The sequence below is a fragment of the Camelus bactrianus genome, chromosome 3 (genome assembly GCF_048773025.1).
Source record: "Camelus bactrianus isolate YW-2024 breed Bactrian camel chromosome 3, ASM4877302v1, whole genome shotgun sequence".
NCBI classification, from domain to species: domain Eukaryota; kingdom Metazoa; phylum Chordata; class Mammalia; order Artiodactyla; family Camelidae; genus Camelus; species Camelus bactrianus.
The window spans coordinates 137,069,308-137,204,311 of NC_133541.1; the positions used below are offsets into that span (position 1 = coordinate 137,069,308).

The following is a 135,004-nucleotide window of genomic DNA, read 5'->3' on the forward strand; positions in this document are numbered from 1 at the left end:
GAAAAGAAACTTTGTGTTCCCAACAAGCTATGTGAAGGACGGCTTTCACACACATTTACCTCTCAGAACAGAGCAAGTGGAGAGACGTTCGTTCATCTAGCACCAAGGGAACGGGTTGCAGGAGACACTTTTTCTCTGCTTTCTCAGTCTGTTTCCTAGTGCCGGTTTGAACTTCCTGCAGTTTTCACTGTAAAACCGAGTTGGAGCTAGTACCTCCCCATGTATATGTATGGAATGGAGTTTCCAACTGAAAAGGAACTTTGTGTTCCCAACAAGCTAGGTGAAGGACGGCTTTCACACACACTTATCTCTCAGAACTGAGCAAGTGGAGAGACGTTCGTTCATCTAGCACCAAGGGATTGGGTTGCAGGAGACACTTTTTCTCTGCTTTCTCAGTCTGTTTCCTAGTGCCGGTTTGAAGTTCCTGCAGTTTTCACTGTAAAACCGAGTTGGAGCTTCTAGCTCCCCATATATATGTATGGAATGGAGTTTGCAACTGAAAAGAAACTTTGTGTTCCCAACAAGCTAGTTGAAGCACGGATTTCACACACACTTATCTCTCAGAAGTGAGCAAGTGGAGAGACTTTCGTTCATCTAGCACCAAGGGATTGGGTTGCAGGAGACACTTTTTCTCTGCTTTCTCAGTCTGTTTCCTAGTGCCGGTTTGAAGTTCCTGCAGTTTTCACTGTAAAACCGAGTTGGAGATAGTACCTCCCCATATATATGTATGGAATGGAGTTTGCAACTTAAAAGAAACTTTGTGTTCCCAACAAGCTAGTTGAAGCACGGATTTCACACACACTTATCTCTCAGAAGTGAGCAAGTGGATAGACGTTCGTTCATCTAGCACCAAAGGATTGGGTTGCAGGAGACACTTTTTCTCTGCTTTCTCAGTCTGTTTCCTAGTGCCGGTTTGAATTTCCTGCAGTTTTCACTGTAAAACCGAGTTGGAGATAGTACCTCCCCATATATATGTATGGAATGGAGTTTGCAACTGAAAAGAAACTTTGTGTTCCCAACAAGCTAGGTGAAGGACGGCTTTAACACACACTTATCTCTCAGAACTGAGCAAGTGGAGAGACGTTCGTTCATCTAGCACCAAGGGAACGGGTTGCAGGAGACACTTTTTCTCTGCTTTCTCAGTCTGTTTCCTAGTGCCGGTTTGAAGTTCCTGCAGTTTTCACTGTAAAACCGAGTTGGGGCTAGTACCTACCCATATATATGTATGGAATGGAGTTTGCAACTGAAAAGGAACTTTGTGTTCCCAACAAGCAAGGTGAAGTATGGCTTTCACACACACTTATCTCTCAGAACTGCGCAAGTGGAGAGACGTTCGTTCATCGAGCACCAGGGGAACGGGTTGCAGGAGACACTTTTCCTCTGCTTTCTCAGTCTGTTTCCTAGTGCCGGTTTGAAGTTCCTGCAGTTTTCACTGTAAAACCTAGTTGGAGCTTGTACCTCCCCATATATATGTATGGAATGGAGTTTGCAACTGAAAAGAAACTTTGTGTTCCCAACAAGCTATGTGAAGGACGGCTTTCTCACACATTTATCTCTCAGAACTGAGCAAGTGGAGAGACGTTCGTTCATCTAGCACCAAGGGAACGGGTTGCAGGAGACACTTTTTCTCTGCTTTCTCAGTCTGTTTCCTAGTGCCGGTTTGAAGTTCCTGCAGTTTTCACTGTAAAACCGAGTTGGAGATAGTACCTCCCCATATATATGTATGGAATGGAGTTTGCAACTGAAAAGAAACTTTGTGTTCCCAACAAGCTAGTTGAAGCACGTATTTCACACACACATATCTCTCAGAAGTGAGCAAGTGGAGAGACGTTCGTTCATCTAGCACCAAGGAATTGGGTTGCAGGAGACACTTTTTCTCTGCTTTCTCAGTCTGTTTCCTAGTGCCGGTTTGAAGTTCCTGCAGTTTTCACTGTAAAACCGAGTTGGAGATAGTACCTCCCCATATATATGTATGGAATGGAGTTTGCAACTGAAAAGAAACTTTGTGTTCCCAACAAGCTAGGTGAAGGACGGCTTTAACACACACTTATCTCTCAGAACTGAGCAAGTGGAGAGACGTTCGTTCATCTAGCACCAAGGGAAGGGGTTGCAGGAGACACTTTTTCTCTGCTTTCTCAGTCTGTTTCCTAGTGCCGGTTTGAAGTTCCTGCAGTTTTCACTGTAAAACCGAGTTGGGGCTAGTACCTACCCATATATATGTTTGGAATGTAGTTTGCAACTGAAAAGGAACTTTGTGTTCCCAAAAAGCTAGGTGAAGTATGGCTTTCACACACACTTATCTCTCAGAACTGCGCAAGTGGAGAGACGTTCGTTCATCGAGCACCAGGGGAACGGGTTGCAGGAGACACTTTTCCTCTGCTTTCTCAGTCTGTTTCCTAGTGCCGGTTTGAAGTTCCTGCAGTTTTCACTGTAAAACCTAGTTGGAGCTTGTACCTCCCCATATATATGTATGGAATGGAGTTTGCAACTGAAAAGAAACTTCGTGTTCCCAACAAGCTATGTGAAGGACGGCTTTCACACACATTTATCTCTCAGAACTGAGCAAGTGGAGAGACGTTCGTTCATCTAGCACCAAGGGAACGGGTTGCAGGAGAAACTTTTTCTCTGCTTTCTCAGTCTGTTTCCTAGTGCCGGTTTGAAGTTCCTGCAGTTTTCACTGTAAAACCGAGTTGGAGCTAGTACCTCCCCATGTATATGTATGGAATGGGGTTTGCAACTGAAAAGAAACTTTGTGTTCCCAACAAGCTAGGTGAAGGACGGCTTTCACACACACTTATCTCTCAGAACTGAGCAAGTGGAGAGACGTTCGTTCATCTAGCACCAAGGGAACGGGTTGCAGGAGACACTTTTTCTCTGCTTTCTCAGTCTGTTTCCTAGTGCCGGTTTGAAGTTCCTGCAGTTTTCACTGTAAAACCGAGTTGGAGATAGTACCTCCCCATATATATGTATGGAATGTAGTTTGAAACTGAAAAGATACTTTGTGTTCCCAACAAGCTAGTTGAAGCACGGATTTAACACACACTTATCTCTCAGAAGTGAGCAAGTGGAGAGACGTTCGTTCATCTAGCACCGAGGGATTGGGTTGCAGGAGACACTTTTTCTCTGCTTTCTCAGTCTGTTTCCTAGTGCCAGTTTGAAGTTCCTGCAGTTTTCACTGTAAAACCGAGTTGGAGATAGTACCTCCCCATATATATCTATGGAATGGGGTTTGCAACTGAAAAGAAACTTTGTGTTCCCAACAAGCTAGGTGAAGGACGGCTTTAACACACACTTATCTCTCAGAACTGAGCAAGTGGAGAGACGTTCGTTCATCTAGCACCAAGGGAACGGGTTGCAGGAGACACTTTTTCTCTGCTTACTCAGTCTGTTTCCTAGTGCCGGTTTGAAGTTCCTGCAGTTTTCACTGTAAAACCGAGTTTTGGCTAGTACCTACCCATATATATGTATGGAATGGAGTTTGCAACTGAAAAGGAACTTTGTGTTCCCAACAAGCTAGGTGAAGTATGGCTTTCACACACACTCTTCTCTCAGAACTGTGCAAGTGGAGAGACGTTCGTTCATCGAGCACCAGGGGAACGGTTTGCAGGAGACACTTTTCCTCTGCTTTCTCAGTCTGTTTCCTAGTGCCGGTTTGAAGTTCCTGCAGTTTTCACTGTAAAACCGAGTTGGAGATAGTACCTCCCCATATATATGTATGGAATGGAGTTTGCAACTGAAAAGAAACTTTGTGTTCCCAACAAGCTATGTGAAGGACGGCTTTCACACACATTTATCTCTCAGAAGTGAGCAAGTGGAGAGACGTTCGTTCATCTAGCACCAAGGGAACGGGTTGCAGGAGAAACTTTTTCTCTGCTTTCTCAGTCTGTTTCCTAGTGCCGGTTTGAAGTTCCTGCAGTTTTCACTGTAAAACCGAGTTGGAGTTAGTACCTCCCCATGTATATGTATGGAATGGAGTTTGCAACTGAAAAGAAACTTTGTGTTCCCAACAAGCTAGGTGAAGGACGGCTTTCACACACACTAATCTCTCAGAACTGAGCAAGTGGAGAGACGTTCGTTCATCTAGCACCAAGGGAACGGGTTGCAGGAGACACTTTTTCTCTGCTTTCTCAGTCTGTTTCCTAGTGCCGGTTTGAAGTTCCTGCAGTTTTCACTGTCAAACCGCGTTGGAACTAGTACCTCCCCATATATATGTATGGAATGGAGTTTGAAACTGAAAAGAAACTTTGTGTTCCCAACATTCTAGGTGAAGGACGGCTTTCACACACACTTATCTCTCAGAACTGAGCAAGTGGAGAGACGTTCGTTCATCTAGCACCAAGGAAACGGGTTGCAGGAGACACTTTTTCTCTGCTTTCTCAGTCTGTTTCCTAGTGCCGGTTTGAAGTTCCTGCAGTTTTCACTGTAAAACCGAGTTGGGGCTAGTACCTCCCCATATATATGTATGGAATGGAGTTTGCAACTGAAAAGGAACTTTGTGTTCCCAACAAGCTAGGTGAAGTATGGCTTTCACACACACTTATCTCTCAGAACTGCGTAACTGGAGAGACGTTCGTTCATCGAGCACAAGGGGAACGGGTTGCCGGAGACACTTTTCCTCTGCTTTGTCAGTCTGTTTCCTAGTGCCGGTTTGAAGTTCCTGCAGTTTTCACTGTAAAACCTAGTTGGAGCTTGTACCTCCCCATATATATGTATGGAATGGAGTTTGCAACTGAAAAGGAACTTTGTGTTCCTAACAAGCTAGTTGAAGGACGGCTTTCACACACACTTATCTCTCAGAACTGAGCAAGTGGAGAGACGTTCGTTCATCTAGCACCAAAGGATTGGGTTGCAGGAGACACTTTTTCTCTGCTTTCTCAGTCTGTTTCCTAGTGCCGGTTTGAAGTTCCTGCAGTTTTCACTGTAAAAACGAGTTGGAGCTTCTACCTCCCCATATATATGTATGGAATGGAGTTTGCAACTGAAAAGAAACTTTGTGTTCCCAACAAGCTAGTTGAAGCACGGATTTCACACACACTTATCTCTCAGAAGTGAGCAAGTGGAGAGACTTTCGTTCATCTAGCACCAAGGGATTGGGTTGCAGGAGACACTTTTTCTCTGCTTTCTCAGTCTGTTTCCTAGTGCCGGTTTGAAGTTCCTGCAGTTTTCACTGTAAAAGCGAGTTGGAGATAGTACCTCCCCATATATATATATGGAATGGAGTTTGCAACTGAAAAGAAACTTTGTGTTCCCAACAAGCTAGTTGAAGCACAGATTTCACACACACTTATCTCTCAGAAGTGAGCAAGTGGAGAGACGTTCGTTCATCTAGCACCAAGGGATTGGGTTGCAGGAGACACTTTTTCTCTGCTTTCTCAGTCTGTTTCCTAGAGCCGGTTTGAAGTTCCTGCAGTTTTCAATGTAAAACCGAGTTGGAGATAGTACCTCCCCATATATATTTATGGAATGAAGTTTGCAACTGAAAAGAAACTTTGTGTTCCCAACAAGCTAGGTGAAGTACGGCATTCACACACACTTATCTCTCAGAACTGAGCAAGTGGAGAGACTTTCGTTCATCTAGCACCAAGGGAACGGGTTACAGGAGACAATTTTTCTCTGCTTTCTCAGTCTGTTTCCTAGTGCCGGTTTGAAGTTCCTGCAGTTTTCACTGTCAAACCGAGTTGGAGCTAGTGCCTCCCCATATATATGTATGGAATGGAGTTTGCAACTGAAAAGAAACTTTGTGTTCCCAACAAGCTAGGTGAAGGACGGCTTTCACACACACTTATCTCTGAGAACTGAGCAAGTGGAGAGACGTTCGTTCATCTAGCACCAAGGGAACGGTTTGCAGGAGACACTTTTTCTCTGCTTTCTCAGTCTGTTTCCTAGTGCCAGTTTGTAGTTCCTTCAGTTTTCACTGTAAAACAAAGTTGGAGCTAGTACCTACCCGTATATATTTATGGAGTGGAGTTTGCAACTGAAAAGAATCTTTGTGTTCCCAACAAGCAAAATGAAGGACCGCTTTCACACACACATATATCTCAGAACTGAGATTGTGGAGAGACGTTCGTTCATCTAGCACAAAAGGAACGGGTTGCAGGAGACACTTTTTCTCTGCTTTCTCAGTCTGTTTCCTAGTGCCGGTTTGAAGTTCCTGCAGTTTTCACTGTAAAACCGAGTTGGAGCTAGTACCTCCCCATGTATATGTATGGAATGGAGTTTGCAACTGAAAAGGAACTTTGTGTTCCCAACAAGCTAGTTGAAGGACGGCTTTCACACACACTTATCTCTCAGAACTGAGCAAGTGGAGAGACTTTCGTTCATCTAGCACCAAGGGATTGGGTTGCAGGAGACACTTTTCTCTGCTTTCTCAGTCTGTTTCCTAGTTCCGGTTTGAAGTTCCTGCAGTTTTCACTGTAAAAGCGAGTTGGAGATAGTACCTCCCCATATATATATATGGAATGGAGTTTGCAACTGAAAAGAAACTTTGTGTTCCCAACAAGCTAGTTGAAGCACAGATTTCACACACACTTATCTCTCAGAAGTGAGCAAGTGGAGAGACGTTCGTTCATCTAGCACCAAGGGATTGGGTTGCAGGAGACACTTTTTCTCTGCTTTCTCAGTCTGTTTCCTAGTGCCGGTTTGAAGTTCCTGCAGTTTTCAATGTAAAACCGAGTTGGAGATAGTACCTCCCCATATATATTTATGGAATGAAGTTTGCAACTGAAAAGAAACTTTGTGTTCCCAACAAGCTAGGTGAAGTACGGCATTCACACACACTTATCTCTCAGAACTGAGCAAGTGGAGAGACTTTCGTTCATCTAGCACCAAGGGAACGGGTTACAGGAGACAATTTTTCTCTGCTTTCTCAGTCTGTTTCCTAGTGCCGGTTTGAAGTTCCTGCAGTTTTCACTGTCAAACCGAGTTGGAGCTAGTGCCTCCCCATATATATGTATGGAATGGAGTTTGCAACTGAAAAGAAACTTTGTGTTCCCAACAAGCTAGGTGAAGGACGGCTTTCACACACACTTATCTCTGAGAACTGAGCAAGTGGAGAGACGTTCGTTCATCTAGCACCAAGGGAACGGTTTGCAGGAGACACTTTTTCTCTGCTTTCTCAGTCTGTTTCCTAGTGCCAGTTTGTAGTTCCTTCAGTTTTCACTGTAAAACAAAGTTGGAGCTAGTACCTACCCGTATATATTTATGGAGTGGAGTTTGCAACTGAAAAGAAACTTTGTGTTCCCAACAAGCAAAATGAAGGACCGCTTTCACACACACATATATCTCAGAACTGAGATTGTGGAGAGACGTTCGTTCATCTAGCACAAAAGGAACGGGTTGCAGGAGACACTTTTTCTCTGCTTTCTCAGTCTGTTTCCTAGTGCCGGTTTGAAGTTCCTGCAGTTTTCACTGTAAAACCGAGTTGGAGCTAGTACCTAGCCATATATATGTATGGAGTGGTGTTTGCAACTGAAAAGAATGTTTGTGTTCCCAACAACCTAGGTGAAGGACAGCTTTCACACACACTTATATCTCCGAACTGAGCATGTGGAGAGACGTTCGTTCATCTAGTACCATGGGAACGGGTTGCAGGAGACACTTTTTCTCTGCTTTCTCAGTCTGTTTCCTAGTGCCGGTTTGAAGTTCCTGCAGTTTTCACTGTAAAACCGAGTTGGGGCTAGTACCTCCCCATATATATGTATGGAATGGAGTTTGCAACTGAAAAGGAACTTTGTGTTCCCAACAAGGTAGGTGAAGGACGGATTTCACACACACTTATCTCTCAGAACTGAGCAAGTGGAGAGACGTTCGTTCATCTAGCACCAAGGGAACGGGTTGCAGGTGACACTTTTTCTCTGCTTTCTCAGTCTGTTTCCTAGTGCCGGTTTGAAGTTCCTGCAGTTTTCACTGTAAAACCGAGTTGGAGCTAGTACCTCCCCATATATATGTATGGAATGGATTTTTCAACTGAAAAGAAACTTTGTGTTCCCAACAAGCTAGGTGAAGGACGACTTTCACACACACTTATATCTCAGAACTGAGCATGTGGAGATACGTTCCTTCATCTAGCACAAAAGGAACGGTTTGCATTAGACACTTTTTCTCTGCTTTCTCAGTCTGTTTCCTAGTGCCGGTTTGAAGTTCCTGCAGTTTTCACTGTAAAACCGAATTGGAACAAGTATCTCCCCATATATATTTATGGAGTGGAGTTTGCAACTGAAAAGAAACTTTGTGTTCCCAAGAAGCTAATTGAAGGACGGCTTTCACACACACTATTCTCTCAGAAATGAGCATGTGGAGAGACGTTCGTTCATCTAGCGGAAATGGAACGTGTTGCAGGAGCAAGTTTTACTCTGGTTTGTTTGTCTTTTTCCTAGTGCCGGTTTTAAGTTCCTGCAGTTTTCATTGTAAAACCGAGTTGGGTCTAGTACCTCCCGTTATATATTTATGGAGTGTAGTTTGCAACTGAAAAGAAACTTTGTGTTCCCAAGAAGCTAATTGAAGGACGGCTTTCACACACACTATTCTCTCAGAAATGAACATGTGGAGAGACGTTCTTTCATCTAGCAGAAATGGAACGGGTTGCAGGAGCAAGTTTTACTCTGGTTTCTCAGTCTGTTTCCTAGTGCCGGTTTGAAGTTCCTGCAGTTTTCACTGTAAAACCGAGTTGGGGCTAGTACCTCCCCTTATATATTTATGGAGTGTAGTTTGCAACTGAAAAGAAACTTTGTGTTCCCAACAAGCTAGTTGAAGGACAGCTTTCACACACACTTCTCTCTAAGATTTGAGCATGTGGAGAGACTTTCTTTCATATTTCATCATGTGGTGGTACCTTCTTTTATCCAGTTAATAGGTAACGTGTATTTTAATAACACCTTCTCATTTCTTTGTAAGGATTCAACGGTCGGTTTTCATGTAAATCTTGTTTGCTCTTTAAAATGTTTTTGCAGTAGTGCTTGCCCTGGGATATGTAATTAATGTATTTTCTCCAGGCCAGTAACTCTGGTTTTCCAAGGATTTATGTGAAGGACTTTTCCAACACACATACTGTTGTGGGAATTCTCCATGTGTTGAGCCATTCTATCATCCAGTATTTAAGTTAAGTAATACAGAAACACTTACTCTGTTTTCTCTGTTTGTTTCTCAAAGCCGGTTTCCAATAAAAGTTTTTTGCACTGGAAAACCGATTTGGTCCTAATACATTGCCATATATATGAAAACAGTGTAGTTTCCCCTCCCAAAAACTCTGGTTTCCCAACAAGCCAGTGGAAACGCGGCTTCCATACGCATACAGACCTAAAAATTTTGCATGTATATAGGCATTATTTCATCCAGCATAATGTACAAGGTGACTTCTAGAGACACATTCTCTGATTTCTCAGAATGTTTCCTGATGCCGGTTTCTAAGTTAAAGCCGTTTCCTCTGGATAACCGTTTTGGAGATTGTGCCTCCCTTTACATATATAATTAGTGTAGATGCTCTAAGACAGAAGCTCTGTGTACCCAAAAATCTAGTTTTACAACAGCTTCCACACAGATTGAGATGTCAGAAGTGATCATGTGGAGAGGCTTTTTACATCCGTCATAAAAGGTAGAGTGACATGTAGAAACACTTACTCTCTTTTCTCAGCATGATTCTTAAAGCCGGTCTGTAGTAAAATCGGTTTGCAATGGAAAAGCGCGCTGGAGTTTTTGCCTCCCCTTTGATATGTAACTAGCCTATTTCCCCGTGGCCAGAAACTCTGGGTTTCCAAAAACCTAAGTGAAGGAGGCTGCAACACATATTCCGTTCCCAAAATGGTACATGTGGGGACGCATTCCTTTATGTAACGTAAACAGCAAGGCTACACCTCAAGCACTTACCATGATTTTTCAGCATGATTTCTAGAGTAGGTTTAAAGCTAAAAGCATTTTTCGCTCAAAAACCTTATTAGAGCTTGTTCCTTCTCTTATATTTATAGGTCGGGCAGTGCCCCTAACACCAAAATTCTGTGTTCCAACAGGGTTGGTGAAGGATGATTTGCAAACATATTCGGTTTTCTCTCCTCCTCACTCTTCTGCTAAGGGAACCATGCAGGTTGTCTATTCTGGAAGCCAAGGAAAGTTTTTTCATTTAGGATCAGCCTCGGAGAAAACTGAGACCTGCTTCTGCTTCTGCTTCTTTTCCCTGCTAGATTTCCTCTTGATGCATTTCCAGATCCTCACGAGTGAGTTCCTGTAACCAAGAAATTATTTCAAAGAAAATGAACAGGTTTCCGTAAGGCCGCTACTTCTTTTATATTCTTGCTTTTTAATACCTCATTTCCATCTCTTTATCTCCAGGTATCTTATTTCTATGTTCTTTGGTTGAGGCTGAAGTCTAATCAGCAATAGTGTAGAAATTATTGCTTGATATTACTGATCTACTTTCTTTCCATGGATATTTGAATTATCATTGGATTTTAGGGAAGATACATTCTTTAAAAAAATTCTGGTAAGTATCTTGTGGGTGATTCTGATTCTCTTCGTCTAGAATTATAATGCTTAATTTCTGAATAAGTGATGCTTTCATAGAGCTCAAAATTCCAAAGGTTTGAGTGCCACCACTGTCCCGAAGCCTTTCAAACTTTTCCTTGGGGGCACTCAGAACTGCGTGTGTCTCTCTCTGTGTGTGTGTGTGTGTGTGTGTGTGTGTGTGTGTGTGTCCTTCTGGACTTAGTTTAGCCTGAAATGAGCAAAAGGAAGTACCCCTCTTTTTACACAAACAGCAGACGACTTTCACAAATTTATAACTTTTAAAAATATATGAACTGTAATGTTGTAGAATTTTACAAGAGGCAGTGACCTTCAGAGCTGTCAATAATGGAGGCAGAACAGTTGGAAGGACAGCAGGTGCTCGTGCTCAGTGGCTGAAGTCACAGAACATCCACGGCCACCTCTGGTTAATCTTATAGAGTTGGTGCTGTCTGCAGGCATTCAGAGCTGTGCCCCCCTCCCCACCAAATATATATATTAGGAAAACTGGTGAGCCTCAGTATGAGAAACAATAAAGTATTAGAAGGGGAAATTGAGTATATTGTTTTTTTAAAAAAAATTAGCATCCAGGTAGTTTAATTTCAGCTCCTAATAGACTGATGTGATGACATTGACAAGGATGCGTAAACACCTGTAAGATCAAGGGACAGGACCGGAGACTCTGAAGCAGCAATCACCACACACAACCTTCACTGCTGTCCTTGACAACCTTATTGAATTACTTGATTTAAAATAGACTATAGATGTTAAACATCATCATTTTGAGAAAGCAGATCTTTTGAAATCTTATATATTAATGTAACTGAATTGGATAAAGAAATGCTAAATATGTAATAAAGTATGCAAAGAGGTAACGATTCCTGTAAACACCACAAATTGAATAGGACCACAGCATAATGTGCATATATAGTTTAATGATCTGGAAGAATCACTCACCATTGTATTCAAGACATCTAGAGATGATGTTAAATGTGGTTGTCCTTGGATAGATTTTTGTGAATGTTAGAATGAAATCAGGGTCAAGCACACAAGTTTAGTTTAAAAGCAAAAGGTGAAACAGACTTCTTTTCAAAAAGCTATTGTGTCTGGTTAGAAATCATCGAACCCATGGGTCAAGGGAAGGAAAAAAAACCTAGTGACCACGTGACTGTTTCAGGAGCTGGTAGTAAAATGAAAGTTGACAATAGTGTAAATTAGATATGATATTGATGTCCAACTGACCCAATGATTTTTAGTCCATGTGTAAAAAATATATCAAGGAATAAATACTGATTTATGTGTTCTCAGCTCTGTTGCCCCCCTTCAAGCCTGCATTCTGGTTGGGAAAATAAGAACTTCTACTGCAGGGAGGAGGATTTTCAAAAAAGGAGTGTCCCCCAACCGACAAAATAAAGAAAAAGTAGACGACCACTTTAGAGACACAGGGAGATCTGTTGAGCCAGATGACACTTGCTTTACTGTCAATTAGTAGGAGGCACAGCTTTTTGATGAGTTGGGTAACGTATTGCTGCCTTTCTCAAGGTATTGCCCACGGCTCTTGAGAAGCGATGAAGTGGGGCCAAGGAATTAGCCTCCGAATGCCCTTTGCCATGGATGTTGTCTCTATTTTCCACTTTTAAGCTTTAGCTTAGACAAGTTGCCGTGTCTTGCCAAGTGAGCTACAGACAGTAAGTACATCTTGAAGCACACGGCTCTTTCCTCTTCACTGCAGCAGAGAACCTCTGCATTGGAGCATCCTGAGATGTCATTGGTGGTCATTTTTCATGTTAGGAATCAGTAAGGATGCTATGTCCACATGGATGAGGAGGGTAAGGCTTCAGTCTCTAAAGTGTAATGATGGGTTTACCTTTTCACTTAAAGAGTCTCACATCAACAAATGCGGGTCTGTTCTGGACCAAGAAGAAACAAGTGTTTCAAAAATAACAGCTTGAAAGGTCAGTGGGACATGCCAGGCATCTTCTTCATGTCTTCAAGTTCGGGTATCAAACATGGGTTTCCTATCCTGAGTGATACTGACAATTTGTCATGCTCTGTGCCTCATGTATACCAAAGGCTTTCCTAGATAAAATGTCTAGAAATGGTATCATTCTTGATATCTGTTAAACAGGGGAAGATGAAGGAATTAAATTTAGTCCCTAATGTGCATTGATTTTTTTAAAGACATCAATTTTATAGAAACTTTTGAAGAATTAAAGTGACAGAAAATTGTAAAGCACCTTCTCCTTCTGGTAGAAAACTATTCTGTTTTCGTTTTTTGAAGAATGTGACATAGAATCAGTACTAATATTGTTTGTATTGTACTTAGTGTTTACAGAGTGATTCACAGATATTCTCCTATTTCATCTGTGCAATGACCTCTGGAAGATAAGATTTCCTAGTTATGCTTTTTAATGTCTGTTTCCTAACTCTGTCTAAAAGCAGATTGATTGAGCTCCATTTGCTCAATTTAGAAGGCTGGACTGATTAATTGTGTCAGAACATTCCAGGAGGCAGAGGAAAGGAAGAGACAGGGGTTCTACACGATGGAAGCTGCTCCTGAAATGATTTGACCAGCAGTCATCCATTTTTCCCAAGGCTGGAAAGAAAAGACAACCCAAGGCAAGGAAAACAATGAGCCCATGAGACTCCAACCTTGGCACGTAGAGTCACGGCTGTCCTCCTGTGCCTTGGCGAAGAGGAGGCTTTGTGTCTCTGTTCTATAATCTCTGTTTTGCTTTTTCTCCACAGTGTCTTGTTTTACTAGCATATGCTGAAACTTGATTTACATTTCATAGCATTAAAACAAAAATCAGGAACTCTTTATCATTTATTAACTATTTGGTAAATAGTTTTTGGTGAATCTTTAACTTTATTATTAGGACTTACCGTGGCAATGTACAACACCTACTTCCCCAGATAACAGCGGTAGCTTACACATGCTAAACTTGTATTTCCCTCTTACATAAAGAAGTCAAGCAATCGGTACCACAGGGCTGGTTTGCATGAAGGTCCCAGGGTCAGAGAACCAGATGCCTCTTATTTTCAGCCCGTCAACTTGATGGCCCAAAGTGTCTGCCTGAGGGTCAAAAATCAGGCCCACATTCCAGGCAGCAGAAAGGAGGGAAGAAAGGTGCTTCAGTTCCCTTTTGGGTTGGTTCTGTAAAGTCCCAGGTAGCTTTCCTGCTTTTATCTTGCTTTAGACAGAGGGCTGAGAGACAGCTTGCTATGAGGTAAGCTCAGCTCAGGACCAGCCATCTCCATCGAGGGGAGGGGAGGGAGGGGGCGGGGAGGCACTGCTCAACCTGCACATGGTGTAAGACAACACGATGAGACGCTGGGGGCCTCCGCAGTCCGTCCATTGCTTCGGGCTGCACTGATCGTTTGGTAACGGTTGAGATTTTCCCGTAGAAGTGCGTGTATGCTCGAACAATTGCTCAGTTCATTTAAACTAGTGGCTACCAGAGCACGTTGGAGAACACATTTGTTCTCACCTTCTAGCCAGTGACTCTCCCGCCATGTTTCTGTCCTACTGTTCATTTCCACCTTATTTTCCAAGACTCCCGGAGGAAATGTAAGCAGCCTGATGCTCAAATGCTTTTCTGTGTGATTCCCCCCTTGTTCTTTGAAGGAAAAACAAATTGCCTAGAGAACAGTGGACAAAATGCCAACCCCCCATTTCTTTAAGGGTCTGAGATTTGGTGTTAGGAAATAGAAGAAATTTCCAGAAACACCCTTAAGAAACATTATTTCTTTCAAATGTGATTTGGAACAACAAAGAACAATATATTTTATAGCACAGCTTTTAAGACAAATGAATTGGCAGTAAGTTAGCATAATGAAACTTCCAACGTCTTTATATTTCTCCTGGAATTTCCATGGTTCTTGGTGTAAATTTTTAATAATTAATACCAGCTTTCTATTCTTTCTCTTCCTGTAGTTGTAGAGTTAACTTGAAAATAGCTTGTTGTGTCACTGAGAAAGCCTCCTGGTCAGCCTTCTAGTTAAACAGCTTGTGTGCGTTTTGGTGGCAGGTGTGCTAAATAGTAGTTTTCAGGCACTTGAGGGATGCCCATCACACCAGCACTGCGGGAGACTATTTCTCACCCACGACAAGGTGAGACCCTCCTTTCCTCCGCTGCCTCGCCCAGGCCCCCGCATTCTGGTTCTTTCTCACGACCCATTTTCATAAATTTCAGCCCTGCACCAGCAGAGCAAGTCTTGGTTTCTCAAAGACCAGGAACTTAGTTCAAGGTTTTCTGTTAAAGGACAGTGTATAAAATCAGGCAAATTGATATGTCTTTTGAGGCCTCAGGATCTCTGCATTTAAAACAAGAACTTGAGTTACAATACTATTCTCTTCCACTTTTGAAATTCTAAAGCTCCACACAATAGCTTTTTTAATTGCTAAAATTTTTTTCTAGACTATATTTTTCAAAGATTCACAAATATCTGTTAATTTATATTTAAAGATGTTATATTTAAGAAATGGAATAATTATTTACATTTAAATAGGAATTTAAGTCAAGAAATATTTGATACTGAATGTTTACTCTGAGTTCAAGTATGTAAGCTTAATTTTTGTGGTACTGTCGATAAACCACAAAACGTGAGAGTTGTTGGTTAAAGTTTATCTGGGGCAAAATAAGGACCAGAGCCCAGGTGACAGCATCTCAGAGAGCTCAGAGGAACTGCTCTGAAGAGGAGGTGGAGCTCAGAATTATATAAGATTTCAGTGAAGGGGGACGTGCGGTCCAATACAAGTTTAGGCAGAGGCTGCTGCTAGTCAAGAAGCAGGTGTCTCTGTTAATGATTTTAGCGCTTTTCTAGATAGGAGGGGATGTAAGAATTTGGGCGCATAAAATTTCCTGAAAATGTCTAACTATCTGAAGACTCTTCTGCCCATTTTCCCAGAGCACAGAGCGCCCCATTCCTGATCTCCACACTTAACTACTTTCAGAGGGTGTTGAAAGTCAGCAGCTGCAGTGGCTCATGACTTAACCAAATCAGAGGCAGATGACAAGTGCCAATTTTTAGTTGACAATATGTATATATTGTAGGAAAAAATGTTACTTTCCAACCCTACCCGTGTTCTAGTTTTAGTTAGAGATCAACGGATAACTGTGTTCGATGACTTAGGTCAGACGAGGGGGCGACGGGGTCGTCTCGTGAGCCGGCCAGTGCTCTATGTCAGCCTCCTTGATCACATTCAATTTTCTTTCTCTTCAAACAGTATGCTTCTGATTTTGTGAAGTTTGGAGCCTGTCCTGAGCACATGGGGTCTGGAGGTGGCCCTGTTCCTGTGGTCTTTGTTTATTCTGTGAATTATGGTGTGAATCTTTATGTGCCCAAGCTTCATCATAATTTCAAACTTAAAGGATTTAAATATGGGAGATGGATGCCACGTTCTGGGAATAGATTTTCAGGATAACAGCCAGGATTTGTAAAAAGTAGGGAGAATGGATACGGCCTTCAAAAAAGAAATGCTATTTTATAATTTCTTGTAGACAAATTAAAGTGCTTGTTGGGATTCTATCAGGAATGTTTAATTGGGAGACTTGCCTCCCATTTTCATGAAACAAAATAATTTTATTATTTGTTTAGTGCCTACTGTCTGGCAATGAAGTAGCCCCTTTGCATACAGTTTTATCATTTAATCTCTACAAAGAGTCCCAGGAGAACACATGTGTCACCGGTGAGGGAACCAAGGTCATCCAGGGTATGTGGCTGGAAGGCAGATGGGCTGGAGGGCTTACCCTCCTTCAGGCTGAGAGAGAGACACCAAGGTTTATTGACAAGCATGTTGCAGAATGGCTTACTTAATACTTTGCTTCCTTGATGAAGTGGATCTCTTGAAATTGTTTATGTCTGGCTTATATTCCCCTCTCTCCTCTGCCTCAGGACTTCTCGTAAGTAGAATGAATTCAGCCTGAACTGATTCAGGAAAATCAGAAAATATAAAATTAGCTCACACAAATGTCTGATTAGTCCTTGTAATTCAGTAATTCCTAAAACTCCTAGAAATGCAAGGAAGGTGTGTTACCTCGGGGACTGAGTGCATTTGAAGAGTGAGAAATTTAGTGTGATCTGGTAAAGGCACAGGCTCTATAGACAAAGATCCGGGTTTGGATCCTGGCTCCACCAAGTACTGGAAACATGACCACACATAGCCTCAGTTTCTTCATGTGTTAAATGGGCTGATGGAGCTCACCTCTAAGCAGTCAGGTCAAAATAAGATGGTACGAGTGACTCTTAGGCAGAATGCTTGGCAAAGTGCTAGTTGCTCTTGCTGCTTTATAATGTCTTCTTAGGTAATTCCGTTGTCCATTGGCTTGCAAATATCTCCTCATTTGATTTAAGAAATATAGCATGCCTTAAGAATTTTAAAATAAGGAATGAAGATTTACTGGTTAATGCTGGGTGTATTTTTATAGGTCATTTATTAAAAACAAGTAGTTCTCTAAAAAGAATTTATTCAGTGTGCCTAGAACATGATTCAGTTAAAAATAATTTTCCTTTAAATTCTTTTCAGAAATTTTCTGTGATATTTTTATCGAATAGTAGTTGAAGTTTTCTGAGGAGGGGTTACATTTTAAAAAGATTATTCTAGTAACAATTGATATATTAAATAAATGATTCATATCCCTGGACAGCGTAAAGCCCTGTTTTTTTTAAATATATATAATTTTGGGGCTTAGTTCTATGTCATTTTATTGGGCAGAAGTATTTCCCATTTCCATTTTACAGGCAGAGAAGATGAGTCATACAATACTCATTACACAAGAGCAGCAGAGGCTGATTAATTTGGGCAGAGGAGGAAAAGTGTGTGGAGAAAAAATCCTTATTCTCAAACTGGACACATTCTGCAGTGCTGTGCAGCTGGAACGGTTTTGAATTTGCTTCTGGGCTGTCCTAGGTTTCGGCCCATGTGCCTGGAAAGGTCACTCAGGCAAACATGCTAATTTAAGAAGTTTGTCATTCTAAATGCTCTTAAGAGGATTAAACAAAGTCCACAGCAAATAAATGAACATGTTTGGAAGGTTTTCTACCCTCATGTAATTTCCAGAAAACAGACATGATTCACTTGCTAAACCAAACACACATGTATATTAATGAGCCTGGTTCACATGACTGGACAGCACGGAGGGAGCCTCATCTATTGGCGTGGGTTCTGCTGCAGGAACCGCACCTGAAGGTTTAATTAGAATTTATTTCCAGCGAGTGCTGCTCCAGCCTTTTTCTCCCCAATGTAAGAAAGCGCCCTCCTTGCCTGGCCATTAGTCTGCAGAGCCCCGCGGCTCACACACTCCCCTGCTCATCAGGATGCTGATGGAGCCAGCTTGCTTAGACACACTTAGCTACACTCGCAGCGGGGATCATCAGTCTCTTCTGTGTGTTCACCTCCACGTGCAGGGGAGAAAATCGAGTTTTGCTGGAGACAAACGCTAATTGACCACCAGTTGTTTCAGAGGGACTGTGATGTTGAAAACTGGAGTCCCTTTCATTTTTATATGTTGGATGCAGACAAACTGCACGGCGACAACCCCCACTGTAAGTACACCTACCAGGGAGGGGGTCGGAATTTTGATCTGCACGTATTCAGATCCTGGCACTGGTCAGCTTACAGTGTTCTCACTGGGTTTGGGAGACTGTTTCCATAGTGATTTATTTGGTTTCCAATAAATTTGCACAGCCGTCTCCTTCAGTCGAGTTCTGATGGGTTCAGTTGGGAGGGGCATGTGAAATTGGGGCAGGCAGAGAGTTGCAATGAAGACTAGACACCATCTGGTTACCTCTCATTTTTTATGGGCCCAAAAATGCTTGTCTTGTTTTCTTTTCTCCTCCATCTACCCCTTCAGTTCAGGGAGTCGTCTTCAAGAATTTCATCCTAAAATATAAAGTAATGAAGAAGGCAGTGTGTCTTTTTGGTTGATTTCATTTGACTTGGGTTCATTGTTAAAGATTTTCCAGTGAGGATTTTGTGAGCTTTTAAAAGCTGGAAGTGTAGCACAACCAAGGAGAGAAAGTCAGAGAAACGAGTCAGCGGCCCCTGTGAGGTCTGCAGGACGAAGGCAGGAAGTGGGGCGGAGGCAGCACCGTGGCCTCCCCTGTAGCCCTGAGGCCAACGTGGGCATGAAAAGCCAGCTTCTCTCGTCGCCATGTGTTCTACCAGGTCTCCAACTAAAGGAATGCGAGGAGATTTGGAGAGGCCTTACCTTTTACCCTCTTGTCAAACATCTTAATGCTGACTGTATTTATTCAAGATGACACAGAGATCACCTGCAGAGCTTGAGGGAGCGGTGCTTGCTTCCTGACTTGCCCGCCCCAGGCTCACTCATCAGACTCCTGATTCTTGCAGGCACTGCAGTGCCCGTGGGGGGTGCTCTGCTCCTGGGGGGGTCTCTGCTCCTGTGGGGGGAGCTCTGCTCCTGGAGGAGCTGGGCACTGGAGTGCTCACATTGGAGCCGGTCGCACAAGCGCTGATCCCTCACCACGTGATGAGCCCTTTGTGTAAGTAGTAGAGGTGGGAAACAGAGTCTTCCTGTGTCTACGGAGTTCTCCAGTAAAGCCAACTTGGAGGAAAGAAAGAAAATGCCTACTGTTCCATGACTGTGTCCTAAGGGTTTAAAGCTCACTGCGGGGCACACGTGAGATCTCATCCAGTAAATACTCTGGGGTCTTGACTCTGACATGTCATGAATTTGGCATTCTCATAATGTTATTTCTCTTAAAATATGTCTAAGCAATCATTTTTGTGTGATGGTTATATGTGCATAAGTGTCCTGAAGAAACTGTTGTGGATGGAAGTGTGGGCATCAGTGGTACCAGAATGGCTGGTGGTCCTGGGGGTTGCCCGAGCTGCACACCATTTGTTACCAGCAGTCTTTCAGGTCGCATCTTATTCCAGAGCTCACCGGGGCTCCCATCTCTCACTATGTGTCTTGAGAGAATATTTGTTCAGAGGGTAGGGGACAGGGTGCTTCCAAGTCTGGGTTCTGGGGTTCCCTGTCTAAAGGTGGCACTGGCACAAATCCTTTATTCATGGGGTAATTAAGCCACACAGTCTCGTGGTTAATTTGGCCTCCCTGTACTTCTTCATGTTAGGAGCTGGAGGGCTTGGGTAAGGCCCCCAAACCTGTTTTTGGTAAGCTTTCAGCCCTACCACACAACCTGGGTTGTCCCATTTCAGTCACATGACTTTGATTTTTGCAGGTAGGTGTGACTCCTGGACAGTGCCTGGGACTTCCAGGTTTCCCCTACAGTAGGAACACTGAAGAAATTTCAACCCGTAAGTTGTGTTTGGGGGCCTCGAGGACAAGTAGGGACCCACAGAAAGATATCTGGATGGGTGGCGATCAGGCCCGAGTCTTGGAAGGACAGAGATTCCATTATTGTTTTAACAGTGAACTTAAGGGAGGAATTCGGGAAGGTCTGATGCAATTGAGGTTAAAAATATTATCTGGCTTTTATTGTTAGCAGTAGTGGTTTTTAAACCTTAGACCCATTCCCGCTTTTTATAAAAAATATTTTGCAACCTTTCTTTTTTGGTGCCCGGAATTGAACATCATGGAAAGTGTAACCTAAGTATAAATATGATAAACAAATAGACAGGTAGATGGAAAAATGGGGTACCTAAATTCTTATATTATGGGGTATTTTATATTTTTGCTAATTAGTGACCTCTCAGGACAAAAGGCACATACAAAGGGAGTCACTTCTAATAAACTGTTTTTCCAAGCCTTACCTAAATGGGAAACAAGTGGCTTCAGAATGTTAGAGCACCTCCCAGGTCCCCGGGGAAATCTCCTTGTCAGAGTTACACTTGCTGATGGTGTCCTGTGCCAAGTGCAAGCAGATGCGGTTTGGAAGCTGCCCGGGGGCTGACTCCGGGGATTCCTTCTCCGTCTCAGCTCTGAGGGAGCCTTGCCTTTCCTGACCACAACCACAGAGGCGATTTTGAATCTCTGAAAACTGCCATACCAGTGTATATCACAACCCCCACAAGATATGTTGAATAAAGTAGAAAACTTTAAGTGCCTCCTTTAGGATAGAAATAGGATATAAAATAAATCATGATTTAAAAAATTCTAGTGCCCGAATAAGTGCTACATTACACTGGCTGCATTATTAGGTTAGACAACTTCATTACTGCTTTCCATACCACATCTTCTAGTTAGTTTTTATTTATCTTTTTTTCCCTAAAGAAAAAAATCATATGATGCATTCTTGTGTCAGAGGTGACAAGAAGAGAGCAAGTGTAAAACCGGAAATCGTGATGCTGGTCAGTCTAATATCAGCTCCGTCACTGCACAGATCATCTTAACTCATTTTACTGCAATTTTTGGAATTACCTTCTCACTTGGAAAATCCCCTGTGTCAGTTAGATTTGCTAGTAAAACAATTTTTTTTCTTACTTAGTGCATCAGTGATGTTTTCAAGATGATAAAAAATTTTGCCCATGGCATTTAAACAGTTGCTTCTTCTCGTAATTCATGGTTCACGGTCTTGTATTTGTCACAACTTGAGAAATGTGTTTTCTGTGTGCAAATTCTCATTGTTTTGGTGACGCAGGGACACTTGTCCTTACTGGATGGAGTATGATAGTAGTTGTTTGAATTCTCTCTCTAAATCTGGAGTCCTGTGTTATGATTCCTGTTACCTTAAAAAATATGAATATTGTTATTTACCTAAATAGATAACATCACACCAGTGATGTATATCAAATTGGTCCAACTAGGAATTCCAATATTAAATGAGACAGTAATTTCACAACTCACTATTCCAAAAATTTGGATTGATGGTTCAATTATACCAGGGACATTACCTGTTGTAATTGAATCAATCATTGCTTTCTTCAATAAAAGTTTCCATTCCATCTGCTCTTTTGTTTTATTGTCCTTCTGTGTTTTGTTTGCTTTCTTTCCCAAATATATATGATTTTGGATTTTGTCATTGAAAATCCTTGCTGGTTTTGCTACCTCATGCTGCAGAGAAAGCCTTGTGACTGTTTTATAGTCACTGATTTCATGGTTGTATGAGTGCTTAATGCCACCTTGCAGGGATGTGGAGACCTAATGAAGTGTGTACATAAAAGGCTTAGTCTACATTGAGTGCAGGGTTAGTGTGAGCAGCTCATGTCATCAGTATCATAGTTAATCCATTACAATCATCCTCTGTTAATCAGTGTTATCATTCTAACGTCTCCAGGAGAGGAAATGTAGTATTCTAAATGCAAATCTTTGCCACTCTTTTAGTCAATTCAACACCTTTAAAGCTTTGCTGTAATAGGACTGTGTGCCTGGTATCCCTACTTTTGCTTCTCCTGACCCAGGACGCGGTCTCCACGGCTGATGATCCATGAGACACTGGATTCTTGGTCCCATGGCTCTGTGTGTTCTGGGACATCTGGGGACTTCAGCACTGTTTTAGGGGCTTTGGGTCCCACCTCTTCATAGCATTGCTGAGATGAGATCTGTGGGTTCACCCTCATTCTTGAGTGTATGGTGCATTTTTTCTAGAACCAACACACGCCACCGTGACAGCACTGCTTTGACCACGTGCTGGGGCAGCGTGTGCTTGTCAGTTCTTGGGTTTAAATTTTCTGTTCAAATTTCTAAAATGGGGTATATTGACAGATACACTCCATGTAAACAGAAGCTCTGTGGGGTTTTCAGCAACTTCTAAGAGCATAAATATTCCTGAATCATCTAATCTTCCTCCCAACAAGTGAGGAGCAAGCCGGCAAGTCCTGGGTGCCTGTGGCGGCCAAGCTCTGCAGCCCAGGCTGCTCACCGAGGAGCAAGGAGAAAATCTTAAAAACCTACTTCAATGCTGTCTTTCACAGAATCTCAGAAATGAATGTTTTAATATTTAAAGAGGGGTGATTAGTTTTTTTATATATTATTTTATTTTTTTCCTTTTTCAGTATTATTAGGTATAATTATTACAGTTCAACTCCACATACACATTGCATGTAAATACATGTATAGAGTATACTGCATTTTTTTAGTTACATATATGTACTAATTATTGTTTCTAAGAACAGATTAGAGTTTCAGATTTTTAAACTTACATAGTTACCAGAGGAATAAAGCCAACTACAAAAGAATAATAAACAGAATATGGTAATCCAATCACAAAGGACAGTCATATGTGCTTAAGCATATTCAAGAAATCAAAATAACAATTAGTTCATTTGTGGTCTTATTATTATTGCTATTAATTTTAGATTCCTCATAAATGAAGTCTTATGGCATTTTTCTTTCTCTTTTCACCCCACTTCACTTAGAATGACAGTCTTCAGGTCCATCCATGTTGCTGCAAATTGCATCTGTTATGGCTGAGTAGTATTCCATTGTAGATATGTATCACCTTGTCTTTATCCAGTCATGTGCTGATGGACATTTGTGTTGTTTCCTTGTTCTTTGTTCTATGTCCCTTCTGGCAACAATTACTGATTTTAAATATTTTCCACCTTAAAATCCTTCCTGAAGGAGACGTGGTAACAGGAATCAAAAACAGTTACAGCACAGGGTTGTGTGTGATGGGCCCTAGGGCTTGGTAGGAAGGTTGGCAGAAAAGATTTCAGATTCTGATCAAATGATTCCTCCTCTTGTAGCCCTGCTGACCGCCTCTCTCACGGCCTGCCCTACTAGTCTGACCAGTCCCTTCTGTGAATCCCACTGTATTGTGCACAAATTTTTTCCAATTGGTGTCATCCCGCAGGGACCTTAGGTGAGGCACCCAAGCTCCTGTGTTGGTTTCTTCCATCAGCCCTTAACTTCCTTGGGAGCCAGGACTGTCTCATTGCCCCAAGGATTCCTAATGCCTAGTGAGATGCCTGATACAGCTGGTACTTAACGAGCACATAAGTCAAATGGAAAAACCTGATCAAAGAAATGGCCCTCATTTTTCAGACATGCCTACTTGAGTACATAGGGTAAAATGACATGTTTTCTTGAATTTGCTGTCAAATACTTCAACAAAGGACAAGTAAAAGAACAAAGGTCTGAATAAAGGAAATATGGAAATGTTTGTGAATTCCTTAATCTGGGTGATGGGCTTATTGTACTATATTTATTGATGTATAATTAAGTTATTTTATAATTTTCTTATCATTAGCTGAATAGCAAGTATTAATACGTATTAATTGAAATCCTTTGAGCCGACCAAACTTACCCCACACAAAATGCTTAATGTCCTAGTAGTGTGTCTTACAGAAATCTTTTCCCATAAAGACAGGAAAAAGGGAAAGACTGATCTGTGCAGTATTTCCACATTGTCAAATGACCAAAGACCGACACAAAGAAGAGATTCTAAAAAAGATAAAGAGGCTGAAATCAATGTCCTGAAAACCTAGCCAAGAATTCTAAATGTCCCAACTTAACTAACCTCAGCACTGCCGCATCAAGAATGAGGCAAGTAGAACCTTGAGGATTTTTTTTAAATAAATAAATAATGATTCAGTTCCTACCACAGGCAATTATGGTAAGAGTGAGTACATGTTCTAACACCAACTAGTGTACAAATTGTAATTTATACTTGATTCAAACTGCTTCTTCTATAAAATCTGAATCTTTTTATTCTTAAGACAGATTTGTGGCATATGACCTAGTGATAAAATTTTCAACTCGCTTGTATTCAAAAAGTTCACCAATGTGAGAGTTTATTACAACAACTATTGCTTTTTGGGAAACCCATGTGCCTTGTCACTCTCTTCCATAAGATTTCCTGTGGAAAATTCAATCCCTCATTCAGGAAGGGGCTGAGCAAACAGTCTGATGGAAAACCTTCATACACTGCAACACAAGAAAATGAAAATGACAGTGAGCAGCCCGTGAAGCTGGCAGACACACACAGCTCACGGCTGTGTTCCCGCCATGACATTCTGTAACCAGCAGGGAAAATGTGCATTTCAAGAAATAGACATAAACACTTTTCAGGACCTGAGCACATAATTTCCCTTTCAGGGTTTAGTGGGCTTCCATTTAATTCTATGAGAAGTGTTTAAAACAACAGAACAACAGCTGAGGTATGGTTTAAAGTAACATTTGTCTTAGTGAAAATAAAGCCAGCTGATTGTTATCATTTTTACTTTATTTGATCTCACTCTCCTACTTTACCTCCCCAACCTCCTCCACAAAATGATGGTGAACGTCCCCTCCTGGGTCAGAAGGCTAAGTAGAAAGTACCAATCACATGGAGGTGTGCTTTGTTGTTTTATTTTTCAAAAGAAACATGTTTCATTCATGTGATTTAAAATTAAGATCAAGAAACAAACTCTATTCAATGAATGGTAGCCAACACATGTCGTCATAGCTGCTCATCAGGTTTGGCCCCACGTTACACACATTTACATGGACATGTGACATGTGCTGTCATGGGACATGGTGAGTGGGGACAGGGTCTCTGCTCTCACAGGGCACACAGCCTGGTGGGGGAGGCAGTGTTCAATCATTGCCTTTTTTTTTAATGTACTTACAAATTATGGGAAATGCTATTTAAAAAGAACAAAGTGAGTCAATGAAAGTGAAAAGTTCAAGGACAGTATTTAGGTGAGGGAAGACAGGGAACCTCTTTGAAGAGCTGACACTCCACTGAGACCCAAAGGACAACTCCGGTGCTGCAGGTGAAGGGCAGGGACACATTGATAAAGGGCTGATATCCAGAATACACCAAAATCTCTTTAAACTCAACAAGAAGAATGAATAACCTGCTTAAAAAATGAGCAAAATGCCTCAACACACACCTCAACATGGAAACTAGATGCCAAAGAAATCTATGGAAACATGCTCCACAGCATCTGTCATCAAGGGGCTGCAGACTGAAACAGTGAGTTATCACTGCACACCAGTCAGAACTGCCAAAACTCAGAACACTGACAGCACCAAATGCTGGTGAGGATGTGGAGCGTCAGGAATTTTCTTGCATTGCTGGTGGGAATGAAAAATGGCCCAGATACTTTGGAAGACGGTCTGGCAATTTTTTACAAAACTAAACGTACTCCTACCATATGATCTGGCAACTGTGCTCCTTGGTGTTTACTGAACAAAATGGAAAATTACGTCCACACACAAATCTGCATACAGATGTTAATAGCAGCTTTATTCATAATCACCAGAACTCAGAAACAACTAAGCTGTTCTTCAGTAGGTGAATGGATAAATAAACTGTGGTCCAGGCAGAAAATGGACTATTTATGGTGTTAAAATAAAATGAGTTATCAAGGCATGGAAAGACATGGAGGAACCTTAAATGCATATTACTAAGTGAAAGAAGCCAATCTGGGAAGATTCTGCAACTGTCTGATTCCAACTGTATGGTGTTCTGGGAAAGGCAAAACCACAGAGACTAAAAGATCAGTTACTGTCAGAGGCTAGAGGGGAAGGAGTAATGAATGAGGTGCAGCAAGGAGCATTTTTAGGGTCACTAAGACAGACTACTCTGTATGATGCTGTGATGGTAGAAACGTGTCATTGTACATCTGTCCAAACCCACAGAGTGCACACCACCAAGTGTAAATCCTAGTGTCAAGTATGGGCTCTTGGTGATGATGACGTGTCAGTGTAGGTTCACCCATTGTCGCAAATGCACGCTCAGGTACAGGCGTCAATAGTGAGGAGGCTGTGGGGACAAACTGCAGTTCATACACCCAATCCAGCCCCAGCCACTGCTGTGAATAAAGCTCTGTGGGTGTGTGGACTCTCCGGCTGCTCTGGCGTCTGAACAGCAGAGCTGAGCAGCTGCACCAGAGATCAGGAGGTTTGCAGATCCTGAAATATTGACTCCCAAGCCCTTGACAGAAAAAAGTCTGCTGTGTCCTGCTCTACACGAATCACAATTCACCCTGTTGAGACAGGAGAGCAGGGCCCAAACAAGGCATGGTTAATCGGACTGAAGCAATGTTTTAGTCCCAAAACCTTTGTTGAAGTCCTGCAGAATCAGTGACAGACTGTAGCCAGGAAGCGTCTGCAGAAGGAGTCGGTAGCAGGCCTTCCCGCCAGGCTCCGGGATGCCGGGGGCCACGCGCTGCACGGGGGCCACCCACTTGAAGAAGACGGACTTGCAGTGGAAGCCGATCAACTCATAGAGCTCGGAGAGGATGCTGCACTGCTGAATTCTCTCCTAGGAACGCTGAAGCACAGGGAAAAAAGCAACAAGCATCTGAACGAAACATGTAAGTGAAAAAAGACACGTAAAGAATGTTTTCCCATAAAACAGAGACCTGATGACACAGGAAGGAAGAGGAAGGCTGACTTCGTGCACTGATGGGACCGGATGCAGAAATGCAGGGAAGCAGCACTGTGCAGATGCTCCAGACCCCCTCCGGCCCCACCTATCCACGTTCATCCTGTCCTTTTCCTAGAAAGGCCTGTATTCCCTGAAACAGAGGAATCTGCTCCCTACACATGAGACGCAGAGAAAGGAAGGAGCAAAAGAAAGGGAAAGTAAAGGAACAACGTTTCATCTAGACCCTAGTATTTGGGCAGGACTTTCACCAAATACACATCTTCTCAAAGCACAGAGCACACAGTGAGAGGCTGACAGAGTGACTGCGACTTCTGCTCCTTAAGCACCAGCTACCTGCCAGCACACGCTGCGCCCCTTACTGAATCATTACAATCATCTCAGAAACTATTACTACCCCGTCTCACAGGCAAGGAAATCTGAAACTCGGGGAAGAATTATTATCATCCTGGACAATGTCCCACGACCCAGAATTGTCAGAGCCTCCACAGACCCTGGACTAAAATTCTCCACTTCACCACGGGCCCTGAGCCTCAGGCTGAGGCCACATCAGGCCTGCACGGGCCCAGAGCACGAGTATGTGGGACAGGGAATGGTCCCACTCGAAGTGCCAGGCCAAGGCCCTCAGAAACCTATGAAATGAAACCAAATCCCCAAACTCCTTTCCAACCCACTGCCCTGTCCGGGAGGACTGCTCGGCACATCTGCACTGTCACCTGTGCACAGGCTGAGCAAGGGGCCCAGACAGTGACGTGACGTCCCAGTGGAAGTGGCTAGGAGGCCGCTTCATCACAGGACAGACTCTCCCGGCTTCCAACGTTAACTCTCCATTCCATTTTCAACTGGAAAGTAAGTTTAGACTTCTTTTCCTCTCCTAGAAACAAAGAGAGTGGTAATATCAGCAGGAAACTCAAGACTGAGGAAGAGTCTCCTGGCCATCTGGAAGGATAGGTCGGGGAGGGAACAGAGACTGGGATCAGAAAGACCCGTGTTCCAGTCCAAAGTCTGCACGTCACTCGCTTTGACAGTTTACTTATTAATAGAGGTGAAAAAATCTAATTATGATTGTTGGGAAAACTAATTGAAATAACGTATGCCACTAGCATACGTATAAAATCCTTCATGAGTGTCCCAGAAATGGAAGTGATCGTGGTTAGTTACTGTCTGCCAAGTCTTGGGTGCTAAGCCCACATCAGCCAGCCAGAGATGTGCCAGAGAATGCCTCACCAGCTAGCAGCCTTCTCCAACTTGGAAACTCACAGTGTCTGAAGAACAGGCAGTGGTGGATGCTTTGGGACACTCTGGAGGTAACACTCCAGTGATGACTTTAAAAAGCTGGGGAGAATTTAGGGGACCATACAGTTCAAATACAGAAAACACATTCCATGTCTGCCCACATTCATCTCTAGCCATGATGATTCAGAGAGGAAATACATATTCAAACGTACACCATTTTCCCACATAAGTGCATCAAAACAATTTGGAAAGAATGTAACTTTCTTCTCTAGATCACACAGCGGGGATTACAAGGTTTGTACTGAGAGCCCTACTTGTAAAACATCTGCTAACATAACTGGGTCCACTATCAGTCCATTCAAAGAGAAGGATGGAAAAGAACAAAGCCAAGCTAATACGCTCCGGTTTTTGGTGGGTTACAATGTCACAAAGGAGATGGACAGGTCATCAAGGAACCACCCTGCCGTGATCACGGAGCCGGGCAACGGGGTGGGCGGCAAGATGTATGACGCAGCCGCAGCTGTGCCCGCGCTTCTAGGCAGGTATCCAAAGTCTCCTCGACATGGCGTCCAATGCTTGTGCCCACGTCCTCATCACCTGAGATGTATTTAAGAGAAATGAAAACTAATAAACGGAAAATACCTTTGGTGGGCACACCGTCCAAAAAGCAAAGTCACAGTTTGACAACTGGCCATCCCGGTTCCCTGGGATTCATTCTTGGAGAACCTTAAAAACCACCCCTCTGTCCTCAAGAAGTGCTGCCTTCTTGTCCTATCTTTGGCTCAGGGATACAGCACGTTCACGTGAACTTCAATGTCTGCACAGATTTGACTGTCTTTCTCCAGGTTCATTTGTCCATTCTGAAGAGGCCTGAGTTAAGTCCATTTTCTGTAAGATCAATTCCCTCCAGTGAAAACTCATCGAGCCTGCAATTAAAAGCCAAATGAACAGGACTGTCCTCAGCTAAAAAGTTCACCCACCCTTCACTTCTTTCTTAATTTCCTTTCCTAGCTAATTGCAACAGACTAAAACCTCCCTCCACCCAGCTCCCCAACTATGTCAAACAGAAAGTAAGGTCCATAAAAGAGGAGACAACTCCATAGTCACCTCTGAATTCCTAGCATATACTAATGTCAATAAATAGAACTATGATTATGGCTTCTTTCCTTTAAAACCTTTCTGGTTATTTAAATGAGACCTTGGAAGAGAGCTGTTTGGGTCTAGTATCTTGATCCAGAAGACTCAGGAGGCCTTTTTAGGAATGGCTGTTCACTGTTTCATTCAAAACACAACTTCTCATTCCGGGAGGAGCTGTGATTTTCTGCCAGGAGATTGTGGTCACTCTCATGCCAGAACAGCTTTAAACTAAATCCTTACTTTGGATTTGTTATTTTTCCCTGCATCCCCAAAAATTGACTTTCCTTAATTTCTTGCCTTGAGGAATGATATTTTTCTTTCTTTCTAATTCACCCTTTATTAAACAGGATTCTCAGGATGTGCTTGGCCTTACATAGGATGAGCCATCCAACTCCCAGTGTGAGAGGCCCGGGGCTCACCTCCCGCCCTCCTGCCAGGGCAACTAACACTCAGTTCAGGAGCCAACAGGCACCCCAGGGATTCTAAGTCTCACGTACCTCCCAGAATCCCTGCTTTCTGATATGACTTGGATTCTGAGGATTTCCCCTCACTTTCTTGAAAATTAGCTGTGCAGCTTGAAAGATGAGGAAGGAAGGATTTATTTCTTAATCAGCATTTTAAGGAACTTGTGTAATGAACGTTTTCACGAGTTTCTAGAACACTCCATTGCCGAGACAGAAAACACAATAGATATTTTCTAAACTTAGGTATCATGTGCATTGTTTCTTTGCTTTTGTTTTCTTAACTACTAACACACATTTTTTAATTAAAAAAAATAAGGCCCGAAATAGGATAGAAACTTGAAGGGGCAAACAAAATTTAAGGGCAAAGAAAGAAAAATGATAAGTACTCTACAAAGTTAATATAATACATACACTATGGATCAGATCAGCAATTCTCAGTAACAGCTAATTGAAACATGACCATGAGGTAAAACGTCTCTCCTGTCAGGAGATGACCAACAGATAATAGAATTAAAACAACAAATTAAAATTCTAAGTCTGGCGAGGTATAGAAGGCTACCAGCTAAATGTGTCTACTTCTGGAAAAGAGGGAGGCTCACCAGCTCTTTACTGTGGAGCCTGAGCCTAGGGGAGGGCGGTGAAGAACCGCCCTGTAAGTATCCAATTAACAAAGTGGATTATGAATAAAGAGACGTGAGCTTTGATGACAGAGATGATACTACTATTCACTTGTCCTGTAAAGAATACTTCACGTTCAGCGATCAATACCTCGGCGTCCTCAGGGATTGAGATTATAGGAAAATGCACAGCCCGGGCCCAGACCTCCTCTGTGAGCTCGTGACACTGCACTTAGATGTCTCAAGAGCAACTCCAACTCCACCTGAAAAGAGCTGACTTCACGGTGCTCCTCCCATAGCCGTCCTGCCCAGGGCCCCTGGTTGGGAGGGAAGGTCTCTCTGCCCCTCCCAGCTCAGGCCCACCACTCACAGATGTGACTGGACCCCTCCTTCAGGGCTCAGATTTCCTCAGTCACCGAGACCCACCACCGACACCTGACCTACCAGGTATTCACAGGCACTCCCTCAGCACTGACTTTGGGCTGGGGACCACGCTGCACACTGTGCGAATGTTATCTCACTGGATCTCCACAACAGTCCTGGGAATTGGGTACATCACTGCTTCAATTGATTAAATAAATTGTTTCACTTCCTTGAGTGCGTCATCCAAAGTGACACGTCTACTGAGCCACAAACATGGGACTGAAAACCACTTGAAAATTGAACACTGCTACACCTCGCAGCCACCCTACTCTGATTCGTCACATCACTTTCTGCCGAGCCTACTGAATGTTTGCAAGCATTCTACAAACACAAAAGTGATCTACGAGAGCACCCCACTCCCCTAATTAAAATCTGTCAATGATGGTCCACTGCTCTTCAGAGAAAGCCTCACCAGGCCTGAGCACAGCCCAACGGCCCGGCATCCTCGTTCCCTGCGCGGCCACGCCGCCTCACCCACCAAGCAGCACAGTGCCGTGTCCAGGACTGGGATGCTGACTCCGTACAACACGGGGCTCGTCTCACTCTAACAATGATCACCCTCTTCAGTGGTCACCCTCTAAAATGCTGACTCTCAGAAAAATATTTTCTCAGGATGAATCAATATCTTTTTCCTTACAACTTCCAGTCATTGATAATGAGCTCCCCCAAAAAGAGAGAAGACTTAATCCTCAGTCTCCTTATCTGTAAAGTGGGAATAACAAGGAAATATGTAAGGTTTTCAGAGAAATAAAACTCATGTGAGTCTGAGGGACAATTCCCAACATACAGTAAGCACTCAATATGGGCTTACTTAGTATTAATAAGAATATGTTGCATTCCAGCAACCTTAAATCAATGATTTATGGCTTTGTCCAACAGACTACTGACAAACAGTTGGACGAACCCTTTTGAGCAGATCAGCACAAGTGTATTGGGAGAGGTAAGCGCTGCCTCCAGTTACAGCTCAAACTCTTACATGTTGTTTGAGCATTTAGTTGTCGTTATTGAATAAAGACAGGTGTTCTTTAGTCAAAGCTCCTGAAACGTAAATCTTCAAAGATAGATACAAATTAGGTTTCAAGTACAACATTCTCACTAGAAATTATTTGAAAATGATAGTCTTAGCTCCTCTGTACATCAAAAGGGCATGTTCTTAATGTATCTGACTATATACACTGAAAGGATTGTTTAAAAGAAATTAAGATGAAGCCATCCTAAATAAGTTCTCAGTATCATCTGCACAAAGCCCCACCCAAGGGTCTCATTTCTCACTTCCACATAGGTGTTCAGGTAGTTTAACCTGGGTCTTGGTTTTTTAAAACACAGGGGAGGGAAGAGTTGTGGATAGATTTATGAAGCAAATATAAACCTAGTGTATTTGATGTGTAGGAATCCTAGAAATAAACAAATTGATATATAGTCCCACCCTTAAGAAGCTCAGCCTTTCCATTTACAACAGCATTAAAAATAAAATGGGAGATACATTTAACAAAAATTTACAAGATTTGTACATTGAACAATTTGAAGTATCACTGAAAAAATTTTAGAAGATCTACATATACGGAAGACATCCCATGTTCATGGAATAGTAGACAATATTGTTAAAAATGTTAAGACTCCCCAAAGTGATCTACAAATTCAGTGGAATCGCTATCAAAATTCCAGCTGACTTCTTTGCAAAAATTGAAAAACTGATCCCAAAATTCATATGGAAGTGCAAGGGGCCCAGGACAGCCAAAGCTATCTTGAAGAAGCAGAGCAAAGTGGGAGGACTCACTTTAAATGTTACTACAAATCTATAGTACTGAAGTCATTATGGTAGTGTCATAAGTTTGGGTACATAAATCTATGAGACACAGTAAAAATTCCAGGGGGGAAACTTATATTTACAATCAGTTTTCAACAAGTGTGCCAACAACACTGCATTGAAAGAATAGTCTATTCAACGAATGGTGCAGGGAAGGCTGGGTATCTGCAGGCAAAAGAATGAATTTAGAATCTGAAACCCCCTATTGTATATAACAAATAAAAATTAATTGAAAATGGATCACAGACAGAAACGTAAAATCTAAACCTATAAACTTTCTAAAAGAAGACATAGTATAAATCTTTGTGGTCCTAGGATAGGTTATGGTTTCCTAGATACAATACCAAGAGCAGAAGTGATAAAAAAAAAAAACCAGATAAACTGGACTTCATCAAAATTAAAACCACTTGTTACAAAAGACATCATCAAGAAAATGAAATGAAAGGGGAAGTGGGTAGCTCAAGTGATAGAGTGCATGCTTGGCAAAAAATAAATAAATAAATAAAATAAATGAATAAATCTAATTACCTCCCCTATAAAGGAATTGTCTTAATATTTAAAAAAAGTCAAGTGGAATGACAATCTGCAGAATAGTAGAAAAAATTTGCAAAGCATATATCTAATAAGAGACTAGTATCCAGGATATAAAAAAAATGTTTACAACTGACCAATACAAAGAAAATCGACCCAATTTTTAAATTTACCAAGGAATTAAATAGATACACAAATGGCCAATAAGCATATGAAAAGATGCTCAGCATCACTAGTCAAATCAAAATCAAAATGAGATCTCATTTTACACCCACTAGGATGGTTATAATCAAAACACGGACAATAACAATTGTCGGTCAGGAGGCAGAGGAATGGGAACCCTCAATATGCAGCCATTGGAAATGGGCAATGGTGCAGCTTCTTTGGAAAAGTCTGGTGTTTCCTCAAAAGTTTAGTGTTATCATATGGCTCAGCAATTCTACTCCTACATATAGGGTCATCCCTCAGTATCCTCGGGGGATTGGTTTCAGGAACCCACCACCCTGGATTCCATAATCCAAGGATGTTCGAGTCCCTTTACAACCAGCCATCTGGATCCATGAAGTGGAAACTACAGATATGGAGGGCCAACTGTACAGCCAACAGAATGAAAACATATTCTCACAAAAATTTGCACATCAATATTCATAGCAGTATCATTCAGAGTAGCCAAAAGTTACAAACAATGTCCATCCATCAATGAATGGGTAAAAAAATTATCAAGAATAGTCCCAAAAACTTTTGGTCATTGAATCTTTGACAAAGGAGGTGAGAACATACAATGGAGTAAAGACAGCCTCTTCAGAAAATGGTGTAGGGAAAACTGGACAGCTGCATGTAAATCAATGAAGTTAGACTACTCCCTCACAGCACACACAAAAATAAATTCAAAATGGCTTAAAGACTTAAACATGTAGACAAGACACTACAAACCTCTTAGAAGAAAACGTAGGCAAAACATCTGACATGCATCTCAGCAATGTTCTCCTAGAGCAGTCTACTCAAGCAATAGAAATACAAGCAAAAATATACAAGTGGGGTCTAATTAAACTTTCAAGCTTTTTCACAGCAAAGGAAACAGTAAGCAAAACAAAAAGACAGCCTATGGAATGGGAGAAAATATTTACATTCAATGAGACTGTCAAGGGGTTAATTCCCAGAATATATAAACAGCTTTTACACTTCATAAGAAAGAAAAATAAACAATTCAATCCAAAAATGGGCAGAAGTGCTAAAGAAACTTTTCTCCAATGAAAACATACAAATGGCCAATAGGCACATGAAAAAATGTTCAATATCATTATCAGAGAAATGCAAATCAAAACTACAATCAAGTATCATCTCACACCAGTCAGAATAGCCATCATTCAGAAGTTCACAAACAATAAATGCTGAAGAGGCTGTGGAGAAAATGGAACCCTCCTACACTGTGCTAGGAATGAAGTTTGGTGGAGCCATTGTGGAAAACTGTATGGAGATTCACCAAAAGACAAAAAATTTACTTCCCCTATGACCCAGCAATCCCACTCCTGGGCATATATCCAGAAGTAACCCTAATTCAAAAAGACACCTTCCCCCAAATATTCACAGCAGCACTATTTACAATAGCCAAGACATGGAAACAACCTAAATGTCCACTGACAGATGACTGGATAAAGAGGTTGCAGTATATTTATACCATAGACTACTACGTAGGCATAAAAAAATAATAAAATAATGCCATTTGCAGTAACATGAATGGACCTGGAGAATGTCATTCTAAGAGAAGTAAGCCAGAAAGAGAAAGAAAAATACCATATGAGATCGCTCATATGTGGAATCTTAAAAAAAAAAAGAAAGAGAAACTTATCTACAGAGCAGAAACAGACACAGAGACATAGAAACCAGACTATGGTTACCAGAGGGGAGACGGTGTGGGAAGGGATAACTTGTGAGTTCAAGGTTTGCAGATACTGATTATGTATAGAATAAACAGCAAGTTTATACTGTATAGTACAGGGAAATATGTTTAATATCTTATAGTAACTTATGTTGAAAAAGAATATGAAAATGAATACATGTATATTCCTATATAACTGAAGTGTTGTGCTGTAAACAAGAAACTGATGCAACATTATAAACTGACTAGACTTCAATGAAACTATTTTTAAATAGACCAAAAACAAAAAAAAGAAAAAGAAAAAAGATATTATTAAACCAAAAGAATAAATTACTGTTTCAGGCTACAACATGGATGAACCTTAAAAAAGTATGCTGAAGTAAGCCAGACACAAAAGGACAAATACTGCCCTTTTAGGTGAAGTGTATCTAAGTGTTCATTGTACTACTCCTGTAAATTTTCCGGAAGTTTGAAGTCTATTAAATTAAAAATAAAGTGTATTATTCATTAAAAACCTAAAACGATCCCTCACAGGAGGGCTTTAAATAATAAATGAAGAAATGCATGTAAATCTCCTGGAACAACACTTTGCACGTCCACAGACAGTCACTGCTGTCACTGCCACTCAGAGGTTGGTACCAGCGCTGATGAGAGCTGCCTCCACTCGCTGCCCTGCAGACAGTTGTGAGGGCCTGGGGTCTGACAGGCAGGGTGACCTGGAACCTGAGTCAGACACAGCAATGCCCCAGACTCTGTGTTACCCAACTTTCTTATACAAGCTGCTACATGTAACATAAACACGCTAGAGGGATGTATCTTACAACATAGGCAATACAGTCAATGTTTTACAATAACTATAAATGGAGCAACTATTGTACACCTGAAACATATATTGTAAATCAGCTATACCTTTTGAAAAAATTAAAAAATAATGTAAAAATATTATAACTTTAATATCAGTCCAGTTTTTAAGTAACTACTAAACAGCTTAGAATGTATAAAAGCATTTAAGTGTGATGTTTATTTACATATTTATTTACTTTCAGCCTCCTGCTAAAAGAGAATTTAAACAATTTTTTAAACACAGCTTAACAACAATAACAACAAAAAGACAAAAGTGAGAGTGAAAAGAAAATGGAGATTCAATACTTAAATGAAACCAGGGGGAGGTAAAGTCATAAAAATGGATGCCATGAAGTCAGGGTAAGTGTTAAAGGCTGACTAGAAATTCAGCTGTAAGATTTTTGGCAGCTAAAGCAAAAAGAAAAAGATGAAGGGGCGGGTGGTAGAGCTCAGTGTTAGAGCGTGTGTATAGCATACACAGGGTCTGGGTTCAAGCCCCAGGGCCTCCACTAACAGATAAATACACCTAATTACCTACCCCCCCAAAAAGAGCCCCAAAGAAAATAAAAAGAGAAATTTGTTTCCTAAAAAACCCTGATATTAAATTTAGATTAAATACTTAAAAAAAAAAAAAGAAAAATAGAAACAAATGAGTGACACAAGCGATAATGCCCGTGAGATAAATCTGCGGTGCAGCTGGCAGGTCCCCATGTCCCACGTGGGAAAATCTGAAACATCTTTCACACCACCCAGAGTCATCCTCAGCCTACCCCACCCCTCCCCCTGTTAAATGCAGGAGCACAGCCAGGGCCGGGCCTTTGTTCTCTCTGTGTCATCACAGTGAGACAGGATGGAAGGGGGCAGAGCACAGCCATTCAAGGAAGGCCAAAGCAATTAACATCAAAATGGTGAAGGATTCAACCCCCAATAGGCCTTGAGGCTCAGGATGAAGAGATTTAAATTCTAGCAGATCTTGAGCTTCATTACACACCCGTTGTAATAGTAACATGGTGAATAACAAGCCCCCAGGCACCATGGCAGTCCCAAGGCTAGACAAAAATGGTCAAAGGGTGGGAAATGGCCAACTCCCTGTGAATTCCAGCCCCTTGCCCTTAGGCTGGTCCTTCTACTTATTAGCATATGAAACCACCAAGCCCATGAATACAAGCAACACAGCACTGCCTAGGGGTCACACCTCTCTCTCCCGTTTCAGAGAAGGCCCACTCTCTGTGGAGTGTGTACCTACTTTTAATCTGAGCATCAAACCCCCACACATCGTGGAATATCTCTTGCCTTTCAACAAATCTCTCTGAATAAATCTACCTTTACTCAACAGTGGCTTGCCCTTGAATACTTTCCTGCATGAAGCCAAGTACCCACATCTGGCAGGGCACACCCAAGGGGCTCAACCAAAGCCTGGGACACAGCCCTTCTCATGCCCCACTTATTTTTTCTAGTATCAACAGGACTGGGTTGTGAAGGGAGCTCTAAGGCCCCGGCTAAGGGACAGAAGCAGCCCCAAGGGCTCGAATTGGTGGGCAGCCTCTCCCCCAGCAGGGGCCCTGGGGTCTGCCCGGTTCTCTATGTTTCTTTGCTGTGCTGACTCCCCAGCCACAGAGCGTTCTCCCTAGGCCTGTCCCCACAAAACCCTTCTCTCCAAAATACAAGCACATCATGTCACAGTCCTCTTGTTCAACCAGGAAATGTTCAGCCCACTATTTCCCTCCCCAGTAAAGTACCTAACTGTCCTCCCTCCCATCCCACCACTTCTTTCTTTGTGACAACTCTGCACTCTCCACCCACCATCCTGAACGCAGGTGCCTTGCTGGCTGGGACCGAGATGTTTCAGTCTTACACAGCCTGCGTCCTTTCACTTTCCCCTTTCTACCTTAAAAAGCCTTTCCTGAGTCTCCCACCCATCTGATTCTGAACTTCACAAAGTGCTGAGTTTACAGTCACTATGTGCATACATCCCAGGTTTTGACTAGGTTTCCTTCACAAGATCCTCATTAAGGAGCTGCATCAAGAAGTTTAAAGAGGCTATTCTTACATCTGAGCGGAGGAGCCTGCATAAAATTTAAATGGCTTTGAATAGACTGTTAACCAGGGACAGAGAGGTCGCAGGTCCTAGTCAACAGTGTCATGAGGCAAAATGTTCTTCAAAGGCTCAGAGTGGCTTCTGAACACGGAGTCGGCAGGGAGGAGGTGACAGGCAGTGAGTGGAGTGTGTGACAGAGCTTACGCTCCCCCAGCTGGGGAAGAATTGAATTTTTTTCTAGTTTTCCAAACAATTTCTTACTACCTTTTTCTCCTACTGTCACATACCATTTCCTACGAATTAAGAAAATCAATATCAGTCATTTGGGCCACTTGGGAGAAGCTACACGATGCCATTCACAGGGCTGGGGCATGACAGCCACGCCAGTCTAGGTTGAAAGACCAGTGGGGGTATTTTCACGGTAATCACGGGCATGCAGCAAACTCCCCAGCTTCAATGACCTCATCTCAAAGTTGGGGCCAATAAAACTACCAAGCAAAGTGCGTGATGATTATGGCCAACATCTGTTTACTAGGTAAGTGCCCATGACAGCTGCCGCTTAATGGGGAATGAGTATGACTAACGAGGCCCAGTCTACCTGGTCACACGTGCCCTGCCTTCCTGCCTTTGTGCAGCAGCAGAGCTTGTTTAGCTGAGATGAACGCCCCCAGAGCAGCCCCGACGGGTAAGCTCCCAGCGCTGCACGGTGAGGTCTGTTCCTTTCCTTCTCAGAGCTGATCACAGTTTGCAGTCATCTGTTTTTATGTTTATCCATTTTGTAACTGCCTCCACCCCGGAGTTTTGCTCAAGCAGCACAGGGCCAGGTATGTCTTCCTCCCTGCTGGATATTCTGGGCTGGGAGACAGCCGAGCACACATCTGGCTCAGGTGCTGAAAGGAGAGGGCAGAAGGCCCAGGGGCCTATGCTGAACTGAGGCCCCTGCACCCAAAATTATGGTCTGACTTTGGGCAAATTACACAGTCTTCTTTACCCTGAGATTCCTCATCTGTCCATGAAAATAACTGCCCATGGCACACAGATTTACCAAAAGGAAATAACCAAATTCACAACCTATTCAAGGGGCTACCAGTGCATCCTCAACAGACAAATGCTGCCTTTACGACTCTGACACACGCGAAGGGGACGTCCACACACAGTGAACACTGCTAAGTGCCAGTGTGTTAAGTGCTTCATGTGTGCTATAATACTCTTTACAACTTACAACAATCCCAGGTAGAAACCAATATTTCACAGATTCACCAACAGGTTAGGAGAGGTTACATTCTAGTCCAAGGCCCCATGGTGAGGAAATGGCGATTTAAACCTGAATCTGGGCCCAGGCCTGGGATCCATCTCTCTCCCATCCACCTGACCACTTGCCTATGAAATCCACCTGTCCAATACACAAGTTTGCAGCCAGCCAGCTCTTGAATGCAATGTTTGCCACAGTTTCTCAATGTTCATTAATTACCATATACTGTTCTCAGGAACCACTACAGAAAAGAAAGGTGGGCTTACGTCCCTGCCCACAAAGAAAAGGAATTCTGCCTTCTCCTGTAATGTGCAGAACACCTTCCCTACACCACCAAATCCTTTTGTATGCTTCCTCCATGTTTATGTTTGCACACGGCTTATTAAATTAGAAGGTACCTGAAGTAATTCCATCTCGGTTGCTTTCCAAGTTTGCAGATTATCCATAATCATTCTGTGACCGAAAATACTACAGTGTGAATGAAAATACTGCAACCATGTAAGTAAACAAAGAATGCTGAAACCAAATCATCAGTGGCTGCCAACACACCCCAGTGAAGACAGGCCTGCAGCCCAGCCACTACAGCCACTCACAACGGTGCCCTCTGAGCAGACTCAGAATAAGAAAGGACAGGATACTTGCCCTAGATAGCTAGGTGCTTGTCTAAAGAATGAATTCAGTGAGTCAAAATGTTTGCTTCCTCCCATACATGGAAAAGCACTAAATTCTTGAACTTGAGATACCTGGCTTTCTTTAGATAACAAGCAATCTTTTATTGTTCCAACAACCTTGTCTTTGTTGTAAAGCTCCTATATATCCTAGCTCCTCCTCAACCACTTGGGAACAGTCCCTCCGAGCGATCTGAGAGTCTGTCATCCCGGCTCGAGTCCTCCCGCCAAATAAAACATAACTCTTAACTTTTAGGCTGCACATGTATTTCAGTCAAAAGTTTTGGACACCAGGAAGGGACCCAGAGCAGACTTCTCTCCAGCTGAACTCTCAGAGTTACCGGAGCCTTGGTACCAGCATTGGCACTTTGTGCCCATCTGCCTCCTTGGGGAATCCAGATGAATTTGGGTGAGTCTCTCCTGGTTCTCGGATCTCCCAAATTGGTTGATGATCCTGAGTTTTATTTTGTGGTGTATCCAGGTACCTGGCCCTCCAGTTGAAAGATACTGGGGGGGAATAACCCACCCAGTGGAGACATACTGGGTGGGGCCTGGTTGAAAGATAACAGGAAACACCCACCTTGAGGAGACGTCTGAAGTGGGGCTGGTGGAAACATACCAGGAAAATACTCACCCAGTGAAAACGTCCTGAGTGGGTCCCAGTTGTAAGACACTGGGTTCAGGACTAAGTGGTTAGGTAAGAGGCTGGTCTAATGTTGTCCTCGATTTGGTTACCTCCATTGAATTTTTCGGAATAGAAGTAAAACTCTTATGAGGAACCTTTCAACTCCAAAAATGGGACCCTCCTCCTGGCTGGTAACAGCTTTCTTGGGTGATGGAGAAAATTACAGGAATGGTAGAGGCAAAGACTTCATGCCATAGTGTTGTCCCTGTGGGAAATCTTACCAGCAATTTTATTCTGAGAACCCGACCTTACAATGGGAAATAGAACTTTCAAAAAAAAAATTAAAAAAAAAAAACACAGAACAGAAAAGAAAAAGAAATGACAGATTGCCAGCCTCCAACTAATACACTAGCCAGGTTTATATACGTACAAAACTCACAACATTCATTAGGAATTAGAAAAAATAACTCACCCTGAAAGTAACTAACCAGGCCTGATAAAATATTTTTTGGAATTCTGAACTTATAAGAACAAAATCCCATTTAGGGGGAACTTGGATTTCTCTTCCTGTGTCCTTGAAATGTAAATGTTTTATCTTTCTCTGGGTGTTTTATGTGTGTGTATGTATGTATATATGTGTTTCTTTTTTTTTAAACGACACCTTGGACTCTGTCATACAAAAGGTACAAGTATTGTGTACATATTGTGGCCACGCAAATAAATTGGGATTCTCAAAAATCCTTTGATTGTACCAATTTTCAGATATTTTGCCATCTTAACCGTTGTTCCATCAGCCTGGACCACAAAGGCTTTTAGCTTTTGGAAAGTAAACTTTTGAATTTTATTTAAGCAACACCCCCACTGTCATGTGGAAAAGCCTCTTCATCTTATTGGTTTAAAATCACTTTATATATATATATATAAATTGATGGCCATATGATGGATCCTTTAATTTGGGAAAACTTTTAAATTGGTGAAAGTTGAAAGAGCTCTCATTATAAACAGCCGTTTTATTGGTACCTATTAAAATCAAGTTTAAAGGTAGAAAAATATATCTAATGGTTAACCTAAGAAATTAGTTAAAAAAAAAAAAAACTGGTTTGAAAACCTACATTTGTGTTTTTCCTTTCCGATCAATGGTTTTAGGGATGCTAATAAATACTTAGAATAATTAATGTTAATTAGGCTGAATAACTGGAAAAAGGATTGTAAAAATGTCAAAAAAGATAAAGATAAGGGGCTTATCCCAAATGGATAAATATTTTTATATGGTTATTTTGAATGAGATAAATAAAATGGACATTTTTGGATTTAGATACAAGGTTTTGATACTACACTATGTAAAGTAAAAAAAAAAGGGCCAAAGAGATCACCTACTCCCCCCCAACATTAAAGTTCAAACAAGTCCGCTTTAGCACAGTTTAAAATATATGTATTTATAGAGCTAAAAAAATACATATTTATAGACTGAAATACTTGATCAATGATTGGGACAACAGACCTATTAATCAAATTGAAAATTGAGAAGGGCCTAAGCTCTTTGGCTGAAACTTGGGAATCCCAGAGACTTTTCTATATAATTAGATACAATGCACACACACAAAAAAAAAGCTTCTGACACTCCTTCTAGAAATAGGAATTACTGATTAAACCTAATAAATATAAAAATTAAAGGTACGAGATTTAATAAAATTGAGATAAAGTTTGTAAAATTGGTATATTAAATGGGCTTTATATAAAACATTTGCTTAATTATATTGTGGGATAGATATATTTCAATGGAAAAACGCTTCCCCTTCTTGGTATTATAAGGCTGGGCACATATCTGTCCCTTAGAAAATATTAATTGAACAAAGTAAAGGAAACCAATAGAGTTTCGTGAGCCTTCCAATATAACGTAAAATTAAAAACTAATATTCAGTGGCTAATAGACAATAAAGTAAGAGGTTTACCCTGGGTTTAACTTATAACCCAAGGAAAAGAGACCTCACTAAATAACTTATGCAAGCTTTGGAAGACATGCTAAAGTAAATCTTAAAGTTTTAAAACATGGAATTCTTTGTTTACAGCTCTTCTCACTGATACAAAAAAAAAGCCAATTAAGGAGATACAATTGGATCTGCGTGACAGAGCAGTTCTCTGGGGAACTGGAAGCGTCTGTCTTTGTCTTGCAGATCAGAAATATAAATACAGCAAACAGTGACCTAGAATGAGCCTAATTAGCTCAACGAGATAATACTTAAGGCCAAGAAATTTTTGGCATTTTAGAACTCATAACTCTGACGTGTCCTTCAGCATTTGTCAAGAAATCTTAAATGTCGGTTTCATAAATAGTAAGCCTTAGTGATTTGAGCAAGCAAATTCAGCTTACTCTAACTATTATTATACCTATCTTATAAGTAAGTTTTAAAGTGAACCTATGAGATCTCTAGCTTTTGTCTGTTTATAAGCCTGCGTACACATTATAGATGTGAGATATTTCTACAGCTGAAAAAAAAAATCAAAGTCAAAGATCTCTGCTTATTTGACGTAAAAAAAATAAGAGCTTACAAATTAAGTATTTTTAAAATAAAAACTGACCAAATTGACTTTCAGCGTTACGTGAACTGGAAAATATTCAATATTAGGATTACACTTGGTATTGTTTAGTTTAAGTATGTTCTAATTAATATAGACATCTTTAAAGTCATCAATATTAAGTACAATACCTTTACTGTACCTAGTTTTAATGAAAGTCAAATAAGATCCTGTTATATCTGTTGCAGAATTGTCAAGAAAAAAATAGTAATGTGGTGTAGTAAAATTTTAAGTAAATTAAATGCAAATGAGATGAGAGCTTTGGGTAAATTTTTAAAATATATTTTTAAAATGTATGGTTAAGATACTCTCTAAATGTTTGGTATCTTTAAATTCTAGAGTTGTGCTAAATTGAGTTAAATGATAGGAGTTTATTAAATAGCTATGACACTTTCAGATAAAATAAGATTGTAATATGAATTATTTAACATTTAACTTACCCTTACAGAGAAAGTAAAGGTGTTTAGAAATATTAATAAATGGTTGGTGCTACCCTGAAATAATCTCTATTATTAAGGGTATAATCTCAGTATCCTAGGAAAGTAAGATAAATGTGTAAAGGAAGATATATGAATGTAATTATATTTTGTTAATAAAAAATAGTGACTTTCTTCTGAAGCTGGTTACTTCTGAATGGAAGAGAAAATAAAGGACACACTAATGTGAGTATAGTAAGCTGTGGAACGCTTGTGGAAGAGGAACCCTGAGGAAAGGGTTTTGTACGTTGTCGGAATTGTCTAAGTTTAGAATCAACTTGGGCAAAGTAAATGAATCTTAGAAGTAATCTGGTAGAAGACTAGATTTGGTTTTCTCTCTGTTAAGATGACAAAATTTTCTAAAAATGTTAATCCACTTTCAATAACAAATTGTAAAGCTTCTTATACCACATAACTGACCTGTTCTGCTTTTACCTTTAACGTATTTTCTTGTTAATGAAAAAGAACTACTTTACAGTGATCTATATGTTTATCTGACCAAGTGTTCTGAAAACTTTTAAAAAGCTCCCCAAATATCAATTTCTAATTAAAGTTCTTTTAATCTCCAGTTAAGTTTGGGATGCTACAGAGGGCCCCTGAAACATCCCAAAGAGAGATTTTAAAGTAGTAAGTTTCATTTGACATGTTAAATAACATGGTATTGTCAAATGAATAATAGATCTTCCTAGGTTATATTGTATGAGAAAATATTATTAATATAGATATTCTAGAAATTATATGGATTCCCTAAAATTCTGGTATATCTGAAATGTTACCAGTCATAATTCTAGTTATAGTGACCAGCTTTCTTTATCGATTATAGTGTAACGTTGTTTAACCATGCTTTTAAATTACTTGTCATTTATATACAGTTAATTGTTTCCTTCTGATGATTTTGCAAATTGCTTTCTCTTCAAGGAGATTTATTGATTTCAAATGAATTTCAAATTATAGCACTGAACTAAACTGGGTAAGTAATTTTAAAGGTCTAATGGATACTCTGAGTAAAAGAATTAGTTACATGGGACTGAGTAAACTGGTGAATATGGTTATAATTTTTGATTTTGTCTGAAATACTACTGGCTTTTAACCTGTTTCCCAGACATAAAGAAACTCTTCTCCTCAAGCTAGTTATGTTTCACAGAAATTTGATAAATTATACTTATGTACGCAGACTTGGAACAGTTATCTTTTCTCTCTATCTGATCCCTTAAGAGACTAAAAACTCTAAGGTCCCCAGTGGCTCTATCAGACAAATGAGGAAGATCATCTCCTAACAGATATAGCAATCTCAAAGTATTTTAAGGATTTTAAAGAGAAAAGAATTTACCTAAATCTGTAAGGCAGAAATCCATGACAAGCCCTTGACGAGGCATTCTGGGCCTAAGAAAACCTTATTAACATTCTACCCTGAGAGTCCTTATTAAAAGTTCCAACACAGCCAATTTAAAAAAAGCCTATATAATCAAATAATCAGACTTAGCTTGTAAATAAATTAATCTTGATTTGACTATATTTGAGAAAACTGAGGGTAACTTTAGAGAGAAAAAAGATTATATTTTAGTGGATATTAATTTCTAGTTTTGTTGATTGAGGTCTATATTTACTTAGACATTTCCCAGATCATTCCTTGCTGTTATGTCACATTGCTGTAAAGTTTAATTGAATTATGAAAAGAACACTCTAGGTTTGTTTCTGAGGCTCAGTAATCTATCCTTGGTAAAGATCCAATGCCCCATGACCAGAAGCCAGGGGAATATACATACTGGTACAGGCATGACTTAAAGAACTGTCTCCAACCTGAATGGAAGGACCTTTTATCAGGTACTCTTAACAAGACCATACACACCAAAGCTGAAGGAAATGGACTTTCAGATTCATTTCCTATCAGAAACAGCCCCTGCAGTGCACTGGCCTATAGAGCACTGCTCACCTTAAAACAATGCCCAAATGGAGAAGAATCTACCAGGTCAGGATGAGAAGAAGTCAACATCTGAAGAAGACTGCAGACCCAAGACACAGAACCAGGCCTGTATGCCAATTACTTTGATAATTTCTCCTACCTTTGATTATGAACTACTCCAGCTGCTAAGTTTATGGTAAATTACCTATGTCTAGTACTTCTGTGTTACCTTGGTGGGTTTCCCTACTCCAAGGCTCTAACTAGATAGCCCTCAGAAACGTTATTCTAAAAAGAAATTATAGTTCTGTTTAGGCCACTATTGATCTTACAAGGTGGGAGACCTCACCTGGCCAATTAATACCTGCTCTGACCCTGACCATAAATATGAAATTTTGCATAAGATCACTCAAACTCAATCAGGAACACAAGGAAAATTTTAACCCAAAAATATAACTTCTCGACTATTAAATTCTTACTCATGACTTTATAAACGTTACTAGCTGAATTACTTATATTCTATCTATATAATAAAATTGTTGTCTGTTACATTTCCCAAGTGTAACTAGGCCTACAAAATTGATGATGGCTAAACATCTTGAAGGAATAGATAAAATTTATAACTCTGTGTAAAATAATTGTAATAGTGTGATTCTAGTTATGGTAATGAGCAACGAAGGGTAAACAATTCCTGGATCATAATAGACTAGTAAGACAGGCGATCCAGAGAACTTTTAGTATCAACAGGGTCTGATAAAAAACTAACACCTTGAATGGCAGCTCAGAAGATACTTCACCTGAACTAGGAATGAGCCATCCTAGCACCCTGGGACAAAATTGGTCATGAAACGTCTCTCAAAATATTGGTCGAATTTAGGACCAAGGGGGAGCACTGTGAATGAAAGTACTACAATGTGAAAGAAAATACTGCAACCATGTCAGTAAACAAAGAATCCTGAAGCCAAGCCATCAGCAGACACTGCCACACCCCAGCGAGTACAGGCCTGCAGCCCAGCCTCTCAGCCACTCATATTGGTGCCCTCTGAGCAGACTCAGAATAAGAAAGGACAGGATACTTGCCCTATATAGCTAGGTGCTTGTTAAAGTATGAATTCAGTGAGTCCAAATGTTTGCTTCCTCCCATACATAGAAAACCACTAAATACTTGAACTTGAGATACCTGGCTTTCTTTAGATAACAAGCAATCTTTTATTGTTCCAACTACCTGGTCTTTGTTGTAAAGCTCCTGTATATCCTAGCTCTTCCCATACCTCTTGGGAGCAGTTCCTCAGAGTGATCTGAGAGGCTGTCATCCCGGCTTGAGTCCTCCCGCCAAATGAAACACAACTCTTAATTTTAGGCTGAACGTTTATTTCAATCAACTCCCAGAATAGACACAACTCATCACTTCTGTAATGGAATACACTGGATCAGGAACCAAAAGCGTGTTCTAGTCCTGAAAAACTACTGGTTCCTCTTTCTTCCTGTCATTATACAGTCCCACCAGAACTCATTACTTTGCTGTCTGCTCATCTGGTAACCAAACTCAGAGAAGAGTCAACTCAGCAGACTGCCCTACTGGGGAGAACAGCCGGCAAAAGCACTGTGGGTTGCCTGCCCTCCCGCACGCTCTGCTGACCCCTAGTGTCCTCCGTGGAGACCAGAGCAACAGAGCTGTTCCCAACAACTGCAAAGTCCCACACGTTAAGAAAATCATTTTATTTTATACGATATGTTACGTATATACCCATCTCTGAAAACAGCTTTGCCAGAAGCCCAAATCTTCAACATTAATCAGCAAAGGCAAATCCGGTCCCTAAGTGAATACAAGTTTTAAGACGATGCTAAGGCCTCCAAAGTTCTCTCCACGACCATCAATCAAACTGCCTGCAGGTCTGCAGCTGCAGGCGGCAACATGTCTGCTTTTAAAGCAAACCCATCCTGCCCTCGGGTGCTACAATGTCCCTCTACGCCCTCCCATCTCAGGGTAAGAGCAGCCGCTGCAGAACCTCACAGGGCAGCACTGACAGGACTGGACACAGAGGATCAGAGCTAAACTAAGCCTTCTGATGACACTAGCTTGTCACTGTGTCACTTTACAGATGAAGATATATATAGAGAGAACTGGGGTGATCTTGCTCAAAGTCACACAGCTAATAAGTGGCAAAGTCTATAACTCTGCTCCTCCCTCTGGCGTGACGCCCCAGCTGGGATGCCCACAGGGTTCTCTCGTGCCTGCCTGAACAGTCCTTTCCTGTCACTCATAACCCACCACAGGGTCTGAACCTAGCCTGCCTTTTCAGCATCTTTTACCTCCAGTCTCTCAGGAACAAGGCTGCTCGTGCCACTGTATGACTTCCGGCTTCCCAAACCCTCCGTGCTCAGGGTGGTCTTGCCTGTGCATCCAGCACCCTGCTCAGAGGCTCTTCCTCCCCTGCAGGAGGACGTTTCCACTCTCTGTAGGGACACCCCCTCAGGGAAACCCTCTTCTCGCCCTCAGCACAGCAGGTGTCCCAGGCCACATCACGAGCTGCCCCATTAGGACTGTGGGTGCCCAGGTTTGCCAGTCAGACCAGAAGCCTCAGAGCAAGGGATTATGCCCGGGTCTCCCTGCAAACCTACTGCCCGCCTAACAGTCCCCAGCCAACAGGTCACCTGGAAGTCACAGCAAGTGCCCCACCCAATCCAGAAGTCTCTTCATTTACCAGCACCGCTGAAGACTGGTTTCCAACCTTTGGTCAGTTTTGCACAAAAAGGCACCTTCCACTGTGAACCGGGGGGGGGGTTTGCTTATGCAACTCACCCTTACTGGAAACGTCAAGGGAAACCAAAAGGCCTTTTCTCGACAATTTTTTGATGACAACCTCCCACCCACAATACTCAAATGTTCAAGAGAATTGGGTCCACGTGATTTTGTTTTCCTTACGCTGTGGCTCAAAACACTGCAGGTTTCTTTCTCTTTTGAGGGTATTTGTACTAAGTTTATAGGCTTTAATCTGCTTTTGTCTCACTCTTCAGTATCCCTAGCAGTTGCCACTTCTTACTCCCTTCAGCAGCCTCCCTCCCAACATCAAGTCTAGGAAATCAGCTGTGATGAGGGACCCAGGGGCAGTCACAGAAGATGCAACTAAGGCACAGAGAGGCGACATAATTTGCCCAAGGTGATCAGCTTCAACCCCTAACAGTGTGTGTCACGTCCCTCTGTTTAACTCTTATGCTAAGCAAGTTAACTTTTTGTAGATTATAGTTATAAACAGATGAGGTATCAAAATATACACAAGGACACACATCAAATCTAAGATGTTGATTAACTCCACTATTTTGTTTCTATTTATTTTATTTCTCTTAAAAAAATTAAGAACCTCTGCAGTCAATAATGCAAAATGTTACTGGGTTTTAAATCCAAAATATAGAGGTGTTAAGTGTGTCATTGCTCATCCTTATTTGTATGTTCACAAGACAAAATGATTTGAAAGACTCTCTCCCCTCCCCCTACTCACTACTGGATCTCACCAGAGCTCCCAGTCCACACATCTAACAGCCTTTCATTTACCCACAGCTGAACTCATCAGATTTTCCCCAGAATTCCCTCTGCAGGTTTCCCTCATCACAGCACAGCAGGACTATCATTTACCTCATTAATCCACCCAGAAACCTGGGCCTTACTCCATTCTAACTTCACAGACAGCATTCATCCTTTCTTATTTACCATCGAAACATGTCTTCAATCTGTTCGCTTTAACACACTAACCGTCTCACCGCTCAAGTGGAAGCCACCAACACTGCACTCCTGGACTCACGAGTCTCCCAAGTGGCCCTAAAGCCGCTCTCCCCTACTTGAGACAAATGGGATTGTGTCACTCCCGCGCTTTTAGGACTCTTTTCAAACCCACTCTTCTTAGAAGAAACTCCCAGTTCTTCACCTGGTGAAGGTCTTTGCCGTCAAACTGTCAGCTCAGGAAGGGCAGGACACGCCCTCTCCCCTTGGCCCCACCCTCTGGCAGAGCATCAGCATGGGAGGACCTGCTGAGCTACACCAGCCTGTATTCTAAACCTGGTCTTGATTTCTTAGCAAACTGCTTCACTTATCCATACAAATCCAAGGTAGATTAGAAAGATTTTAGATGTTGAGCTAGAATATTGATTTGGGGATTTTGCACTAGCAACCTGCAAGTACATGTTCTAATGATTCTGTCTTCTAAAAACCACACCCAGATTTAAGTAGTACTTGTGGAATGTCTTCGGAGTAAAAGGGACTGTACTTTTACAGACTTTATATTTTATAACATGAACAAACCGGACAGGGTCACAAATGGAACTGCCTCACAAGTGACAGAAGACAGGTGAGAGGCATATAGCAACAAGTCACAAAGATGGTAAGAGAAACGTTGATTCTCCAAACCCCCAAAAAATTTTTGAAAGAACCGAAAACTCTGAATTTTGAAAGTAAAACACTATCATATAAAGAAATAAAATAAATAATCCTCTTCATCAGTGTTTCAAGATCTGACTGCAGAATTTTTAGCAGGCCATACTGAATCCTAGCACAGAAAAATCAGATGGACTAGTGGTGAGTAATTTCCAGGGAAACGGCAGCAATTCCTCCACTTGTAAGAGGACACACACTCAATTGTCGAAGGTGATTTTAAACCACATTCTGGAGAAATTCAGAAGATTCAGGCACCGATTCTAGATGGTGATGACACGGAAGGACGGGTTGGATGCATGCTTCTAACTGAGTCACCGGCATTCTTACACTGCAGGGGGAAACGGAGGCTCTCAGTTATGAGCAGAGATGTTCCTGTCATGTCTCCCAGGCCGTGCCTCGGGGACTCAGTGCCCTGCAGCAGCCTGGCCCCAGGCGAGGACCCGCAGCATGGCCCACTCAACCAGGAGGGGCACTGTGCTTGAGAAAGCCCATCCCCGATGGGAGAAAGAGGGGCTGGTGGGGTTGTGTGTACCTATAAATGATCATAGAAATACACCTGCATACATTCATTTGATACAATTAATATTAGCAGGCTATTTAACAAAATTTCAATTGTCAGTGTTAATTTTACCATTCCTTTCCTCTTGTCCCCTGCACTCTGAGACAGGCTTAGGCTCTCTCACACCTGCAGCTCTGATGCAATATTTGTGAAGTCATTTTACTTTGCTGCAAGTGTCCTCGCTCCCCGTGTCGCTGTGACTGTCGTCTCTTAACAGAGTCAAATCTCTTCCTGGATCTCTCCCTGATTTCCCTGCTCCTGCTTCTCAGATCCTGAGATAAAGAACAAGTGAAGACACATGACTAGAAAAGGCACTGTGGACTTGACCAAAGTCCTCAGTGACCCCCTAGGTGAGTGCTGCCCACCCCTTACCTTCGATTCTCAACGTTCTGCCCAGGGTGACATCCAGACAGGAAAGAGTCTTGGGCCCAATTAAAAGCTGTGAGGCTTGGGTGCAGGGAAAGGTGCAGGAGCTGGTTCTGGAGCCGGGCCCCTCCCCACCTCTGCTACTCTCTCTCCCGTGGCCCTGCCCACAAGCCCCCAGGCTCCCTGATCTTCTGTCCTCTTCTACACTACTCCAAGCCCTTTTCCCCTTCCTTTATTCCCTGATTATCCCCAGCTGTAGTGATTTTTTCATCACAGCATCTAAAAAAATTTCCTACAGCTGAAAAAGAAGTCTCCAGAGGTCAATACCCACATGGTGGTTCCTGAAGAGAGCCCCTGGTTAGGGGGACCCTCACCAACACTCACAGGGCATCAGACATGTTGCAGGGTCGACCACCCCCAACAAGAGTTTGCTGTGACCCCTATGCCCGCACAGCATCCCTGTTCACAATACTGTAGTTGGGCCACTTTTCCGTTATTAAGAAGCAAAAGTAAAAAAATTGCTCATGTTTCTTACTAAAATTATCTATGAGGTGGAAAAAGAAATTGTAATAGAAAAGAACAAATTTGACTCCATGTTAGATGTGTTCATTTGGCTTTAAACCTGTACCCTGTTTTCTAGGCTAAGACTTGTTATCTCTGCACCTTTTGTAAAAGAAAGTTGCCTTTAGCCTGAAATATCCAGGAGGGCCTATTCTGCGGGCTCTGATCTTTAAGGATGTTAGCTCTTCTACACTTATGTAGAGATGGCAAGTTGCAAAATAAAAATAAACTTTGTTTTTTTTTGAGGTTTTACAGGGGCGCCATGATTTGACCCACATGGACACCTGCAAGAACAAAGGATTCCAAGGAAATCAATTCGTACAGCAAGAAGTTTGCAACAACCAACCACACCCCCACCACTTTTTAGTATAAAAGGAGACTGAATTCTGACTTGGGGAAGAGAGTTCTCCTGGATATCAGTATGCCATCTTCTGAGTCTGCCAGCTTTTCAAATAAAGTCACTACTCCTTACTCCAAAAGCTCATCTCCTGATTTATTGGCCTGTCATGCAGCAAGCAGAACGAGTTTGGACTTGGTAAATAAATGACTGCATTAGAGGTAGTATGTCTCCACTGTTTCCTCATTTCCAGTATGTCACAACCAATCAATTTTATATGCTGTTTAAGAACACGACCAAAAAACCTATTATTCGGAATTGATTCCATGGAAATAAAATTATTTCTACTCCTTCAAAACTTTGTTCTTTTCTATTTTATTTTGTTTTGCTTATTGAAAAGAAAATAAAAGTCAAATCATTTTATTTCACGTATTTTTTATAGCTACATATTGTAAATACTACAAAGATATTTAAATTGCAATAAAAATTGTTCATATATTAGTATAAAGATATATACACAATCAAAGCAGAGTAGGAAAGGAGTGGATATTTACTAAAAATCCACTGCACATCCAGTCTTTTACAAGCATATCCTGGAATATAAGCTCTATTATCCAGGGGTCCACCACCCCCATTCTCACTGCCGAGTCCCATAGTAATCAACCTCCAAAGCACCAGCATAGAACCACGCGATCACTATTTTAGGTATAAATGAGGGAATTAGCTCATTCAATTCTAAAACTGAAACCTTAAAATAAATACTGAACTTATTTACAAACAAAGAAAATTGGACACAAAAAAGTACAGTTTCTCCCCCAAGTCACAAAGATAATTACTGGTAAAGGCAATATTTGAACTCATCTGCCTGATTCTAAAAACTAAGGTGGAAATCCCCTTCGACTGTGGAGGTCCAGCAGCACAGCCTATCACCCTATCTTTGTTCAGATCTAGCATTAGACAGCCTGAGACAGCACCCCATTCCTATGGAACTCGAGGGCAAACGATAACAATAAGGATTTTATATTCAGTAGTTTCTTGGTCTCATTTATATAAAGTGTCAGCAGGTCAGCAGAAAACTCTGGGAAATATGAGTGGGTCCAGAGCTTTTTGCTGATAAGAAACAATCTATCAGGACAGAGTGACCTTCCCATGAGAGGCCTCATGGACATAAACTAAAGGCAGCTGAGCAATGAAAATTAGCAAGACCATGGAACTCAAGCAAGAAAGATCCCTGCCATCCCCCACCCAGTTGCCTTTTCACCCACATGGACAAGATGGCAGAAGACCCAGGTTCTTGTCCAAGTTACACCATCATGGATTCTCACCCATAAAAAGTTATGACTCTATGCTGTCTTAAGCCCTTTCCAACTCAAATATGATGACACCAATATCTCAGCAGAATGTCTATGTCTTCACTTTCTCTCTTCTATTAGGATACTATATCTATGGCCAAAAAGCAGAAATCCAATTAAAAACACCATGCACGAAGGCTGGTGAAAGTCTGCGTAAGAGACTTTGTTCTCACGCTCAGTGAATGAAAACTCAGAAAAAGTGTTCCTTCACCCTCTGCAAGTGGGAGGTAGCCTGATTGTGTGTGTGTTTTTGTGCACGCGTGTGTGTGTGTAAATCAAATACAATGCATTCTGGGATGTGTACAGATTTTTTTTATGTTACTGTCATTTCATGAGGATGAGCCAACCTTTAAAGTAACTTGAATCTAGTGTTCTGAGAGAGTCCCAGGATCTTTTGATGGAGGAGGGGAAAGGGGAAAGGAAAGGAGGAAAGAAGTAAATGAAGCAAAGGAGTAAGAATACTACTAGGGAAAGGCAAGACTTTAATTTTGTTCCTACTTGCATCACACACAAATTAGGGACTGGCTTTCCCCCATGTCTCATCAAGCACTGAGTTGCAGAAGAAGAGGCGACAGCCCATTTCTCACTGAGATTGTGACTGTACATGGCATCTTATAGACACAAATTATTTACCCTGATCAAACACTCTAGCAGCAGGCCGTAATTCTCCTGTTTTGAGAGACAAGAAAACAGGAGTTCAAAGAGGATGTATAACTTGAGAAAAGTCAGAGGACCAGTAAACTAAAGAGGATGAATTCAAACTCAGATCTGAATGGAGAGTCTGATCTTCCCACTCCCAGGGCTGGAAAATCCTTAACAGACAGGCTTCCCAGCTCCCTGCATTGTTCCTGGCACCAAGCATTTCCCATGGCGATGGTATCCTGTTCTCACAGACACAGTGCTCTGTGCAGCCAATAACCTCCACTCGACCTTGATCATATATCTGCCTCACTCACCAGGCTTCTCCATACAGGCAGGAAAGCTGGCTTTCAAGTGCGTACAAAGCCACCCCTGTTCTTACCTGGGCTCTTCAGCGGCTTTTCCAGCATAAAGGCAGCCATGAAAGTGCTCACAGTTTGTACATGAGCCACACTACCTCTCTCCATCTGTCTCCCCACCTATACTACTTAGCTATGACCATTTTGAGAATCTTGGAAACAAATTTTAAAAAACAGAAAAGAAACTATTCTGTAACAAGTACTTAATACTTACAATTTTAAATGACAAGTTACAAAGTGAGTATTTACAAATTGAATCTGCCTTCCTAGGTGTCAGTTTTAACAGTTAAAAAATATAATAGCAAAAAATTCTCACTTACAAAATTAACAAAAACTTCAACAATAATCTGGAATAAACTCAAAAACAATGCCCATGTTGTACATGGAGAAACACAGGACTGTACTGAGGGGTAAAGTAAGAAGTGTGAATGCAGAGACATCAACATATTGTATGGAGGAAAGCAGTTTTGTAAAGATGAACGTTCTCCTAAGAATAATTCAAAACTTACTAAAAATTCCCATGAGAGCTCTTATCTGTTTTTTTTTAACTTGAACAAAATATTTTGGAACTCTTCAGGAATAATAAACTCATAATACTAGACAAGAAAATTGGGGATGGAAAAAAGAATAAAAAAAATCGCACTGTCAGATATTAAATAAATTTTTACAATATGTAAGATATAGCACTGGAGTAAGAAAGTAAGACTGACAGAAATAAACCATGAGCTCAAAAAGAGACTCTAGTGCACATAAATATTTTGTACAGTTGGGATTTCAAATCAAAGAGCAAAGTATGAATTCAATAATTGTCTTGGGACAATCAGAGAATCACCTGGAAAAAACAAATTCTATTCCAGTCATAATGACCACAAGAAAAATTACAGATAGTGATGTAAATATTAGAAAGTACTAATAACAGCAAATACAAATCTTTGCTTATAGTAATTCAACTTCTCCTCACTATAAAAAGTAGTATTATCATCTCCATCATAGAGATTAAAAAATCCTACAGAGGAGATATATACCATTATAAGAAAATATTTCTAAGAATACTATCAAGGATAAAACCCAAAAAGAAGACATTTACTGTCTTAAGATTATTTTCGGCCACAACAAAAATAAACCTACTGAACAAAATGAAAGGCAAGAAATGACAAGAAAAAGCTCTGTGATACATGTTAATGAAGACAAGGGGTTAATGTTCATAACATACAAAGAGCTGTCACAAAGCAACAAGAAGCTCCCTCACTTAAATGTGTGCAAAAGACAAAAGGGATCATTCACCTTTTAAAAGTCAGATGGCTAATGAGTGAAAAATGCTCAATACCTCACTGGTCATCAAGTGCAAACTAAAACAATGAAAAAGCAATTTTGCTCATCATATTGGCAAATGTTTTTAAAAAATATTCTAGGTAGTGTCCATCTTTGAGAGAACAAACTGAGCGATCTTTTTGGAGGATGACGTGTCAATGGATATGTAAACTCTGAAAAATGTGTGTACACACAGACTGAACTCCATTTTAGGAATAGTTTCGCTTAGAAAAAAAATCAGTTCAAAAAGATGTACTCATCAGAGCATTTACACAGCACTGTTTACAATGGTGGGAAGAAAAGCTGAAGTGAAATCATATCCAGCGATAGAGAACTGGTTACATAAGTTATTCTACATCTTTTCATTCCCCGCAGGAGAAGGAATTTCTAGAGTCACTTGAAAGGAGCCTGTGATGTATGTAATTGTCACATCCAGGGACTAAATTTCCAGAAACCTTAACTAAAGGAATACTCATACAAGATCACAGGAATGTTTGTACAAGAAGGACGCCAGTCAAACACCCTTTCTGACAGTGGAAAATGGAGAAAACTTAAGTATCCACCATCAAGACAATGATGCGGTAAATGAAGGCGAGCTGTGGGCACTAAGGGGCAGGCGTTTTGGCGTGGTCCAAGGCCTTGTCCACAGTACTCTCCCACCAAAGGTGTCCTTACACAAGAGACCAAATCTACTGCACATCAGGAGACCCCTCTACTCTATCTGAAAGGACCGGGTGAGTCTGGAGTGGGAGGACGTCTATGATATACACCTCAGTGAATAAACCGAGCTGCACAAAACATATAGTATGGCCTTATTTTTCAATAAAGCATATATACACACACATATACATAGATTTCTCATATACATGTATGTATGTATGTGTATATATATATGACAGGCATAAAGGTCATGAAATATATACACCACATTGTCAGCAGTTTTTACTCTCAGGAAAAAAAGGGGAAGGGATGTAGGGGCCTTTCGGTACCACCACAGTTCTCTTTTCAGTATTTCAGTTAAATATACTTGGAATTTAAAAGGTTATTTAAGTCCGAAGTAAAATGGACGTTGCCTCCACAAGACAGAATGCTATACTGGTCATTAAAAATCATGCCAGGGAAGAGAGAATACTGTAGAAAAAAGTGTAATAAGCCGAATGAAAAATGGAGGTCTCCACAAAGTAAACAGGCACAGAGTGCTCGCTCGTTTTTATGACAGACGTAATACACACTGATGAAAAGAACTGAAAATAGATGTTAAAGTGTTAATTATTATCTCTGAGTAGTGGGACCAGGATAGACCCTTTTGTCCCTTTTTTTAAGACTTATTATATTAAATACACATTATTTTTCATCTGAAAAAAGCATTTTTAGATGTCTAGTACCACACATTGAAAAAAATACACGAGTACTTACAGAAATATCTAGGAGACACGGCAGCAGCGTCACACAGTGTAGAACGGGCGATCCTGAATAACACTGCGCAGTTACATAAGGACCCACAAAGTGAGAGCACCTGCTGTCACAGGGCGTGTCCCCCTTCTATTTGTCAGTTGTGTCTTCAGGGCTGAGGCAGTTCTGAGCACGGCCAGTGTCAGTGCTGGTGTCTGGATGGATGCCACTGGAGGTGAGGGCACCTGCAAGCCGAGAGGAAGAACAGAAATCATCCTCTGCTTTTTCTGTCTTGTTTCTTTGTTACTTTTGAAGAGAGGTGTAAATAAGATAAACTAAATCTTCCCTACTAAAATTTCAGTAATGAAACCGTTTTTAAAGTGTTCACAACTTATATTCTGCCTATAACTGTCTTTTCAACAAAGCATCATATTTTTTAAATGTTAATTAACTCAGTTAATTAACTACCTGTTGAAACCTATTAAAGAACATGAAATGCACTATGTAAAATCACCACGCCTGCAGTGACTGGCACAGCTGTCTTGATAGCAGTGCAGTCAGCCCCCACCATCCCGCGGCCCTGAGCTCCTGATGCTGCTAAGAGAGCACGCTGCCACCTCAGATGGAGAGAAACGGTGAAAGCGTTTTCTGAAATCTACAGCACTGACAAAACATAACTGACAAATCCCAGGCTCCTTTGAGGCTGTCATTTTCTGTTTCTGGCCAACCCCCGTCAATGAGCAGAACCACCCCATTCCCGAGCCATGGGACTCACGTGGGAAGCAGTTTTGGAGAAATTTCCAGGTATAGAATGTAAAAAACTATACATAGATCTCTGAAAAAAGAAAAGATGCAATACTCTGATTTTGGAAGAAACTCAAAATATTCTCCTAAGCCTTAGTAGCTGGAAAGGCTGGGCATCTCCTAAGCCACTTATTTATTTCACAGCCAGTGAGCATCTCCCACAAACCCTGTTTCCCTGTGTCTGCTGGGAGCCTCAGGCACACTGTTGTTGTCGATCTTATAAGTCACAGGGCTGAGGCGTGTGTCTCACGCCTGCATCTCCCACACAGGCTCGCCTCCTAGCCTCACTGTCTGAACTTGGCCCCATTTCCTCACCTGTTTATTTGGTATCTGTTCTTCTGTAAGCTGCCTGAAATGCTTTTTGGAACATGTCAGAAGAATCAGTGGGTAGAGAAATGGACAGATGGACAGGAGAGAGTTGGGGAGACAGAGTGACTCCAAGAAAAGGGGAACAAAGAAAATTTCCTATGCAGAACCCTCTTCTAGTCAGGGAAGAAAACCACCACAGAGAAGTGTGAAGAGGCAGGTGGCTTAGGACTGTTTCCTGGATTCAATGAAAAGTCACACCAAGAGATGAGAGGGTAGAACTATAAATAATAAAAGAAAAAAGCATGCATGCTTGAAAAATATATCTACAATATGTACTTTCTAAAGAATAGATTCAAATCAGCACGGCCCAATAACACAATCCTTGGGTATTTACAGAAGTGAGAATCCCATCTCCAAACCACAAGGCATCCCTTCGGAGCACTGAGTCTACACGGGACGGTCATAAAGTTGTCACCGCAAAAGCGATGCTATCCTGCCCTTACGAGGAATGAGCAGCTGTGCTCGGGCTGCCCACGCGTGCCATTTACACCCCACAGCACCTCTACGGGAGAGGGACGCCTAGCGAGCCCCATCTCTGCAGGACAGAAAACAAGTCCAGGAGAGGCTAAGCCGACCTACCAGTTCTCCATCTCACAGGACTGGTCACTCCAGAGCAGGACTCGAACTCGGACCCACGTTTGTAACCGCAATACTACCGTGATTTGTGTGCTTTTTGTGTGTATAATACATTTGTGTCCGGCATGAAAGGATATTTAACAAATGTTCGGTTGTCTTGTCTATCTCATTAGCTCACAATCTTTATATTTTTGAATTGTACTCTTTTCCCCTGGAGAAAGGAACGGAAAGAGCAGTGGTCAGAATGATCTGGGGCTCCATTCTTTATCTGTTACCTCATCTCATCCAAGTCCCCAACCAGGAAGAAGGAGCAAATGTTCTCTTCATCTTTAAAGAGAGAGCTCCACTGATGGTGACTTACTCAACTCCAAAACCAAGTCTGGGGGAAGGGCACAGACAGCAACCAGAGAAGTATCACCCGTAGGAAGGAGAAAAGAGATCAGGGGAGGGCTCAGGGGGTCAGCCTGATTTAATTTCAATGGATAATATAATACCACAGACTAAAAATACTAGCATGCAGTGAATTTGCTATTTCTTGACATCTAGCAAGTTTTCATAGCCCGCATGAAACATTATCGTGAACTAGTGAAAGGAAGAGTCCACACTCAGGGAAAATCAATGCCACAGGCAGGCTGAAACCCAGGTTGGAGGAAAGGAAGAGAAAAGGCATAGTTAAGAAGAGGGGAAAGTCTGGGAAAAAGACATCATCACAAGGACTCTCCAGCATCATCCAGCAATCATATAATCATTCATTCAAGAGAGAGTTACTTAGGTCCTATTTTGTGCAAGATTTTACACAGGGCAAAGCAAGAGTGCAGCGTCCATGGTGGCAGCAAGTGGCGGGGCTATAATACAATTCTGATCCTAGTACCTTGCACAATTGTACTCAGTATAAAGGCAAAAAAATAAGGTAAAATAATACTATGTAAACTCTACGCATGGTTGAAAAAAATTAAAGAAGACCTAAATACCTGGACAGACACACCACGCACATTCCTGGATCAGATGACAGCGCTCTTGGGATGGCAGTGCTCCCCAGAGCGATCTGTATACTCAACGTGGTCTCAATCACAATCCCAGCGGGCTCCTCTGCAGTAACTGACTAGCTGCTGCTACTATTCATATGGGAATTTGAGGGACTCAGTAACCAAAACGTACTTGAAAAAGAAGAAAAACATGAGAGGACTTGTAATTCTCAATTTCAAACCTTACAACTGTATCTCCAGGTGACATTAGAGGCCATTTTTAAGTTATTACTGGGTTTATCCTTATTTTCAAAATTCTGTACAATGAATATACCTGTTAGAATAAGAAAAATAAAAAGTAAGATATCTTGTAAAACATGCACAGTGATTCATTCATTAGGAAAAAAATTATTTTAACTATAAAGAGGTAAACAAATATCTAGTGAAAAAGGACTACTTAAAAACAAGTGTGCATTTATAATTTTCATAAATTGAAAACTGAAAAGCACAAAAACATCAAGTTTCTAGGGAGACTAGTGAAACATATTAATAGTTATTTTCAAAAATTCTAATTGAACAATGAAAACTCAAGAAAGGGAAAATTGTGATTGACACCCAAGTGCAAACACATGGAGAGCAAAGGCCTAGAAATCACAGTTCCTTTAAATCTGCTTCTAACTCAATAGGAGAGGAAATTCCTCACTTAGGGGACAGTGGAATCCCATACATAAGACAGGATACACAGTACAAACTGCAGTAGTATCGGGAGTGAATTTCTTAGAATTCTAATGTTACAACATTGCTGAAAAACTATAAAAACACTGACAGACAGATTAAAACACACAGTCATATATATTATATTGAAACATATGTAGTCTGCTCCCATGTTGCATAGAAATACAAACATATTTGTTCATTTATAGGCACTGATTACTTTATCCCAGATAGAATATTTCAACTAAAACAAAAAATCAATAATACACTCCTCTTGACAAATCTACTTGATAAGTTACTCTGCTATGTAACCATAATGTGTTTAAGATAGATCTAAAATTAGTGAAAAATCTTTGTATGGTTTCTTGAATTGTTCTCAAAATTCCAAGCTTAATTTTCAAATAGATCTGAGCAGTATTTCTATATTATCTTTTCCCTTGTGAAATGAAAAACACAGTCTGTTGTCAAAATTCTGTCCTTACAATGATTCACGAGCACCATTTCCTAACAAAACTGCTGAACAGCAAGGCACTATCCAGACACTGTGACCAAATAAATGAAACACAAGGAAGACAGTGACCCTAACCTGGAGGGCTTATAATCTGTGTCAACAGCGGGTTTTTATTTGATTGGTTTGATTGGGTAGCAAAATAAAATCAATCAAGTACTTTCTGCTTTTAGCATTCTGTAAGTCATGACTGTTTTTAGTGTCATGAGAAGGAAAGACTTAAGCATGACTTGATTAGGTCAACTAGCAACAATCATCACTGGAGAGTGAGTAATAAAGAAGTTAACTGATAGAAATGCTTCTGCCTACATGAGACCTAAAATAAATCTATACTGATATCCGAAAGGAAAATGAGGAGATGAGGTCCCCAATGAGAAAACAAACAAGGAATCAAAAAAGGAAAGACGTTTTCATTAACGATTCCAGGCAGTAGTGGAGCATGGTGGTGAGGATCACAGATGTTTGGGACGAACATGAGTGCCTGAACTCCCACAGCACTGGGTAGCTGTGAAACTGATATTTCAGAGAAATTTTCTGCATCTCAGTCTTCTATCCATACACTGGGGACAACAACCGCACCCATCTCCTAGAACGGTCCTACGAATTAAGTTATTTTATATATAAAATTTTAAATAAAATACCTCAGATTTTAAATAATACCCCAAAAGCACAAGGAACAAAGAAAACAGAGATAAATTGGAGTTCATCAAAATTTAAAACTTTGCTTCAAAGGGCACCATCCAGAAAGTGAAAAAACAACACACAGAAGAAATTTTTTTCAAATCATTTATCTGATAAGGAATTTGTATCTATAAAAAAAAAAGTACCTCCTACAACTCAACAATAAAAAGGCAACTCAATTAAAAGGTGAATAAAGGATCTGAAATGGTATTTTTCAAGGAAAATATACAAATGGCCAATAAGCACAATGAAACGATGTTCAATATCATTAGCTGTAAGGGAAATCAAGTCAAACCCACTAGGAGAAACCGCTTCACACTCACAACAATAGGTTATAATAAAAAAAAGAGTAACAAGCACTAATAAGGACACAGAGGAAGCGGAGCGCGCAGCCCTTGCTGGTGAGGACGTAACACAGCGTGGCCACTTTGGAAAACAGCCTGGCAGGTCCTCAGAGAGTTGAACATTTGGTTTCTGAATGACCCAGCAACTCTGCTGTCTGGGCACAAACGTAAGAGAACTGAAAACAAATGTCCACATAAAAACTCCTACAGGAATATTCATGGCGACACTACTCATCACAGCCAAAAAGCAGAAACAACCCAATTGCCTATCACCTGATGAATGGGTAAACAGTGGGGCCCAGCCATACAGTGGAATATTAGTCAGCAATAGCAAAGCATAGAGTACTGACCCAGGCCACAACGTGGACAAACTTTGATAACGTTACTCAGTGTGAAATAAGTCAGTCACAATAGACGGTTCCACCTACATGAAGTGACTCGATTTAAATGAAATGTCCAGCACAGGCAAATCCACAGAGAGAGAAGAGTGGCTCCTTGGGGCTGGGGGAGGATGGGGAAGATGGGAATGACTGCTTATGCATACGGGGCTTCCTGTTGGGGGAATGAAAATATTCTAAGATTAAATGGGATGCACAATTCTGGGCATAGAGTAAAAACGACTGTATATTTAAATGGGTGAATTGTATTAAAACTGGTAAGAAAAAAAGCAACTCGGGCCAGTACCTTCCCTAGTAAATGCAAATTGCTAACTTTTATTAGAGGAAGAAGAAACTGCCCTCAGCATGAAAGTAGGAGATCAGCAAATGTGAGTTAACCAAAATTGGACAAGAGCATTTCACTTGAAACAGTTGCTGAGTGTACACGAAATATTCAGAAATAGGAAAATCAGTTTCACATCAGGAAGAAGCATTCTGCTTCAAATGCAGATCAAGGATTCAGCAAGCCCAGCTGCTACAAATGACCAGAGAAGAAACCTGGTTCTTAAAACAAGCACCAGAGCCAACAAGGAAATGGTGGTGAGGAAAGCAGGCGGCCGAATATCTGGAACAGTTTGCTACAAATAATTTCTCCACTGAAAATTTAAAAATAAAATGAAAGTGATAAAATGCTCTGTTGACCTCACGTGAATGGGCTTCCTTCGGTGCTCGACTGTTCTGTAACCCCGATTGAGAGACTCAGGAGAATCAGCATGTCTCCTGGGAGTCCCCAAAGGACTGCCCACCAGCACGCTGACCACCATCACATCTGCCAGGGTTGAATTGCAGAGAAGAGACCAACTTCTGAAAGGCACAGGAAATGTTGACAAGGGAAGAAAAGGCTGCAGTCAGTCCTGGGACAGAGGCCCTCTGAGCAGAGGCCAGAAGGCTGCAGGTGAACTGCAGTGGCCGTGGGACAGGAAGCGACCATGGGGGAGCATATCTCAATTCTCTCCTCTCTCTCCATCGGGTAGGAGTGGTAAACCTGCATCCTTCTCACCTGGAACTGTGGGTTGGCTGGCAGAAGTCTTACCGACATGGAATGATTATTCAAGTCTCTGTGGAAAAAGTCAATAAATCGAGAGGGAGTAGGGAGCCAACTCCACAAGCCTCTAAATTGCACCCTTATTTATTGTGTATAATCAAAGGAAAAATTCATTAACAATTGTGTGATAGTAATAGGAACTTTGGGAAAGACAGTATGAAGCAGAGATTGTAGAATACACAATGAGTACAAAGGATTAGTGTATCTTTAGGGAAGTAATGGGGTGAGGGGAACAAGATACATTTTTAGACATGTGAATTACAAAGCAGACCACCAGACCAGCCAGGTCCTTGTTCTGTGGATCATAGACTATCTAACAGCACACAAGCTCAGCGTTTATACCTGAGGGCCTCGGTCCTTGCTTTGCAACCAGCAGAGTGCTATCTAAAACCTCAACTATGCAAGCAAAGCATTGTCTCTGCTTTTTAATGCAAGGAGACTGGAGTGAGGATGTACAGGCACTTGCTTGTAAAGCAGTTTTTAAGCATATATTTTTCTTCTTAAAGTTCACAGGCGGCTGGAGTGTGTTACAATTTGTTAAACCAATCATGGGCTCCCACATGGAACCATTATGGAGGACACCCTAAGATGACAAATCCTGCCTCTGGGTCTTTTCCTGCCATCTTCAGCCACTCTAGCAGGGTCTAGGTACATCCGTGAATAACGATCCTACAGAACTACCCACACTCTTAACTCCTGGTGCTTGAAACTTAATTTTAGCTCTACACAACTTACCGTAGAAAAGTTTCAGAAATAAAAGGTATAATATTCCTTTTATATCTCATCATATTACTGATTTTTCTGATTGCTCTAAGTTGCTTCTACTTGGTAAAGCAGATAATTCTGCAGGTGAATTCAGTAATTTCCATTGGGCATATCTAGCCATTTTGGGCTCTCTAACTTCTATTGGTCAAATACCGATACACTTAATTGATTTCTTTGTTTATCAATTTCAGCCGGGAGGAGAGGGAGTGTCACTCTTTTCCTCAGCCCACCCTCAACATTTTTCTCATCAACTCAGGCCTCCTGAAAACAAAACAAAGGATTTGTTTCCCTTCTACTCTTTCCACAAAACCAACAGGAAACATCAGCCTGGAGAAAGAATTCAACACAAATGTTAAAACAAAAATCTATAAACCTGGAGCAACTCCATCTCCGAATCATGATACACAATGACATGAGAGTAAGTGTGTCAGGCACAAAGCATGCGTGAGCCTGACCACCTGATTTCTATTCTTCAAAGGAAGGAAGGTTTTCATATTTTTTATTATCATTCTTTGTCATTGTTTCTGAATATGCCAAAAAATAGTTTATGAAAGAATTATGCACTGCAATAACAGGTTACTATTGTATCAATTATAGAAGGCATTCAGAGGGGATAGGAAAAGCCACCTCTGTAAAAAATGCAAAATTTCTTCCCCTGTTAAGAACACGTATACAAAATGCAACAGAGAATTCAAATTCTTGTGGAGAGGTGCAAAAGCCACAGAACCAAAGCAAAGTCCACAGAATGAGTTAATTCAGAATTCACTGGACAAACATGCTCAATGTATTCAAATAATTTTAAAGGCACACTGCCAACCATTCACTTTATGATCTGCAGGCTAGAGGAAGCATTTCCTGCTTTAACAGACAACAGAAATCAATAGGGTGCCCCAACAAACAAGGACCAAAGAACAATCAGGTTTTTAACAGCTCTGATAAATCAGCATGTTCTAAAGATCAAAATCCAGAAATTTTAAACATTCATTCACGCCACAATGAAACAAGCACTTAAAAAAAAAAAAACAAAGAAACTAAGCACATAGATCATGTACATAGAACAATGAGGACTTCATGTACCGCTGGAAGAACAGGCTATAGCCTTTTACTTGAAAAATAAAACTACTTTTAATGATAACTGCTAAAACACATTTCATCATTCATGTTGGCTTGAAAAATCTGAGGCACTTGTATCTGATCAGAAAAGCAATTCTGGGTAATAGTCGGTTACAATTCAGTGCCAGTTTGCTTTAGAAGAAAAGAGAAAAAAAAGCTACTGTTTCTCATATCCTGCACAAAGTGTGAAGTGCCTCCCTCCCTCTTTCTCCTCCCGTTTTCTGAGCTCATGCTCCCCAACCCTTCTGAAACAAGTATGAGAAACTCTTATTCCCACCAATATGCAAAATGACAAAAGAATATCAATTTATTTGTGTAAATATATGCCTATACCTTGAACTGTAGGAGAAAGGTATCAGAAGTCCATATGAAACTTATTTCTAGATTCCTGAAATCACACACACAAACGTTCACACAGACACAGACACATACCCCCTGGATTACTGGGCACTTCACAAGTTTAGGAATTCCAACTTCTAGAAGATAACTTTGTAGTTAGTTTAAAATACAAATCTGTCAGCTTTTGAAAGCCTTCATCATCTGCTAAACCATCCAAATATCAAAGAGATCCAATTAGCTTTCTCTGTAGAATGTAATTTCACTTGATGGCAAAACAGACCCTAAGAAGTACTGGATCAAAGATTCGTGTTTATCACTACCTATGATCGTTTTTAAGCACATTAACAGATTCAGAAATGTATGTCTCAACAACATTTATTCTTATTGAAAAAGCATACGTGTTCAACTCTCTATACAGTGACTAGGTCCCATGATGGTGTTTAAGAGCTATTTTGCGCATTGAAATATTTATTTTCAAGTGCAGACAAGGAGGGTGTGTATTACTCAGTTGTAGAGCACCTGCTTAGCATGAACAATGTCCTGGATTCAGTCCCCAGTACCTCCAAAAAATAAATAAAAATAAGTGCATATTTAAAAATAAGAATAAAGTTATATAAAAAAAAGCAGACTAAAAAGCACTGCAATTTATATGCTACAATTATACTAAAAAAAAAAAGTGTTTCTTTCAAATATTGACTATATGCCAATCACAGAGACTATCACAAATCACACCTGAACCATCACGTGTGATTCTCAACAACCCTAAGTAGACACGGATGAGAAACCCGGCACTGAGGATGAGGAGACGGAGCTCGGAAGATCCGGGGACTCTGACCGTCCTGCTCCCCGTGACACCACGTCAACCCAGGGCAAGCTCTGACAGACCTGCTCTGAGGGGACACCCAGCTGCATGGAACCTTGGGGCATTGGGGAGTCCCAGAAAACACTAAAAATTGTTCAGTGAAAAACCAGCTCAAATATATTACACTTTGCCACATCCTTTAAAAAGGGAAAATGACTGAGACCTTTTTGATGCCTCCGTGTCCTTTCTGCCATCATCAATTATTTGCCCTCTCAGGGTGACCAGTGAAGAACTGGACCCCATATGAAATGCACTCAGATGGAAGAGCTTTTAAAGTTATTTTAAGAAGTTTGTAAGACCCTGTCTATGCCTCACACAGGTGGTCATCCATCACTTCTCACCGGTGTGGACGTACCACCTGAAATCACTCCTTTCTGCTTTTTAAAATCCCTTCATCTAATCCAGGCTTTTCAACAGCAAAGAAGCACCTCAACCACAGACACTGGACAGCTTTTCACCAAACGGACTCGAACAGCCCATTGTACTATCTGGAAACCCTTTTCTTCTATTAAAACCACTTCCAGGTACTTCATCATTTTCTGATTGGTGGACTTGGCCTCTGACTGGCCTACTCAGAGAGCTCCCAGCCTCACATGCGGGGGTGGGAGAGGACCCTGCTGTTGGGGGAAATCAGTGAGGAAGGCGGACATACTCCCGCCAGGTCTGCAAGGGTAGAATTGCCACAACGTGCTCAGAAATTATACCGTCATCACCCCTTGGCTCCCATGGACTTGTTTCACATTAACCAAACTCATGACACACTGATGAAAGAAAACCAGAAACTTAACTTATTAATGTAACAGAAGACGTGAAACTATGAACCAGACTGAAATATCAGAGTTCAACCATGAGTACATTTTCTCAATGGCCTAATCACGGGGAGGCAGTCACATGGCAAGCATGGACAGAAACAGAGCAGGAAGGGTTTCTAGATTAACTCAATGGACTAAATTTCTGTTATAAGAACTGATCTACTGCCTGGAAAACAAATAACGCCAATCACGATTCACTCTCTGTGGACAGTGGCCAATACATGACTATGAGCATCTGTGTAACTCTCTTTTCCCTGTCCTTTCTGGGCTAAAATATGCACAGAGGTACAAAGATTCAGGGATGCAGATAACACTAAACACCCAAAGCCCATCTCTGGGAGCCTCAAACCAGTAAGCCAGGGTTTAGATACCAGCTCTGCCACTTACTATTTCTGTGATTTTGGCCAACGTACCCTCTGTGTGCCTCAATTTCCACACTGTAAAACTGGGATAACAATCAAACCTTCCTTACTCGCTTGTTGAGAAGATTGAAGGATTCATTTCTGTAAAACTCTCAGAAAAGAATGTAGCACATTTTGGGTGTTCAACAAATGTCAACTTAATATCAAAGTGATTTACAAGTCTCCCTTCTAATCATCTTATGTGTTTCCTGGCTAGTATAAGTCCCAAAGAAAATCCTTATTACTCCTTTTATAAACTCTTGGGGAGGACCCTTCTCTTCCATCCCACCACCTGTTTAAACCGAGGGAGGGAATGCCTCCTAACCACTCCTCTGGGCCATGGAGAGTGCTTCTCCATTCACACCCCTGGCCCCTGGCCAACAGCTAGCCCTCGTCACACTAACAGAGTGAGGTGTGAGTCCGGGGAGACAAGCAGGGCATTTGAAACCCTTCCTTTCCCTCCAGTGTTGATCACCATTGGGAAGCACTTGGGATGCTCGGCTTCATGACAGGACAGCTTTGTGCATGAACGGGCAGGTCCTCTCAAGGGAAGGCTCGCTATGTCACAGAGCTACATGGGACAGGGTGAGTCTCTAATTCTGGGACACAGTATCATGACACGCATTTTCCCACAGCCCTGAAGTTCATGGAGAACGTGGCTTCATCAGTAACAAATAAGACATTTATCGCCTGCCTACTCTTTTGTGTCATCTCTCAGTTGGCTGCTGGAGACAACATGTGTATAAGTATTGGATCCCTTTAAGCCCCAAAATATATGAAGTAACAAAGAATTCTGTGGCTTAACGTTGGTTCAGGGCGACTGTGTAACAGTTCTGACTCTGCTGATGCTTAATTATGGGTATAGGAACTAAGGAACCTCCTCAAATATCTTTCAGCATAAAACCAGCTTTTCTTATTTTCCTGTTTCTTAGTAATTGCCAAAGACTCTCAAATGATGGCTTCACACAAAAAAGCAGCTAAAGTTTATGAGCCCTCTTGACATACCCACTGTGGTAAACACTTTACATAATTTCTAATTCTCACAATTCTACAAAGCAGATATGAATGTCCCCATCTCACAGACAGGGGAAAAACTCAGAGCAAACTGACTCAGGCTCACGTGGCTCAGTGGCAGCACGTGCACGCAAACCCAACTCAAAAATCTACACCCCTTCGTATATGTACCAAACCTCCTACCACCAATTAACACACAGCGGCGGAGTCAATACTCAGGGAACTCAATACACTTTTCAGCTTTAAGGTGCTCCAGAGGCCGCTTCTAGCTGTTTTATAAAATCCCGGCTCACTGACTTCTAACACTGGAAGAAAAGACCGATTTTGCCATTGTTTGCACAGCAAGTCTGAAATGTTCACAGCGAGATGACAGAATAAGTCTAAGACATAAGCAGAATAATTTTTCCAGGTAGACAGACATAATGGACATTGTGCTATTCTGAAGCACTAAGCAACGGAATCAAAACAAAATAACATTTGTTAAGCCTTCTTTTGCAAAAGGAATATTAAGACTGTTAGAAGGTGCAACAGCGCCACCTATGGCTAAAAAGACCTTCCAGGTTGCCGGGAAAGATGCAACACAAAAATTGCCTGTAGGATCAGAAAAGAGAATCAGATAACTAAAAGCTTATGTAGCACATACTGCACTTTGCTTCGGGGGAAGGGAAGGGTATTCAGTATTTAATCTGATATTGCTAATACTCCTGAATATAAACAAAAGACATAGGTTCATGGAAACTCATCTTAGAAGAGGAAAGAATCCAGTCCAGCCACTTCATTTTACAGGAGGGGAAACTGAGACATGGGTTCTGTCCTGCAATCGGCAGCAAAGCTCTCCCAGGCCTCATGTCTTGCACTGTAGCATAAACCAACAGATCTGTACTAGGCCTATATTCATAAAAGTCACGTTTGTATTTTTCCAACAGTAGGTTATCTAAGTATCTTGCAAAATAATTCTCAAAGAGCCAGGATATCATACAAGATTGATGAAATACAAAAACATTTATTTACATAATAAAACAGCATGAGCTTTATTCTATTAAAAAAGTGACTTGTTAAATCAATGTTTTGATATTTTAAACCTGTTAAGAGTGCAGGAAAAAAAATCAAAATTTTGCTTAATCACAAAAGAGAGAAGCTTATTCCCTGAAAATGATCAATGTGGATTTTACTAAACTTAATGAATCTGGTCAGAATTCCACGAATTTAAATGTCTGTGTGGATGGTTACACGGCAACATGAATTCTGAGTTGTAACAATACATATTCTGTGTAAATAATATTCAAGGTCGTCTGATTAAGGCAATTTAACTAGTCCCTGTCTCACTAGTATGATACAGATTTCATTAAAACTTCATACTACACTAAAAAAAAAAAAAAGAATCCTTGTTACTTTAAACCATATTCAAATATATCATATATATAAATATTATAAATATTGAATATGCATCAGAAATAAGCGACACTCTTTAGTATTCAGAGTTGATCCTTCTAAAATATCTGTCATTCTGACAGCACATTTTTATTAAGCACCTCTTGGGTTCTTTGTATACAAGGCGTCTAACTCTCACAGTCAGACAAGTTAAACGATATTAGTCAAATTTCACAAATGAGGAAATGTACTTAAGCCATGAAAACAACTTACATATTCACCATCAGGAAAGAAAAGAGTAAAGATTTTACTTATAATATTCACTGACAATCTTGTCTTCCATATTAAGACTACATAAAACCAATTCAGTCTTTGTAAGTATTTCTGTCAATAAGGGCCACTAGAGAAAAACAAGTAACATCATTAACAGTGGTTGGACTTTCAAAGCCCACTTCTCTTTGGCACTATAATTGTTTTTAATGATTTGTTTTTTGTGCTAACAGACCACTAAATTAAAAAAATTAACTTTTTAAGTAATTACCTGAGAATTAAACATTTGTGAAAATGTACAATTTTAATTTATGACACTCTGTCTCACATTCTCACTGGTGTCTCTCCTTTGAAGTCCTCATAAGGCTGAGATCACTAAAATCGGCCATTTATGGAGTCACAGAAGTTCAGGTAGCCACTCAACGGGAGGCTGATTAGAGGAGCAATTAAGAATGCATCCTGTGCAGCCTGGGTTCCAGCACCGAGCTAGCCACGGCCAGCTGGGTGTGATTTAGGACAAGCTGCTCCATCTCTCAATCCCTCAGCTGCAAAAAAGGAGACACTGATACCTACCCTCAAACACCTGCTATGAAGGAAAACATGAGGAAAGCATATTTAGTGTTAGGGAGGTGTCCACTCAGAGCGAGTTTGGTCATTATGATGATGAGGATGGCTGTTAATAAATTAAGCTAGACCAAAAAGGAGAAATCACCTTAAAGGAGAAACATTTTAATTCAATCAGCATTTCCTTTTGGATGGATTGCAGAATGTTCTATTGATGTTTTTAATAAACCAAGTTTTGTCCATTAATTATAGATTTACAGGTTCATGGACAAGTCTCCAGAAAAAGAATTAGAGGCCTCTAACCTCTGAATACTAAGAAAGTAAATTAAAAAAAAAATTATTTGGGAGATTATACCTCATTTGGGAGAGTATGTGCTTAGCATGCATGAGGCCCTCAGTTCAGTCCCCATAAACTCCATTTAAAAACTTTCTTTTTTAAGAAATGGAGAATTAAAGCAAAAAGATGGAGGAATACAGAATATTTTAGAGACTCATCTCAGATTTAAGATGGGGAGAAAACATCCATTTCTCAGAGGAAATCTTGAGAACTATGTAAACAGTATCTGAGATGTCTAGTCTTCTAACATTATTCATGAATTCATATTACCAAGTCTTAAAACTACCTGATAACCCACAGAGGTGATACTGATCGTAACACCTGCCAACACGGATTGAGCTCCCGCTAGGACTGCTGTGTTCTGACATCTCTGCTCCTGAGGCCTGACCAGGCTGAGAGCACTAAATTCGGTCATTCATGAGCATCTCGTGTAAGTCCTCCATGTGTGCTTCTAACTCTCCCCTCACCAGCCCCTCTGAGGGAAGCACTGTTATCATCATCCCCACCTGCAGATAAGGCCACTGAGGCACAGAGACTAAACCCTTTCCAGGTCACATTGGCATTAAAGGACGTCTGTATTTCTGCTGTTTTGCTTTTGACAAAGTAATCTGAGATAACAATTCAAGGGAGACTGTTAAATAGTCAAGTCTGTCAGGTCTTCACCTCAAAGAGCAGATACTATAAATTCCTGATGTAGGATGAGGCTGCCGCCACAAACTGACTCAGCTTGAAATTAATATCCAAGGTGAAGCAGCGGATTCACGTAAATATTCACGACTGTCAACTCCGCTCACGGGTCTGGGCCCTTCACTGCCTGAACGGGGGTGAAATCCCCACCCGTGTCAGGGAGGGACTCGCAGCTCTTCCGGGACTCACCCAGGATTCACGGGCTGTTTCCCCCCACAGGCTGTCCTCAACGATTAAAAAACTCTCAAGATTTTTACACCATGCAAAACTGAAAGACATTTCTGCAGATGGAGCACTTTCTCAGGCTTAAACCTTTTTTGCCTACACTCAGCAAGGGGCAAAAAAAAAAAAGAAACATGACTCTACAAAGTCTCTGACCCTCACCACTCACGGGAGTAGAACGGCCACAGCAGCAGATGAGACTTCTCATTGCACGATGAGAACAAAATAAAGCCGCCCCAACAACAGGCACTCCCAGAGACAGAGCTCAGCAGTCTTCTGCACACTCACAGTTGTGCAGCCCTCACCACCATCTATTTCCTGAACACTTCATCACCCCAGAAGAAACCTCCTGTCACTAACAGTCACTCCCTAATCCCCCTCCACCCAGCCCCTTTCAACCATCACCTGCTCTCTGCCTCTGCATGTGCCTTTTCTGGGCATTTCAGATCACTGAAATCAACAATATGTGGCCGTTTGTGTCTGCTTCCTTTCACTTAAAATGCTGTTTTCAAGGCTTGTCCATTTTGAAGTGGTATCAGCATCTCTCTCTCTCTCTTTTTTTTTTTTGAAACCGTTAAAGTTTATTAGAAGGTAGTAAGTACTATCAAAAAGAGTACGGTGGAGCATAAGTGATTGGGTTTCAAAGGGAAAAGTGCGGGTTGAACAGTCAGGGAGGAGTTCCCAGAACAGGTGGCCTTTTTCATTTTCCTCTTTATTTGTTTTTTCTTTTTTATTCACTCTTACATGTGAATAATGTTCCACAACATGGAGTTACTACATTCTGTTCTTCCATTCAGCAGCTATTTTTGGACGAAGTCCAGTCGAATGAGTGTAAGAAGTGACTATCATGGATGGCATTTAAGCAAAGGGCAAGACGTGCTTTCAAAAAACAAGCCAACAAACAGAGGCACAAGGAAATTCAGTGCGTTTCTGAGCAAAGAGCATGCTTGCTTCGGCAGGACTACCGTGCAGGGCTGGGGCGGATACTGGCAAGAATCACGGTGAGGGAGTCACCTGAGAAAACTCCCCACTGCAAGCAGCTCAGCCAATTCTCCCTCACCCTGTATTGTTAGAGCCATGTTTCTAGGTTACTCTTATTTCAAGTAATAGTACTTTAACTGCACATCTGATCATCTGCCTCAGACCACATTACCTAGAAGCCACAGAAAATCATTCACTGACCGGAGCAGCTCCAGGACATAACGGTGATGGATCAGGGAGTCCAGCAGCATTCCAGCCTGCAGGCACAAACCCCACATGTGCCCTGGTGATGTCCGGAAAATAAAATGCATGGAAATATCTCATTGCTGGTACACGACATCTGCCCTCAAATTGCCCCAAAATCATGCTGGCAAAGCACTACTCAAACTTTTCACTCCAAAAAAAAAAAAAAATGCTAAGAAGGCAAATTTAGGCCCTTCCATTAAAAACCAGCAACCATCACTGCCAGTATCTGAGCTGGAATTCTCCTGACTTCAAAAACCACCGCGCAGTTACTTTTCAAACGTGAAAGTCATATATGTATTCCACGTAGATGATATTACAGTAGGATTTTTCTTTTCAAAATTTCCAGTTGCAACATTAGCACAAGAAAGTTTATGTTTCAGCTTTAAAAAAATCAATTATCCTCCACTTTCTTAATTTTGAACCTATTATTATTTTATAAAGGGAGCTATGCTGCATATTATAAACCAACTGTTTGGTTTCTGCAAATAAGACCTTTATGACCTCACTATTTCAGAGCAAACTTTAATGATGTTTTGAGAGGTGGGGCCTGGGGCGCTCACTAACAGCTTTTTAAATACTGACAAGTATGTGCTCTTAAGTAATGCAAAGGCTCTAACTCCACACTAGCTCAGAAAGCAAAGAAACTGCACCAAAGACTTACTTTAACATTTTAATATATTCCTATTGTTTTGAATATTAAAGTTCTTAAAAGATATGATTTTTTTGAGAAAGCCAACAGCTGTATTAAATTTCCTCTCACCAAGAAAGCAATCTTTATCAAGAATAAAAACCCCTATAGAAATTGAAATGACGGGATGTTTCTAGCTAAGTGAACATGCAGATCAGAACACAAACCTAAATCCTATCAGATCTCACTAGAACGAGCTCAACAAAGTCTTGGGCTACCCTGGAACTTAGCTCTTCTTTTCCAAAAGTTGGCTGAGCTAAGATCATCACACAAGGCAGGGAAGGAAAGAAGAGGAAAGTCCACCTGGCAGCCTCCATCTGTTTACTTCCAGCCAAAAGTCGCCTCTAGGGTCGCCCTGCTAACAAGCCCTCCCCATAAGGAAATCCGGCATCCACACTGCCCCTGCCGTCCCCAAGCAGTCCCGACGCCTCTCTCCCAGCCTGTGAATGTTCTTCTAATGACCCCCCCTGTTGGTGGCACCCTTCCCCTCTTCCCTGCTACACACACACACACACACAGAGCCACAGCAGTCTTCCCAAATCACAAATTTGATTACATCACCCCCACTTCAAACCCTTCAGAGGCTCCCTGGTGGAATTCTAGCCCCACCCCAGACACTGCTTGCCCAGCCTCACCTCAGTACACAGGTCCCCAGTGACCTCAGGGGCCCCCTGACTTGCTCCTACTCCCCACTTGTCTCCAGGCTCATTTTGACTGTTTCCCAAGGAAGCCTTCCCTCCTTCCAACTACCACAATTTGTTCCTCTATTCCTAGAACATTCTAGGCTAAGTCAACTTCTGACAATGCTAAGCTCACAAGAAGCAAATACATTTTGCTTACTAATGTGGGTCCACCCTCTCTCCCCTAGACACACAGAAGTGCACGTGTTATGAATAAATGAATGACGGGGTGGGTCTCAAAGGGACAGACATACCTACTCTCACCCGTCCCTACCCTTGTGTCTGTAGAATATCAGAAGAAAAACCAGAATTACCTTTACTGAGGGTCACTTTCTGATGACACCCTTCACTGACTACTGTGTCAGTTCTAGTAAAACCCAAGCTCTTCCAAAGCCCTCCATCCCGGACTCTCTCCAGTGTCCTCACCAGCAGGGGCACCTTCCACCCTGGACCACACAGGGCACTCTCCCCGTTTCCCCACGCCAAAAGCCTCCAGGCATCTGCCCGGGCTGCACCTGCCACCTGAGCCACATTCTTGACTACTTCTCCTGGCTGACACTCTGTCCTCACAAATGAATATAGAGTCCATTTCTTCCAGGAAGTCCTCTCTAATAATGTCCTTTAGGTCTTGGTTGGGCTTCATCTATAGCAGCAGTACATGGTGACCAACTGGGTGTTTGCCCGCTCCTTTGAGACCACGAACTCTTGGGGGCCACGTGGGAAGGAGTGAGAGATTACAAGAGGGGTGCGGGAAGCAAAAAGCAAAAATCACAGCCCAAGTCCCAAATTCAAAGATACTTTCTCAGGAAAAATTATAAACAATTTCACACGTGTGCAATTTGGCTACTGTTTTTGTGGCTTGTGGACAGCAAGAACTTGGTGTTCTAGTCCAAAACCCAGATTACATGCAAAGAAATGTATATATTCATATCCAAAGGAAACCAGAGCTGCTCAAAAACAGTTTGCAGTTAGAATTGAAAGGAACTTTGATAAAGGCAATCTCTCTCTCTCTCTTCCTTCTTTTCTGGCATCATATAATTTTAGAAGTATTTGCGTGACCAAGAGATGGCTACAGCCCGTGATTCTTCACTGGAGTGTTTGGGGCTGAGGAAGACCAGATTACATTCACTGCGTAAATGCAATCACACCAACACACTGATAGGTGCCGTGGTGGTGGAGATGATGTTCCAAAGCAGGCAACCTTATTCTGTAAGAGAACTCTAAATAGAAAGTAAGAAATGCAATGTCCTGTAGTCAATTTCATTTGCTATATGGGTCATTAATTGATAGTATATCTTGTCTAATGAAACCCAAAAATAAATTGTCAACGTCGATTTTCTTCATCTGACCATTTTATGCTAACTTTGGATATTAAACCCTCACTCCATAAGTAAAACTCAGGCCTACGCTGCAGCAGTTACATTCCGTGGAAGAAAGCCGATCAAGGGAGAACTGGAGAGTTTCCCTTCAGAAGCTGCTAAGTCTGGTTTTGCACCTGTACGTGATTTGCAACCACGTCATCGAGAATGGAGAAAACCTAACAACTGTGGGGCGAAAAGCACTGAGGTGCTTCAGAAAAATCAAAGAACGCTGAGCTTTGTGAAACAGTCCTGAGGCACTTAAATCGTACTTTTTCTGAAAGGCTCCAAAACTGACCCAATTCACCATTCCAGGTTCAACAGGGAGGTACCGGATTTAGTAGAGAAAACATGCCCTTGAAGTCTGACAAGGCCTTGCTTGAATTCTGCTGCAGCATTTACTAGCCACTAAACGGACCAATTCCTTAACCCCTCTGAGAAGGCTTCCCAATCCGCAAAAGGGGGCTGCCACCGCCCACCTGGGAGTCATGGATGAGAACGCAACACGCAAGTAGGGCTGCCGACTGGTACCTGACACGGGGCCTGACTAGCTTCCCTCCGCTGCCCTTCTCCCCCTTTAAACTTGCACTGTTCCCCCGGTAAGAATCAAGACCACGGAACAGAATGCCCGATTTTTCTGTGTATCCCCGGATACATGACTTACCCTTAGGAGGCCAGAAAAACTGCTTCCTCCCCAGTCACTATCAACGTTCTTAAGATTCTGGGTATTTTTAACTCTATTTTCCAGGGAGACTATTCCAGAACTTTCCAAGCACCATTCTCCAGGTTGGCTCCCCTCCCAGCACCCATCCTTTCTCACTTCAGATACTCTGTATGATTGCCGTCTGTTCATGGGAAAGCGAGTCCGGTAGGGTGGGGACTCCCAAGGACTCCCCCCTCCCTCACAGGTGAGTGTGACTACCTTCTGCCCACTCCTCACTCCAACTCCAGCTTCTAAGAAGTCTACCCTCCAGGACCCTGCAGACTCTGCATCTTCCCAAGACACACACGTGGACACGACCCTCCCTTCAGATTTCTTCCTGGCTGGCCCTGCACACCCCCCGGCCCCTTAAAGATAAATGGCATTAGGCTGAAAATCGCAAATGTCGCTGACTGACACACCAAAGCTGCATGGTCTGGGCTTTCCTCCAACACAGGCAGGGCCCTGCCCCCCCTCAGCCTCAGTCTGCAGCTCTCGAGATGATCTAATTCACATGCAAGGCTATGAACACCAGCTAAGAATGACGACTCCCAACGTGTATCTATAGTCCGGCTCCTTCACCTGAGCCACAATCTCATAGACACGAGTGCCTCTTTGAAGTCCTAACTTGGATGACAAATGGCATCTTAAAAATGCCTCATGTTAACCATTTACTCTGGAATTCGATTCCTGGCAGGTACCTCCCAGACTCCCCATTTTAGTAACAGCCCCAGCACCCAACTATGTGTTTGAGGTCACATTCAATTTCCAATGTTCCCTCCCCTAATCCCTGCCCTGGAATCAGTCCTATTATTTCCGTCGCTAAGCCCATCTCAAATGTGGTTCTACAGGGACCATGGCCGTAACCCCCCAAGTTCACAGCATGGTACACTGACTAACAGTCCTCCGTAGGGTGCTCCCTGGAGGGGGAGGCATCTCCTGCCGCTGGTCACCTCAGAAGGCACTGGATTCTCACAAAGGAGGCCCAGGAGAAGGGAATCAAGGTTCTCCCGTGGTCTGAGCTTTGAAGGGCCCGAGGTCTGGGGGAGCTCCTAATTAGCAGACACACTTGCCAGTGAGCAGATGAGGATGGAGGAACCCAGGCAAGGCTGTTCTCACTCCAACCCCTGGGCTCTCGGGAGCCACGGGAAAGGCCTGTGTCCAGGGCACAGCCCGGCCATCACAGATCCCAGCCAGCATTAGCCAACACGGACAGCCTAGTCTCCATCTAATTGTGACAATTACTTCTGTTCTGTTCCCCACCCAGAATGTGATGGACTCATTCAGATATTATGGCCTGTCTCAAGCGATACAAATTCAGTGATAAATGAAGTGTCCACATTTGGACCAGAGCATGAAAGGAGAAACAAGGCCTCATGTTCAGCATGATGGTGGTGGCCAAACCCTTCCACCGAGTGAGATGAACCATGATGGGGGTGAGAATCCAAGGTCCTAGGTCGGCCAAAACATCTTCCTTCAAGGTTGGCTGGGGTGTTGCAGACTCCCTACCGCAAACTAACTACACGGCCGTCAGTGGTGGACATCAGCTGCAACAGACACGGAGTCAGATATTTATCCCAACATGGGTTAAAAGTAAAGGCCGGGGCAGGGAGGCCTGCACGGCTGCTGAGGCAAAGCACAGACCCGGCTCTGAATGCCCACTGGCTGGAGAAGAGAGGAAGCTACGGTCCCCTTTAGCGGTCGCTGTGTCAACAAGATCCAGGTGAGCCAGCTACTTAGGAGAAGGCCATGTTTTCCTGATACTCAGAAAAACCAGCCTCGTAAAGGGAACACAAGAGTGGCATGGATTTTAGACCCACTTCTGCCCCTTTATGAAGGCAAAGTAAAGTAAATGGCACAGGGATGTTGAATGCAAAAAAAAAAATTAAATAAGTAAACGGTGACTGCTTCCTCCAACAGCGTCCCCTGCAGCTGCACACCCATGAGCCTGCCACTTTCTCACCAGTGACCGCTGGCCAGGAAGTGCCATCACGCACGTCACACTGTGACAGCCAGGAACCGCGTGAAGAGCACGTTTGTGTAAAAGCAGGAATCGAGCAAGATGCTGCAGAATTTGACTTTACAAGTTTAAATACTCCATGAAAAGAATCCCTCAGCAGCCGCCTAAATCAATTCGCATCTCACTTCTTCAAAACAATCAAACAAATTTAATAAGGGCGCATTTGTCACCAAATATAAGGAGGACCAAACAGGTTCCTCAAAGCAAGGATTTTAACAGGTATCAAACACCAGTGGGTGATGTGCTAACAAAGCAAATATTCCAAAAAATTAGAAAATAAAAAATGACTAGGATAATACATGGATCAAGGCAACTGTTAAGTTTTTGCTCTTTAAAGCGATGGAGACTGTACGGAGGGCAATCTGGATATTTCCAATGCAGGGTGTGCACAGCCCACATTTTCAGACGCAACAACATGCTCACTGGGCAGTACAAGAGAAAAAGAATAAAGAAAAAGGAAAAGAGGAACAAGAGAAAATTAGAAACACACAAGAACAAAAATGATTTTGACAGCATGTACAAGAATTTATGTGAGTGTGTGAGGCCAGGGATGCTGGGACGGTGAGACCCACACTCACCTCCTGCTCCAGGGAAGGCAGGGGCCTGAGGGGAGCGGTGCTGCCGGAGGACCCCAACGTGATCAGCGCCCCTAACCAAAACTCCACCTATATGCGTCTAGGCAGCTTTTGAGCTACAAATTGTGGTCGCATTTCAGGCTGGACAGTTTTACTCACTTCCACCAAGAGTAGCAGGAGAGAATTAGGCTGTTCCTGTACCAAAGCATTGTTTAAAAAATTAATGACTGTGGAATAGTAAAAGAAAAAATTGAGTAAAAGTGACTGGAGGAGAATGTGCTTGACCCGAGCTCACTGGCCACGTTATCTCACTGACGTTAAGATGCTGGCTGAGCCCTTATGGTAGCAAAACAGACAGACCCACCAGGAGGGAGGTTTAATGCGCTGCTGTATTTTGATGCCGAGAGCCATGCCTGGTACACGAGGTTCTGGGTAAACAATGGTGACAGTGTCAACCACTATGGGTTAAGCACACATCCAGCTACTCCGCCAAATCCCAAGGGCAGACTTCAAAAGGCAAAAACAAGTTGGCATTCTCTGGTGCGTCTGCAGAGTCAGAGCCAAGCATTTGCTGAGCAAAAATGTCACCAGTGCCTCCTATGACAAAAGAGGAGGCACTGGCCTGGGGCTGGGGCAGGGCTCTAGGCTTCCACTGCTCACCAATCAATCTGTCCAGGGGGAGAACGTGGTCTCTGCGTATGTTGCACCTATGCACCTACCTTGACTGACGCCTGGGGGCTCAGCAGGTGGTGACATGTGAGGTGAACGGAGCCAGCCTCGGTGTAGCACAGTGCTGGCAGCTATGCCCTCAGCAGTGCCCAGGCTCCTAAACCTGACACCTCATCTCCAAGGAGCAGAAGGGGAGTGCGGGCATGAAGATCACAGGGCCCTGTGAGGACAAGTACAGGCCATGACATGACTTGCCCCTTCCTTAAGCCATAGAGTTATGTCCGGGAGGAACAGAAAATTCATCCAGAGCCCGCTAGGCACCTCACACACGTGGGGGACTCGGGTCCCCTGTGCCTATCACTCACAGGGCTGGTCTGGACATTCTTTTTATCAATTCTCTGGCATCTTCTCCTCCAACTTACCAATAACCAGAAAGTAGAATCTGATCTTAGTTAATTTCAAGAATCACAGAGCACCGCCTCCACAGTGGGCCCGGCAGCCGTGCCAGGTCCTCCGACCGTCACCTGTCAGACCGCCATGAGTACTCTCCAGACTCAAGGCCTGAGGCCGTAGGCCGTGGGCACACAGCTTCCCTCACTCTCCCCAGCAAAGGGGGACCACCTCTCGGCAAAGGCATGTCACCCTCTTCTGCACGAAGGACAGCACTATAGATACACGGGGAAACAGAGCAGATGGTGGGGGGTTAGGCAGCCCAGAAGAGCTCGTCTGTAATTCCGAGACAAAGTGGGGCCGTTGACTTAATCACAGGGACAAAGTGAGGATGAACATTTCCCTGCTCTTTCCCATACTCCGTGATACGCCTTTCCCTGCATAAGGAGTTCATTCGGAGGTCCCTGGCGGTGATTCTGATGTCCTAACATGGCATGCTGGCTGTCGGGCAGGAAGAGAGGGCCTGAGCCGAACAGGTGCTGGGCCTGGGAGGCAGGAGACACCGGCTCCAGCCCCAGCTCAACCAGCGCCTCGTTCTGCCTCTCGGGATTCAGCATCTCATCTACAAGCAAAGGGATGAGACTATCTAAAGACAGGCTGCCCAACATAAATGAAATGAGAGCCATGTAAAGAAAGTTTCCCAGTTGCCACATTTAAAACGGTAAACAAAGAAACAAACCAACAAACAAAAAACAAATACTAGAAAATGATTTTAAGAACAAATCTTAACCTACTGTATGTAAAATACTATCATTTTGACATGTAATCAATATAGGAAGTGATAAGATAGTTTACATTCTTTTTACTAGACAAGTCTCAGCGTCTGATGTTCATTTGACCTACAGCAAATCTCAGCTCAGAGCAGCCTCCTCCCCAGCTCTCCTAGCATCAGTGGCTGTGGCTACTCTATTGGTCAGCAACTCCAGGGGTCCCACCAGGGTCCTGGCTGAAAAGCTGCAGTAAGTGTCCACAATAACCCTAAAAGGATCTCTCTGAAACAAAGGCGGATTCACTTTTAAATGTCTGTAAAGCGGCGGGCTGCACCTCCCTCCACCCTTGGCTACAAGAGAGTCCTCTTCCTTGCTGATCACTTTCTGGATGTAGGGAAGAAACCCGGCACACAGCCAGGGTGGACTGGCCTCCAGGTAAACTTACCTGCTTTCTGTGCCCAGTCCCATGATGTCCTCCTTCTCAAATGGGATGCAGAGAAGGAGGATCTTGTCCCCAGAATTTTCGGATGCACCGTCCAGCCACTTGGACTTGGGCAAGATGAAGAGTGACTCAGTGAAGTCGTCGATCCTCTTCTCCACCACCCTGCAGTCCTCGTAAATTGAAGGCCACTTCGGTGCGCGGCTGCTCGGCCACCTCCCCATGCAGCAGAAAGTCAAAGAGCTGAGAGTCATAGAGCGTGGTGCCATACAGCTCCTCTGCACGTGGAGCTTTTCGAAGCCTTGGCCGAGAGGCATTCAGTAATGATGACAAGGCCCAAGACCTTGCGGTGGGTCTGGAAGTCGCTCCACCCATTCTTGGGCGCATAGTGGTGCCTGTAGTGGATACAGTTTGCCCACTGGGAGCTGCACGGACTGATCTGACTCACCAAGGTGATTCACTTATAGATGCAAAAGAAATTCTCCTCTGAGATGATCCCCACGTGTTCGACCACCACGGGGAAAGTCTGGTGGTCCTCAGCACACTGCACGTAGTCAGGGATGCTCATGCTGCAGGCCCTGACGAGAGGGGAGAGGAGATCGAGGTACATACTGTACTGTGGGCTGCAGGTCCATCTGGGTTGCGATGACCTGGTGTGTACCAACCAGAAGGCAAGGGAAGCTCAAGTAAATCCGGAGGTACAGTTTGTCCTCAGAGTCTTCAAATGGCTACCGTAGCTCGGATCACATTACCCAGCTTTTGGTCTAGGCTTCCTGCCCTGCAGAGAAGGGTCATTTCTTGTTTTCTGTTTCCAAGCACCTACCAAGGCCCTGATGCAAAGTCACTGCTGAAAAATGCTGAATAAGGAAGTGAACAAAGGAAGTGCTTTCCCCAACCTCCTTCAGCAGAATATAAAGAAAAGGACTACAGTGGGATCAAAAGATCTGGTTTTCTATCCAATTTATTTGAACTCCTAAGCTTCAGAATAATGGATAAGAAAACTTGCCTTGGGGAGAAGGGTACAGTTCAGTGGTAGAGCACGTGCTTAGCATGTACGAGGTCCTGGGTTCAAACACCAGTACCTCATTTTAAAAAATGAAACAAATAAATAAACCTAATTACCCTCCTGAAAAAATATTTTTTAATTCAAAATTCAAAAAAAAACCTTGCAATTGACACAACATTGTAAACTTTACTATACTTCAATTAAAAAAAAATCTTTGTCTTACATGAAAATATCTGGATTACAGAAGTTTGCAAATGTAAAATGCCTAGGGTACCACCTGCAAAAAAAGGGGTGACTGTAAAATTTAGTATCGCTCCTTTATGAGCTATATTTCCTTTGGGGGGGTTATAACTTCTTAGAGCTAATTTTCTCAGATTAAAAAATATAAACATTACCTGATTCTCAGGACTGCTGAAGAATCAGATAACCCTATGAAAGCATCTGACCCACAGAGGTTACTCAATAATATTTGTTGAATGAACGAATAAACCAGCAAAGTGAATGCTGCTCCCTGCCACAGACCATCATAATGGTACTGCCTGGAAATCCCAAGCCCACGTTCCACCCGTCTCGACACTAACCATGTGGGTGACCTGGTCAGGCCTGTGTGATTCTCTAAGCCCCAGTTTAATCGTGAATAAAATTAGGGCAATAAAACAAACCTCAAATTGTTAGTGAGTCAGTAATGAATTGTACCCCAAACTTTCAAGTTGGAACCATTAAGGAAAACTATACAAAGGGTCCATAGGCCCTCTCCATATTATCTCTTACAACTACATGGGAATCTACATTATATCTCAAAATAAAAACTCTAATTTTTTAAAGAGGCTATTGAGGTTAAATGAGCTCACTGTCTCAAATAAGGAACACAAAGCACAAATAGGACAATGCCCAGCACATGAGATACACTCAGTTAACATTCCCACTCAACCCATTGGTCCCTCCAACTTCAGAGCAAGAGGATGGGTCCTCGTGGCAAGAGGCCACTGCACCTGAAGCTAACAAAACTAATGGTGCCCACTTCCAAGAGCTCCTGTCATCACCCTTGTTCTAATTTTCTATTTGTAATTTTTTTCTTTTTATTAAATAGAAACTCCCAATTGCATAGCCTTCACCTGACTAGACATCATGATGGCAGCCCTTCAAAACCTGACCACAGAGATCATGATGGCAGCCCTTCTTGGTGAAACAATAAAATGAAAATCCATTTCCACAAGACCTCTGTGTAAATCTACTAGGGAACTTAATCCTGGACTGAGGAAGAGGACTGGGGAGGAGGGGGCAATCAGGCGCACAGAAAACTATGGGCCACCTGTCCCACGATGGACTTTAGACTCAACCCTCACCCTCCAGGAAATTCAAAATACACACTGACAGATTGCTATGGACAAGAATTTTTTTTTTTTAAACAAATCCCTGAATCCCTAGCAGGTCTTATTTCTACCGAAACACAAATGGATTATGTGTATAATGTTTCACAAAAGCCCTAAAATATTATCACGCCAACTTGACACATCAAGAAAAACTGAGGTAGAGAAGTTTATCACATTGTACATGATTAGAGAGAGGCCACGTCAGACACCGTATTTAAATCCAAGCCACTGCTCCAGTGCTCACACTAGAAAGTGTGACATACTGCACCTTTCCTGCCCTCTCCCTGCAATAAATCTCTGAAGAGTCTTTTCTGTGCCACCTGGAATCACAATCACATCAATTTTCCACAAAGTGCTATGTCACTCCTTGGAGGCTGTATCAAAATCTAAAGGGTTGGGATGGGAGGAGTGATTTGCATTTTCTGTTTCTCAAAGGAAACATGGCTTTAAAAGAAACTGAAAAGCACATATCTAGTCTAAGCCCTCATTGTGCAGAGAAAAAAATGGAGGCTCAGAAGAGATGAGGAAAGGTCCTTATTAATAAATATATCCTCAGTGCAGCACCAAGCCAGCCCTGGGCACTGCTGGGGGAGGATCTGGGAGACCCAGGAGAATGAGTGTTAGAAAAAGGAAAGAGAATAAGCATAAAAGGCCCTGTCTCTACACCACCATACCATGGAATTCCACCAAATTACCAAGTAAGGGTGCAGCCAATATTAAGGTGGGCTAAGCAGGTTATAGAAACCTGGAAGTCTCAACCATATTGGAAATTCCAACATTTACTATGTTTTTTTCCCAGTTCAAGCATCAACTCAGTGGGAACTCTGTACCAGGGACTACACGAGGCCTGGAGTTCTCCCAAATACAGACCTCTATTACCACGTGTACAAACCACATAAAGGCCACCAGAAGAAAAGCACCCACAGATGGAATTACTGAAACTGAAAGCAGCCAACCAGCATATATTACTAAGAAAAATGGTGCTCCTAGAAATGGACTCATGGACATAGAAAGCCAACTGTGGTTAGCAGGCAGGAAAGGGGGGATTAACAGATACACGTTAATAAATATAAAATAAATGACAAGGACCTACTATATAGCACAGGGAACTATATTCAATTTCTTGTAATGAGTTGTACTAAAAACAATCTAAAACATATTTATACACATATGCATATGTTCATAACTGAATCTCTGCTGTACACCTGAAACTAACATTGTAAATTGACTACACTTCAAAAAAATTAATTTAAAAAAATAAGTAAAAATAAAAGCAACGCCATTAAGGAAAAATAAAAGAACACTCTAATCCCCTTAGCTGTAGCTGCTGAATATTTTTAGTTGCAAGCACCAAGTCCACTGGATCACTCCAGCACTGGCTGTCACTCTTTCTGACCATCAGAGAGTCACTTGGCTTCACTGAGGTTAATTTTCTCTTCTGTGAAAGGCTACAGTTGCAACTAATGATGTATAGAATCTCATCATTCACAAGCCCAACAATTAGTGAGGACTTCCCATGGGCCAGGCTCTGGAGAGATGAAAATATAGGGTCCCAGTTATATTCATGAGTAGAAGAAGTTTATGCCATAAAGACATTAAGTCTTCCTATTTTGATAGACAGATTCATTGCAATTCTGATTAGAATTCCTACCAGATTTTTCATGGAATGTAACAAGTTAATTTATGGTCAAGAATAGCCAAGAAACTTCTTTAGAACCACCACTGGGGAGGGGTGGATTGGTCATTCATTTCCACTGGTCTTTCTGATGTGATGAAAACGTTCTGGAATAATAATTGTTGCACAACTGTAAATATGCTAAAAGCTGCTGAATTGTACCATTTAAATGGGTGGACTTCATGGTGTGTGAACAATATCACAATAAAGCTGTTATATGAAAAAATATTTCTTGACAATTATTTTTCCCTCTATACTACTTAGTCTGCCCCACAATTTAAGAAAAACAAAAAACCAAAACAAACCAAACTGTGCCAGGAGCTCTTTAGGACTGCAATGTCCCTGGGTCTCCAACGCCTCTGGTGGTGCTCTTCCTGTTAACACACCAAGCTGGGCTGGGCTAGTTAGGGAATGTAACTGTCTTTTTAAAATCGATGGTCACACTTTTCACCCTGGGAGAGGGAAGGAAGGAGGATGACACAGCCTTATGCCTTCAGCTCATTTTTAACTGAACCAAGCCCTGCTTTCAACACTGTAATCCCTCTCACTATAAAAACACATGACACCAACAAGCACCGCCATCATAACACCTGAAAGTGTTCAAGGTACTTACCTGGGGCAGAAACACTGAGGGAGGAGACAGAAGCTCGCTTGGCACTGAGGATCCCTTTTCCCGACTCCACCAGTAGCTGGGCTTTACAGCCGGAGGCTCTCAGCCCAGGGAGCAGTGCAGACGCCACTGAGCTGTTCCTCAGGGAGCGGGAAAGGAAGACCAGGGCAGCCCCGGAGTCGCGGGGCAGGGAAATGGGTGGAAACGCGGGCTGCAGCCCCGCTCGGAGGCCATCCCCAGCCCCAGCCCCAGCTGCCCCGTCCGGGTCCGCAGACCCCGCCCGCCTGGGACGCAGCCCGCCCAGTTGTGGGAACGGGCCGGTGGCCGAGGAGAGGAAGCCCGGGAGGAGAGGACTCGCGGGCGAGAGAGGGGAAGGGGACGCCAGCAGCGGACTGAGGGGAGCCCGGCTGGGTGAGTGGCGGCAGGTGCACACCTGGCCCCGGGAAGCTGTGGCACTGGGGCACTGGGGCAGGTGGCGCGGGCAGAGGGGTCTGGCCAGAGCAATTCAGCTGAACACAGGCTGACTCGCGCCCTCGTGGTCTGTGACACGCGGACCGCCCTCCCGCAGCCACCTGACCCCTTTCCCGGGAGACCCCACATTGCACTTCCACAGCCAGAGGCACCGGCCCCGGGCAGGAGCTAAAGGCCTGCCGGGCGACAGAGCTGAGAAGCCTTTGGGGCTAATCCCCGGCTCCGAGCTGGAGCTTCCAACCCGCGGTCCAGCTGACACCGACCGCCCATGCGCAGGAGGGCCAGCAATCCGCTCTGGGTTCTGCGAGAGAAGGTGGGGCAGTGAGGGAGGGAAAAGATGGGAGGGGGAGGAGAGGAGGGAAAAAGTGGAGGGAGACAGATGGACAGGAATAGCAGAGAGAATGGAGGGATCCTGAAAGGGTAAGGTCCTAGCGAGGATGGAGAGAAAAAGCTTTACCTCTGGTGGCACCCTGAAGAAGGCGGCAGTCCTGCCTCTGTACCCTTCTGTAACACTTCAAGGCCCGCAGCTCAAGTTTTACCTCCCTGATCCAGCCCTCCATCCGATGCTGCTGCAGAACCCCTACGGGTATCACACCTGTTGCCCCCACGCGGAGCAGGGTTTTCTGTTGGTCTGGGAACCAAGCACCCGCAGGTGTTGTCGCTCAGAACTACCTTGGGAAGAGTACATATTCCCCTTTTACACGCTGGGAAACAGGCAGGCACGATCTTTGCCTTAGCTCCACTGTCCCAGGTGTTGGGCTGGCAGGGAGCGGGGTGGTTCAAGATCAGAGCCCCAGACAGAGCAGACTGCCTGAGTGTTGGTGCATAGTCCCCATCCGTCCTGGGTAAACCACACTCCACCCTAGTGGAACCATCAAGGGCTCACAGTAGTTCCCTGGGTGTGGGAGAGCTGTCCTCATGTGAAGGAAAAGCCCAGCTGGGCTAACAAGCTAAGTCACAAATCTAAGTGTGATGTGTCAGTTTACTGATCTAAATTCTGCTGGGCTAACTCGTAAATCTGAAGTTTAGTGTCAGTTTACTGGGCTAACAAGCTAAGCCGTAAATCGAAGCTCAACAAGTGTCTATTACAAGTTGACAAGCACCAGTGTGCTGATTCCTTGCTTTTTGTTGCTTGAGCCTTATTGGCTAATACACCCTTACTTGTAATTAACCCTTTAAAACTTCATGTGTATGTCTTGGAGGTGGGTGCTCAGAAATTCGGAGCAGAAGCCCCTCTGAGCCCGCCGGCATAATAAATCTGAGTACGCCAACACTCCGAGTGGTGATTGTTCCTTGGCTGGCCTGTTGTTTCCATAACACTCAGTTCCAGTGCCCAGCTTGCTAGGTATATAGGAGTGCTACCAAATCCAAATTCATTCTCTTCAGTGCAGGACAGGCCAATAAGTTGGGAGACCAGGTGTTGGGGTATGGAATAGCAAGTTTCTGTAGACCTAGATGGCAAACTAATGTCCTGGAAAACCATCTCCCCAAGTCAGAATTCAGGCTCTTTTCCTACGTGCTTGGTTGTTGCAATCTTCTTGGTGTAGGAATTCCTTCTTGTTAGAATCCTTTGTTCTTGCAGCTATCTGCCTGGGTCAAATCTCTGTAAACCTCTAACAAAACAAACGTTATTTTCTATTCTGCAATTTCTAATCTTTTTATGAATGAAAATGTGTTAAATATACTTAAAGATCAGAGCCTTCAGAATAGGTTCTCCTGTATATTTCAGGCTCTAAGCAACATTGTTTTACAAGCAAGATGAAGCCTAGGAGACAGAGCATAGGGTTAAAGTCAAAGGAAAAGATCTAATATGGAGTCAGATTTGTTCTGTTCTATTACCCAGGCAGAAGCCACTTGAGGATTTAAATCCCTTTAAGTTAAAAATAACTAAAACTTTAAAGGAATTTACATACATAGGTGGGAATGTGCATAGCATATCTGGAAAAGCACCCAAAGGATAGTAAACAGTGGCATCTCCAGGGAGGGCCGGAAGAACAGAGGATGAGGGAAAACTTCTTTCACTTGTGTATTTTTGTGCTGTTTGAATTTTTTTTAACCATTTGCATGTATTTCTTTTTCAGTTAAAAAAATGTGTAATGGAGCAAAGGAGTAACTAGCTCAGCAAATACAGCAGCCATGGAATCACTGAGTCATCACTTTTGATTTAAGCCAGGAAGCATTTATTGACTCTCAACTATGTGCCCAGTGCTGTTTTAAGACTTCTTTTTTTTTTATTATTATTATTATTATTATTATTATTATTATTATTATTTTTATTATTTTTATTATTACTATTTTTATTATTATTATTATTTTATGAAATAATAACAAGGTATCCCTCACCCCTGCCCATGGCTGGTGGAAAACCAACTGAGTTTTTATTGAGTTGTTTTCCAAGGAGTAGAGATGAGTTATAAACTGAACACATCTTCAGGGCAAAACAGTCGGAGTGGTTTTCCAGCACTCCAGACAGCTATGAAGGGTTTTCAATAAAGGTGCCCAGAGGCTGAGAGAGAAAGCCTCGAGGACCCTATAAAAAGCTGCCCAAACTGTCTTCTCCATGGCAATACTGAAATAGGAAAGAACAAATCTGACTCCATATTAGATCTGTTCCTTTGACTTTAACAAAGCCAAGTTAATACTCTCCGGTCTTTTCATGGGTTATGATGTCACAGAGGAGATGGACAGGTCAACAAGGAACCACTCTGCCGTGATCACGGAGCCGGGGAGTGGGATGGGCGGCAACATGTGTGACGCAGCTGTAGCCGTGCCCGCGTTTCTAGGCAGGTACCCAAAGTCGCCTCGACAAGATGTCAAACACTTGTGCCCACGTCCTCATCACCTGACATGTATTAAAGAGAAATGGAAATGTATAAAAGGCCAATACCCTTGGTGGGTACACCGTCCTAAGTGCAAAGTCACAGTTTGACAACTGGCCATCTCGGTTCCCTGGGCTTCATTCTTGGAGAACCTTAAAAACCACTCCTCTGTCCTTAAGAAGTGCTGCATATTTGTCCTATCTTTGGCTCAGGGATGGAGCACGTTCAAGTGAACTTTAATGTCTGCACAGATTTGACTGTCTTTCTCCAGGTTCACTTGTCCATTCTAAAGAGGCCTGAGCTAAGTCCATCCTCCGTAAGATCTATTCCCTCCAGTGACTACTCATTGAGCCTGCAATTAAGGGCCAGCAGAACAAGAATGTCCTTAGCTAAAAAGTTCACCCACCCTTCACTGCTTTCTTAATCTCCTCTCCTGGCTAATTGCAACAGACTATCACCTCCCTCCACCAAGCTCCCCAACTATGTCAGTTTGTCTCCCCAAAGAGAAGGTAAGGTCCATAAAAGAGGAGACAACTCCATAGTCACCTCTGAATTCCTAGCATAAAGTAATGTTAAGAAATAAAACGATGATTATGGCTTCTTTCCTTTAAAACCTTTCTGGTTATTTGATAGAGACCTTGGAAGACAGGTGTTTGCAGTCAAGTATCTTGATCCTCAAGACTCTGGAGGCCTTTTTCGGAATGGCTGCTCACTGATTCATTCAAACCACAGCTTCTCATTCCAGGAGTAGCTGTGATTCTCTGCCAGGAGTTTGTGGTTACTCTCATGCCAGAAGAGCTTTAAACTATATCCTTACTTTGGATTTGTTATTTTTCCCCTCTTCCAAAAAAATTGACTTTCCTTACTGTCTTACCTTGAGGAATTTTTTTTTCATAGTTAACCCTTTAGTAAACCATGCTTCTCGGAATGGGCTTGGCCTTACATATGATCAGTCATCCAACTCCCAGTGTGAGAAGACTCGGGCTCAGCTCCTACCCTCCTGTCAAGGCAACTGAAACTCAGTACAGGAGCCAACAGGCACCCCAGGGCTTCTAAGGCTCGTGTATCACCCAGAATTCCTGCTTTCTGGTTTGTCTTGGCTTCTGAGGATTTCCCCCCACTTTCTTCACAATTAGCTGTGCAGCTTGAAAGATGAAGAAGGAAGGTTTTATTTCTTAATCAGCATTTTAAGAAACTTGTGTAATGAAGGTTTTCACGAGTTTCTAGAACCCTCCGTTGCCGAGACAGAAAACACACTAGATATTTTCTAAGTTTAGCTATCATGTGTATTTTTTCTTTTCTTTTGTTTTCTTAACTGCAAATAGACATTTTTTAATTTAAAAAAATAAGGCCCCAAATAGGATAGAGACTTGAAGGGGCATACAAAATTAAAGGGCAAAGACAGAAAAATGATATATACTCTACAAGTTTAATATAATACTTACACTATGGATCAGATCAGCAATTCTCAGTAACAGCTAATTGAAATATGTCCATGAGGTAAAACGTCTCTCCTGTCAGGAGATGGCTAACAGAAAATAGAATTAAAACAACAAACTAAAATTCTAAGTCTGGCGAGGTACAGAATTCTACCAGCTAAATGTGTCTTCTTCTGGAAAAGAGGGAGGCTCACCAGCTCTTTACTGTGGAGCCTGAGCCCAGGGGATGGCGGTGAAGTGAGCTCTGTAAGTACCCAATAGCAAACTTGTGATGAATAAAGAGATGTGAGCTTTGATGACAGAGATGATACTACTATTCACTTGTCCTGTAAAGTATGTCTTCACGTTCAGTGTTCAATACCTCGGCGTCCTCAGGGATTAAGATTATAGGAAAATTCACAGCCCGGGCCCAGACCTCCTCTTTGAGCTCATGACAATGCACTTAGATGTCTCAAAGGCAATTCGAGCTCCACCTGCAAAGAGCTGACTTCATGGTGCTCCTCCCATAGCCGTCCTACCCAGGGCCCCTGGTCGGGGGGCAAGGTCTCCCTGCCTCTCCCAGCTCAGGCCCATCACTCACAGATGTGACTGGACCCCACCTTCAGGGCCCAGATTTCCTCAGTCACCGAGTCCCACCACCCACACCTGACCTACCAGGTACTCACTGGCACTCACTCAGCACTGACTGTGTGCTGGGGACCACGCTGCACACTGTGCACACGTTATCTCACTGGATTGCCACAGCAGTCCTGGGAGGTCGGTACATCACTTCTTCAATTGATTAGATAAATTGTTTACTTCCTTGAGTGCATCATCCAAAGTGACACAGCTACTCAGCCACAAAACTGGGACTGAAAACCACTTGAAAATTCTACACTTCTACACCTGGCAGCCACCCTAATCTGACTCATCACATCACCTCCTGCAGAGCCTTCTAAATGTTTCTAAGCATTCTACAAGACAAAAGTGATCTACGAGAGCACCCCACTCCCCTACTTAAGATCTGTCAATGACGGCCCACTGCCCTTAGGAGAAAGCCCCACTGGGCCTGAGCACAGCCCAATGGCCCGGCATCCGCGTTCCCTGCGCGGCCTCGCCGCCTCACCCACCACACAGATCTACACGTGCCGTGTCCAAGACAGGGATGCTGACTCCGTACAACCCGGGGCTCGTCTCACTCAAACAATGATCACCTTCTTCAGTGTTCACCCTCTTCACTGCTGACGGTCAGAAAAATATTTTCTCAGGATGAATCAGTATCTTTTTCCTTACAACTTCCTGTCATTGATAATGAGCTCCATCCAAAATACAGAAGACCTAATTCTCAGTCTCCTTATCTGTAAAGTGAGAATAACAAGGAAATATATGAAGTTTTAAGTGAAATAATATACATGTGAGGCTGAGGGACAATTCCCAACATACAGTAAGCACTCAATATGTGCTTAGTTAATATTAATAGGAATATATTGCATTCCAGCAACCTTAACTCAATGTTTTATGGCTTTGTCCAACAGACTACAGACAAACATTTGGACGAACACCTTTGAGCAGATCAGCCCAAGCGTGCTGGGAGAGGTAAGCACTGACTCCAGTTACAGCTGCAGCCAACCAGCACTACGGGGCTGGGGCAGTTTGCTCAAACTCTTACATGTTGCTTGAGAATTTAGTTGTCATTAATGAATAAAGACAGGTGTTCTTTAGTCAAAATTCCTGAAACATATATCTTCAAAGATTGATGCAAATTTGATTTCAAGTACAACACTCTCACTAGAAATTATTTGAAAATGATAGTCTTAGCTCCTCTGCACATCAAAAGGGCATGATCTTAATGTATCTGACTACACCAAAAGTGTTGTTTAAAGGAATTTAAGATGAAGCCATCCTAAATAAGCTCTCAGTATCATCTTCACAAAGCCCCACCCAAGGGTCTCATTTCTCACTTCCACATACGTGTTCAGGTAGCTTAACCTGGGTCTTGGTTTCTTATAACACGGGGGTGGGAAGAGTTGTGGATAGATTTATGTAGCAAATATAAACCTAGAGTATTTGCTGTGTAGAAATCCTAGAAATAAACAAATTAATATATAGTCCTACCCTCAAGAAGCTCAGCCTTTCCATTTACAACAGCATTAAAAATAAAATGAGAGATACATTTAACAAAAATTTACAAGATTTGTACATTGAATATTTTGATGTATCACCGAAATAATACTTAAAAGACCTACATATATGGAACACATCCCATGTTCATGGAATGGTAGACAATATTGTTAAAAATGTTAAGACTCCCCAAAGTGAGTTACAAATTCAGTGGAATCCTTATCAATATTCCAGCTGAATTCTTTGCAAAAATTGAAAAAGTGATCCCAAAATTCATATGGAAGTGCAAGGGGCCCAGGTCAGCCAAAACAATCTTGAAAAAGCAGAGCAAAGTTGGAGGACTCACTTTAAAGGGTACTAAAAAGCTATAGTACTAAGTCAGAATGGTACTGGAATAAGTTTGGATAAATAAATCTATGAGACATAATAAAAACCCAGGGGGAAAAACTTACATTTACAGTCAGTTTTCCACAAGGGTGTCAACAACACTCCATTGAAAGAATAGTCTATTCAACAAATGGTGCAGGGAGTGCTGAGTATCTGCAGGCAAAAGAATGAATCTGGAATCTGGACCCCCATATTTTAAATAAATAAAAATTAATTCAAAATTGATCACAGACAGAAACGTAAAAACTAAACCTATAAACTTTCTAAAAGAAGACACAGTATAAATCTTTGTGGTCCTAGGATAGGCTTTGGTTTCCTAGATACAATACGAAGAGCACAAGTGATAGAAGAAAAAAGCAGATAAACTGGACTTCATCAAAATTAAAACCTTTTTGTTACAAATTACATCATCAAGAAAGTGAAATGACAGGGGAAGTGGGTATATCAAGTGACAGAGTGCATGCTTAGCAAGAAAAATAAAATAAATCAATACATCTAATTACCTCCCCTGTAAAGAAATTGTTTTAATGCTTAAAAAAACTAAAGTGAAAGGACAATCTGCAGAATAGGAGAAAAATTTTGCAAAGCATGTATCTAAGAAGAGACTAGTATTCAGGATATATAAAATATGCTTACAACTGAACAATACAAAGAAAATCGACCCAATGTTTAAATTTGCCAAGGATTTAAATAAATACACAAATGCCCGATAAGCACATGAAAAGAAGCTCAGCATCACTAGCCAAATCAAAATCAAAATGAGTTCTCATTTTACACCCACTAGGACGGTTTTAATCAAAACATGGACAATAACAAGTGTCGTTCAGGAGGCAGAGATACCTCATTTGCGGCCAATGGAAAGGGACAATGGTGCAGCTTCTTTGGAGAAGTCTGGTGTTTCCTCAAAAGGTTAGAGTTATATGGCTCAGCAATTCCACTCCTACATGTAGAGTCATCCCTCAGTATCCTCGGGGGGTTGGTTTCAGGAACCCCCCACCCTGGATACCATAATCCAAGGATGTTCGAGTCCCTTTACAATCAGCCATCTGGATCCATGAAGTGGAAATTACAGATATGGCGGGCCAACTGTACAGCCAACAGAATGAAAACATATTCTCACAAAAACTTGCACATCAATATTCATGGCAGTATCATTCAGAGTAGCCAAAGGTTACAAACAATATCCATCCATCAATGAACGGATAAACAAAATTACCAAGAATAGGCCCACAAACTTTTGGTCATTGAATCTTTGACAAATGAGGTGAGAACATACAATGGAGTAAAGACAGCCTCTTCAGCAAATGGTGTAGGGATAACTGGACAGCTGCATGTAAATGAATGAAGTTAGACTACTCCCTCACAGCATACACAAAAATAAATTCAAAATGGCTTAAAGACTTAAACATGTAGACAAGACACTATAAACCTCTTAGAAGAAAACATAGGCAAAATATCTGACATACATCTCAGCAATGTTCTCCTAGAGCAGTCTACTCAAGCAATAGAAATACAAGCAAAAATATACAAGTGGGATGTAATTAAACTTACAAGGTTTTGCACAGCAAAGGAAACAGTAAGCAAAACTAAAAGAAAACCTATGGAATGGGAGAAAATAGTTGCAATAAATGAGACTGACAAGGGCTTAATTCCCAGAATATATAACACCTTTTACACTTGATAAGAAAGAAAAACAAACAATTCAATTCAAAAATGGGCAGAAGGCCTAAAGAAGCTTTTCTCCAATGAAGACATACAAATGGCCAATAGGCACATGAAAAAATGCTCAATATCATTATCAGAGAAATGCAAATCAAAACTGCAATCAAATATCACATCTCACCAGTCAGAATAGGCATCATTCAGAAGTTCACAAACAATAAATGCTGGAGAGGCTGTGGAGAATAGGGAACCCTCCTACACTGTGGTTGCAGTTTGGTGGAGCCATTGTGGAAAACAGTACAGAGGTTCCTCAAAAGACAAAACATTGACCTCCCATATGACCCAGCAATCCCACTCCTGGGCATATATGCAGAAGGAACCGTAATTCAAAAAGATACCTACACCCCAATATTCAGAGCAGCACTATTTACAATAGCAAGACATGGAAACAACCTAAATGTCCACTGACAGATGACTGGATAAAGAGGTTGTAGTATATTTGTACAATAGACTACTATTCAGCCATAAAAAAATAATAAAATAATGCCATTTGTAGAAACATGAATGGACTTGGAGAATGTCATTCTAAGTGAAGTAAGCCAGAAAGAGAAAGAAAAATACCATATGAGATCGCTCACATGTGGAATCTAAAAAAACAAACAAACAAAAAGATAAACTTATCTACAGAACAGAAACAGACACACAGACATAGAAACCAAACTATGGTTACCAGAGGGGAGAGGGTGTGGGAAGAAATAAATTGGGAGTTCAAGATTTGCAGATACTGAATATGTATAGAGTAAACAGCAAATTTATACTGTATAGCACAGGAGAATATATTTAATAACTTATAGTAACTTATGTTGAAAAAGAATATGAAAATGAATACATGTATGTTCCTATATAAATGAAGTGTTGTGCTGTACACAAGAAACTGATGCAAAATTATAAACTGACGCAACATTATAAACTGACTAGAATTCAATGAAAATATTTTTAAATAGAGAAAAAACGAAAAAAAAAAGAAAAAGGATATTATAAAACCAAAAGAATAAAGTACTGACTGAGGATACAACATGGATGGACCTTGAAAGTTTATACTAAAATAAACCAGACACAAAAGGGCAAACAGTGCCCTTTTAGGTGAACTGTATCTAAGCCTTTATTGTACTATTCCAGTAAATTTTCTGGAAGTTTGAACTCTCAAAATCAAAATAAAATGTATTATTCATTAAAAACCTAAAATGATTCCTCACAGGAGGGCTTTAATTATTAAATGCAGAAATGCATGTAAAGCTCCTGGAACAACAATTTACACGTCCACACACAGTCACTGCTGTCACTGCCACTCAGAGGGTGGTGCCAGCGCTGATGAGGGCTGCCTCCAGTTGCTCCCCTGCAGACAGGAGTGAGGGCCTGGGCTCTGACAGGAAGGCTGACCGGGAACATGGGTTAGACAGAGCCACGCCCCAGACTTTGTATTACCCAAGTTTCTTATACAAACTGCTACATGTAACATAAACACGCTACAGGGATGTATCTTACGACACAGGGAATATAGCCAATGTTTTACAATAACTATAAATGGAGCATAACAATAAAAATTGTGCAATTATTGTACACCTGAAACATATCATATTGTAAATCAGCTATACTTTTATAAAATGTTAAAAAATAATTTTAAAATGTTATCACTTCAGTATTCAATTCGGTTTTTAAGTAACTAATAAACAGCTTAGAATGTATAAAACATTTAAGTGTGATAAGTTTGTTTACATATTTATTTACTTTCAGCCTCCTGCTAAAAGAGGAATTAAACAATTTTTAACACAGCTTAACAACCATAACAACAAAAAGACAAAAGTTAGAGTGTAGAGAAAATGGAGATTCAATACTTAAATGAAACCAGGGGGAAGTAAACTCATAAAAACGAATGCCATGAAGTCAGGGTAAGTGTTAAAGGCCGACTAGAAATTCAGCCGTAAGATTCTTGGCAGCTAAAGCAAAAAGTAAAAGATGATGGGGCGGGTGGTAGAGCTCAGTGGTAGAGCGTGTTCTTAGCGTGCACGGGGTCCCGGGTTCAACCGCCAGGGCCTCCTCTAACAGATAAATACACCTAATTACCTACCCCCCCAAAAGAGCCCCAATGAAAAGAAAAAGAGAAATTTCTTTCCTAAGAAAACCTGATGTTAAATTTAGATTAAATAATTGAAAAAAAAAGAAAGAAAAATAGAAAAATATGAGTGACACAAGTGATAATGCCCGTGAGATAAATCTGCGGTGGCTGCTGGCACTTCCCCATGTCCCACGTGGGAAAATCTGAAACATCCTTCTCACCACTCAGAGTCATCATCAGCCCACCCCACCCCTCTTCCTGTTAAATGCAGGAGCACAGGCGGGGCCCGGCCTTTGCTCTCTCTGTGTCAACACAGTGAGACAGGATGGAAGGGGCCAGAGCACAGCCATTCAATGAAGGCCACAGCAATTAACATCAAAATGGTGAAGGATTCAACCCCCAGTAGGCCTTGAGGCTTAGGATGAAGAGATTTTACTTCTAGCAGATCTTGAGCTTCATTATACACCCGTTGTAATAGTAACATGGTGAATAACACGCCCCAAGGCACCATGGCCATCCCAAGGCTAGCCACAAAAGATCAAACGGTGGGAAATGGCCAAATCCCAGGGAATCCCAGCCCCTTGCCCTTAGGCTGCTCCTTCTAATTATTAGCATATAAAACAACCAAGCCCATGAAAACCAGCAACACAGCGCCACCTCGCGGTCATCACTCTCTCTCCCTCTTCGGAGAAGGCCCACACTTTGTCTGTGGAGTGTGTACCTACTTTTAATCTGAGCACCCAACCCCCAAACCTCGTGGCATTTCTCCTGCCTTTCAATGTGTCTCTGTGAATAAATCTACCTTTACTCAACAGTGGCTTGCTCTTGAAACCTTTCCTGCATGAAGCCAAGGACCCACGTCTGGTGGGGCACATTCCAGGGGCTCAACCAAAGCCTGGGACACAGCCCTTCCCATGCCCCACATATGTTTTCTTGTATCAACAGGACTGGGATGTGAAGGGAGTTCTGAGGCCCCAGCTAAGGGACAGAAGTAGCCCCCAGGACCAAAATGGCGGGCAGCCCCTCCCCCAGCAGGGGCCTTGAGGTCAGCCCGGTTCTCTGTGGTTCTCTGTTGTGCTGACTCCCCAGCCAGAGAGCGTTCTCCTAGGCCTGTCCCCACAAAACCCTTATCTCCAAAATGCAAGCACATCATGTCACAGTCCTCTTATTCAACCAGTAAATTTTCAGCCCACTTTTTCCTTCCCTAGTAAAGAATCTATCTGTCCTCCCTCCCATCCCACCACTTCTTTCTTTGTGAGAACTCTGTACTCCCCATACACCATCCTGAACGCAGGTGCCTTGCTGGCTGGGACCGAGATGTTTCAGTCTCACACAGCCTGCATCCTTTCACTTTCCCCTTTCTACCTTAAAAAGCCTTTCCTGAGTCTCCCACCCCTCTGATTCTGAACTTCACAAAGTGCTGAGGTTGCATGCACTCACTGTGTGCATACCTCCCAGGTTTTGACTAGGTTTCCTTCACAAGATCTTCATTAAGGAGCTTCATCAAGAAGTTTAAAGAGTCTTTTCTTACATCGGAGTTGAGGAGCCTGCATAAAATTTAAATGACCTTGAAGAGAGAGTAAACCAGGGACAGAGAGGTCATAGGTCTTAGTCAAAAGTGTCACGAGGCAAAATGTTCTTCGAAGGCTCAGAGTGGCTTCTGAACACGGAGTCGGGAGGGAGGAGGTGCCAGGCTGTGAGTGGGATGAGTGACACTGGGTACGCTACCCCAGCTGGGGAAGTATTGGATTTTGTTCTAGTTTTCCAAAGAATTTCTTACCACCTTTTCTCTTATTGTCACATACCATTTCCTACGGATTAAGAAAATCAATGTCAGTCATTTGGGCCACTTGGTAGAAGCTACACGATGCCATTCACAGGGCTGGGATGTAACAGCCACACCAGTCTATGTTGAAAGACCAGTAGGGGTATTTCCAAGGTAATCACGGGCATGCAGCAAACTCCCCAGCTTCAATTACCTCATCTCAAAAGTGGGGCCAATAAAACTACCAAGCAAAGTGCGTGATGATTATGGCCGACATCTGTTTACTAGGTAAGTGCCCGTGACAGCTGACACTGGATTAGGAATGAATATGATCAACGAGGCACAGTCAGCCTGGTTACATGCACCCTGCCTTCATGCCTTGGTGCAGGAGCGGAGATTGTTTAGCTGAAATGAACGCCCCCAGAGCAGCCCTGAAGGGAAAGCTCCCAGCTCTGCACGGCGAGGCGTGTTCCTTTCCTTCTCTGAGCTGATAACAGTTTGCAGTCGTCTGTTTTTACATTTATCCCTTTAGTACCTGCCTCCCCTCCGGAGTTTTTGCTTAAGCAGAACAGGTCCAGGTTTGTGTTGCTGCCTGCCGGATATTCTGGGCTGGGAGACAGGCGACTCCACGTCTGGCTCTGGTGCTGAACAGAGAGGGCAGAAAGCCCAGGGGCCCATGCTGAACAGAGGCCCCTGCACCCAAAATTATGGTCTGACTTTGGGCAAATTACACCGTCTTCTTTACCCTAAGATTCCTCATCTGTTCATGAAAATAACTGCCCATGGCACGTAGAGTTTCAAGGATTAAAGGAAATCACCAAATTCACAACCTATTCAAGGGGCTGCCAGTACGTCCTCAACAGGCACATGCTACCTTTACGGCTGTAACACACGCTAAGCGGGGCGGTAGGACACAGTGAACACTGCTAAGTGTCTGTTAAGTGTTTCATGTGTGTTATAATACTGTTTAAAACTTACAACAAACCCAGGAAGAAACGAATATTATAATGCATATTTCACAGATTCACCAACAGTTTAATGGAGGTTACACTCTAGTCCAAGGTCCTTTGGTGAGGAAATGGCGATTTAAACCTTAATCTGAGCCCAGGCCTGGGCTACACCTCTCTCCAATCCACCTCACCACTTGCCTATGAAATCCACCTGTCCAATACACGTTTGTACAGGTCAGCTCTTAAATGCAAAGTGTGCCACCGTTTGTCAATGTTTGTTAATTACCATAAAGTGCTCTCAGAAACCGCTACAGAAATGACAGGTTGACCCACATCCCTGCCAACAAAGAAGAGATATTCTGACTTGCGTTCTCCTGTAATGTGCAGAAACCCTTCCCTACACCACCAAATTCAAATGTATGCTTCCTCCATGTTTATGTTTGCACACGGCTTATTAAAGTAGAAGGTACCTGCAGTAATTCCATCTCGTTTCCTTTGCAAGTTTCCAGATTATCCACAATCAGTCTGTGAATGAAAATACTACAATGTGAATTAAAATACTACAACCATGTCAGTAAACAAAGAATGCTGAAACCAAGTCATCAAGGCTGCCGCCACCCCCCAGTGCGGACAGACCTGAAGCCCAGCCTCTACAGCCCCTCACAATGCTGCCCTCTGAACAGACTGAGAATAAGAAGACAGGATAATTGCCCTAGATAGCTAGGTGCTTGTCTAAAGAATGAATCCAGTGAGGTCAAATGATACATACAAAGGCACTAAATTCTTTAACTTGAGATGCCTGGATTTCTTTAGATAACAAGCAATCTTTTATTGTTCCAACTCCCTGGTCTTTGTTGTAAAGCTGCCATATAATCCTAGTTCCTCCCCTACTTCTTGGGAGCAGTCCCTCAGACAGATTTGAAGGCTGTCATCCCGCCTCGAGTCCTCCCGCCTAATAAAGTGTAACTCTAAACTTTCAGGCTACACATTTTTTTCAGTCGACAAGTCCCAGAATAGACACAACTCATCAATTCTGTAATGGAACACACTGGATCAGGAACCAAAAGCGTGTTCTAGTCCAGAAAAACTACAGGTCCCTCTTTCTTTCTGTCATTATACAATCCCACCAGAACTCATTAATTTGCTGTCTGCTCATCTGGCAACCAAACTCAGAGAAGAGTCAACTCAGCAGAGTGCTCTACTCGGGAGAACACCCCGCAGCAGCACTGCAGGCTACCTGCCCTCCCGCACCCTCTGCCGACCCCTAGTGTCCTCCGTGGAAACCAGGCCAACAGAGGTGTTCCCAACAGCTGCAAAGTCCCACAGATTAAATAAAAGCATTATATTTTCTACGATATGTTATGTATATTACCATCTCTGAAAACAGCTTTGCCAGAAGCCCAAATTTTCCACATTAATCTGCATAGGCAATTCCGGCCCCCAAGGGAAAACAAGTCTTATGATGATGCTAAGGCCTCCAAAGTCCTCTCCAGGACCATCAACCAAACTGCCTGCAAGCCTGCAGCTGCAGGCGGCTACATGTCTGTTTTTAAAGCAACCCCTTCCTGCCCTCGGGCGCTACAAAATCCCTCTATGCCCTCCCATCTCAGGGTAAGAGCAGCCACTGCAGAAACTTGCAGGGCAGCACTGACAGGACTGGACACAGAGGATCAGAGCTAAACTAAGCCTTCTTATGACACGAGCTTGTCACTGTGTCATTTTACAGATGAATGTATATATAGAGAGGTGGGGTGAACTTGCTCAAAGTCACACAGCTAATAAGTGGCAAAGTCTATAACTCAGCTCCATCCTCTGGCGTGACGCTCCAGCTGGGACACCCACAGGGTTCTCTCGTGCCTGCCTGACCAGTCCTTTACTGTCACTCATAACCCACCACAGTGTCTGACCCTAGCCTGACTTTTCAGCCTCTTCTCCCTCTAGTTTCTCAGGAACAAGGCTGCTCGGGCCACTGTGTGACTTCCGGCTCCCCAAACCCTCAGTGCTCAGGGTGGTCTTGCCTGTGCAACCAGCACCCTGCTCAGAGGCTCTTCCTCCCCTGCAGGAGGACGTTTCCACTCTCCGCAGGGACACCCCCTCAGGGAAGCGCTCTTCTCCCCCTCAGCACGGCAGGTGTCCCAGGCCACATCCCGAGCTGCCCCATTAGGTCTGCCTGTGCCCAGGTCTGCTAGTCAGAGCAGCAGCCTCAGAGCCAGGGATTATGCCCGGGTCTCCCTGCAAACCTACTGCCCGCCTCACAGCCCCCAGCCAGTAGGTCACCTGGAAGTCACAGCAAGTGCCCCACCCAATCCCGAAATCTCTTCATTTGCCAGCACCGCTGATGACTGGTCTCCAAAGTTTGGTCAGTTTCACACAAAACAGCAGCTTCCACTGAAGCTGAGGGTTTTCACTTCTGCTCCCCATCCTTAATGGAAACGTCAAGGGAAACCAAAAGACCTTTTCTCAACCCTTTTCTGATGAGACATTCCCACCCACAATACTCACATGCTCAAGAGTTTTGGGTCCACGTGATTTTGTTTCCCTTATGCTAAGTGGCTCAAAACACTGCAGGATTCTTTCTCTTTTGAGAGTATTTGTTTGTACTGAGTTTATTGACTTCAATCTCTTTTTGTCTCTCTCTTAAGTGTCCCTAGCAGTTGCCACTTCTTACTCCCTTCAGCAGCCTCCCTCCCATCATCTAGTCTAGGAAATCATCTGTGATGAGGGGCCCGGGGGCAGTCACAGAAAATGGAACAAAGGTACAGAGAGGCTACATAATTTGCCCGAGAAGATCAGCTTCAAGCCCCAAAACTGTGTGTCACGTCCCTCTGTTTAACACTTATGCTAAACTAGTTAACTTTTTTTAGATTATGTTTATAAACAGATGAGGTATCAAAATACATAGAAGGACACACATCAACTCTAAGATGTTTATTAACTCCACTATTTTGTTTCTATTTATTTTATTTCTATTAAAAAATATTAGGAACCTCTGCAGTCAATATAACAAAATGTTAATGGGTGTTAAATCCAGAATATAGAGGCGTAAGTGTATCATTACTCATAATTATTTGTATGCTCACAAGACAAAATGATTTGAACGTCTCTCTCCCCTCCCCCTACTCGCTACTGGCTCTCACCTGAGCTCCCAGACCACACATTTAACAGCCTTTCACTTTATCCACAGCTGAACTCATCAGGGTTCCCCCAAAGCTCCCTCTGCAGCTTTCCCTGCTCAGAGCACAGCAGGACCATCATTTACCTCATTAATCCACCCAGAAACCTGGGCCTTACTCCATCCTACCTTCACAGACATCATTCATCCTTTCCTTTTTACCATCTAAACATGCCTAAAATCTGTTCGTTTTTTCCCGGTGACTGTCCCACTGACTGTCCCACCGCTCAGGTAGAAGCCACCAACACTGCCCACCTGGACTCACGAGTCTCCCAAGTGGCCTTCCAGCTGCTCTCCCCTACTTGACACAAATTGGATTTTGTCACTCCCGTTCTTTTATGACTCTTTTCAAACCTAGTGTTCTTAGAAGAAACTCCAAGTTCTTCACATGGTGAAGGTGTTTGCCATGAAACTGTCAGCTCAGGGAGGGCAGGACCCCCCTCCTCCTTGGCCCTCCTCTTTCCCTAAGCCCCGCCCTCTCCCTCGGCCCCGCCCTCTGGCACAGCGCTGGCTCAGGAGGACCTGCTGAGCTACACCATCCTGTATTCTAACCCTGGTGTTCAATTCTTAGCAAATTGCTTCACTTATCCATACAAATCCAAGGTAGATTAGAAAGATTTTAGATGTTGAGCTAGACTATTGATCTGGGGATTTTGCACTAGCAACCTGCAATTACATGTTCTAATGATTCTGTCTTCTTAAAACAACACCCAGATTTAAGGAGTTATTTGTGGAATGTCTTCGGAGTAAAAGGGACTGTACTTTTACAGACTTTATGTTGTATAACATGAACAACACGGACAGGGTCACAAATGGAACTGCCTCACAAGTGACAGAAGACAGGTGAGAGGCACAAAGCAACAGGTCGCAAAGACGGTAAGAGCAAATTTGTTTTGCCAACCCCCCCAAAAATGCCTGAAAGAACCAAAAATTCTGAATTTTGAAAGTAAAAGATTATCATATAGTGAAATAAAATAAATAATCCTCTTCATCAGGGTTTCAAAATCTGACTCCAGATTTTTTAGCAGGCCATACTGAGTCCTAGCACAGAAAAATCAGATGGACTAGTGGTGAGTAAGTTCCAGGAAAACTGCAGTAATTCCTCCACTTGTGTAAGGACATACACTCACCTGCCGAAGGTGAATGTAGACTGCATTCTGGAGAAATTCGGAAGCTTCCAGGCTCCGCTTCTGGATGCCGAGGACACGGACAGCTTGGAAGCATGCTTCTAACTCAGTCACCGGAATTCTTACACTGCAGGGGGAAAAGGAGGCCCTCAGTCGATAGCAGAGATGTTCCTGTCGTGTATCACAGGCCGTGCCTCAGGGACTCAGTGCCTTGCAGCAGCCCGGCCCCAGGCGAGGACCCGAAGCGTGGCCCACCGAAGCAGGAGGTGCACTGTGCTTGAGAAATCCCATCCCCGATGGGGGCAAGAGGGGCTGGTGGGGTTGAGTGAACCTATAAATGCCCACAGAAATATGCCTGCATTCATTCAAGTGATACAAGCAACAGTAGCAGGCTATTTAACAAAATTTCAATTTTCAGTGGAAATTTTGCCATTCCTTTCCGCTTGTCCCCTGCACTCTGAAACAGGCTTAGGCTCTCTCACACCTGCAGCTCTGAAGCAATAGTTGTGAAGTCATTTTACTTTGCTGCAAGTGTCCTCGCTCCCCGTGTCACTGTGTCTGTCCTCTCTTAACACAGTCGGATATCTTCCTGGATCTCTATCTGAGTTCTTTTCTCCTCCTCCTCAGATCCTGAGATAAAGGACAAGTGAAGACACATGAACAGAAAAGGCACTGTGGACTTGACCGAAATCTACAGTGACCCCTAGGTGAGTGCTGCCCACCCCTTACCTTCGATTCTCAAGGTTCTGCACAGGGTGACATCCAGCCCAGAGAGGTGGCCCAATTAAAAGCTATGTGGCTTGGGCATGTTGACAGGTGCAGGAGCTGGTTCCGGTGCCAGGCCCCTCCCCACGTCTGCTCCCCTCTCCCCCGAAGCCCCGCTGCCAAGCACTCAGGCTCCGTGATCTGATGTCCTTCTCTTCTACTCTACTCCAAACCCTTTTACTTTTCCTTTTTTCCCTAATTATCCCCAGCTGGAGTGATTTTTCAATCGCAGTATCTAAAAAATTTCCTGCAGCCGAAAATGAGGTCTCCAGATATCAATGCCCATATGCTGCCTCCTGAAGAGAGCCGCTGGCTAGGGGACCCTCACCAACACTCACGGGGCATCAGACATGTTCCAGGGTCGGCCACCCCCAACAAGAGTTTGCTGTGACCCCTATGCCCGCACAGCATCCCTGCTCACAAAAATATAGTTGGCCCACTTATCGGTTATTAAGAAGCAAAAATACAAAATTGCTCATGTTTCTTACTAAAATTATCTATGAAGCAGAAAAGGGAATTGTAAGAGAAAAGAACAATTTTGACCCCATGTTAGGTCTGTTCCTTTGGCTTTAAACCTGTGCCCTGTTTTCTAGGCTCAGACTTGCTATCTCTGCACCATTTGTAAAAGAAAGTTGCCTTTAGACTGAAATATCCAGGACAGCCTCTTCTCCTGGCCGTGATCTTGAAGGATGCTAACTAATCTGCACTTATGTAGAGATGGCAAGTTGCAAAATAGAGAATAACTTTGTTTTACTTTTGGAGGTATTACAATGGCAACATGATTTGATCCACATGGACAGCTGCAAGAACAGCGGATTCAAAGGACAAGCAATTCATACAACAAGAAGTTTCCAACAACCAACTGCAGCCCCACCCCTTTTTAGTATAAAAGGAGACTCAATTCTGACTTGGGGAAGATGGTTCTTCAGGACATCAGTCTGCCATCTTCTGGGTCTGCCAGCTTTGCAAATAAAGTCACTATTCCTTGCTCCAACACCTCATCTCCCAGTTTATTGGCCTGTCATTTGGTGAGCAGAATGAGTTTGGACTCGGTAACAAAATGACTGCATTGGAGGTAGTATGTCTCCACTCTTTCCTCGTTTCCAATATGTAACATGCACATTATTTATGATCTAGTGCAAATAATTCATCAAAGACAACCACAAAAAGAAACTATACTCACCCAGCTATCAACACTGAAGTCAAAACCTGTCAATTTTATATGCTGTTTAAGAACACAACCGAAAAACCTAACATAGGGAGTCGATTACACGGAAATAAAATTATTTCTACTCCTTCAAAACTTTTTCTTTTCTTTTCTATTTTATTTTGTTTTGTTTATTGAAAAGAAAATAAAAGTCAAATCATTTTATTTCACGTATTTTTGTTATAGCTACATACTTTAAATACTACAAAAAGACTTATATTGCAATAAAAAATTGTTCATATATTAGTATAAAGATATATACACAATCAATGGGGATTAGGAAAAGAATGGACATTTACTAAAAATCCACTGCAATCCAGTCTTTTACAAGCATATCATGGAATATAAGCTCTATTATCCAGGGAGCCTCACCCACATTCTCACTACTGAGTCCCTTAGTAATCAACCACTAGGTCACCAGCATAGAACCATGTGATCAGTATTTTAGGAATAAATGAGGGAATTAGCTCATTCAATTCTAAAACAAAAACCCTAAAATAAATACTGAACTTATTTACGGATAAAGAAAATTTGTCCCCAAAAAAGTAAAGTTTCTTCCTCAAGGTCACAAAGCTAATAACTGGTAAAGGTAAGATTTGAACTCATCTGCCTGATTCTAAAAACTAAGGTGGAAATCCCATTCGACTGGGGAGTGTCCAGCTGCACAGCCTATCACCCTATCTTTTTTCAGAGCTGGCCTTAGACAGCCTGAGACAGCACCCCATTCCTGTGGAACTCGAGGGCAAATGATAACAATAAGGATTTTATATCCAGCAGTTTCTAAGATCTCATGTATATAAACTGTCAGCAGGTCAGCAGAAAATCTCTGGGAAACATGAGTGGGTCCAGACCTCTTTGCTGATTAGAAACTCAATCTATCAGGATAGAGTGACCTTCCCATGAGAGGCCACATGGACATAAACTAAAGGCAGCTGAACAATGGAAACTAGCAAGACCCCGGAACTCAAGTAAGGATCCCTGCCATCCCCCACCCAGTTGCCTCTTCATCCGCGTGGACATGAAGACAGAAGACCCGGGTTCTTGTCCAAGTTACACTATCATGGATTCTCACCCATAAAAATGTACGACTCTATGCTGTCGTAAGTCCTTTCCAACTCAAATATGATGACACCAATATCTCAGCAGAATATCTATGTCTCCACTTCCCCTCTTCTAATAGGAGTCTATTTCTGTGGACACAAAGCAGAAATCCAATTTAAAAAACCATGCAAGAAGCCAGGCGAATTTCTGCTTAAGAGACTTTGCTCTCACGCTCAGTGAATGAAAACTCAGAAAAACTGGTCCTTCTCCCTCAGCAAATGGGAGGTAGCCTGATTGTGTGTGTGTGTGTGTGTGTGTGTGTGTGTGTGTGTGTGTGTGTGTGTAAATCAAATATAATCATGTCTGGGACGTGTACAGATTATTTTTAATTTCACTGTAATTTCATGGGGATGAGCCAACATTTAAAGTAATTTGAATGTAGTGTTCTGAGACAGACTCAGTCTCTTTTGGTGGAGGAGGTGAAAGGGGAGAGTAAAGGAGGAAAGAGGTAAATGAAGCAAAGAAATAAGAATCCTGCTAGGGAAAGGCAAGACGTTAATTTTGTTCCTCATTGCATCACATACAAATTAGGGACTGGCTTTCCCCCGATGTCTTATCGAGCACTGAGTTGCAGAAGAAGAGGCGACAGCCCATTTCTCACTGAGATTGTGACTGTACGTGGCATCTTATAGACACAAATCATTTACCCTGATCAAACACTCTAGCAGCAGGCTGTAATACTCCTGTTTTGAGAGACAAGAAAACAGGAGTTCAAAGCGGGTAGATAACTTAACAAAAGTCAGAGGACCAGTAAACAAGAGAGGATGAATTCAAACTCAGATCTGAATGCAGAGTCTCATCTTCCCACTCCCAGGGCTGGAAAATCCTTAACACACAGGCTCCCCAGCTCCCCTGCAGTGTTCCTGGCGCCAAGCATTTCCCATGGTAATGGTCTCCAGTTCTCACAGACACAGTGCTCTGTGCAGCCAATGACCTTGATCAGACCTTGATCATCTACCTGCCACGCCCACCAGGCTTCACCATACAGGCAGGAAAGCTGGCTTTCAAGTGCATACAAAGCCACCCTTGGTCTAACCTGGGCTCTTCTGTGGCTTCTCCAGCCTAAAGGCAGCCATGAAATTGCTCACAGTTTGTTCGTGAGCCACACTTCCTCTCTCCATCTGTGTCCCCACCTATACTACTTAGCTATGAACATTTTGAGAATCTTGGAAACAAATTTTAAAAAACAGAAAAGAAAGGATTCTGGAACAAGTACTTAATACTTACAATTTTAAATGACAAGTTACAAAGTGAGTATTGACAAACCAAATCTTCCTTTCTAAATGTCAGTTTTAAACATTTAAAAATATAATACCAAAAAATTCTCACTTACAAAATTAACAAAAACATAAACAATAATCTGGAATAAATTCAAAAATAATGCCCATATTCTAAATGGAGAAACTTCAGGACTGTACTGAGGGTTAAAGTAAGAGGTATGAATGTAGAGACATAAACATATTGCATGGAGAAAAGCAGTTTTGTAAAGATGTAAGTTCTCCTAAGAATAATTCAAAACTTACTAAAAAATCCCATGAAAATTCCAATCTGATTTTTTTTAACTTGAACAAAATATTTTGGAATTCTTCAGGAATAATAAAGTCATAATACTTGACAAGAAAATTTGGGATGGAAGAAAAGAATCAAAAAAAATCAGACTGCCAGTTATTAAATAAATTTTTACAACATGTAAGATATGGTGCTGGAGTAAGGAAAGGAGATTGACAGAAGGGAACCATGAGCTCAAAAAAGACTCTAGTGTATGTAAGTATTTTGTACAGGTGGGATTTCAAATCAAAGAGAAAATTATGAATTCGATAATTGTCCTGGGACAGAGAATCACCTGGAAAGAATAAATTCTACTCCTGTCATAATGACCACAAGATAAATTGCAGATAGCGATGTAAATATTAAAAAGTACTAGTAACAGCAAATACAACTCTTTGCTCTTATTAACTCAACTTCTCCTCACTATAACATGTACTATTATAATCTCCATCTTAGAGATTAAAAAATACCTACAGAAGAGATTTATTCCATTATAAGAGAGTATTTCTAAGAATAATGTCAAAGATAAAACCCATAAGGAAGACATTTACTATCCTAAGAATAGTTTGAGCCACAACAAAAATCAGAAAACTTCCTGAACAAAATGAAAGGAAAGAAATGACAAGAAAAAGCTCTGTGATACATGTTGATGAATTCACGAAGTTAATTTTCATAACATACAAAAAGCTGTCACAAAGCAACAAGAAGCTCCCTCACTTAAATGTGGGCAAAGGACAAAAGGAATCATTCATTTTAAAAAAGTCAAATGACTAATGAGTGAAAAATGCTCAAAACGTCACTGGTCATCAAATGCAAAAAAAACAATGAAAAAGCACTTTTGCTTATCATATTGGCAAATATTTTTAAGATAATCTAGCTAGTGTCAATCTGTGGGAGAACAAATCATGAGCGACTTTTTCAGAGGATGACATATCAATGGATTTGTAAGCTCTGAAAAACGTACATACACACTGACTCAACTCCATTTCTAGGAATCGTTTCCTTTAGGAAAAAAAAAATCAGTCCAAAAAGATGTACCCATCAGGGCATTTACACAGCACTGTTTACAAAGGTGGGAAGAAAAACTGAAGTGAAATCATATCCAGCGATAGAGAATTGGTTACATAAGTAATTGTGCATTTTTTCATTCCCCAATGGAGAAGGAATTTCTAGTCACTTGAAAGGAGTCTGTGATGAATGTAAATGTCACATCCAGGGACTAAATTTCCAGAAGCCTTAACTAAAGGAATACACATACAAGATCACAGGAAGTTCTGTACAAGAAGGATGCAACTCAAACATTCTTTCTGACAGTGGAAAATGGAGAAAACTTAACTGTCCACCATCAAGACAATGATGCGGTAAATCAAGGCGAGCTGCGGGCGCTGAGGGAGCCGGCGTTTCGCCGTGGTCCAGGGCCTTGTCCACAGCAGTCTCCCACCAAATGTTTCCGTGGACAAGAGACGACACCCGCACATCAGGAGACCCCTCCAATCTATCTGAAAGGGCCGGGTGAGTCTGGAGTGGGAGGACGTCCATGATATACCCCTGAGTGAATAAAGCGAGCTGCAGAAAAACATATAGTATGGTCTCATTTTTAAATAAAGCATATATACACACACCTATATATTGATTTCTCATATGTGTATATATATGTATCTCATAGGCATAAAGGTCATGAAATATATATACCAAATTTTCAACAGCTTTTACTCTCAGGAAATAATGAGAAGGGAGTTAGGGGCCTTCCTGTACCACCACAGTTCTCTTTTCAGTATTTCAGTTAAGTACACTTGGAATTTAAAAGTTTATTTAAGTCCGAAGTAAAATGGACCATGCCTCCATAAGACAGAATGCTACACTGGTCTTTAAAACTCATGCCAGGGGAGATAGAATATTGTAGAAAAACATGTAATAAGCCGAATGGAAAATGGAGGTCTCCGAACAGTAAACAGGGACAGAGTGCTCACTGGTTTTTATGACAGAGATGATACACACTAACGAAAAGAACAGAAAATAAATGTTAAATTGTTAATTATTATCTCTGAGTAGAGGGACCAGGATAGAATCTTTTGCCCCTTTTTTCAGACATATTATATTAAATGCACATTATTTTTCATCTGAAAAAAGCATTTTTAGACGTGTAGTACCACTCAGTGGGGAATAATACATGAATACTTACAGAAACAAGTAACTAGGAGACACCGCAGCAGCGCCACACAATGTAGAACGGGCAATCCTGATTAACACCGCTCAGTTACATAAGGATCCACAAAGTGAGAGCACCTGCTGTAACAGGGTGTGGTCCCCTTCTATTTGTCAGTTGTGTCTTCAGGGCTGAGGCAGTTCGGAGCACGGCCAGTGTCAGTTCCGGTGTCTGGATGGATGCTACTGGAGGTGAGGGCACCTGCAAGCAGAAAGGAAGAACAGAAACAATCCTCTGCCTTTTCTGTCTTGTTTCTTTGTTACTTTAAAAGACAGGCATAAATAAGATAAACTGTGTATCTCCCCTACTGAAATTTCAGTAATGAAACCGTTTTTAAAGGCTTCAGAGCTTATATTCTGTCTATAACTGTCTTTTCAACAAAGAATCATATTTATTAAATGTTAATTAACTCAGTTAATTAACTCCCTGTTGAAACATTCAAGTAAAGAACATGAAAGGCCTTACGTAAAAGAATCAAACCTGCAGTGACTAGCTCAGCTGTCTTGACGGCAAAGCAGTCAGCCCCCACCATCCCATGGCCCTGAGCTCCTGATGCTGGTAAGAGAGCACGCTGCCGCCTCAGATGGAGAGATACTGTGAAAGCATTTTTTGAACTCTACAGTACTGACAAAACATAACTGACAAATCCCAGGCTCCTTTGAAGCTGTCATTTTTGGTTTCTGGCCAACCCCAGTCAATGAGCAGAACCACCCCATTCCCGAGTCATGGGACTCAAGTGGGAAGAAATTTTGTAGAAATTTCCAGGTACAGAATGTAACCATCTATCTGTAGAACTCTGACAAAAGAAAAGATGAAATACTCTGATGTTGAAGACACTCAAAATATTCTCCTAAGCCTTAGTAGCTGGAAAGGCTGGGCTTCTCCTCAGCCACTTATTTATTTCACAGCCAGTGAGCATCTCCCACAAACCCTGTTAACCTGTGTCTGCTGGGAGCCTCAGGCACACTCTTGCTGTTGATCTTATAAGTCACAGGGCAGACGCGTGTCTCTCATGCCTGCCACCCTCACACAGGCTCGCCTCCTAGCCTCACTGTCTGAACTTGGTCCCATTATCTCACCTGTTTATTTGGTATCTGTTCTTCTGTAAGCTGCCTGAAATGCTATTTGGAACAAGTCAGAAGAATGAGTGGGTAGAGAAATGGACAGTTGGACAGGTGAGAGGTGGGCAGACAGACAGAGAGACTCCAAGAAAAGGGGAACAAAGAAAATTCCCTATGCAGAACCCTCTTCTAGTCAGGGAAGAAAACCGCCACGGAGACGTGTGAAGAGGCAGGTGGCTTAGGGCTGTTTCCTGGATTCCATGAAAAGTCCCACCAAGAGAGAGGGTAGAACAATAAATGATAAAAGAAAAAAGCATGCATGCTTGAAAAATATATCTACAATATGTACTTTCTAAAGAATAGATTCAAATCAGCAGGGCCCAATTACACAATCCTTGGGTATTTACAGAAATGAGAATCCCATCTCCAAACCACAAGGCATTCCTTCGGAGCACTGAAAGTCCACACGGGGCTGTTATAAAGCCTTCACCACAAAAGCTATGCTCTCCTTCACTTACGAGGAATGAGCAGCTATGCTCGGGCTGCCCATGCGCATCATTTGCACCCTACAGCATCTCTATGGGGGAGGGACGCCTAGCGAGCCCCATCTCTGCAGGACAGAAAACAAGCCCGGGAGAGGCTAAGCCGACCTACCAGTTCTCCATCTCACAGGACTGGTCACTCCAGAGCAGGACTCGAACTCGGACCCACGTTGGTAATCACGGTACTACCGTGCTTTGTGTGCTTTTTGTGTGAATAATACATTTGTTTCTGGCATGAAAGTATATTTAATAAATGATCGGTTGTCCTGTCTATCTCATTTGCTCACAATCAATCTTTATAGTGTTGAATTGTACTCTTTTTCCGTGGAGAAAGGAACGGAACGAGCGGGTGTTAGAATGAGGTGGGGCTCCATTCTTTATCTGTTACCTCATCTCATCCAAGTCCCCAACCAGGGAGAAGGAGCAAATGTTTTCTTCATCTTTTAAAGAGAGGGCTCCACTGATGGTGACTTAACTCCAAAACCAAGTCTGGGGAAAGGGCACATTCAGCAGCCAGAGCATTATCACCTGTAGGATGGCAAAAACAGCTCACAGGAGGGCTCAGGGGGTCACCCTGATTTAATTTCAATCGATAAAACAATAATGCACTTTAAAAATACTAGCATGCAATGGATTGGCTCTTTCTTGACATCTAGCAAGTTTCCACAGCCCACAGGTAAAATTATCGTGAACCAGTGAAAGGAAGTGTCTACAGACAAGAAAAATCAATGCCACAGGTAAACTGAAACCCAGGCTGGAGGAAAGGAAGAGAAAGGGCATAGTAAAGAAGTGGGGAAAGGCTGGGGAAAAAAATCATCACACGGACTCTCAAGCATCATCCAACAAGCATATAATCATTCGAGAGAGAGAGTTACTGAGGTCCTATTCTGTGCAAGATTGTAGAGCGGGTGAAGAAAGAGTGCAGTGACCATGGTGGCAGCAAGTGGCGGGGCTCAAATACACTTCTGATCCCGGTACCTGGCACAATTGTCCTCAGTATAAAGGCAAAAAAAAAAAAAAAAGTATAATAACTCTGTAAACTCAAAGCATTGTTAAAAAAAAATTAAACAATACCTAAATACCTGGACAAACCACGCACATTGCTGGATCAGAAGACAGCGCTTTTGGAATGGCAGTGCTCCCCAGAACGATCCGTATATTCAACGTGGTCTCGATCACAATCCCTGCGGTCTCCTCTGCAGAAACTGACTAGCTGCTGCTACAATTCATATGGGAATTCGAGGGTCTCAGTAACCAAAACGTACTTGAAAAAGAAGAACAATGTGAGAGGACTTGTAATTCTCAATTTCAAACCTTACAACTGTATGTCTAGGTGAGATTAGAGGCCATTTTAAGTTATTAATGTGTTTATCCGTATTTTCTAAATTCTCTACAATGAATATAACTGTTACAATAAGAAAAATAAAAAGTAAGGTATCTTTTAAAACATGCACACCGATTCATACATTGGGAAAAAAATATTTTAACTATAAAGAGGTAACCAAATATCTAGTGAAAAAAGACTACTTAAAAACAAGTGTGTATTTACATTTTTCATAAATTGAAAACTGAAAAGCACAAACACATCAAGTTTCTAGGGAGATCGATGCAACATATTAATAGTTATTTTCAAAAATTCTAATTGAACAATGAAAACTCAAGAAAGGGAAAATCGCGATTGACAGCCAACTGCAAACACATGGAGAGCAAAGGCCTAGAAATCACAGTTCCTTTAACTCTGATACTAACTCAATATAAGAGGAAATTCCTCCCTGTGGGGACAGTGGAATCCCATGCATAAGACAGGATACACAGTACAAACTGCACTAGAATCTGGGGTGATTTTCTTAGAAGAATTCTAAAGTTACAACATTGCTGAAAAACTATAAAAACACTGAAAGACAGATTAAAACACACAGTCATATATATTATATAGAAACATATGAAGTCTGCTCCCATGTTGCATAGAAATACAAACATATTTGTTCATTTATGGGCACTGAATATTTTATCCCAGGTAGAATATTTCAACTAAAACAAATAATCAATAATACACACCTCTTGTCAAATCTACTTGATAAGGTACTCTGCTATGTAACCATAATGTGTCTAAGATAGATCTAAAATTAGTGAAAAAGATCTTTGTATGGTTTCTTGAACTCTTCTCAAAATTCCAAGCTTAATTTTAAAATAGATCTGAGCAGTATTTCTATATTAAATTTTCCCTCGTGAAATGAACAGCACAGTCTGTTGTCAAAATTCTGTCCTTACAATGATTCACGAACACTGTATCCTAACAAAACTGCTGGACAGCAAGGCACTATCCAGACACTGTGACCAAACAAATGAAACACAAGGAAGACAGTGACCCTATTCTGGAGGGCTTACCGTCTGTGTCAACTCTGGGGTTTTTATTTGATTGGTTTGATTGGGTAGCAAAATAAAATCAATCAAGTACTTTCTTCTTTAAGCATTCTGTAAGTCATGACTCTGTTGTTAGTGTCATGAGAAGGAAAGACTAAAGCAAGACTTCATTAGGTCAATTAGCAACAGCCATCACTGGGGAGTGAGTAATAAAAAGTTAACTGATAAAAATGCTTCTGCCTACATGAGACCTAAAATAAACCTACACTGATCTCTTTAAGGAAAATGAGGAGATGAGGCCCCAATGAGAAAAACAAAAACTAACAAGAAATCAAAAAAGTAAAGACTTTTTCATTAACGATTCCAGGAAGGAGTGGAGCATGGTGGTGAAGAGCACAGATGCTGGGGACAAACATGAGGGTCTGAACTCCCACAGCACTGGGTAGCTTTGACACTGATAAATCAGTGAAATTTTCTGCAACCCAGTCTCCTATCCATAGACTGGGGACAACAACAGCACCCGTCTCCTAGAACGGTCCTAATAATTAAGTTATTTTATATATAAAAGTTTAAATAAAATACCTCAGATATTAAATATTACCCCAAAAGGACAAGGAAAAAGAAAACAGAGATAAATTGGAGTTCATCAAATTTTAAAAACTTTGCTTCAAAGGACACCATCCAGAAAGTGAAAAAACAACACACAGCAGAAATTTTTTCAAATCATTTATCTGATAAGGAATTTGTATCTACCAAAAAAAAAAAAAAACAACAAAACAAAAACAAAAAGAACCTCCTACAACTCAACAATAAAAAGGCAACTCAATTAAAAAATGAATAGAGGATCTGAAAAACATTTATCAAGGAAAATATACAAATGACCAATAAGCACAACGAAACGATGTTCAATATCATTAGCTGTAAGGGAAATCAAGTCAAAACCACTAGGAGAAACCGCTTCACACTCACTACAATAGGTTATAATCAAAAAAAGAGTAAAAAGCACTAATGAGGACACAGAAGATGCAGAGGACGCAGCCGTTGCTGGTGAGGATGTAACACAGCCTGGCCACTTTGGAAAAACGCCTGGCAGGTCCTTAGAGAGTTGAACATTTGGTTTCTGAATAACCAGGCAATTTTGCTTCCTGGGCACACACGTAAGAGAACTGAAAACAAATGTTCACATAAAAACTCCTACAGGAATATTCACGGAGCCATTACTCATCACAGCCAAAAAGCAGAAACAACACAAATGCCTATCACGTGATGAATGGGTAAACAGAGGGGCCCAGCCATACAGAGGAATATTATTCAGCAATAGCAAAGCATTGAGTACTGACCCAGGCCACAACGTGGACAAATATTGAAAACGTTACTCAGTGTGAAAGAAGTCAGTCACAATAGATGCTTCCACTTACATGAAGTAACTCGATTTACATGAAATTTCCAGCAGAGGCAAACCCACAGAGAGAGAAAAGTGGCTCCCTGGGGCTGTGGGAGGTTGGGGAAGATGGGGATGTCTGCTTATGCGTAAGGAGCTTCCTGTTGGGGGGATGAAAATGTTCTAAGATTGAATGGGATGCACAATTCTGGGCATAGAGTAAAAACCACTGTACATTTTAATGGGTGAATTGTTATTAAAACTGTTAAGAACGAGAGCACCTCGGGCCAGTACTTTCCCATAGTAAATGCAAATTGCTAAATTTTATTACAGGAAGAAGAAACTGCCCTCAGCATGAAAGCAGGAGTTCAGCAAATGTGAGTTAACCGAAATTGGACAAGAGCATTTCACTTGAAACAGTTGCTGAGTGTACACAAAATATTAAGACATGACAAGGAAAATCAGTTTGACATCACGAAGAAGCATTCTGCTTCAAATGCAGATCAAGGATTCGGCAAGCCCAGCTGCTAGAAATGACCAGAGAAGAAACCTGGTTCTTTAAACAAGCACCAGAGCCAACAAGGAAATAGTGGTGAGGAAAGCAGGCGGCCGAAAACCTGGAACAGTTTGTTACAAATAATTTCTCCACTGAAAATTCAAAAATAAAAAGAAAGTGATGTAATACTGTGTTGACCTCACGTGAATGGGCTTCCTCCGGTTCTCGACAGTTTTGTAACCCCGAATGAGAGACTCAGGAGAATCAGAATGGTTCCTGGGAGTCCCCAAATGACTGCCCACCAGCACGCTGACCACCATCATATCTGCCAGGGTGGAATTGCAGAGAAGAGACCAACTCCTGAAAGGCACAGGAAATATTGACAAGGGAAAAAAAGGCTGATGTCAGTCTTGGGACAGAGGCCCTGAGAGCAGAGGCCAGAAGGCTGCAGGTGAACTGGAGTGGCCCTGGGGCAGGAAGGGACCACGGGGGAGCAGATCTCAATTCTCTTCTCTCTCTCCCTCGGGTAGGAGAGATAAAGTCTGCATCCTTCTCACCTGGAACTGTGGGTTCTGGCTGGCAGAAGTCTTACCGACATGGAATGAATGACTCAAGACTGTGGAAAAAGGAAAGAAAGCGAGAGGGAGTAGGGAGCCAACTCCAAGAGCCTCTCAAATCCTCCCATATTTATTGTGTATAATCAAAGAAAATAGTCTTTAACAGTTGTGTGATAGTAAACAGGAACTTGGGGAAAGACAGGATGAGACAGAGATTGTAGAATCCACAATGAGTAAAAAGGCTTAGTTTACCTTTAGGGGAGTCATGGGGAGAGGGGAACAAGATAAATTCTTTAGATATTCATTACAAAGCAGACCACCAGTCCAGCCAGGTCCGTGTTTTGGGGATAATAGACTATCTAACAGCACGCACGCCCAGCATTTATAGCTGAGGGCCTGGGTCATTGCTGTGCAATGAACAGAGTGCTATCTAAAACCTCAAATATGCAAGCAAGGCATTGTCTCTGCTTTTTATGGCAAGGAGACAGGAGTGAGGATGCACAGGTGCTTGCTTGAAAGCAGTTACTAAGCACACTTTTTCTTCTTAAGGTTGACATGCGTCTGGTGTCTGTTAAATTTGTTAACCCAATCATGGGCTATCACATGGAACCATTATGGAGGACACCCTAGGATGACAAATCCTGCCTCTGCGTCTTTTCCTGCCAGCTTCGGCCATTCCAGCAGGGTCTAGACACATCCCTGAATAACGATCCCACAGAACCACCCAGACTCTTAACTCCTGGTGCTTGGAACTTAATTTTAGCTCTACACAACTTAACATAGAAAAGTTTCAGAAATAATAGATATTATATTCTTTTTATATCTCATCATAGAACTGATTTTTCTGATTGCTCTAAGCTGCTTCTACTTGGTAAATCACCTAATTCTGCAGGTGAATTCAGTACTTTCCATTGCGCATAACTAGACAGTCTGGGCCCTCTGACTTCTATTGGTCAAATAAATACCGATACACCTAATTGATTTCATTGTTCATCAATTTCAGCCTGGAGGTGAGGGAGTGTCACTCTGTTCCTCAGCCCACCCTCTACTCTATACTCTTCAGCAACTCAGGCCTCCTGAATACAAAACGTAGCATCTGTTTCCCTTCACCTACACTTTCCACAAACGCAACAGGAAACATCAGCCTAGAGAATGAATTCAACACAAATGTTAAAACAAAAATCTACAAACCTGAAGCAACTCCATCTCCGAATCATGATACACAATGACATGAAAGTACGGGTGTCAGGTACAAAGCATGCGTGAGCCTGACCACCTCATTTCTATTCTTCAAAGGAAGGAAGGTTTTCATGTTTTTTATTATCATTCTTTGTCATTGTTTCTGATTAAGCCAAAAAATAGTTTATGAAATAATTAAGCACTGAAATAACAGATTTTCGCTGTATCAATTACAGAAGGCATTCAGAGGGGATAGGAAAACCCACCTATGTAAAAAATGCAAAATTTCTTCCCCTGTTAAGAACACGTATACAAAATGCAACAGAGAATTCAAATTCATGTGGAGAGGAGCAAAAGCCACAGAATCAAACAAAGTCATTACTATGAGTCAATTCAAAATTCACTGGACAAACATGCTCAATGCATTCAAAGAATTTTAAAGGCACACTGCAAACCATTCACTTAATGATCTACAGGCTAGAGGAAGAATTTCCCTCTTTAACAGACAACATAAATCAATAGGTTGCCCCACCAAACGAGGACCAAACAACAATCAGGTTTTTAACAGTTCTGATAAATCAGCATGTTCTAAACATCAAAATCCAGAAATTTTAAACATTCATTCACACCACAATGAAACAAGCACTTAAAAAAAAAAACAAAACAATAACCCGAAGAAACTAAGCACAATTATCATGTACCTGGATCAATGGGAACTTCTTGTAACGCTGGAAGAAAGAACAGGCTATAGCCTTTTACTTAAAAAATAAAACTACATTTAAAGATAATTGCTAAAACACATATCATCTTTCATGTTGCCTTGAAAAATCTGAGGCACTCGTATCTGATCAGAAAAGCAATTCTGAGTAATAGTATGTTACAATTCAGTGCCAGTTTGCTTTAGTAGAAAAAAGAAAAGCTACTGTTTCTCATCCTGCACAAAGTGTAAAGAACCTTCCTGCCTCTATCTCCTCCTATTTTCTAAGCTCATTCTCCCCAACCCTTCTGAAACAAGTATGAGAAACTTTTATACCCACCAATATGCCAAATGACAAAAGAGTATCAATTTATTTGTATAAATATATGCCTACACCTTGAACTGGAAGAGAAAGGTATCAGAAGGCTATATGGAACTTATTTCTACCTTCCTGAAATCACACACACACACACACACACACACACACACACACACACACACACACACGTTCACAGAGACACAGACATGTACACACTGAATTACTGGGCAATTCACAAGCTGAGGACTTCCAATTTATAGAAGATAACTTTGTAGTTAGTTTAAAATACAAAACTGTCAGCTTTTGAAAGCCTTCATCATCTGCTAAATCATCCAAATATCAACGAGACCCAATTAGCCTTCTCTGTAAAATATAATTTCCCATGATGGCAAAACAGACCCTAAGTAGTGGATCCAAGACTCGTGTTTATCACTACCTATGATCGTTTTTAAACACATAAACAGATTCAGAAATTATGTCCCAACAACATTTATTCTTATTGAATTAGCATATGTATTCAATTGTCTATACAGAAAATAGGCCCATGATGGGGTTTAAGAGCTATTTTGTGTACTGAAATATTTATTTTTAAGTTCAGACAAGGAGGGTCTGTATTACTCAGTTGTAGAACACCTGCTTAGCATGCACAATGTGCTGGCTTCAGTCCCCAGTTCCTTCATAAAAATAAATAAAAATAAGTGCTTATTTAAAAATAAGAATAAATTTATAAAAAGAGTAAATGCAGACTAAAAACCACTGCAATCTAGGAGCCATAATTTTAATAAAAAACAAGAGTTTCTATCAAATATTCACTATATGACAATCACAGAGACAACCACAAATCGCCCCTGACAACCATCACGTGTGATTCTCAGCAACCCTACTAAGTAGACACCGAAGAGAAACCCAGCATTGCGGATGAAGAAACGGAGCTCGGAGGAGCCGGGGACGCTGACTGTCCTGCTCCCCGTGACACCACGTCAGCCCAGGATGAGCGCTGACAGAGCTGCACTGAGGGGACACCCAGCTGCACGGAACCTTGGTGCACTGGGGAGTCCCAGAAAACACTCAAAACTGTTCAGTGAAGAACCAGCTCAAATATATTACATTGTGCCACATCCTTTAAACAGGGAACATGACTGAGACCTTTTTGATGCCTCTGTGTCCTTTCTGCCATTATCAATTATTTGCCCTCTCAGCATGCCCAGTCATGAATTGGACCCCATATGAAGTGCACTCAGATGGCAGAGCTTTTAAAGCTGTTTTATGAAGTTTGTAAGACTCTGTCTATGCCTCACACAGGCGGTCATCCATCACTACTCACCGGTGTGGATGTACCACATGAAATCACACCTTTCTGCTTTTTAAAATCCCTCCATGTAATCCAGACTTTTCAACAGCAAAGAAGCAGCTCAACCAGTAACAGTGGATAGCTTTTCACCAAATGGACTCGAACAGCCCATCGGAATACCTGGAAGCCCTTTTTTTCTATTAAACCCACTTCCAAGGACTTCATTATTTTCTGATTTGTGGACTTGGCCTCTGACTGGCCTACTCTGAGAGCTCCCAGCCTCACATCCGGGGGTGGGAGAGGACCCTGCTGTTCGGGAAAATAAGTGCGGAAGGCGGAAATCTTCCACCCAGGTCCACACGGGTAGAAGTGCCACAACGTGCTCAGAAAATATACCGTCAGCAACACTAGGCTCCCATGGACTGATGTCACATTAACCAAACTCATGAGAGACTGATGCAAAGACACCAGAAATTGAATTTATTAATGTAACAGGAGATGTGAAACTACGAACCAGACTGAAATATCAGAGTTCAACTATGAGTACAGATTCTCCTCAACGGCCCAATCACGGGCAGGCAGTCACATGGAAACCATGGACAGAAGCAGAGCAGGAAGGGTTTCTAGATTAACTCAATGGACTAAATTTCTGTTATACGAACAGATCTGCTGCCCAGAAGACATTTAACGCCAATCACGGTGCACTGTCCGTGGACAGTGGCTGAGACACGACTGTGAGCACCTGTGTAACTCTCCTTTCCCTGTCCTTTCTGGGCTAAGTGATGCACAGAGGTACAGAGATCCAGGGATGCAGATACCTCTAAACACCCAAAGCCCATCCCTGGGAGCCTGGAAACCAGACAGCCAGGGTTTAAATACCAGCTCTGCCACTTACTAGCTCTGTGACCTTGGCCAACTTACTTACTCTCTCCGTGCCTCAATTTCCACATTGTAAACCTGGGATAACAATCAAATCTCCCTTACTCACTTGTTGTGAAGATTGAAGGATTCATTTCTGTAAAACGCTCAGAAAAGAATGTAGCACATTTTTGGTGCTCAACAAATGTGAATTTAATAAGAAAGTGATTTACAAGTCTCCCTACTAATCATCTTCTGTGTTTCATGGCTAGTCTGAGTCCCAAAGGAAATCCTTATTTCCCCTCTTATAAACTCTTGGAGAGCACCCTTCTCTTGCATCTCACCACCTGTTTAAACTGAGAGAAGGGATGCCTCCTCCACACTCCTCTGGTCCATGGAGAGTGCTTCCCCCTTCACACCCCTGACCCCTGGCCAACGGCTAGCACTCTTCACAATAACAGATTGAGGTGTGAGTCCGGAGAGACAAGCAGGGCTTATGAAACCTTTCCTTTCCCTCCAGTGTTGGCCACCCTTGGGAAGCACCCGGGATGCTCAGCTCCATGGCAGGGCAGCCCTGTGCAGGATGGGGCAGATCATCTTAAGGGAAGGCTCGCTGTGGCCCAGAGTTACCTGGGACTGCGTGAGTCTCTAATTCTGGGACACAGTATCATGACATGCATTTTCCCACAGCCCTGAATTTCATGGAGAACGTGGCTTCATCAGTAATAAAGGAGACATTTATCGCCTGTCTGTTCTTCTGTGTCATCTCTCAGTTGGCTGCTGGAGAAAACATGTGTATAAGTATTGGGTCCACTTAAGCCCCAATATATATGAAGTACCAAAAAATTCTGTGGCTTAACGTTGGTTCAGGGCGACTGTGTAACGGTCCTGACTTTGCTGATGCTAAATTATGGGTATAGGAACTATGGAACCTCCTCAAATATCTTTCATCATAAAACCAGCTTTTCTTATTTTCCTGTTTCTTAGTAATTGCCAAAGACTGTAAAATGATGGCTTCATACAAAACAGGAGCTAAGCTTTATGAGCCCTTTGACATTCCCACTGTGCTAAACAATTTACATAATTTCTAATTCTCACAATTCTGCAAAGCATATACGAGCATCCCCATCTCACAGACGAGGGAGAAACTCAGAACAAACTGACTCAGGCTCACGTGGCTCAGTGACAGCGTGTGCACGCAAACCCAAGTCAAATCACTACACCCCTTCTTCTATGTACAAAATCACCTCCCAACAAATGACACACAGCGGCTGGGTCAATACTCAGGGAACTCAGTACACTTTTCAGCTTTAAGGTGCTCAAGAGGCCGCTTCTAGCTGCTTTATAAAATCCCGGCTCACTGGTTGCTAACACTGGAATAAAAGACCGATTTTGCCATTGTTGCACAGCAAGTCTGAAATGTTCACAGCGAGATGACAGAATAAAACAAAGATATAAGCAGAATAATTTTTCCAGGTAGACAGACATAATGGACATTGTGCTATTCTGAAGCACTAAGCAAAAGAATCAAAGCAAAAAAATATTTGTTAAGCCTTCTTTTACAAACAGGAAAATTAAGAATGTATGAAGGTGCAACAGCGCCTCCTATGGCTAAAAAGACCTTCCAGGTTGCCGGGAAAGATGCAACACAAAAATTGCTTGTTGAATCAGAAACAAGAATCAGATAACTAAAAGCTTAAGTAGCACATACTGCAGTTTGCTTCGGGGAAGGGAGGGGTATTCAGTATTTAATCTGACATTGCTAATACTCTTGAATATAAACAAAAGACACAGGCTCATGGAAACACATCTTAGAAGAGGAAAGAATCCAGTCCAGCCACTTCATTTTACAGGAGGGGAGACTGAGATCTGGGATCTGTCCTTCCGGCAATCAGCAGCAAAGCTCTCTCTCCTAGGCCTCATGTCATGCACTGTAGCAAAAACCAACAGATCTGTACTAGACCTCTATTCATAAAAGTCACGTCTGTATTTTTCCAACAGTAGGTAATCTAAGTATCTTGCAAAATACTTCTCAAAGGGCCAGGAAATCATACAAGTGTATTGAAATACAAAAACTTTTATTTGCACATTAAAACAGCATGAGCTTTATTCTATTAAAAAAAGTGACATGTCAAATCAATGTTTTGATATTTTAAAACCTATTAAGCATGCCGAAAAATAAATCAAAATTTCTTTAATCACAAAAGAAAGAAGCTTATTCCCTTAAAATAATCAATGTGGATTTTTCTAAACTTAATAGTTCTGGTCAGATTTCTACGAATTTAAATGTCTGAGTGGATGGTTACACGGCAACATGAATTCTGAGTTGTAACAACACACATTCTGTGTAAATAATCTTCAAGGCCGTCTGCTTAAGGTGATTTAACTAGTCCCTGTCTCACTAGAATGATACAGATTTCATTAAACCTTCATACTGCACACACACACAAAACCCTGAATCCTTGTTACTTTAAGCCATATTCATATATTCATATATATGCATATTGAATATGCATCAGAAACAAGCCACCCTCTTTAGTATTCAGAGTTGATCCTTCTAAACTATCTGTCCTTGTGACAGCATATTTTTACTAAGCAGCTCTTGGGTGCTTCGTATACAAGGCGTCTACATCTCACAGTCAAACAAGGTAAACGGCATCACTCAAATTTCACAAATGAGGAAATGTACTTAAGCCATGAAAACAACTTACATATTCATCATCAGGAAAGAAAAGAGTAAAGATTTTACTTACAATATTCACTGACAAAACTTTCCTCCATACTAAGACTACATAGAACCAATTCAGTCTTTGTAAATTTTTCTGTCAATAAGCACCACTAGAGAAAAACAAGCAACATCATTAGCAATGGTTGGACTTTCAAAGCCCACTCCTATTTTGCACTATAATCATTTTTAATATTTTGTTTTTAGTGTTTACAGAGCACTAAAATAAAAAAATATAAACTTTTTAAGCCATTGCCTGAGAATGCAACATTTGTGAAAATGTACAATTTCAATTTATGCCACTCGGTCTCACATTCTCACTGGTGTCTCTCCTTTGAAGGCTTCATCAAACTGAGACCGCTAAAATCGTTCACTTATGGACTCACAGGAGTTCGGGAAACCACTCAACACGGGGCTGATCAGAGGAGACATTGAGAAAGCATCCTGTGCAGCCTGGATTCCAGCCCTGAGTCTGCCAGCGCCAGCTGTGTGAGATTTTGGACAAGCTGCCCCATTTCTCAATCCCTCAGCTGCAAAAAAGGAGACACTGATGCCTACCCTTAAACACCTGCTATGAGGTAAAATATGAGGAAAGCATTTTAGCCTTAGGGAGGTGTCCACTCAGAACAAGCTTGGTCATTATGATGATGAGGATTACTTTTAATAAGTTAAGGCAGACAAAAAATTAGAAATCACCATAAAGGAGAAACATTTTATGTCAATGAGCATTTACTTTTGAAAGGATTGCAGAATGTTTTATAGAATTTTTTAATAAACCAAATTTTGTCCACTAATTATAGATTTACAGGTTCATGGACATGTCTCCAGAAAAAGAATTAGAGGCCTCTAATCTCTGAATACTAAGAAAGAAAAGTTTAAAAAAATCACGGGGGAGATTATACCTCACTTGAGAGAGTATGTGCTCAGCATGCATGAGACCCTCAGTTCAGACACCAGTAACTCCATTTAAAGACTTTTTTTTCAAGAAATGGAGAATTAAATAAAATTTGGAGGAATACAGAAGTTGTTTAGAGACTCAACTCAGATTAAAGATGGGGGGAAAATATCCATTTCTCTTAGGAAATCTTGAGAACTATGTAAACCGGATCTGAGTTGTCTAATCTTTTAACATTACTCATGAATTCCTATTACCAAGTCTTAAAACTGCCTGATAACCCACAGTGGTGATACTGATCATAACAGCTGCCAACACGGATCGAGCTCCGGCTAGGACTGCTCTGTTCGGCCATCTCGGCCCTGAGGCTTCACCAGGCTGAGAGCACTAAATTTTGTCATTCATGAGTATCTCGTGTAAGTCCTCCCTTTGTGCTCCTCCCTCTCCCCTCACCAGCCCCTCTGAGGGAAGCACTGTTATCATCTTCCCCACCCGCAGATAAGGCCACTGAGGCACAGAGACTAAACCTGCTCCAGGTCACATCGGCATAAAAGGACGTCTATATTTCTGCTGTTTTACTATTGACAAAGGAATCTGAGATATCAATTCAAGGGAGACTGTTAAATAATCAAGTCTGTCAGGTCTTCACCTCAAAGAGCAGATAGTATAGATTCCTGATGTAGGATGAGGCTGCTGCCACAAACTGACTCAGCTTGAAATTAATATCCAAGATGAAGCAGTGGATACACGTAAATATTCACGATTGTCAACTCCGCTCACGGGTCTGGGCCCTTCACTGCCTGAACTGGGGTGAAATCCCCACCCCTGTCAGGGATGGAAGCGCGGCTCTTCCCAGTGTCACCCAGGCTTCACGGGCTGTTTCCCCCCACAGGCTCTCCTCAACGATTAAAAATCTCTCAAGATTTTTACACCATGCAAAACTCAAAGACATTTCTGCAGATGGAGCACTTCCTCAGGCTTAAAAATTTTTTGCTTACACTCAGCAAGGGGGAAAATAACACATGACTCTGCAAAGTCTCTGAGCCTCACCACTCACAGGAGTAGAATGGCCTCAGCACAAGATGACTCTTCACGGATGAGAACAAAATAAATCCGCCCCCAACCACAGGCACTCCCAGAGACAGCGCTCAGCAGTTTTCTGCACACTCACGGTTGTGCAGCCCTCACCACCATCTATTTCCAGAACACTTCATCACCCCAGAAGAACACCCCTGTCACTAGCAGTCACTCCCCAACCCCCCTCCACCCAGCCCCTTGCAACCATCACCTGCTCCCTGCCTCTGCATGTGCCTATTCTGACCATTTCAGATCACTGAAGTCAACAATATGTGGCCGTTTGTGTCTGCTTCCTTTCACTTAACGTGCTGTTATGAAGGCTCGTCCATGTTGAAGTGGTATCAGCATCTCTCTCTTTTTTTTTTTTTTGAAACTGTTAAAGTTTATTAGAAGGTGGTAAGTACTATCAAAAAGAGTAGAGAGGAGCATAAGTGATTTGGTTTCAAAGGGAAAAGGGCGGGTTGAGCAGTCAGGGTGGACTTCCCAGAGCAGGTGGCTTTTTCATATTCCCCTTTATTTATTTTTTCTTTTTTATTCACTCTTACGTCTGAATAATGTTCCACTACATGGAGATACTACATTCTGTTCATCCATTCAGCAGCTTTGTACGGACGAGGTCCAGAAGAATGAGTGTAAGAGGTGACTAGGCAGGGATGGCATTAAACAAAGGGCAAGATGTGCTTTGAAAAAAAAAAAGCCAACAAACAGAGGCACAAGGAAATTCAGCGTGTTTCTGAGAAAGTGCATGCTTGCTTCAGCATGACTGCCGTGCAGGGCTGGGTGGGGGGATTGACAGGAGACACAATGAGGGAGTCACCTGAGAATATTCCCCATGCAAGCAGCTCAGCCATTTCTCCTCCTTCATCCTGTATTTTAGAGCCATTTTTGATAGGTTTTCTATTTCAAGTAACAGTACTTTTTACACATCTGATCATCTGCATCAGATCACCTTACCTCCAAGCCACAGAAAGTCATTCACTGACTGGAGCAGCTCCAAGACATAACGGTGATGGACCAGGGAGTCCTGCAGCATCCCGGCCTGCAGGCACAAACCCCCACATGTTCCATGGTGATGTCCGGAAAGTAAAATGCATGGAAATATCTCACTGCTTGTGCACGATATCTGCCCCCAAATTGCCCCAAAATCATGCTGGCAGAGCACTACTGAGCCCTCTCACTACAAAAAAAAAAAGATAGAGAGAGAACAGAAAAGAAAAGAATAAAGCTAAGTAGGCAAATTTAGAGTTTTCCATTGAAAACCAGCAAGCATCACTGCCAGTATCTCAGCTGGAATGGTCCTGTCTTCAAAAACCACTGCGCAGTTACGTTGCAAACGTGATAGACATATATGTATTCCACGTAGATGATATTACAGTAGGATTTTTTTTTCGAAATTTCCAGTTGCAACATTAACACAAGAGAGTTTATATTTCAGCTTTAAAAAAATCAGTTATCTTCCACTTTCTTAATTTTGAACCTATTATTATTTTATAAAGGGTGCTATGCTGCAAATTATAAACCAACTGTTTGGCTTCTGCCAACAAGAACTTTATGACTTCAGTATTTCAGAGCAAGATTTAATGATGCTTTGAGAAGTGGGGCCTGGGGCGCTCACTAACAGCTCTTTAAATACTGACAAGGATGTGCTATTTAAGTAATGCAAAGGCTCTAACTCTACATTAACTCAGAATCCAAAGAAACTACACCAAAGCCTTACTTTATCATTTTTAAATTTTGCTATTCTTTTGAATATTAAATTTCTTAAAAGATAAGATTTTTTTTTGAGAAAGACAGCAGCTGTATTAAATTTCCTCTCACCAAGAAAGCAATCTTTATCAAGAATAAATACCCCTATGGAAATCCAAAAGACGGGACGTTTCTAGCTAAGTGAACATGCAGATCTCAACACAAGCCTAAATCCTATCAGATCTCACTCGAACGAGCTCATCAAAGTCCTGGACTACCCTGAAACTTAGCTCTTCTGTTCCAAATGTTGGCTGAGCTAAGATCATCACACAAGGCAGGGAAGAAGAGAAAAGTCCACCTGGCTGCATCCGTTTTCTTCCAGCCACAAGGTGCCGCTAGGGGGTCACAGTTAATAAGCCCTCCCCATGAGGAAATCCGGCATCCACACTGCCCCTGCCGTCCCCAAGCAGCCCCGAAGCCCCTCTCCCACTGGTGGCCCCCCAGCCTGTCAATGGTCTTCTAATGACCCTCCCAGTTGCTGGCACTCTCCCCCTCTTCCCCGCTTCACACACACACACACAAACACACACACACACACACACACAGCCAGGACAGCCTTCCCAAAGCACAAATTTGATTACATCACCCCCACTTCAAACCCTTCAGAGGCTCCCTGGTAGAGTTCTAGCCCCACCCCCGACCCTGCTCGCCCACCTTCACCACAGTACCCAGGTCCACAATGACCTCAGGTGCCCCCTGACCTGCTGCTACTTCCCACTTGCCTCCAGGCTCATTTTGACGGTTTGTCAAGGAAGCCTTCCTTCCCTCGAACCTCTGCCCTTTGGGTTAGGTGCCCCTGCTGTGTTCCTAGAACATTCTACGCTAAGACAACTTCTGACACTGCTAAGCTCTCAAGAAGCAATACATTTTTCTTACTACTGTGAGTCCACCCTCTCTCCCCTGGACACTCAGAATTGCATGTGTTATGAATAAATGAATGAAGGGGTGGGTCTCAAAGGGACGGGCAGAGTTGCTCTCGCCCACCCCGACCCCTTCTTTCTGTAGAACATCAGAAACAAAACCAGGAGTACCTCTCCTGAGGGTCACTTTCTGCTGACACACTTCACTGCCTCTTCTGTGTCAGTTCTAGTAAAAAAGCAAGCTCCTCCAAAACCCTCCATCCCTAGGCCCACTCCAGGGTCCTCCCAAGCAGGGGCACCCTCCACCCTGGACCACACAGTGCACTCTCACCGAGTCCCCACCCCACAAGCCTCCAGGCCTCTACCCGGGCTGCTCCTGCCACCTGAGTCACCCTCTTGATTCCTTCTCTTGGCTGACTCTTACTCTGTCCTCATAACTGAATGTAGAGCCCATTTCTTCAAGGAAGCCCTCTCTGATGATGTCCTTTAGCTCTTGGCTGGGCTCCCTCTACAGCAGGACTGCTTGGCGACCAACTGGTGTTTGTCCACCTGCTCCTCGGAGACCATGACATCTTGGAGGCCACGTGGGAAAAAGGAGTGAGACGACAAGAGGGGTGGGAAGAGCAAAAAGCAAAATCACAGCCCAAGTCCCAGATTCAAGGATTCTGTCTCAGAAGAAAAGAATAAAATATTTCATACGTATGTCATTTGGCTATGAGTTTTGTGGCTCATGGAAAGCAAGAGGTTGGTGTTCTAGTCTAAAATCCAAGTTACATGCAAAGAAATGTACATATTCATATCCAAAGGAAACCAGAGCTGCTCAACAACAGTTTGCAGTTAAAATCAAAGGAACTTTGATAAAGGCAATCTCTCTCTCTCTCTCTCTCTCTTTTTTTTTTTTGTATCATATAGCTGTAGAAGTATTTGTGTAACTAAGTGATGGCTACAGCCTATGATTCTGCACTGGAGTGTTTGGGGCTGAGGAAGCCCAGATTACATGCACTGTGTAAATACAATCACACCAACACACTGACAGGCGCCCTAGTGGCTAAGCTGAAGTTCCAAAGCAGACAACCTTACTTTGCAAGACAGCTCTCATTAGAAATTAAGGAATGCAATATTCTGTATTCAATTACATACGTTATATGGGCCATTAAGCGATAGTGCATCTTGTCTAATGAAACCCCAAAATAAATTGTTAACGTCGATTTTCTCCATCTGACCCTTCTTTGCTAACTTTGGATATCAAACCCTCACTCCATACGGAAAGCTCAGATCTACGCTGCAGCAGGTTACATCCCGTGGAAGAAAGCCTATCAAGGGAGAACTGGAGAGTTTCCCTTCAGAAGCTGCTAAGTCTGGTTTTGCACCTGTACGTCATTTGCAACCACGTCAGCGTCAAAGGAGTAAGACCTTACCTCTGTGGGGCGAAAAGCACTGCGGTGCTTCTGAACCATCAAAGAACACTGAGCTTTGTGAAACAGTCCTGAGGCACTTAAATCGTACTTTTTGTGAAAGGCTCCAAAACTGACCCAATTCACCAATCCAGGTACAACAGGGAGGTACCGGAATTAGTAGATAGAACATGCCCTTGAAGTCTGACAAGGCCCTGCTTGAATCCTGCTACAGCATTGACTAGCCGCTAAACGGACCAATCCCTTAACCCCTCTGAGAAGGCTTCCCAATCTGCAAAAGGGGGCTGCCACCGCCCACCTGGGAGACATGGATGTGAATGCAACACGCAAGTAGTGCGGCCGACTGGTACCTGACACGAGGCCTGGCTAGTTTCCCTCCGCTGCCCTTCTCCCCCTTTAAACTTGCATTGTTCCCCCTGGTAAGGGTCAAGCCCCCGGACCAGACTGCCCGATTCTTCTGTGTATCCCCGGATACATGCCTTACATTTAGGAGGCCAGAAAAAGAACTATCTCCTCCAACGTCACTATCAATATTCTTAAGAGTCTGGGTTTTTTAACTCTATTTTGCAGGGAGACTATTCCAGAACTGTCCAACCACCATTCTCCACTTTGGCTCCTCTCCCAGCGCCCGTCCCTTCTCACCTCAAATCTTCTGTCTGCTGGCCTTTTGTTCGTGGGAAAGAGAGTCCGCTAGGGTGGAGACTCCCTAGGCCTCTGTCCCTCCCTCACAGGTGAGTGTGACTACCTTCTCCCCACTCCCCACTCCGACTCCAGCTTCCGAGGAGGTTCCTCTCCCGGACCATGCAGCCTCTGCATCATCCCAAGACGCGCACGCGTGGCCACAACCCTCCCTTCAGATTTCTTCCTGGGTGGCCCTGCCCACCCCCAGGACCCTTAAGGATAAATGCCATTGCTCTGAAAATCCCAAACGCCACTGACTGACACACCAAAGCTGCATGGTCTGGGATTTCCTCCAACCCAGGCACAGCCCTGCCCCGCCTCAGCCTCAGTCTGCACCTCTCGAGATGAGCTCATCCACCTGCACGGCTGTGAACACCAGCTAAGAATGATGACTCCCAACGTGTATCTGTGGTCCGGCTCCTTCACATGAGCCCCAGGGCCATAGACCCGAGTGCCTCTTTGAAGTCCTAACTTGGATGAAAAATGGAATCTTAAAAATGCCTCATGTCCACCATTTACTCTAGAGTTCGATTCCTGGCAGGTACCTCCCAGGCTCCCGATTTTAGTAACAGACCCAGAACCCACCTAGGTGTTTGAGGTCACATTCAATTTCCCCTGTTCCTCCCCCCGGCCCTGCCCTGGAATCACTCCTGTCATTTCTATCGTTAAGCCAGTCTCAAGTCTGGTTCTGCAAGGACCACGGATGGAACCCCACAAGCTCATAGCAAGGTACAGTGCGTCACAGTCCTCCGAAGAGAGCTCCCTGGAGGGGGAGGCATCTCCTGCCGCTGGTCATCTCAGAAGGCACTGGATTCTCACAAAGGAGGCCCAGGAGAAGGGACTCAAGGTTCTCCTGTGGTCTGAACTTTGAAGGGCCCGAGGTTTGGGGCAGTTCCTAGTTAGCAGACACACCTGCCAGTGAGCAGATGAGGATGGGGGAACCCAGGCAAGGCTGTTCTCACTCCGACCCCTGGGCTATCGGGAGCCACGGGAAAGGCCTGTGTCCAAGGCACAGCCCAGCCTTCACAGATCCCAGCCTGCATTTGCCAACCCAGATTGCCTAGACACCTACTTGCTACTCTTCCTTCTGTTCTGTTCCCCCCCAGAATGTGATGGACTCTTTCAGAAAGTCTGGCCTGTCTCAAGCGAGACCAAGTCAGTGAAGGATGAAGTGTCCACAATTGGACCAGGGCATGAAAGGAGAAACAAGGTCTCATGGCCAGCATGACGGTGGTGGCCAAACCCTTTCCCCGGGTGAGATGAACCAGGGTGTGGGTGAGAATGCAAGGTCACTTCACGGCTGACTGGGGTGTTGGAGACTCACTACCGCAAACTAACGACACGGCCGTCAGTGGTGGACGTCAGCTGCAACAGACACGGAGTCAGCTATTTACTGCCAACATGGGTTAATAGTAAAGGCTGGTACAGGGAGGCCTGCATGGCTGCTGAGGCAAACCACAGACCCGACTCTGAATGCCCACAGGCTGGAGCAGAGAGGAAGCTACGGTCCCCTTTAGCGGTCCCTGTGTCCACCAGATCCAAGGGAGCCAGCTACTTAGGAGAAGGCCATGTTGTTCTGATACTCAGAAAAACCAGCCTCGTAAAGGGAAAATAAGAGTGGCATGGAGTTTAGACCCGCTCCTGCCTCTCTATGAAGGCAAAGTAAAGTAAATGGCACGGGGAAGGTGAATGCAAAAACAAAAAACAAAAAAAACATAAAACCGGTGACTGCTTCCTCCAACAGCATCCCCTGCAGCTGCTCATCTCCAAGCCTGCCACTTTCTCACCAGTGACCACCGGCCAGGAATCTCCGTCACGCACGTCACACAGCGACAGCCCGGAACCGCGTGCCAAACACGTTTGTGTGAAAGACAGAATCAAGGAAGATGCTGCAGATTTTGACTTTCCAAGTTTAAATACTCCATGAAAAAAATCCCTCAGCAGCCGCCTAAATCAATTCGCATCTCACTTCTTCAAAACAATCAAACAAATTTAATAAGTGCGCATTTGTCACCAAACATAAGGAGGACCAAACTGGTTCCTCAAAGCAAGGATTTTAACAGGTATCAAACCCCAGTGGGTGATGTGCTAACAAAGCAAACATTCCAAAAAACTAGAAAATAAAAACATGACTAGGATAATATATGGATCAAGGCAACTGTTAAGGTTTTTGCTTTTTAAAGCGATGGGGACAGCACGGAGGACAATCTGGCTATTTCCAATGCAGGGTGTGCACAGTCCACTTTTCAGACGCAACAACATGCTCACAGGGCGGTACAAGATAGAAAGGGAAATAGAAAAAGGAAAAGAGGAACAGCGAAAATTAGAAACACATGAGAACAAAAATAACTGACAGCAATTACAAGAATTTAGGTGAGTTTGGTGAGGACAGGGACGAGGGGACGGTGAGACCCACCCTCACCTATTGTTCCAGGGAAGGCAGGGGCCTGAGGCGAGCGGCGCTGCCTGGGGACCCCAACGTGGTCAGCGCCCCAAACCTAAACTTCACCTAGATGCGTGTAGACAGCTTTTGAGCTACAAAATGTGGTCGCATTTCAAGCTGGACAATTTTACTCACTCCCACCAAGAGTAACAGGAGAGAATTAGGCTCTGTTCCTGCACCAAAGCATTGTTTAAAAAAAGTAACGACTGAGGAATAGTAAAAGCAACAATGGAGTAAAAGTGACTGGAGGAGAGCGTACTTGACCCGAGCTCACTGGCCGCGTTATCTCACTGACGTTCAGATGCTGGCTGAGCCCTTACGGTACCAAAACAGACAGACCCACCAGGAGGGAGGTTTAATGCGCTGCTGTATTTTGATGCCGAGAGCCATGCCTGGTAAACGAGGTTCTGGGTAAACAATGGTGACAGTGTCAACCACTATGGGCTAAGCACACAACCAGCTACTCCGCCAAATCCCAAGGACACACTTCAAAAAGCAAAAACAAGCTGGCATTCTCTGGTGGGTCTGCAGACTCAGAGCCAAGCAGTTGCTGAGCAAACATATCACAAATGATTCCTGTGACAAAAGAGGAGGCACTGGCCAGGGGGCTGGGGCAGGGCTCCAGGCTTCCACTGCTCACCCACCATTCTGTCCAGGGGGATAATGTGGTCCCTGCTTACGTTGCACCGATGCACCTACATTCACTGACGCCTGGGGACTGAGCAGGAGGTGACAGGTGACGGGAATGGAGCCAGCCTGGGAGTGGCACGGTGCTGGCATCTGTGCCCTCGGCTTTGCCCAGACCACTACATCTGCCAGCTCATCTACAAGAAGCAGAAGGGGAGAAAGCCATGTAGATCACAGGGCCCTGCGAGGACAAGTACAGGTCATGGCCATGATATGCCTCGCCCCTTCCTTAAGCCATAGAAGAATCTCCGGGGAGGAAGTGAAAATTCATCCAGAACCCACCAGGCACCACAAGCAGGTGGGACTCGGGTCCCCTGTGCCTGTCACTCACAGGACTGGTCTGGACTATCTTTTTATCAATTCTCTGGCATCTTCTCCTCCAACTTACCAACAACCAGAAAGTAGAATCTGATTTTAGACTCACAGAGAATTGCAGAACACCTCCTCCACTTCGGGCCCGGCAGCACGTGCCAGGTCCTCCGACCGTCACCTGTGGGACCGCCATAAGCCCTCTCCAGAGTCAAGGCCCGAGGCCGTAGGCCGGGGGGACACAGATTCCCACAATCTCCCCAGCAAATGGGGACCACCTCTCGGCAAAGGCATCTCACCCTCTTCTTCTCGAGGGATATCTCAATAGATACACAGGGAAACAGAGCAGAAGGTGGGGGGGTAGGCAGCCCAGAAGAACTCGTCTGCACTTCCAAGACAAAGTGGGTCCGTTGACCTAATCACAGGGACAAAGTGAGGACGAATCTTTCCCTGCTGTGCCCCATACTCCGTGACATGCCTTTCCCTGCGTAAGGAGTTCATTTGGAAGCCCCTGGCAGTGTTTCCGTTGTCCTCAATTGGCATGGTGGTTGTCAGGCAGGGAGAGAGGGCCTGAGCCGTGCAGGTGCTGGACCTGGGAAGCAGGAGACACTGGCTCCACCCCCAGCTCAACCAGCGCCTCATTCTGCATCTCAGGATTCAGCATGACATCTATAAGCACAGGGATGAGACTG

At 42.6% G+C, this 135,004-nt stretch overlaps 1 long non-coding RNA gene across 3 annotated transcripts; it reads right to left on the reverse strand.

Annotated features, from left to right (window-relative positions):
• Positions 1-24,690: 24,690 nt before the first annotated feature.
• On the reverse strand, positions 24,691-114,419 carry LOC141577152 (uncharacterized). Of its 3 annotated transcripts, XR_012505792.1 has the most exons (6): positions 113,415-114,419; positions 112,721-112,860; positions 110,706-110,930; positions 103,906-104,029; positions 56,539-56,759; positions 24,691-26,622 (listed from the first exon to the last, which is right to left on the reverse strand). It is a non-coding gene; the product is annotated as an uncharacterized LOC141577152 (long non-coding RNA). The 3 variants fall into 3 exon arrangements; XR_012505793.1 differs by lacking the exons at positions 24,691-26,622; positions 56,539-56,759 and adding an exon at positions 59,332-59,420; XR_012505791.1 differs by lacking the exons at positions 24,691-26,622; positions 56,539-56,759; positions 112,721-112,860 and adding an exon at positions 81,275-82,008.
• Positions 114,420-135,004: the final 20,585 nt, after the last annotated feature.